This window comes from Leptonotus elevatus, chromosome 18, assembly GCF_054856555.1.
Source record: "Leptonotus elevatus isolate MCC_2025b chromosome 18, RoL_Lele_1.0, whole genome shotgun sequence".
NCBI lineage: Eukaryota > Metazoa > Chordata > Actinopteri > Syngnathiformes > Syngnathidae > Leptonotus > Leptonotus elevatus.
In genome coordinates this window covers 8179103-8300998 of record NC_141256.1, presented here as the reverse complement: position 1 = coordinate 8300998, position 121896 = coordinate 8179103, and the positions used below count along the sequence as shown (strand labels likewise).

Here is a 121896-nt window from a genome sequence, read left to right as displayed (position 1 = left end):
CTAGCTAGAGCCGTTCATAGCGAGAGTTTGGCCAACTCGGTTTCAGCAGGGTAACAAGATGGCGTCCATATGTCATGTGACCATCACTTGACCAATCATACTGTGATTGGTCACGCTGTGATTGGTCAACTGCTGGTCACGTGACATCTGGACGCCATCTTGTTACCCTGTTGGCTAACAGACTCTGGCTAGAGCTAGCTCCCATGTTGCTCGTTTACCTGCTCGGGAGCTAGCTAGCTAGCATCAATGGCTAAAGCCTGTCCGTTATTGGCCTGATATTGATACACTACTTGGTATCAGTATTTGCCCTTTGTTTGTATGTTAAAAATAAGCACTTTAGTGACTTCAAGCATAGCTTTATTACATAGCCATATTTTCTCCAGACACGCAAACACACAAAGAATGAAAAGAGCGAAAGCGGGAATGTGGCATAAGTGAGCGTGATGGAAACCTACAGAGCCGCGCGTGGAAGCCTCCCAGGCGTCAGAAGTCCGAGCGGGGGGGCTTCGTTTGCGTCCGCTACATGTCGTGCCCTGGGGGAGGGGCTACCATGATTACAAAGTCCTATAAAATGTCTTGATCTTGTACAAAAACAAACATTATTTCTTTATTTTTTTTGTTGTAGAAATCCTGCATTAAAACAACAACTTAGAGAGACATTTGAAGCGTATTACATTGAGGCTTTTGAACCAAAAGCTTTGGCACGAGGAAAAAGACGGTACGATGAGTCGGCAAAGATGATTCCGAAATATACACACCAGTTCATAGTAAAAGTGTTTGGTGACGTCTACTCATCATCTTCTTCTTGATGTGGTTTATTTTTCATTTTTTTATTCTCCAAATAATCCTAAAGAAACTAAGGGGGAAGGGGTATATGGGGGGTCACACAGAGGTCGGACTTCAACAGAAAATCTACATCCTGTGTCACTATGTGTGTGCGTGTGCGTGTTTGTGTGTGTTAGTCCACTTTGCGCATATACAGTCCTCTCCGTGTCCAGCTGCCTTCTTAAATTCACAGTGAGGTGACACTGCTCACTCTAGCTAGCTTGATTTCCACAGGAAACATCTCTCTACATAACAAATCAATGCCCCTCCCCCCCCAAAAAAGACCGCCAACTTCAGACAGCGGTAAGGACAGCCGTGACGTCCCCCAGCTCCACCCATTGCCTTTTTTTGTTAGTTTTTTGTTGTCTTTTCACGCCATGGTTTCCTTTCCCGGGAGTCTCCTGTCGTTGAAGGTGTGCATGTTGATGACTTCCTCCGTCTTGACGATGACGGGCGGCTGCGGCTTCTGCTTGAGACGACGCTGGCACTTCAGAGACACCCGCAGCTCGTCCATCATGGCGCTGCAGAAGGACCTCTGCACAGAGCGGGAGACGGGAAGCAGACGAGCGTTTATGCCGCACTGCTCACAACGCTGACGATTACACTGGCGGGACGCGACATTAGGCGCACCTGCGCCGGAGAACCAAACCGGATGAACTAACGAAGGTGATAGAGACTCCGAATTGTGGAATGCACTTTCTTATGAGCTATCTCATAAGTAAATATATATAAGCCTGGTTTATAATTTTAAAAATGTGCAGAATTTCACAAGTTACTTCATGTTAAAGATTAGACAGCTCTTAACTCGTTCACTGCCATTGACGGCTATAGACGTCAAAAATTCATTTGAATTATTTCTATTAGTTTAATTTTTTTTTTCCCACTTTTGTTAACAAGAGTATGACAACCTAGATTTTTATTTATTGTATATTTAGAACACATATACAATTTGTGAAGCCATGCGATTAATTCCGATTACAAATTTTAATCGGCTGACGCCCAAAATTTTTAATAATCTTTTTTTAATCACGTCAGCCGAATACAATTTTTAATTGTAATTAATCGCATGATTTCATTAGTTAACTCACAATTTTTTTAATCTGTTCTAAAATGTACAATAAAAAAATTATAGGTTTTCATACTCTTGTTAAAAAAAAGTGGAAAAAATGGTAAACTAATAGAAATAGTTCAAATTAATTTTTGACATCTATAACCGTCAATGGCAGTGAATGAGTTAATATGAAATGAAAAATGCACTGAGCTGTCACCAATGTCTTACAAATGCAATTACGCCATCTAGTGGCAGATAATTACCTCAACATAAATCAATATCACACTCCTTTTTTACACCTTTGTACTTATGAAATTACTGTATCAATGACTAAAAGATGCAGCCATATTTCTATTAGTTTAACACTTTCCCCCCTACTTTTATGTTAACAAGAGTATGACAACTTAGAACAAAACAAAACAAAATAGTCAGGCGATAATTTTTTAAAATCATAATTAATCGCATGACTCACAAATAATCACAAATTTTATATCTGTTCTAAATGTACAATAAAAAAATGTCTAGGTTTTCATACTCTTGTTAACAAAAGTGGGAAAAAATGTTAAACTAATAGAAATTGTTCAAATACATTTTTGACGTCGATAGCCGTTCATGGCAGCGAATGAGTTAAATACCACTAATGCACATTTTCGGCCAAGGTATGTAAACATTTAACATCATTTTATAGGACGAAAAAGTTGATCTCGTCAATCTTTCCTTGTTCTGTACAAAACACTCCCTTAAGATTTCCCCAAACACGGTGGGCAGTGCTGAAAATTAACATCTATTGATTTGACTTTCGACACGATAAAGGATGAGGAATAGTAACTTCACGTTTTAGAATCGTGATTAGCAATGCAACAATCTGACTTCTGACCTCGGCTACGGAAATCTGTACAACACAAAACAATCATTTGCAAGCTCGTATTTTCTGTACACGACATGAAATCCTTGACCTGAAACGTTATTATGTCTGCACTGCCGAGCCAAATGCCTTTTTTTTTTCTTTTTTTTTTAAATCACTTTCGGATGAAGCCGAATCCAATTTGGGCGTAGGAGTGCGACACGTGGGCGGCTTGGACAACGGGTCATTTTCTTTCACTTATACACACAATTTGACTGCTGCATGAATGACATCTTGTGCCTTCTCTCGACACGGTGATTAGAGAAGAAGAAAAGCAAACGGAAGTGTAGCAACAGAGGAAAGAAGAGGCGGATAAAAAAAAAAAAAAGAAAAAAAAAAAGGAAGAAGCCATTGGTTTCATGTGACGGAGCGACGAGAGCAGGTGGGAGGGAGGCAAGCAAATGAACAAGCGTCTCGGCGGCGAGCATGTTGTGGCATTTGAAATGATTCAAACACGGCGAGCCGCTATATTGATTAATGATCGCTGAGACGCGGCCCGGAACAAAAACACAAACTAATCAGCGGGTGAGATGGCAGGTGGGAAAAACAAATGCATCCCGGCCCATTCTGGAAGTAGGAACACTGCGATGGAAACGTGTGCGACCTGATTCGGGAAAAGTCAAATCAATGTCAATTAAAACGTTGCATCTGTAAACAAGAACGGACCAAGGTTGAACTCGAGCCTTTATTTGTCCGTCGGGAAAAATAACCGGATTGAATCATTTTAAATTCTCGGCTGCCTACTTCAATCGACGTTGTGATGCTCCTTTCGATGTATACGCTTTGGCCACCAGTTTGTTTCAATTAACAACATGTTACAAATTTTCCCTTTTTCCACTTTTATTTTGGCAAGTATAATTTACTGACAGTACGTCATGAACGTCCAGCATGAATCACTAATGCCACCTAGTGGCAAAAAAATTTAAATTCACATTTAGCTCGGAACAATCATCTATCTCTGGACCACTTATTTCATTATCTACATAGCACTCCCCCTGCCACCCCCCACCACCTAAAAAAACATTTTTTCCCCCTCAACTATAACTTTTAGTTTGACAAGTATAATTTACTGGCAGTACGTCATGAACGTCCAGCATGAATCACTAATGCCACCTAGTGGCAAAATTTTTTAAATTCACATTTAGCTCGGAACAATCATCTATCTCTGGACCACTTATTTCATTATCTACATAGCACTCCCCCTGCCACCCCCCACCACCTAAAAAAACATTTTTTCCCCCTCAACTATAACTTTTAGTTTGACAAGTATAATTTACTGGCAGTACGTCATGAACGTCCAGCATGAATCACTAATGCCACCTAGTGGCAAAATTTTTTAAATTCACATTTAGCTCGCAACAATCATCTATCTCTGAACCACTAATCATCTCATTATCTACATAGCACTCCCCCTACCACCCCCCACCACCTAAAAAAAAATGTTTTCCCCCTCAACTATAACTTTTAGTTTGACAAGTATAATTTACTGGCAGTACGTCATGAACGTCCAACATGAATCACTAAAGCCACCTAGTGGCTAATTTTTTTTTTATTCACATTTAGTTCAGAACAATCATATTATTATTATTTTATTGTATATTTTGAACAAATATAAAATGTGTGATCAATTTGCGATTGATCATGATGATAATGTTTAAAAGTGCTAGAGTATCGATGCTAACTTGTTTAGTCTGTCAATGGCCATTTGCAATATGTGTTAGCATTAAGCTACTACTACTACTTTCATGAGACAGTTCTTTGATTTAGCTGAATGGATGTGAGACTCTCTTTGTTTTATATTTAACTTTAACGTGAACTGCAACCAGGAGTGGCAAAAAGTAGATTGCAGAAATTATTCTATTTTTTATGTGCATACACTCACATAGAGTATAGAGGGGGGGGAAAAAAAAGGCACCTTCTCTAGTTGTGCGTTCTGCTTGGACTTGTAGAGGACCTCCCCCACGGCCACAAAGACAGACAGCACCAGTCCGGCGGCCAGCACGATGAAGATTCCGCCGATGTTTTGCACCCCCAACGCGCTGGCCTCTTTGCTCTCTTCCTCGGGACAGCCGTTCCCGCGCCACCATTTCTCTTTCATCATGTGCAGCTTGCCCTCCTCCTGCAGCTGCAGAATGGCGATGGTGATCTTGTCCCTGTATGGAGAGCCTGCGGGAGACAGCCGCGATGTCATCGGATGCTTTCGTGCGGCAAATAAAATGGACGGGTTACAGTTGAGGAAAAGTACCGGAGTCACGCGGACTGCTTGATGAAAATGAGGATGTTTGTGAGGGGCACGTTGTAATTAGGTAGTAAAAACAAAACACCGTACCAAGGTTTTCTGTTTTTTCAGTATTCCAGTATTCTTTTAATTGATTGAATTCATCATATTTAATAATTAATTTAATTACAATTGAATTACAATTTGACAGTTGTGTGGTTACTATGGTTACTATGGTACATGGTCATTAAAAAAAATGCTTTACTATACAAATGCCTTACTTTATAGGGTTAAAAAAAAAACGTACTTTGCTTTACTTACTTACTTACTTACTTACTTTACTTTATAGGTAAAAAAAAAGAAAGAAAGGCTTACATGGTCATTTTTTAATTTAGTAATCAAGGAAAAAATGCTCTTATACTACACTTTAATACAAAATTTAAATGAATCCAATTACTCGATTAATCGATTGAATAATCGGTAGATCAATCGATAGATTAATCGATTCTTAAAATATTCAATAGTGACAGCACTAGAATTTAGTTCTGTCACTATCAATTTTTTTATCGATTTATCTATCGATTATTGAATTGATTAATCGACTAATCGGATAATCCATAGATCAATTGCTAGATCAATCGTTTCTTAAAATGTTCAATAGTGACAGCACTAGAATTTAGTGTTGCCACTATCGAATATTTTTTTAATCGATTAATCTATTGATTATTGAATTGATTAATTGACTCATCGGATAATCCATAGATTAATTGATGGATCAATCGATTCTTAAAATATGCAATAGTGACAGCACTAGAATTTAGTGTTGCCACTATCGAATCATTTTTAAATTGATTAATCTATTGATTATTGAATCGATTTATCGACTCATCGGATTCATTAAAAATTTTCATTTAAGTGTATTACAAAAGTTTTTTTGTTTTTTTTTACCTGATTACTGTTTATTAACCAGTGATTGGTGGTTGCTTAATACTTTGTATTTGTATAGTGATAAAAAAAAAAAAGAGGGGGGGGGGGGGTTATGTTGTACTATGTTACCGGTTCAGTCAGTGGTTTCCAAAGTAAAAACAGATGTTTGAAAATGTCTTATTCGAATTAAACACAGAAGATAATCAGACTTCTTTCATGAAGGACTACAAAAATTACTCTTGATATGTTGAAATCAAAGGATTTGGACAGCTTTAAATAAAAAAACGGCTCCAAACGATTACTCAAATATAAAATAGTTGCCGATTAATTAGATAATCGATTACTTGTCGATTAATTTTTAAAACGCTACTGGAATTATGGTATCTTGACAGGCTGAATTACCTCCGGGCGGGAGTGAGCCTATTTATACCCCTGCCGTCATATAACCTATAACACGTTACATATGGCTGCACACAAGGGCTCCTCCTTTAGCTCCCACTAATCCTGATCTTCACAGAGTGACTCCATTCACACTCTACAGTCCCATTAACGCACAAGGAAGTTGGCAGCAAAGTATCAGTTTGCACCCGCATCCAACGAGCCGCTGTTTGCACACGCGGTGAACAGCGGCCCAGCTGGGTGTATATTACACGGCGGTGGGATTATATGTGTATATTTGAGATGGGGAGCCATTATTTGGGCACGGTTGAATGGCGTGATGTGTGTGTGTGTGTGTGTGTGTGTGTGTGTGTGTGTGTGTGTGTGTGTGTGTGTGTGTGTGTGTGTGTGTGTGTGTGTGGATGGGGGGTGGGGTGGGTGGGGGGGGGGGGTTCAGTGGGAGGGGGGCGGTATTAGTGACACAGTAGGAGCTAGTGGGGTGATCAAAGCAGGAGTTATCGTTGCAGAGGAGCAGAGCGGGGTCTCGTCCCTGGCGCTTCCGCAGAATAGTGCAACGCGCGCGCGCGCGCACACGCGCACACGCTTCCCAGAGAGAGATTAATGCGCGCACAGTAAGATCGTTTCATTCATTTATAAACCGTGTGAAAAGCGCGTTACATCTATTTCTATTTCTGACTTTAATAAAAAAGGAAATTCAAATCATCTGTTTATGAAACGCATAAAAGACAAAGGCAGCCTTTTGAACTCATTTCCATTTAGACGCATTTTTAAAATCATGAGCATGGATCGTTGAAGGGGAAAATACCTGAGCTGCAATTAAGAAAGTAAATCAATCATTTTGTGCTAATGTATCTAATAAATTACAGTTGGAAGTTTTTGCAAAGCTTCGCGGTGATGTTTAATAGTCTCCCATCTGTTGTGGACTCACGACTGCAGGATCAGGTCTTTTTTTTTTATTTTGCAGTTTATTCTCAGTGTCATCCATCATTTTCTGTTATCATCCATCATCCTTTCATCTCACAGACTCCATTTATTTGGACACACAAAGGGCAGAGGCAGACATTTTTTTAGAAGCCTACACCAGGGCTCACAAGTATTCGGACACTGACGGACTTTTTCGTTTATTATCTTTGTTGTGCAAATCATAAAAATGATCTTTTCTTGAATCAAGTTGATTTATGTAGCGCTTTCACAACAGATGTAAGCGCTTTTCACAGAACATATATATTTTTTTCTAAATGAACAAATGATCTTTTCCTTCATTTATTCATTTTCTATACAGCAAATCCAGGTCCAGAAAGTAAAAACCCTGCCACAGTTTGGCTTTAGCTCCACGTGCTAGCTAGCTAGCTCCCTAGCTAGCACCCATGGTGCTTTATTTTTTCTCTTTACCTGCTAAGGAGCTAAAGCCAAATTGTGGCAGGGTTTTTACTTTCAGTTGCTAGCTAGCTAGCTAGCTCCCTAGCTAGCTCCCATGGTGCTCGTTTACCTGCTAGCATCAGGGGCTAAAGCCAAATTGTGGCAGGGTTTTTATTTTCAGGTGCCAGCACAAAATGAGTTATTTCACTTCATGTTTAGCATCTTTATGCAAGAGAGCCCCTTTTACTGTAAAAAAACTAACAAACAAATGAATAAATGAATGAATAAATAAATAAATAAATAAATAAATAAATAAATGTTTATGTATGTGGTTATTTTGTTGTTTACTTTGAAACTTTTGTTGTTGGCTTAGGTTAGTCGATATTTCATACACGCATTGAGTAATGTATTATGAAAAATGCAATGTATTTGGTCCATATGTAAAAGAGCATTCTTGTCTCTGTTTGGTTCGGAAGCGTGTGTTCCTATGTGACCCCCGAGTAGCACTGATACAAAATGGTGACCACCCCCAGCATTTAAATTGCCCATCGAGCCGGTCCACCAATATTAACGATCACGAAAGGCAATCCGCGGTCTCCATAGCAATAAAACCTTCTTTTTTTTTAAAAAGCAGTTCCTTGACTGTAAAGTTGAATAGATACTGTTTGCTTTAATATACGCCTTTAGGCTTATATGAGCATTAAAGCATGTTTTAGTACAGTACATATAAAGGTCTATAAAGAATGCATGCTTAATGCCACCCGGTGCGCTATCAACATGATTTTTTCAGCTGTCGTTTTAAGGTAGAAACATGACATCATATTGATAAAGTCGACTCATCAGTCAGCTCATTTGCATGTTGATGTTTGCAAGCATATGCTTCATTTGAAGACGGGACATCTCTCAAGTATCACAGACTCCCGATTGTCCCCCCCCCTCCCACACACCCCACACTCCATCGCCACAAAGCCCTCCATCATATTTCAAATGATAAATGAAGGCCTAACAAAGGAGGCCTTGGATAAATGCTAATAGGATGAGTCCTCCGAGACAAGGATTGAGAGCCGCAGCGGCGGCAAATGGGAAAGTGCGACGCTTGACGCCACGTGCATTCCTAACTACCTTACAGATGTTGAAAAGCGTAAGGCATCCATCACTCCCACACAGCTGAGCGGCTGCTATGCTAACGCTTTGAGTCCGTAGCTGCGCTTTTGGGAAAAGGGATTTGCGGGAACCGACAAGCATTTCGAGATGAAACGAGCTTTTCGCGCCATCGGGGTCGCTTTCTCCGGGACGAATCCATTGATAGGTTTTTATGCTAGGTCTGAGTGAGCCACAATGCATCAGCACACGTCACCTGAGGTCTTTCACTTCTCTAATTGATCAAAAGAATGTAAACAGGAATAAGAAAACAACACCGCATGGCACAAAATTGTTAATATGTGCATCAGTGAATCTGATTTAATGCACTTTTTAATGCAACTTAAAATAAATTTTATGGCCACACATATGCACATATATACATATAAGGACGGTCATTCAATACATTTAAAAAAAAATCATAATTAATCACATGATTTTAATCACAAACTAATCACACATTTTATATGTGTTCTAAATGTACAATGAAATAATTTTTTTCAAGTTTTCCACTCTTGCTATATCATATAAAAGTGGTAATTTTCTGCCACTAGGTGGCATTAGCGGTTCATGTTGGACGTTGTTGACAGCAACAGCACATTTTTCTTTTCAAACTAAGAGTAAATAATTGGAACATGAAGGAACTTAGGACTTAAGACGGTCAGTCAATAATAAAAAAAAAATCATAATTGATCACATTTAACTCATTCACTGCCATTGACGGCTATAGACGTCAAAAATTCATTTATTAGTTTAACTTTTTTTCCCCTACTTTTGTTAACAAGACAAGAGTATGAAAACCTCGAATTTTTTTTACAGCACATTTAGAATAGATATACAATTTGTGATTAATCGTGAGTTAACTAGTGAAGTCATGTGATTAATTACAATTAAAAAATTGAATCGCCTGCCCCTAATAAAAAAAGAAGAAGAAAAGATTATTAAAAATTAGGGGTGTCAACAGTTAACTCAGGATTAATCACAAATTTTATATCTGTTCTAAATGTACAGTACAAAAATTATAGGTTTTCATACTCTTGTTAACAAAAGTGGAAAAAATGTGAAACTAACAGAAATAGTTCAAACAGTCAAGGATCAACATTTGCCCGGATTTTTTGCACTGGCGTGAGCTAAAAAAATCGAGACACGATGCGCTTGTCCTCATAGGAAATGTGGTCTACCTTCAGACATAACAATACGGCTGACTTGGACTGACTTGTCCATATGGCACCGCCATAATCAACGTAAACTGAAAGTTCCTTAGTGTTGCTTTAACTCACAAGTAATGGAATGGAATGCTATTTATATAGCACTTTTTTTTCTTTTTTTTTTTGCTATGGTGCACAAAGTGCTTTACAAAGCCTCCCATTCACACACCAGTGGTTAGCTGCACTAACACAAGGCACTGCCAGGTCCACTTTGAGCAAATTGGGGTTCATTGTCTTGCTCAAGGACACTTTGACATGGTCACCAGGATCGAACCCACAACCTCACGGATGGGAGACGACCACTTTACCACATTAATCAGAAATTAATCACACATTTTCTATATTCTAAATGTACAATCAAAATTTTTGCTAATTAACATATTCATCTTTTCCTTTCGGCTTTTCCTTTCAGGGGTCGCCACAGCGAATCAGTTGCCTCCATCTAACCCTGTCCTCTGCACACTACCTTCATGTCCTCTTTGACTCTTTGGTCTTCCTCCTGCCTGGCATTTAGAGTGGTATTTTTTCTGCCACTAGGTGGCATTAGCATATCATGTTGAAAGTTGTTGACAGCAACAGTGCATTTTTCTTTTCAAATGAAGAGCAAATAATTGGAACATGGAGGAACTCGTGGACTCCTGCCCATTTTGTTCATCTAAATTACAACTAATCATCAGTCCCTGTATGTTATCATTTTTATTATTGCTAAATTGTAACATTTTTTTTTATGGCTTTGGTGGCATCTAAGCACGTTTCAAACATAAAAGTCGTTGTTTTTCAGAAAATAACTGGGTATAATCTCCAGGGGGGAAAATGCTAATAGGTGAATTTGTGAATATTGAACCACAAATATGGTACATGAAATTATTGCACCGTTCAATTATCCCCAAATTTTTTGAAATGTTATTCTTAACATCAATATTGAATTCTAAATATGTTCATGTAGTTTTCACCATTCACCATCAAGATCATTTTGTCATTTCTACCAGAGACTCGTGTGCTAAGTTAGCATTCAAAATACACACAACCACCAGCTCCAGCGCCAAGATGTCATCAGCTCGATTTGTTTATTTGCCGGTCGGATGGCCTCATCTTGAAGCAGGACGTTCTGCCCCCGAAGGTTACAGCCGCCATGTCAAAGCGACACAAGGAGATGATGCAAAACAAACAAACATTGAAGCTAACTCATGCAGATTGCGGAGCGAAAGTGAACCGTCGCATCGCCTGATGATCGAGACAACTCGCTCACACCGCGGTTATGGCACAGAAGTTCCGACCCCATGAGGGAAAATACAATCCATGCTATGTTTGTTGGGGCTCGACTTGGAACTAAACATTGCGCCTTGTTGCCTCGTTGTGCCTCATTGTTGGCCATGAGTGCACGCACGTCACAAAAGAAGGTGGAGAAGAAAGCCTAGTTTTTTGTTTTTAAAGTATGACGTGACAGACAGTGTGTGGACACAGGCGCCATGTTGGCGCAACCACCTTAGAGTGCCTCGTTGTCATGGCATTGAATAGCCTCGCCACGATCTAGTGGAATTTTTCCTGCCACAAGAGGCTTTAAGGAAATATATGTGTTTCAAACAGTAGGCTTAAGAAAGATGCTTCCATTCTACAAGTGGGAGTCGTGGGTGTGGTTTCAGTGCATTCAGGACACACCCACATAATTCAAGCAGAGAAAGGGCCTGATTTGTCGTGATTCTGAAGCCTCATTGGCGACTTTTTGAATCATTCAAATTTAGTAGAGTTATTTTGTCAAATTTACAAGATGTATTTATTTTCATTTGAAAGAAACTGTAAAATACGTAAAACGTGGTCAAACTTGGAAAACAGATTAGTGGACTGACTGTAAATAACTAGTAAAACAAACGGGTTGATGACATGATGACTTCAAGCTGAACTTGGGAATTCTTTTTTTTTTATGGCTGATTGCCTAGGACAAAGTTAAATCCATCTATCATTTATTTATACAAATTAGAGGTTTCAGGCAATTCATTTTTTAAATCATAATTAATAGTTAACTCACGATTAATTGCACATTTTATATCTGTTCTAAATGTACAATAAAATGCACAATAAAAAAAAAATTTCCCTAAGTTTTCATACTCTTGTTAACATAAAAGTGTAAAAAAAAATGTTAAACTAATAGAGATATGCCTGCATCTTTTAGTCATCGGCACAGAAAAAGTTAATAATAATTCATAAGATTGAGTTAAAAAGATGTACTGTACTGTAAAAATCGAGTGTGATCTTGATTTGTGTTGAGGTGATCTTTCTGCCACTAGATGGCATAATTGCATTTGTACGATGTTGGTGACAGCTCAGTGCATTTTTCTTTTCATATTAAGAGTTATCTAATCTTTAACATGAAGTAACTTGTGGACATTTTTAAAATTGTAAAATACAACTTGACCCCAGTCTCCACAAATATATGCATTATTATTAATTTTATTACTGCAAAATGTTGACATGTCTGCTGTGTTACAACTGGAATTCCCCAAGTATAGGCTTTCCAAGTAAGGGGTGGTCATTAATCGGCCATTAAAAAAATTTGTGGCGTTAAAAAAACTTTTTTTCTTTTTTTCCAGTTTTTTTTCTCTTGAGAGTACTCAGTACTGTTCAATTTTACCGATTTAATTTTTTTTTAAATTTTTTAAATTTATTTATTTATTTTTATTTTGTATGTGCGTGAGTATGTGCATGTGCGTGTGTGTGTGCATGTGTGCGTGCGTGTGAGTGTGTACTCATTAGTTCACCTAAAACCTATTAAAAATCCCATACCGTTCACCTAAACCGAATACTTCAGAATCCAGCTAGAGTCGTGAGGTTGTCAGGAGACCCGAGGAAGGATCAAAGAAAATCCAGCACCCACCAGACACTACCTACTACCCACCGGGTTACCAACCAGAGTCTTTCACCAACCCCAGAAACATTAGGAACTTTAAATTAAGTCAAAATTAAGGCACTAATTTCGACACCTCTACAAATATATGTAAACATGGACATCAGATATCTTTTGTAGTTATTGAAGACGTCTTAAGCAAGACAAACGAACAAAAGATATTTCCCCCAGTGCTTTATAAACCTGGTGGCCCGTCTGGATCAGGATTGGATGATATTTTGTAAAATCGGGGATCGGCTGTTGTATCTTAATTTGCTTGCTCAATCAATGATGTCATTGGTTCGGCGCCGCAATATAAGGCATGATGTGTTTATTCGTGTTATTTAAAGACATTTTTGGGTTACATTTTTTCCACTATACATTACAATTGGTGTCAATTATACATGGGTTTTCTGTGTTTTTCGTGGACTGTAGCTTAAACATAAAAGTTGTTTAAATTGCTCTATCTTCTGATAGAATCGGTGATCGATTATCCTTTCTTTTTTTTTGCAAACTCACTGATGGGTCAAAATAAAACCCCACCATGGAGGAAACCAACTAAACTTTGATCAAAACATACTAACCGACAAGGACGACCAAAGTCGGGAAAAAAATCCTATCCTGTTGGGGGAGCCGCTGGTTTTAATGATTAAAAGAGACATTTTCTATCAGAGAGGAAACATTTGAGGCAGCGTAATCAGCTTTATTCTGAAACAGTGAGTCATGAACACTCAACGTGAGAGTGAAATGAATTAGTGGGAAGTGATAACTCCTGCAGCAGACGTCCTAATCAGTAGTTTTTATGCATTTATCAGCGCGGCACTTATCAGGGAAATGAAGGATTTGAAATATAGCCGGTTACGTTTGATACGCTTGCGCCGTCGCACCCATGAAAAGGAACCGGGAAGGTCTGATGTCCATCTCAAGGACGTCCGTGTAAAGTCTGCGCCGCAGCGGGGCGATACATCACGACGCCGCCTCGGCTTTGTTACAGCCGCGGCAATCATCGCATCTCTGCAGATCTATAACCGCGCCGCGCTCATCAGCACGGGGCAGCTCCAGATGTGGATGGCCGGAATTAATCATCCGTATTTTGATGGCCTTCATATCGCCCGTGATGGATGCGGCCATTAGAACCCCCCCCACCCTTCACTCGTCCCCGACGCAGTCGCAGTGCTCCCGTTGGCCTCGTGGCGACTACTTTAACCTTTTATGGCAACCGGGACAGAAATCAGCAGCGGCTTTCAACTCGGGCACCCTTGGGACACATGTCGCCACCCGCCGGCTGCTTTGCATACAGCACAACACAACGCAAGCACGAAGACACGACACTCCTCGGCGTGAATGATGAGTGTGGCATCAAAAGTTTGATACTTTGAGAGTGCCTCATCTTTTTTGACAGGCGCAAACGTAGATTAGAAAAGCAGACGTGCGAGCGGCGGTCGTCTGATTGTTTGCCGCCGAAGTGTTTTGTTGAGGCGCTTTAACGCTCGGCTACAATTTACGCGGAGTCAAGCGAGACGTGGAGGGGTGGGGGTTTGTGGTGGTGGTATGGGGGGGGGGGGGGGGGGGGGGGTCTGCGGTAAATTCACTTTCGAGCTGCTTTCCGCAAATCTCTTGGTGACATGAAAAATAAGCTAAATCACACCATTAGGAGATATTTGCCAACATTCAGCTTTTGCTTCTCTACCACGGAGTAAATATGGAATGACATCTGTATAAGTCAGCCCGTCTGCTTTTAACTCCCCATTTTGTAGAAGCCATTACGCATTAATATTACACATTTTACATTTAACTACAAGTATTAGATAGACTACAAGGACAAATGATGGATGAATGGAACTGCTTATGTGCGAGTACGTTCATACGTATTTACGTATTTAAATACGTTTGAACGTACTTGCAAATATGTTCAAAAATACTCGCGAGGCTAAATGCTACAAACGCAGCATATTTTCCCGTAATGCCTCAGGGTATGCACATATGCGAGGGTGGGGTATAGGAATCATTTGTTAAGCATTCCACACTATACCAATACGTTTGAAAATTAATAATAATAAATAATAATAGATTTTATTTGTAACGCACTTTATATTTATAAAATAAATCTCTAAGTGCACAGCACAGGCAACAATAAAAGCACACAGTAAAAAAAAAAACTAAATTAATTAATTAAAGTAATTCAAATTAAGTAAAACAAACTTTTGTTTATTAATAACTTGCTGCATTGCATCATTTAGGCTTGGCATTTTTCCCATAATGCAACAGGGTATTAACTTGCGAACGTTTGGACATATTTGCAAGTATGTCTAAATGTATGTGTGAGTACGTATTGTACAAACGTATTTAAATACGTTCTTGCCAGTCAAAAATGTTTAGTCCACATTGGCAGTTCTAAGCTTCCGTAAAAAAGAAAAGAAAAAAGATAGATTAATGTTTTTGTCATTTCAAATATATAAAAACTGGAAAAAAAGAAGAAAATATGTTTAAACAGTTGGACTTTGAACTCATCGTGTTTAATATCAGAACATCTTTTGAAACCTCAGCTCAGTCAGTGTCAAGAAGATATTTTTTTGTATATTTGGTAAATAAACCACAGGAAGATATTCTGTATATTGTAGGACAGGAAATAGAATATATGTTGATATAGTGGAACCTTTGGCTGCTCAGTAATACAATACAATTCATTTCACAAAAATGGTCAAATTAATTTGATCAAGCAGATGAAATCAATGGAGCTTAAAGGCTAGCATGAAAACAACCAGAGAGCCAAGCATGTGAACAAATGCTTTCTTTTGACTATTCATTGAATTAAACCGCATCCCAGAAATTCCTGTGAAACGCCACTTGATGACTGCATCGATCTACAAAGGCCTTGCAGTTTCCTCTCTATTATGTGTTAAATCAAAGTGTGACTTATTTTACTTTTAGTTTTAGTATGAAGTGCAGTGTAACTGTGCGCATGGGTGGAGTTGTCTTCCTTTTGGTATTTTCATGGACTGGAATAGTTAGAAGTGTGCGTTTGCACCGTTGTGGGACTGAACACAGCCGACTTGACTCCCGGCCAATTGAAGAGGCTCCACTCATTCCCTTTAAATTCAGTGCACTTGAGGTGCGTGGTCAGCATGGTAGAAGCATAACGGACTCACTGGAGATTAGAAGAAAATGTCCTTGGTCCGCCAGAATCCCCAGTGAGGCACAGCGGGGTCTGCCAAACTCCCAACTGGCAAACTAGACTTTCCCCAGCATAAACATGAAGATGCGCCAAAATGTTAATGGTGAGTTTCAATGTGTAAAATGTTTATTCACTTTACATTATCACCTATAACATATTGGCAGTCATGGCATGGCTTGTGTTGAATTTTGGAGGTTTGACAATATTTGAATAGGATGGGATGCGGTGCCTGCAGTGATGCAGACTCTGCTCTCTGATATACCAGTTGATCAACATCACGAGCTTCTGGGCCGTGAGCAGTAAAACAAGATAAACTCAACAAGGTGCCCGACCTCTCCCTTCAATATAGCGTAAGAAGCTCAGTCATCCAGAAGGAACTCAGAGTCGAGCTGCTGCTCCTCCATGTGGAGAAGAGCCAGATGAGGTGGCTCGGGAACGTTTAGGATCCTCCTTATTGAGGTGTTTCCGGCCCAGGGAAGACCCAGTACATGTTGGAGCGACTACAAGTACCTGGTTGGCCTGGAAACCTCTCATGATTTTAGGAATAGCCGGATGAAGTGGCTGGGGCATATTTAGGATTCTTCTTCCTGAGGTTGTTACGGGCCCAGGGAAGACCCAGTACATGCTGGGTACATACAAGTACCTGGTTGGCCTGGAAACTTCTCATGATTTCAGGAATAGCTGAATGAAGTGGCTGGGGAATATTTAGGATACTTCTTTGTGAGGTGTTACGGGCCCAGGGAAGACCCAGTACATGCTGGGTACTACAAGTACCTGGTTGGCCCGGAAACCTCTCATGATTTCAGGAATAGTCGGATGAAGTGGCTGGGGCATATTTAGCATACTTCTTAGTTAAAGTGAAAAGTGAAAAGTACCACAGATTGTCACACCCACCTAAGTGGGGCGAAATTCGTTCTCCGCATTTGCCCCATCCCCTGAGGGAGCGGTGAGCAGCAGCGGGGGCCGCGCTCTGGAATCATCTGGCGATCTAACCCCCCAATTCTAACCCGTAATGCCGAGTGTAAGAAGGTCGAACGTGGCGCTCCTCACTCACCCATGGGCGTTCCCACTCCGTAAGCTTTGGAGTCGATGAGGCCTCCGATCTGCGTGAGGTTGCAGTTGCGCTGGGTGACAAACTCGATGGTGGTGGACTCCATGAGGAAGGCGTACTCGGATGTGAGGGCGCGCTGGATGCCCTCCTCCACGTTTTTCACCATCACCGACTGCCTCCTGCTGTTCATGAACTCCCACATCTTGTCGTAGGTGGAGATCTTCGTCTTCTGCGGTGACAGATTGAGAGGAAAATTAGGGCATCACTCGTGTTGTTACTTGGCGGAATTTTTTTTTTGGACTGCAACATAATTAATGATAATAACATAGTTACATTCCTTTTCCAGTTGCCGGGTCTAACTTGAACCTTCACAGGCAAGAGAAGGGAAACCCATGAGGGAATGCCTGTTCCCACAAGTGTACATTGAAACGAAAATAGACTCAGTAATCCATCCATCCATCCATCCATTTTCTGTACCGCTTGTCCTCACAAGGGTCGCGGGGGTTGCTGGAGCCTATCCCAGCTGGCTTCGGGCAGTAGGCGGGGTACACCCTGTACTGGTTGCCAGCCAATCGCAGGGCAAGACTCAGTAATCTGCAGTCATTTTTAGTCTTTTTTTGTTGTTGCAGAAAATTATGAATATATCCCTGTGAGGGTTGTTATATTGTCTGTCTACATGTATTGCTGCACCTTTGTGTTCAAATATCAGTTCTTAACGCTTTATAGCGCCGCCAAATTGGTGCTATTGTTAGCTTGTCTGTGATGTTTATCTTTATGTGTTGGCATTAAGCTAGCAGACTTAAAGGTTACTTTCATACATGTGCAATTCTCGTTGTTTTATGACTGTGAACTTGAACTGGGCGTGGCATTAAACATATTAAAGCTTCTTTTTGGAAGATTTGCCAAACTCATGCTCGTAAGCAGATTTTAGATTACCTGTACAATATTTAAAACTTTTATCATGATGCAACTTCAGTTACTTTGTTGCTGTTGGAAAATTCATTTAAAAGCCGAAAAAAAAATGCTTTAAACAAAAATCTAACATATTGTTTTTAAAATTCCAAGGGTCCTAAATTCCCAAATAATTTCCTTCTAACTTAATGTGAAAAATATATTCCTGTTGTTTTGGATTTTTCATTATAGTTACTTTTAATTTGATTTTGACTTAAATTCTGCAACACAATAGTTTTAATTGGATATTAGAGCGTGTTTGTTAGTTTGTACTTATTCGTAAATGCTTTGTTTTAGTTAATAATAAAAAAAAAAGAGTAGTTTATTAGTTTAGTAGATTTTTATTATATTCAATATTGAGCATTTATTTTGTGCAAGATTTAAAAAAAGTCAATAAATATTTTGGAATGAAGCAAATTACAATACCCAAATGACTGTTTTTATTTTATTTGGTGAACAAACATGTCCCCCCCCCCCAGTTATAGTTACCATAAAATACCACGTGTAACACGCACCCGTGTACAATCCGCCCCCCCCCAAAAATCACCCATATAAAGCTTTTTTTCCCTTCTTTACTTGTGTATAAAACACTCACCTAATTAAAATAAAGTACATAATATGACTAAATAAAGATTCAAAACATACCGAAAAAGTGTAAATGCTTTTAAATTCAGGTTCAAAACTGTGCTGTTTTCTGTCAAAGTATTTTTAAAATCATGTTATCCAAAATCTTGCTCTAGCATATTGCGCTTATTTAGTCATTTTAATAACTTTTATTTTTATTTTTGATTTCTTTGCTCTTAAATCTCATTAACCGCTTTTGATATGCTATACTTTTAATTTGTTCTGTTGTGTATGAAATGTGCTATAAATCATCAATTCTATTTATACTATTATTTATTTATACTGGTAAACATCCAATCAATGTGAACATTTTTCATTCCCTATTAAACCTATTTGACTTTTAAATTAGTGTTATTCACATGATTTTACAGTACTTTGGTATGTTTTCGTTATTTATAATAACCTTGTTGAAAACGTGTTGCCGAATGCCTCCCTGCTGGCCTGGCTGTGAGTTTTGATTACAAGCAGTATATTTGATGGATAGCCTACAAATGATTCCCTTGAGACACCTTGAAATAAAAACAGCAAAAATGAAACAGAAGTGCATTTTTTCTCTCTCTTTTTTTCCTACCTTGAAAAAGGTCATGGTGGCGCCGTCCTCGACCACGCCGTAAAGGATCTTGGTCTGCTTGGCGAGGTCGTCGGCGGAGTCGATGGGCGACTCCATCCTCTCCACGGTGAGGAAGGCGGCCAGGTTGGCCGTGTAGGAGGAAATGATGATGAGGGTGAAGAACCACCAGATGCCTCCGACTATTCGCGTCGACAGCGCCTTGGGCATGAGCTCCGAGCCTGAGGTGAGGGAGGCGGCGGCGGTGGTTAAGCTGCGAAATATATTCATCCCCGCAGCCACTCATCTGCCATTCACTCTTCGAGCTCTATTTGCAACTCGTAACAACACACAAGATAACGCCGCTTGCTCTAAAAACAGTCAAACAGTCAAGAACTCTCTTGAGGTTTTTTTTCCCCCTCTTCCCTTCTTTCTATTCAAAAGGCGGAAGCGCCGCTCGCTTCAAGATGAAATCACTTGAAAAAAAAAAGCTCTCAGAAAAGATAATTGTTGGATTTCAAACACGCTTACTCCAACTCCCCCCCCCCCCCAATAGCTGACACGAGTGAGTGCGCCTGAATAATGCAGGGAGAAAAAAAAGGTTGTTTTTCATGCGTCGGATGCATTCAGCAGCAGAGTGTGGAGAAGTGACGGGCTGTTTGGGCCAGAGAGTCATGTACCCAAGGTAGCCTCACGTCCTGACTCCACACCCCACTGGTCTCTCGGCGCTGATGAGCCAAGCACAGGCAGAGAGAGGACACTGGCCATCATGGAATTAACACCCCGATATATATATATATATATATATTTAAAAATAAAATATATATATTTTTTTTTTGTGGGGGTGGAGAAAGCCAGATGTCTATTTCTCTGTCGCCGCCGGCTTGGATGGAAAAAAAAAGCCCAACCCTGAGAGACAGTGGGATATTGAGAGCTCCACAGGCTGAGGCAACTACCTTGCTGCATGAGAGCCCCGACTCCAAACCAGAAACTATTGAGCAGCGTAAAATTGTTTTCCACTACATCCGAGTCCGGGTTGCACGGGTGCGGGTTGTACCACTCGTAGGGGCTAAACCTGCAAAGTAGAGCACAGAAAAGCATGTCAGTAAAAAAAATTAAATAAATCAAAAAAGCATAACGGGGTACACTGCTATAGGCACACTATCAGTATAGGAAATAAATCATAATAATAGAAGGATAAAGTCGTACTTTTACGAGGAAAAAAGTCTGAATTTTACGGGGATTAAGTCATCATTTTTTACGAGAAAAAGTCAAAAACGTTATGAGAATAATGTCAAAACTTAACGGGAGCAGCGTGACTTTACGAGGGAAAGAAATAGAGGTGATGTTACAAGCGCATAAAAGAAAGACATCAGATGAACACGGTTAAGAATATAGTTAAGTGACACCGTTAAGTTAAAATAAATGCGAGCGCAGAGGTTCTAACTTGGGTTCGATTGAACCCCAGAGGTTTGTTAAGTCAGTCTTAGGGGTTCGTCAGAGGTCAATGCACACGACCCGACTTAATTGGTCTTTGCTGCAGGAAATTTGGTAATGCAACACTGTTCTAGCTACATTATGATTTTTCTTGCAAAATTGTGCTTGAATGATCAGAATACAAACACTTTTTTCTTGTAAAAATACATTTCATTTTTTCGGGCCTTTAATAACTTTTAGGGCTGTAATAAAAGACTCTTGCATAATATCATTCCATAATGACTTTTTCTCACAAAGTCACAACTTTAATCTGATGATGTTGCATTCTCGTTACAATCTTCAAATCAAACTTAATTTGCAAAGCACTTTTCATACATAAAAACGCAACCCAAAGCACTGTGCAATTAAATCATCCAAGGTACAGCATAAAACCAAAACCCGCCCCCTCCCTCCCCACGAGCACGCCGGCTCACACGCATGCACGCACTGAATAACTATGGTTAAAAAGGACACAGCGGGGCACAGAGAAACCATGTGAGGAAAAACATCCCCACCATGAGGAACAGACAAAAAACAAGAGTATAAGAAACTAAATGCTTAAAAGACAATAAAAGGAGCTAAAAGCTAAAGGAAATAGGCCTAAATTCTTCACAGTGTAGAACAAATACTCCTTTATAATTAATCCATTGTAGTGTAATAAACAAGGAGCTAGAGTGTGTGTGTGTGTGTGTGCGCGCGTCGGCCTCAGGGTCAAACCAAATCATTCAGGCTTTCACCGAGATCAACTTATTGGCATTCTCAAATGCCTTCACTATATTGTGAGAACGGATCAATAAAGTGGAATAACACTGTCGCTGGCGATAATGTCCCAGTGCGTGATGATCTTCGGAGATCGTTTGGATTCCCTGACTCTGGAGCGGTTGTCTTCTCGACAGCAAGTCCGCTGGCGATCGCTCGCACGCGCACACGCACACAATTTGAGCTCGGCCTTCTGCAAGGGCCGCTTTGGCTGAGTGTCGCTGTCTTCGGGTCAGCCGTAGACATCGCTTATTAATTAGCTTCAGGGAAAGTGGCGTGGCATTAGTGTGAGGTGAATGGGTTAGGGTTAATCATCAAGGAGCTGATAGAGTTTGTGCTGAAGTGCTTGATACATGGCTTAGGCAAGGTTGAAGAGCCCTTCAGGTGTTCCTCAAACTGAAAGTGCAGCACAGAATCCAACCGGCAAAATTACTCTTTCTCTCAAAAAGCTTTTATATATATCTCTGGCGTCAGGCCGAAACCTTCAAAGTCACAATTAGGTAAATGTAATCGTTTTTCACAAATCTATACGATCCGTCGGATGTCAAATCCACACTTGTGGGTGTTGTTTTTACAATTTGGTCTTTTTGACGATGTGATGTTAATAGTCACCAGAAATGATGATTTGAGGTACAAGGATTTCACATGACAGCAGTGATATATTTTAGTGTGAGAATGCTGAAAGCATATTATATTTTTACGGTAATTGTTTTATTTATTTATTTCTTTTTATGCTGACATTTTTTTTTTGTCCTTCAACTACTCCTGCAATTCACGACCGATTCAAACCATTCCAACTTCAAAATGTTTCCAAAATTCACGCTTCGTGGGCTATTATTTTTCTCATTCCTAACTTACACCGCTGTCCCACAATTTAAAATCCCCATTCATTCCGAATGAGACATTAAAAAATGCACTCCTACAATCTTAAGCACTCCCTCAATTCTCACATCGCAAAAATTCCACATTTTTCCACTAAATATTGCATATTTTTCACCCAAAATTATATTTTTACAGTAATTATTATTATTTTATCTTTTTATTCTACCGTTTTTTGTCCTTCAACTACTCCTGCAATTCTCGACCGATTCAAACCATTCCAACTTCAAAATGTTTCCAAAATTCACGCTTCATGGGCTATTATTTTTCTCATTCCTAACTTACACCGCTGTCCCACAATTTAAAATAATTAAACAGACATTAAAAAATTCACTCCTACAATCTTAAGCACTCCCTCATTTCTCACATAGCAAAAATTCCACATCTTTCCACTAAATATTGCATATTTTTCACCAACAAAATTTCTTAGGTTAGGCGTGAGAGTTAGGGTTAAAACTAAGGGTTAAAGTTTATATGGTTCTTATTAGAAATTCAATTCGTTCCAATTCAAAATTCAAACGTTCACTCCTTTCAATTCACCTTACCATTTCAATGTAATGAATGAATGAACAAACAAAACGTTTCCATGTTGCACATAATTGTACGTTTGTCGTTTGTCCCACAAATTCCCTATTCATGTTCAATGACACGTTCAACAATTCCTTCACATTCAACATGTTCAGCTCATTCAGTTCACCTTGGGAATGATTTTACAACATTCCCACATACCAAAAGGGTCACGCTTTTATTGCACATATTCACCAATATCATTTTTCCTAATCATTAAATTCAATATGATTCCACACATATTTATCACGTTGTTGTTGTTGTTGTTTTCTTTTTTTAAATAAGTGAACTAAAACTATCACTTATAGAAACGGCTAAAATATAAATGTGAAGTGTGATAAGCATTTTTGTACAAAAGACCAAAAACAACACAATCTCCATTAATTGGTTAAAATGTCACCGATTTGCTGTTTTTGTGGTTTGTGGTTGAATATAAATGTAGTACTTTGACAGCACCGTGTGGCATTTTGGTGCCAAGGAACTATGGTGAAGTAAGGGAAGGAGCATCATTTAGACTGTCAAATAGAAACATAGTGCTTTTCTGCCATCTTGTGGTATCTATAAGCAATTATACACTTTTTTTTTTTTTTTAACTCACGGATTATTGCTGTTTTGTTCCTAATACTCGAATATGCCGATATTTTATACTGTTTACTGTTCAACTCTTATATTAGGGCCAGTGGTGATTGAAAAGGTTGCCAACCACTTCCACCACCGACAGGATTGGACTGGAATGGTATCATTGGCACACGTGTCAGATGGACATGTTTAGGACGCTCCTCGCTTCCACATTTCCTTCATGTTCCCCTTGAAAAGCATCTTTTTTCGGAAATGGCCGTCGCTATCATTTTTCCTGTCAACGCTATCACAGCTGCTGATTTGCTCGAATGTCAATGAGCTCTGTCTCCTTGGCGACGCACTTAAGCGGAACTACAAAATTGCTCCGTGGCGATATACCACGTGCTATATGTACATTTTTCGTCTTGTACTTAAACCAGCTAAATTGAATGCTAAGTCACTTCTTTAGGGGTTATTCTTCTTGTGTTTACGTTATTATAATGCAGAAAATGCAGATGTGCAGCCGCCGGCTTTCTGTAGGCGCGAGCAGCTGCGCTTTGAGCTGCATACAAGGCGGTGGGTGTGAATCTGTGCAACACGCGCTTGATTGGATTGGGTTTGTCCCGCTCTCGCAGCACCTATGCTTATTCTGTGAGTGTCGGGCACCTCTGTATGACCTTTGCCTGAAGCCAGTCTATATTCCTGCAGGCTGTGTTCAGCACGCCGTTCGCCAGGAAGAAGCGGACGAGGAACATGCGGACATTAGGTCACCTCGGCGTACCGAGCACATGTCAAATTGCGCGCGGAATGCTAAAAGGATTCTCTCTCCCGCCTCCGCGGTTTCCGCTTCCACAATAACACAACAGCCCTACTTTTAACTGTCCCCTGGATTCAATTACTCCGCCTGGCTTTATAGATCTGTTGACTCGCACTCAGGCCAAGCGAGGACTTAATGTTCAGTGTTAAATCGCCACTCAGTGGACTTCAAAGCCGCACTAGTTGCAACTAAAGATGCCATTTAAATCATCCGCTCTCCTGGGCGGGATGACATTTTCTACCTTGAAAGGGACTTGTGATGTGAGAAAATATCATTTGTTGCTGTTAATAAAGAGAGAAATACGTTCAAGCACAGACAGCTTTGGAAGGATCCGCTGGGAGAAGTGTGTTTGTCTCTCGCTTCAGATGGGATAACGCGTTCAGGCAAGAAAAGAAGAAAAAAAATACGTGTGTGTTTGTGTGTGTGGGAAGTGCTTCAAAGATGTGAATCCCCAGCAGGAAACTGAAGTGTTCTGCGTTTTATTGTGCAAGACCACAATTTCATGAACTCCAAACTGTTTATTTGCAAAGAACGGCGGAGGACTGGGGCCGCACAGAAAAGGAAATGTGAGAATAAAGTTGAAATATAACAAGGGAGAAAGTTGTTAATTTACCAGACTAAAGTCAGAATGTAACAAAGAAAAAAGTTGCTAACGTAACGTCATAATCATGTATACGAATACCAGTGGGTTCCCCAACTAATTTTTGAAATATGACAATACAATTAAAACGTCTTTTAAATTTTAAAATTTAAATCAATCATGAGTTTTATTATAAAGAAAGATGAATTTTTGTTCATTTTCTTGCCTTTTCTTGAGTTAAATTGAGTTTTACTATACTGAGATTAATTTGAGCTATACAGTGCAACAGAGCCCTGCTAGATTTAAGAGAGAGAAAGAGAGAGAGAGAGAGAGAGAGAGAGAGAGAGAGAGAGAGAGAGAGAGAGAGAGAGAGAGAGAGAGAGAGAGAGAGAGAGATCGTATCCTACACCCGAGGTATTAGGACACAAAAAATTAACAAGGCTATACAACATTCCTGACCATATTCTTAAAAAAAATAAATAGGAATGACTTAAGTTTGATCTTAAATAATTAAAGAGTGTCAGCCTTGCAGACCCGCATAGGGAACTGATTCTACACAACCAATGCCTGGAAACTGAATGGTGTACATCCTGCATCAAAATAATAGTCATCAGGTGAAGTCTTACGGTTGCTAAACTAAATCGCAAAATTACGAAAAACTGTTTACTAAGAGTAAAGTCGAAAATATAACAAAGGATAAAAAAAATGTGAAACATTATGAGAAAAAAGTTGTCACGTTAGAAGAGCACATTTGTAAGAATATAAGAAAAATAGTTACCAAAACTAAATCGTAAGACTGCAAAGAATAGTGGCTACATAAACATTGCAAAATGATGGGAAAAAGTTGCAAAATTACTAAAGTCAAAAATCAAACAAAGAATAAAGTCGTGAATAAAAGTAACACATTACGAGGAAAAAGCTGCAACATTAAATAGTAATAATAATAGTCCAAAGGTTACCAAAGTCAAAACGATAACAAAGAATAAAATCATAAATTTACCAGTATATAGGCGAAACGTTATAAGGAAAAAGTTGTAACATTAGAAGAATATAAGAAAGATGATAAGAAAACAATCCTAAAGTTACCAGAATGAAGTTATAAAATAAGACTACAAAGAATAAAGTCGTAATGTTGCTAGATTAAAGTCGGAAAATTACAACAAAAAAGTCACGAGCTTAATAGAGTCAACTCGTAATTTACAAAGAAAAAAGTCTAAAGGTCGCGTAAAGTTATAAATTACAAAAAAGTCTTGTTTACTAAATTCCTAAAATTACACAGAAAAACATTCATATGGGAACTAAAGTTGAGTTGTAATATTTAAAAAAAAAAGCATTTAGGTTACTATAGCACCGTAGTCATAATATTGCAAAGAGAAAGCTGCAATGTTCCTTAACTCATAATTTGATTCAGAATTATTCATGAATAATTTGTTATTCGATCGATTCACTGCCCTAAGAGGGGAAAAAAATATTCATAAGGTTATTAGCGTAAAGTCATAGTATCACAAAGAAAGAAGTTGCGAGGTTACTTGAGTTCAATTACCGTTTAAAATCAACATGTTGCGAGACGAAAGTTGTAAAGTTACAAAAAAAATTTCATGCTGGAAAAATAAGCAAAAAGTCTTCTTTTTTTTCAGGTGCCGAGAAAAAAAAAAGAATAAAGTCATAATAGCACAAGAAAAATATCCATATTCATAAAGAATATAAGATTGAAATGTTACCAGAATCAAGTTGCATTATTAGAAAAAAAGCCAAACGTTATCAACAGATGTTTATATTCCTCAACATTTTATTGTTGCATTTTATTTTATTTTTTGTAAAATTCAGACTGTTTTTCTCTCGTAACATTCTGTTATTCCTGCAGCTTTTTTTTTCTCTCCCCCAGAAATCACACCTTTATTCTTGTTGCATGTTTTATTTTATTTTTCTCAGTTATTCTCTACGCTCGTTCTTGGCAAAGGATGAAAGAAAAGTGTGTTTCTTTGGTGGGGTTGGGATACAACTATGAAAAAAACATGACTTTACATTCCATTTTGCAACTCCAAATAGTGTACAAACAAGAGCTCCATTTCATATTTTTACCGCTGCGGCTTGCAATTAAAATCATGATGCATACACAATGAGATCAAAGCAATTGCATGAGCTGAATATCAAAAATAATCGCATGCTCGTCACTTACCCACAGCAGCGGTTGCTAAAATCAAAAGCCACATTTGCATATTCTGAACTAACTTAGGTGACAGTTGCCGCTTTTCCTCTCGTGTGATCATTTTGCCGGTAACATTTTCTAAAAATGTGCGTCACACCCCGACGTTAGATCGACCGGGGGTTAACGCGCATTCCTCGTAAAGGTCATGGGTGGGGGTTGGTGGTTGTGATGGGAGGGGGGGGGGGGGTTGTTTTTGCAGAGATAACTTTGTTTTTCTGTACAACGTCAGCAATTTATTTTTTCGCCTTTCCAAGCGCCGATGAAGTAGTTTGCCTTGTTTTCACCCATTTCCTGCAGTGAGATCAGAGTCATCAGTTATTCGTCTTGATTTTTACCTTCAAAGCTATCCTGGCTCACCATTCAAATTATGCTTACACCGGGAGATCTTACGTCTGCCGTCTGATGCTTTTGGCGCGATGTACTTATTTGTTTGCGTGTTAGCAGGATTACCCAAAAACTACATTGACATTTTTTTACAGAAATTGTGGAGTGGATGGTAAAAAAAAAGAAGAGGAAGAAACCTTTAAATTTGGTTTTGATCCAAATTGAACTTTACCACCACCGACAGGACTGGAGTGGAATTGCATAATTCGCAATTTAGGATTCCTTGAATTTACTCATTCACTCCTACCTAGCCATTTTCACTGAAGCAACCCCCTTCGCTCCCTACTGTTTTACTGGATTTTGACAGATTTTGTAAGGTCCACAGAATTTTCTGTTCTATTGCTATAAAAACATGGACCTACCAAAAGAAAGATTAGAGTCTCATCTTTTATCAGTACAAAAAAGTACATTTGTATCTGTTTCTGTTTTGGAGCAATTAGCATTAGGATATAGCTGAATGTCATCATTATTCATAAACCTGGTGAAAACAATGGCAAAAAAAGCTTGTTGCAACATGGCCCTGGCTGATCCCTTATACTCTCAGTGAAGGAAAAAGTATTAAAAAACTTATTTATACGGTTTTGGGTATGAATGAGTTAATGAATGATCATTATTCTATTATGTTTTATTTTAACCGTGTCAAAATGAGTACTGTGAATAACTGAGTGCGCCATTGTAGTTTTTGCTTTGTGGTGTGTTGAGGAATTGGTATGATCTGGTCTAAGGAAGCGGATTGAGGTGAGAGGGAGGGAAACGTGTCATGTTACCTGGCTATGACAAACAGCACACAACTGACACCCAAGCAAGCCAGCAGAATATACATCCAGATATCAGGCGAGAGGGGGTTTAGGAAAGAGAAGACCCCCGGGTTGGTGCCGTTGGGCTTGCGGTACAGGATACTTATCCCCAGCATCATGAAGGGCTTGGAGAAGTCAATGACCTTCTCTCGCACGTAGGTGATGGCCAGAGGAGCGACCGCCAAGTCGACTTTCTGCAACGACACCGTAAGAGCAAACGCGGATGAGGACGGTTTTGGTGAAAAAAAATAAATAAATAAAAATAAACAGCAGAGCAGACAAATCAAATTAACATTTGATTTCTGTCGACAGCCGGCGGGGTCAACGTGTACGGGTGGAAGAGCTGAGACGGAAGAGGGAAAATAATCAGGGTCCTTAGTTCAGTTAGATTACCGGCGCTGCTATTTATTTTTAATGGAAATTACATCTTGCGGTTTATGTTTGAACTTTCCTAAATGGTGTCGCAGGTGAGTCAGAAAGGCAACAATCTTGGGATTAGATTTACCCGGAAGGAAGGTGAGTCTTCCACAGTGCAGAGATTAAAAAAAAAAAAAAAGAAGGTAATTAGACAAAGTCAGTCTTGATTGTGAATTTCACATTTTCTTCTACAGTTTTTAGTTAGAAAAAATTCATAATATTATTATTATGAAGGTATAAAGGATTTTAAAGTGGAACAACTTGATTTGGTTTTAGATGACAAATGAACAAATTCAATAAATACGATCAATTTAAATCAAAAACTATTTTCCTATTCAATATATTTTTTTGTTAAACCCCTATCACTACACCAGGGGTGTCAAACTCAATTTAGTTCGGGGGTTACTTTCATCCAAATTTGATCTCAACCAGTCTGTTCGTGGCCTAATAACTAATTCACTCCTAGCCATTTTCACGGAAGCAACCCCCTTCGCTCCCGGCTGTTTTACTGGATTTTGACCCACAGAATATTGTGTTATATTGCTATAAAAACATGGACTCAACAAATAAAAGATTAGAGTCTCTTCTTTCTTAAGGATAAAAAAAAGTAAATTTCTATCTGTTTCTGTTTTGCAGCAATTAGCATTAGAATATAGCGAAATTTCATCATTATTCACAAATCTTTAAAGCAGTGGGGAAAGATACATGTCAACATGGCCCTGGGTTGATCTCTTATACTCTGCTGCCACCTGCTGGCCGGTTTGGTAATAACTACCATTTCTTCAAGCATTCTCTTCAGTTCAGAGGCTGCATCAAAGCCTTCTGTATGCTATAACATTAAAAATACATATAAATACATCTTTGGGAGCATGGTAATATTTGAAATAGAATATATTTATACGTTTTTGGGAGCAAATGAGATCAGCTATAAATAATGGGTCAAAATATTTCCTTTTTTTAGTATGTTCTGTAAATATTTCCATTTGTTATTATCTTGCTGCAGAGTAATCTGACATTTCTTAAGTGCAACATTTTTGCATCAAATCTTGAGTAAAAGCCAAATGTCAGAATGTGATTTAAGTGGTTGTTATTGCACCCTCTAGTGGACAAAATTAGCAACAACAGCTAATTTTAGTGAAAAACTGCAGTCCTCACGGGCCAGATTGAACCATCTGATGGGCTAGTTCGGGCCAGCGGGCCATATGTTTCACACCCCTGAACTAAACAATAGGGGTGTGCCAAAAAAAATCGCGATTCTCATTTAGTACGAATCAGAATCGATTTTAAATGTCCCAAAATCGATTTTATTTAAATTATTTTATACTGTCTTCCCTTTGTTTGTGTGTGCCTTTATTGGGAGCGCTGTTCATGTTGTACCCGATTTGGCCACTTAGGGGCAGTGTGGTTCCACGCGGTCTGATACACTGTTAAGTTGTAGCCACATTAGAGAGTAGAAGTAAAAAGTCACGATCAAGTTATTGCAATCAAAGTTTTTGTTTTTTTCAGCGTGGAGCCGTTCTTTTGAGTGATAAAAGTGCCGCGAGAAGAGCACTAATTAGCATCAGCGAGTCAGACTGGAGTAGATCATTACGATTTCTTGAACATCTATAAATTGAAGTAAAAATCATTGTCAATCAAATCATTTTGAATCAAAAATCGCTCCGAAGCGAAAAATCTATGCCAAAACCGAATCACACACCCAAAAATCAGAATCGAATCGTGAGACATTCAAAAATTCCCACACCTACTAAACAACCTCAGGGCATTAACAAACACCCACAGACAACTGGTCCACTAATATTGTACGGTACGACCATCACCTATTGTTTCTTTTATTTGTTTCGTACGTCTCATGCACAGTTGAAGCAACAGGGTACTCACATGATCCATGAGTTCGCGCACCATGCCGTTCCACTGGCCCGTGCCCTCATCCAGGGCTCCGTACTTGCCATCTTCAACCAGCCGGATTTCGTACTGGAAGCCCAAGATTCCGGAAAGCTCCCTCAGCAGGTCGATGCAATAGCCCTCGAAGCGGTCGTTCCCGTACAGAGGTTTGTCCGACTTTTTAAACATCACATACGGCTCCTCCTGTCCAGGGCGCGAATGTGGAAGAAAAGGTCAGCTTGTAAAATTTTGGATGGCTCTCATTGTTATTTATAGCCGACTTAGTCTACCAGTATGGTGGATACGCGCAGAGATTTGTTAGCCAGCGAGTCGGTGATGTTGGACGTCTTGCTTTTGTGAGTCTCAGACATATTCAGACCGCTCGGAGGATCCCATGTACCAATCTGTGGAGACAGCTCGCTATCACACTTGTCTCGTCCAGTAAATGTGCTCTCACAATAACGTAATGCTACAAAATGTTTGGACAATATGACGTGTTTGTTGGGAAATTGTCTAACTGGAAAACAACACATTCCACAAAGGTCACTTTCCACTGCACAGTCACTGTCAGGATTCTGCTTTAAAAGAGTCCGGAAAACTACAGTGCATTGAATGCAGTAGCACGAGACCCACAGAAAAAAAAAAAAGAAAAAAAAAAAGCAACAGCAGTGTAAGGAGACAGCAACAATAGAAAATATGGAACTGAGCATGTTCATTTCTTTTTCTCATTTCTCGCCGTGTTTCCTAAAAAAGTTACAATATGGCAGCAATATTGAATCTGCGCGACCGTTGAGTGACCACCATTGGTGCATTAAGCTACGTATGCTTGGAAATAAGGCTGGGCATGTCATCAAAATTGAATCAAAATTTTCATTTGGGCTTTTTCACCATCATAAATTATATTAATTAATTATTAACATTATAATTGAAGAAAAACGATTTACAAACCCAAGGTGGTTGGTGTTTATTTACTAGTTCCTCCTTTATGAAAGCGCCAATTGCCGTTGCTAATGCTAAAGTCAATGTGAAATACCATTGAAAGGCTAATAGAAAATTTGCATTAAGTTCCAGGAGTGATATTCTTTCAAATAACAAATATTCATAATAAGGCTGCATATACACATTAAGACAGGTAATTCAGAAATAGTCAAAGATATGTATTTCTTCTGCTTAAAAAAAAAAAGTACCACACTGCCCCTCAGAGGCCGAGTCGCGCACAGCAGGAACAGCCGGTATTTATTTTTATTTACAGTTTTACTGTTGTTTATTGCTATTATTACATTTTAATATATTATTATGTTATGAATACAGGGTTTCTGCAGCAAATCAAATTTAATACTTTAATTACCACAGTTAACTTGCGATTAATGACAAATTAATTGCTTATTCTATATCTGTTTTGAATGTACAATCAAATATTTTCAAGTTTCTCATGCACTTTTTAATTAATATAAACATTGACAAATATGCTTACCTAACACAAGTATGGTTGTAACTTCATTTATACAGTAATTCATAAAAATATTTGCAGTTAAAAACCACTAGGTGACATTAGCGTTTCATTTTGGACGTTGGTGACACGAACATTACATTTTTCTTTTCAAATAAAATAACTTTTGAACTCCTGTCCATTTTGTTCATTGTAAATTACAACTTGTCCCCACTATCCACAATGAATGCTTCTGGGCATATTTAAAAAAAATAATTACAAAATCAATTTAATGCATTTTAATGCTTTTTAATGATCCACAGAAACCCTGTAATCAAATTTTTGCTGTTCTTTTACGTAAAAAAAAAAAAAAAAAAAAAACAGTTTTGAAACCAATGAATAATTTTGTCACATTACAATTGATACAGATTCAACATTTTATTATGATTCTTTATTTACCTATGAGTAGTCTCAGCTTGGCCTACATGAGCCACTGAACTGTTTTAAATTTAAAAGGTGACCAAAAGGCTAGTTAGATGCGTAACATTCCAACGTGTAATTTAAGGCTTTTATGGTTTACCCAAGCGTCAAAGAAGCCTGTAGGCACAAGAAACGAGGTTTTTTATCTCACTCTCGGTAAACATCTGTCGCTGTTAAAATTTGTGACCTGCATATGCATGGATGGGTTAATAAATCTGGAATCTGCTGGCTTGGGATGAGCAAAGACAAGAGTGATGCCTGGAGGAGTAATGTTCATTCTGTAAGTGGCTTATCTCAGGTACTGAAAGGAAGCACCCGGGTCAGGTGTCCGTAGCTTTGTTACACCGGTCGTGCCAGACATTCAAATTCCCTCCAGCGGACAGTAAACCGATATCGACGCACCTTTTCCAGGCCTTCCTCTTTCAGGCTGATGACATCGAGGTCAAAATCCGTCCTAAGTCCGTTGGTCTTGTTGAAGAGAACGCGGCCGGTCAGGCCATCCCAGTGAGCCTATAAACACAATGTTGATCATGCTAATGAGAATCCTCAGCCTCCGAGCGCAGCCGCTCGCTCCATCAAGCTGAAGCGCCGTCTTTCCCCACAATATCAATCTAACCTCTAACCACCTCATTTTATTTCCGAACCATGCGCCGCGCCGCGCTCTCTCCTCTCGCTGTCTGCCGCAGTAATTTAGCGCTAGACGGGCCAAGCTGCTAAAAGGGAGTAAACAGCCACGAGTTCATCATGCGCGCGCGCGCGCCGCAAGTTCCACTTTGAAGCAACGGAGCATTAGCAGTAGTCTGCCGCTATTACTAACGGCACGTTGATGATGGCGAGAATTACCTGCAATGATAACATCCGAGTGCAGCAAGAACAAAGCCAGCAATCCGCTGAGCTGCACTAGAATGAAGACGCTTTGATATCGACATGGACGGAGATACGCACGGAAGAAAGAAAGGGCATAATGGCGATGTTTAAGGTGTATTCGGGGGGGTTGTTTGAGGCAGAAAATGAGGGTCTACAAAATCAGTGATTCCGCACAGTAGCCCGCACTCATCAAAGCAACACGGCTCAGCGGCGAGCAGGTCAAAGGTGGACGACGCGCTACGGTACCTCTTTGATGAGACCGATGAAGCGGCCCCCGAAGCGCCACGGCTTGTGGCGGTTGCACTGCAGGGAGCTGACGGTGATCTGCTGCGACTGCTGGACTGCCACCGCCACCACGTGCACGGCGTCGTACATCAGGGCTGCGTCCGTCTGTCAGGCGGGCAGAAGGGGCTAGCGTCATAAAACGGGGATGAGCCAGGCTGTGACCCTCCAAATCCAGTAGATGGCGATGTGGTGATCATATATGAAGGCTTTTTTTTTTGGAGAGAATCATGATTTTAATCGTGAGCCTTAAAGATCGAATACAATTGGTGCTAGTCTTGTTACTACGTCTCCTCTTGCCTCACGATCCACAAGTGGGCGACGGCGAACTAACGTTACATATATATCCGGTCGCGACACGTTTTTTTTTCTTTTTAATTATATTTTTTATAGATTTTCTTGAAAACTTCTTGGGTGGTGGCCAGTTTACTTGGGTGGCCCACCCAAGTATTAATATGGTGTGGGAAACACTGAACATACATACATATACTATATATATATAATGGGTGTCAGGTGATTACATATTTTAATTGTAATTAATCACATGACTTCAATAATTAACTCACAATTAATCTCCAATTTTATGTCTCTTTTTTTATGTCTAAACATATAATAAAATGTACACCCAAAAATGTTCCCTTAAGTTTTCATACACTTGTTGTTAAACAAAAATGTTAAACTAATAGAACAATGGCTGCATCATTTAGTCATTGATACAGTAATTGATCAAATTGAGTTAAAATCAAAAATATGTACTGTACTGTGATGAGGTCATTTTTCTGCCACCAGATGGCACAATTGCATTTGTAAGACATCGGTGACAGCTCAGTTTCTTTTCTTTTCTAATTAAGAGCTATCTAATCTTTAAATTGAAGTCACGTGTGAAATTCTGCACATTTTAAAAATGGTAAAATACAACTTGAGCCCAGTCTCCACAAATATATGCATCATTATTAAATTCATTACTGTTAAATTTTGATGTGGACGTGTCTGCTGCGTTGCGACTGTAACTCACCGGCTACAGGCTTTCCAAGTATTAAATTAACGCACTAATTTTGATAACCCTAATATATATATATATATATATATATATATATATATATATATATATATATATATATATATATATATATATATATATATATATATATATATATATATATATATATATATATAGACTACTATGTGTGTGTCGTCAAGTTTAGGCGCAGAAATGTAAACACGCATCGCATTTTGAGGGGAGCTAATGAGCTTTTATTGTTTGGGTATGACTGTGTTTTGCTGCCGGCTGTACCTGTCCTTTCTCAGTTGTGTGGGGCAGCACACCCCGCAACCCTAAGGGTATGTGCTTATTTTAATACTAGCAGGCTTTGAGGCAAAAATTACCATGCCGAGCAAAGAACAGGAAAAAGAACATAAACAATTCTTTATAAAATGTCGTTGTTTTTTTTTTCGTTTTATAATGAATACAAAATATTAGTTTAGCGTGATGCTATTTAGCGTCAAATTGGATTTCTGTAAGAAAACATCACCATTGCATTCTATGCCTTTGTAGGATCATCAACACAGTTCGGGAATTGTTAAAAAAAAAAAAAGAAGAAGTCATCTCAGTGTCTGATCATCACAGTATAATTTCCAAAAGACTGTTTGCGGCAATGGAAAAGCTGCAGCAGGGAGAGTCTCTGGCCTGTCGCCGTGGAAACTAATGACTCCTGATGGGTGTTCCCGTCCCCCAGAGAAATGGCAATTCAAACCAGGCAACCAGTCCAGACGGGAACTCTGGGCGGTACGCTCATGCAAAGTACAGTAAGGTAAATTACAAACAGGGAAAACACACTCAAAAGCACTATTGATTATCATCCACAATATAGCCTCAAACTATTGAAAATGAAAATGAACAATTTACCCTAGCCTAATATTATCCCAATAAATACATACTTTCCCACATGTCCTGTCATTCAGATATTGGCTTCTCCAACAAAGGCATGCCACTGGGCTTCCAACTCGTCACTCAATATAATTGCACGTATTGATTCAACACATCTATTACAGGACTGGGGATCCATTGAAAAATACAATGTTACAAATGATGTAATTGTAGCACTTTCACGACTCTTGATTAAGTCTACCAGGCACAATATAAGAGCTATATCAAAAAGACTGCCCCTTACTTGGAAAGCCTGTACTGGAGGAATTCCTGTCGAATTTCAGCAAACGGGTCCTCGTCAAAATTTTGTAGTAATACATTTAATAATAATGCATATATTTGTGGAGTCTGGGGTCAAGTTGTGTTATACAATTTTAACTCATTCACTGCCATTGACGACTATAGACGTCAAAAATTCATGTGAACTATTTCTACTAGTTTAAATTTTTTTTCATTTCATAAATTTTTTCATGAAAACCTAGATTTTTTTATTGTACATTTATAACAGATATAACATTTGTGATTAATCGTGAGTCAACTATTAAAGTCATGTGAGTAATTACGATTAAACAATTTAATGCCCCTTATTTATTTATTTATTTTTTAATTAGGGCCGTCACGCGATTACATTTTTTAATTGTAATTAATCACATGACTTCACTAGTTACCTAGTGATTGATCACACATTTTATATCTGTTCTAAATTTACAATAAAACAAATTCTAGGTTTTCATACTCTTGTTAGCAAAAGTGGATTTTTTTTAAACTAATAGAAATAATTCAAATGAATTTTTGACGTCTATAGCCGTCAATGGCAGTGAATAAGTTAAAAATGTGCTGCATTTCACAAGCTACTTCATGTTAAAGATTAGATAGCTCTTAATATGAAAATGAAAATGCACTGAGCTGTCATCAATGTCTTACAAATGCAATTATGCCATCTAGTGGCAGAAAAATGACGTCAACACAAATCAATATCACACTCGTTTTTTACAGTACAGTACATCTTTTTAATTTAACTCAATTGTATGATTTATTATGAAATTACTGTATCAATGACTTAAAGATGCAGCCATATGTCTATTTAACCTTTTTCCCACTTATGTTAAAAAGAGTATGAAAACGTATTGTACATTTAGAACAGATATAAAACCACAACATATATACACGCAGTATATATTCCTTCATATGTCGCAGGCAATTTTCCATTCCGAGGTCTTTTTTGTCCAACCTCACGTTTCAATAAAGCCATTATTTGATTGACAGAGTCCCCGTTTAAGCCACACAAGTGCTGAAAGATGTGGCTCATTAAAGTAAATGCCTCAGAGGGACAAAAGGCAGCAATGTGTTCATCAGTCTGACTGCTCCCCGGCGTCTCTTACTCCATTGTTAATTATTTAAATTATCTCTGCTCGCTGATGTGCGCGACTCGCCGAACGTTGGCATATTTTAAGAGCATGCGAATTTGTCATATTTCTTCTATCTTTCCCCACACTTGATGGTCATTGGGAGAAGAGCAATTCCTCAATGCATTGCCTTGTGATGGGAACAAGAGGCTGGTGGCACCGAGTGAAAGAGGGCCAGATCAAGGGAGCAAACATGTGAAAATGATGGCTTACATCTCTGGCAGATTGCCTTCCATTTCAAAACAATCCAAGTGTGATCTGGATATTTGTTTCAGCGCCAAGCGTGGCTGCTGAGGGCTGTTTTTAAGTGCTTTAAGTGAAACCAATCTCTAACCAACAGGGACACTCAGGCGCTCAGGGGAAAGGTTTGCAAGCAAGATGGCAGCCTCTTGTGCTGGCTCCCCATATGAAATCAGACAATCAGCAAACACGTTACAACTCAACAAGACAGACTTTCGTGTCTCTTCTTGTCTCTAACTTTGCAAAAAAGTACAACATTATAGAGTGCTATTTTTCTTGTTAAAACACATTACCAACGTTTTTGTCTTTGGCAAGGGTGGAACATAATTGGCATTTCCATTCGTTTCAATGGGGAAACATGATTTGACATAGGCCTACCGGTGTTTTGAGTTGTGAGCGTGCTCAGGGAACAAATCAAACTTGTATCTCAAACAAGGTTATTATAGTTCATGAAAACTAAAGAAATAACTAAAACTAGAATACAATTTTCGTTAATAAAATAAAACAGAAACAAGAGTACTTAAAAAAATCTGTAACAAAAAAAGTTAAAATTAACTATAATTATCATTTTCCTAAGATGACATGTCTGTGGTAAATTCTAAATGTATTTATTTTGGTACTATTACTGGCCGTGCAGAAGAAATAAAGTCAAACAGGAGTTTGGGAATTGTAATGTAGCTTTTTTTTTTTTTTTTACAAAATGCTTTTATTTTAAATGATCTTACACTCCACAAATGTTGAATATATAAAAAATAAAATAAAACTAATACTAAAGCTAATACAAACCCATCTTAAAGAAAGCATTTAAAAAACAAATAATACAAATTAAAATGAAATAAAAATGCATTAAAGATAACTCAATATAAAAAAACAAAAATCTAAAGTGAAAAAAATAAAATAAATAAATCCAAAATTATGATGTCAAGGCACCAATGTAGTGCTGTTTTGGAGTCATTCCTTTAATGTCATTTCTTTAAATTGGACTTGGTGGCGCTCTGAATTCTGCCTAGCAACAAGCACTCAGGCAAATGTGTGACATGACGTTGAACAGGAGTTTGGGAATTGTAATTTACTATTTTTTTTTTTACACAATATGTTTTTTTTTACATTACACTCAACAAATATTGAATATATATATAAAAAACTAACACTAAAAACTAATACAAACAAATGTTAAACAAAGCATTTTTGAAAAAAAATTAACTAATAAAGATAAAATTGAAATAAAAATGAATTAATGCTAATTCAATTTTTAAAACAAAAATCAAAAGTAAAATAAAAACTAACCCCCAAAAAATCCCAAAATGATCATCTCAATGCATTGCCTTTGTCAACTGTAGTGCTGTTTTGGAGTCATTCCTTTAATGTTATTTCTTTAAATTGGACTTGGTGGCGCTCTGAATTCTGCCTAGCAACAAGCACTCAGGCAAATGTGTGACATGACCAATGGAGTGCAATTCCATTGATCTACGTCGCTGCATCGACTAGATGGTTCCAGTTTTATTCCAGTTGTCAAGTTTTATGAATGCCAAATGATTTTGTTGAGTTTTAAAATAGTATTTTAAAAAGCGCATCGGTAAGACACTATAGTTTTGCACTACTTAAGTGGTTGGTGCCTCATCATTTTTCATATAAAAACACCAACGCATATGTGAGAAGGAAAACAAATCGTCGCTACATAAGAGGCGTGAATGCCACATGCACACACATATACTCAGGGACAAAAACCCAAGTCCCCGGAGACTTGCCTCATTTACCCAAGGCGCATCCGGCTTCCTCATTTGGAACAGGAGGAGTGAAAACGGCGCCACGTGAACATTTACACAAATATATTCCTTCTTAGCTGTATCAGTATTCACGCCATCCATCCACCTGAGCATAATTCCATAATTCCTCTGATAATGTAGCACTCTGAAAAATGACATTCCTCTCTTTTTCATTTCACTTCCATGCACACAGAAAAGTACACAAACACACTACTGGTCCACGATGGACGGGAAGTGCAGCTGCAGTGGTTTCTACATATCATATACATCTGATTAGCCTTAACGAGATTATGCCTGACCTGTTATTCACCATGCATCAGTGCTCTACAGCTGCCAACACACACACGCACACGCACACACACACACAAACGACAACCATCAGCATCACAGTCTGCCACCGAGAAGGAAGCTGGCTGTTTTCTCGGCGCCGCAGCCGCTCCCGCTCCACAGACGGCCCCGTGGGACTTGATGATTTACTAGACGAGTGGGCTAATTATTCATTTCATTACCAAGTTCATATGCATGTGCGTCGCTCCACTAAGCAGTGGATGCAGGCATTTAATTCACAAACGCCGCTGTCGCTTTTTCAAATGTATGACTTACAAGCGGCATTTGTCAAGCGGAGTTTTTCTGCGGGAAAAAAAGTGCAAATGATGAATGCGAGAAAGTGTTAAGCAAGCTTTGGACTCGCGTTTGTGTTGTTTACACGCTGGGAGACGTCTGCACACAATTACAATTTGGCAAGAATATTGACTCCTGCAGAGGAGCTAATCAGACTCCTGCACATGTGCGAACGCGACTCCTTTGCAAATCTAATGACTGAATTAGCAACAGATTAAAATATGCAAAATATAATACATTACTACTTGTATTATTGCTATTAATATTTTACATTATGTTTTTGGCAAATTTAATTCAGACACGTTGGCTTATTTTTCACTTTATCTTAAGTTAAAATTGATTCTAATTCCGAATGCTAAACTAAGCTATTTGAGCTACGTTTGATTCAGCTAAATTGAAGCTGTTTGTTGAATGTGTTCAAAAGGAACTTTCTCGCTTTACAGTTATTTCTAATACAACTTCTAATTATAATTATCTAACATAAGGTCAGCAAAGCTAAGATTTAGATTAGCAACGCTAACTGCTAGCCGGTCATTTGTCAAGCTGTGTTTAAAAAGAACAGTTTTCAGTTGCTTTAACGTTATGTTCACTAACTTTCTAATTGCTTAACCTAAACAAATATGATTTTCTATCCAGAAGCTAATGTAGGTTCAGTTAAGCTTTGCTAAAATAATAAACTACAAACATTTTAAGATCAGCAAAACTAAGCTAACTGTGGGCTAAAAGTTTGTCAAGTTGTGTGGAAAAAGAACAGTTTTCAGTTGTCTTAACGTTATGTTTACTAACTTTCTAATTGCTTGCTTTTCCTCCCCGTTCTGTTCTCGAAATAATGCTAAGATAATAAACTAAGATCAGCAATGATAATAAGCTAACTGATGTACTTTGTCGAGTGATGTGGAAAAAGAACAGTTTTCAGTTGTCTTAACGTTATGTTTACTAACTTTCTAATTGCTTGCTTTTCCTCCCCGTTCTGTTCTCGAAATAATGCTAAGATAATAAACTAAGATCAGCAATGATAATAAGCTAACTGATGTACTTTGTCGAGTGATGTGTAAAAAGAACATTCGATACAGTTTGTAGTTGTATTAACATTATTTTGTAATCCACGATTCTACTGTAATTAAGATAGGCTAAGTTGAGCTCTCTAAAATAAGATAACAAACTAAGGTCAGCAAAGCTAAGCTAACCATTGGCTAATAGTTTGTCATTAATTCTATACAGTTTGTCGTTGTGATAACATTATTTCCAACGGTCTCATTTATTTCGTTTTCATCAACTGTTCCGTTCAAAGCTAAGCTGGGCTAAGATTAGCTTTGCTAACATAAGGTCAGCAAAGCTAAATTTAGATTAGCAACGCTAACTGCTGGCCGGTCATTTGTCAAGCTGTGTTTAAAAAGAACATTGTATACAGTCTGCAGTTGTGTTAACATGATTTCTAACACCCAGTCTCATTGTTTGTTGTTTTTTTGGCTGGCTTCCATTATCGATGAAGCCATTGAGCCGTCGAGTGTCGTACTGTGTGACTCACATTTGCCCATAAAAGTGAGTTGCTGCGTTGCAAGCTGTGCAAAGCAGTGATAGAATGTGTCGAAAAAGCTGAAATGTGAGAACGAGAAGTGATTTATAAGGCATATTGTGGCTGTTTTCGGGTTTCTAAGCGGGCACTTGTCAGATGATTTCGGTGAGTAATGCAGCATCATGCAGTTCCATCTCGCCCTTCTTTTCTTTCTCTCTGTCAATATCATCTTTTATCCCCTTTATTCTCCCTTTAACATTCTCCCATCCATCCGTCTCGCTAGCGCTTTCATTACATTATCAACGTGAGGGGCGTTGCCATTATCGCCACTGACACTTTCTCTTCTTTTGTGGTTATTGTCTCCCACTATCTCTAATGTTGCAATTCTACATTCTGCATTCAAAGCAGCCTTTTTATTTATTTATGTGTTTTGCTTTTGTCACAGGAAAATAAAACTTTTGCCACGGAGGAACCGTGGGTAATAGATCGACTGATGATTGCTGAATTTATGTGAGAGCACATTCGCGCTTCCACTCGAGACGTAAGCACACTTGAAAGTGTTTAAAGCAGTATGGAACGCTGCAGAGTTTTGGGTCGAAAGAGAGGCTCACGTGGGAATAGAGGGAATCAAATGTGATTATTTTGTCAACATGCATACGCAAGTTGCCTCCTGACACTAAGACTTTCCATGTATTTTTTTTTTTTTTTTTATTGATTTCTACTCTGTAACCTTGTGCCTTTTCTCTTTCCCTGCCAGCGAAAACAAACATATTCAGAGAAGGGATTTGCAACGAAAAAAAAAAAAAAAAAAAGCTCAAACTTAAACGTCCCTGTAAGTTTTCTAAAACATCATGCAACTTTTCTCATTTGATCTCGTCACTTAAGGCCGCGGCGTAGCGTGCCTTATCCAAGTGGATCCTTCAAGTGACAGCTGGCTGCCCACTTTTCACCAATTAGCAGCATGCCAGCGTCTGGTACGTCTTATCAAAACACAATTTAACACCGGGACCTTTTCTGTCGGCTTTAAAGTGCCTCGGGGCCGCTTTGGCTAGAAGGCTACCCTTGAAAACAAGCCAATTTGGATATTTTTGTGTTATGTTTCTTTCTGTCGTTATGTTTACCATGTGCAATGGGAATGGCTATGTCTGTCCATTTTAAAGCTCCCATATTATTCAACTGTGTCTGTGACATGCATTCGTCAAAAAACTGACTTTGGCTTTGAATATTTTTGCTGTCCCAAAATCATCAGAAAAATGCCCTGTTTCAAAACAGCCTGTTTCAGGTGCGTATATAATCTACAACAACATATAATGTAATCGACTGGGCCAAGCAGAAGCAGTGTGGTGCAACCGTACCGATTTGAGCCACGCGGACATGTCTTCTACACATTTGAGAACTATTTTTAATACTATATGTGGAAAAGTGGCATAACATTTCAGCGTAAAAAAAAAAAAAGTAGCATAACGTTACTACAGTACAGACACAATGTTGTCGCGTTAGTTATTTTGCAGTGACCGGCAACTCTCCCGCGAATGTTTGATTTGCCGTGAATGCTTGTAGACATTTACAGGCGGTTATGAATAACACAAATGTGCACATTTAGCGTGGTCGCAACGCGCAAGCCGTCTCGTCGGGACCACTTAGCGGCCACGTCAACTAGGTGGCAAACTGCTGGTCACGGCAAAATAACCACTGCGGATTCTATCTTTGCAAAACAATATTGAATAATAATTTATTAAGGGGGAGATTTTTGGGATTCCACCCCCCCCCCCCTTCCCAAAATTATTGTACATTTAGAACAGATATAACATTCGTGATTAATTGTGAGTTAACTATTGAAGTCATGTGATTAATTACAATTACAAATTTTAATCGCCTGACGCCCTTAATTTTTTATAATCTTTTTTTTTAAAGAAAAAAATGTCTAGGTTTTCATACTCTTGTTAACAAAAATGAAAAAAAAAATCAGAATTTTCAGATAAATACATTTTCATACAAATCTTACAGTGTACATGTACAAGTTTACTGATTTGTATTTTCTAAATTTGAGAAAAAAAATCAAAAAAATCGCAACAATCAATTTATAGATTCGTACCGGGATTAATTGGTATCGAATCGTGACCTATGAATCGCGATACGAATCGAACCGCCAGGTACTAGGCAATTCACACCCCTAGTATTTACCATCATTTCGATACCACATGAAGGCAGCAGCTATCTGCCCGTTTGAAGCACACAATTCAGATAGGAGGAGAACGCTAAAGAAGTCGCGGACGGACTTTTTTTTTTCATACCTGGTTGGATTGTAGACAGGCCGGGGATGCATATTATTGATAGAAAACCCCACTAAAGGGCATTTTTCATGATATGGGACCTTTTTATGCGCACGCAGGAAATAATGGAAATTAAGTCAGTTGGAGGACAAGATGGCGACAGTTGAACCTCCAAGTTTTTGCCCTATATCGAATGCACACATAGCAATTCTTTTCTTGTCTTTATCTCATTCTTCCTCCTTCTTTGTGTGATGTTTTCATGTTTTCTTGTGATATTGCTCCATATTCTGCACAGTACGACATGTTTGCTTGTCTTTATGAGTAGGCGGGTGGGAGGGCTGGCTCCACCAGCGATGATTGCTTGTCACCGTCACCCCCTCCTCCCCCAAGGCCAGGCAATATTCCTGAGCACGAGTGTGACCATGACACACATGCACCCCCCCCCGCTGTCTCAACTCACGCAGCCTTATAGGGTCCTCCTATATCACAACATCACTGCCGAACATCACTAACGTAAACACTTATACTGTATGTTGTGGGCTATTATTGCTTAAGTGGGGGTACATGAATACACATTTTTAACATCTTAACTGATTTTCCACACATGATGGAGACCAGGGTTATTATAGTTTTGGAATTTTCATTTTAGTTTAGTTTTTATTTCATTTTGAGTTTTGTTTTTAAAATGTACTTAGTTTTAATTAGTTTTGATTAGTTATTTAAGAAATGCTTAGTTTTAGTATTAGTTTTCTTTAAAAAAAAGAAAAGTGTTTTACTTAATTGTAATATTTAATAAACACGATTGTAAAAAGAAAAGAGTAACACATTTCTTACCTAGCGTTGCATTTCCGGTGAGGAGCGACGTCATCTGAAGGTGCTTTCTATTGGCTGCTGCTCGATGACATCACTTATGTGTGACACACTATCTCAAAAGTCCTTATTCCGGTTGATATCAAAATAAAAATACTAAAATTACAACGTCAACCCAAAAGGCTCGTGTATAAAATTAATGTCCAAAGACTAAAACAAAAGGGCATTTTCGCTATTATTATAGTTAGTTTCGGCCACCCCCCCCCCCCAAAAAAAAGAAGACGTTTGTTGTAGTACCAAGACTGACCTGTGAAAGGCAGTATGGTGTCACAGGACATCCAGACCGCAAGAAAATATGAAGTAAAAGTAGTAGTAGAAGAAGAAATAAAAGAAGCTAGGCTAACTGTCAAATTAGCTAGTAGTTTAAATTCAGATGCAGACTCTTATTGTCATTTTTTTGTGTGGTGAATTACTAAACGCTTCGTAAATGTGGTTGACCAACACATACGGATTTTTGATCATAAATATTAAACAGATTTAACACTTTAACACAAGGCTATAATTGTCAACTTCAGGCCAGATTATAAGTAAGTGTGTACCCCTTAAATTTAGCTACTGAACTCATTAAACCTGCTAAATTGAGTCTGCTTTTTAATGTGATCCATTTAGACTTTTAGAAGTTATTTGCTTTATTTTTTTTAACAGTATTATTAGTCATCACACAATATGTAAGGTATCTTCTCTGATGACATAATCCATTTTTTTCCCCCAACCCTAACCTCATTTAGTAAGTCAAGACATATTTTACATTTGATAAATCACATAGCACACAATCAAATAATGATGATATGATCTCAATGCACACATTTACTCATATTGCTACTCTGAGTAAAATCTGGGCCTGTTTAAAACAACAACACCACAATTCTAATATTCTGTTGTATAAATGAAAACAGGTGGGTATAGAGGATTAGAGGAGGAGCATTTGATTGTTCTGTCTGTCACTCTACGTCGTTGGCATGGATACATTATTTGCAATAAAACAAGTAACTTTTTGATCTATTATGTGAAATTGAAAAGTTGTACTTATTCGGAATCATAACTAAAGTAGGCGATGAAAGGCACTACAGTGCGGTAATGACAGACTAGAGCTGTCAAAGTGAATCAATTAATCGAAAAGTCAACGCTTATCAAATTAGTCGACAACTATTTTAATAATCGAGTAATCGTTTGGAGGCATTTTTTTTTAATTGTCCAAATCCTCTGGTTTCATATTTTTATTCACTGATTTTTGTAGTTCTTCATGAAAGAAGATTATCTTCTGTGTTTAATAAAAAAAAAAAAGACATTTTCAAAAATGACCGAACCAGTAACACAGTGCAACATCAATCCCCCTTTATTTTTAAATGACTGGACAAAATAACCAATAAACAGTAATCAGGGGGTAAATGTTTTAATGCAAAATTAAAATCAACCCAATGAGTTGATTAATCGATTGAATAATCGGTCGATTAATCGATTCTAAAATCGTTTGCTAGCAACAGCACTATGACAGACACGCTCCCAATGACTCTTAAGCAGTTATTTCAAGACGATTCGGTTTTCAGACGACGACTATTATATAAAGCACCAGGACGCAAGGCAATCTTCCCGAGACTGTGCCTTCCTGCCTCTTCTCCCCCACAAAAAGGCTTCTATTGGCCAAGGGAGCATTGGCGCTAATGATGTTGATGCCGTGCCAAGCCCAGCTGGTGGTGCCCGGCACAGGGCACCGAGTGTCTGCTCTCCACAGTCGTTGTCTTTAAAAAGCCTCCCCTCTCTCCTTGGCCTACTGGGAAGGCAGTCCTGAACCAACCTTAACCTCAACAAATGAAAGCCACGTCGTTTTCTGTGTGGCCGCAAAAAAAAAAAAAAAAAAAAAAAAAGTTGGCTTTGACGATACTTTACAAGCATGATTCTATCTGTAAATAATTAACACCGGGATGTGTGCAGTATTTGCTGAAGCGTTTTGCTGAATAAGGCCCGCCATGCAATTTGTGTGCAATATACGATAAGCTTATATGCAGACTGATAACAGTGTTGAGCTGTCAGTCAAGCCCTGCTCCTCAATGGCAGCCGAATTATATTAGGTGTGGATGCTTCACGCAAGCACACCCGCTGCGGTGTAAAACTTAATTTAGGCAGCAAAGCTTTGAACAAATAAAATACCCCACCCCCCCTAATATCTAATATCCAGGAAATCCTATTTGGGCATTGATTCATTTTGGGCAAAATTGCCCAATATGTCTTTCTGACCGGGGGGGGGGGGGGGGGGGGTGCGGCAGAAAGGGCCAACCACCCACAGATGACCATGATTTACTTGAAATGTGTTGTGAATGGAGCCACGCGGGGGAGTGTGTGTTCCCGGAGTGTCATTGTCGGATCCAAGCGGCGCCAAAATGGAATCGGACTTTATGGCAAAAACAAAACAGAAACGAGAGTAGCACTCGATTGGGCGCAGATCGTCACAGTTTGCTCCATCATCGTGACAAGAACACAGTCATCATCAAATGCTGCCAAAAAGAGAACATTCTGATATTTGGAGCTGATATTCACTTTCACCGAAACGGAAAATATCGGCGTCAGAATAAAAAGAAATAAATAGAACCTACGATTCCTAATTTGCTTGAAATGTCTTTAAGAGTAGGTATGTTTATTGAACAAATTGTTCAAGGGTTTGTTTTTTATTTTTTTTTAGAAATTAGACAAGAGACAGTTTTGTTTTAAACTTATAATAAAAAAGTTCATGGAGCTCCATCAGCATGTCTTAAAAAGTTAAATACAAATTTAACAAGTAAATAACTGCATATTATTTTCTTTAATAAATAAAGTTTTAAAGTGGGCTGAGAATTAAATAAATAGTTCCTCACAGTTTTGAAGTGATATATTATTGACCATAATCTAAAAAAAATAAAAAGATTGATGCTAATATTCGTTAAAATACTGAATATTGATGACGATATTCGGCCCGGCTGATAATTGGTGAGTTCATAGCTATTATACAGATTTGCTCCACTTTATACAACCTTTCCATATCATTTGAAAACATCAGGGATGGGCGAGTACCAATACCAAGTATCGGTGTTGGGACGATACTGGTATTTTAACATCAGGAATTAGAAATGAGAAAAAGAGAAAATTGCCATTCATTTTATACAAGAATGCTTTATTGGGATATATATATCTTGTTTTTTAGGGGTGGGGGGAATGTTATATATTAAAAGTACCAGTGGTATCGGTACTTAGTATCGGTATCGGCGACTACTAAAGAGTTGAGTACTCGCATTAGATTTGGTCTAAAAAAAGTATCGAAAATCCCTAGCACAAATAATAGAAAAATAAATAAATGGCCAGCCCATTACCAATAATTACAATATAATGATAATAATAAGGTGAGCGTCAACAGCATCCACAGTTGTCAGTCACATTATGCAAACATACATGCATGCTCCATATTCCAGCAACACATCAAGGGGCCTATTTTGACAAATTATTTTTGCAAATAGTGTTCACACATGGAATGCAAATGATGTCGCTGGAAAATCATCAACAAATAATAATAATAATAAAAACAATCATCTCCGTGCTAATTACACATAAATCTGCATGCATCCCAAGCATGAAAGAAGACGGAGTGTCCAATCGGAGCGGGTGGGGAAATGAATGTATGTTGCAGACCTGGTGCAATGGGACATGACGAGTGCATGCATCATTTCCCGAGAATCCCTTGTAAGCAGGAAGCAATTTGTTTCCTACGGAGGCACACGCAGCCTTTAACAACCAGCGAGGGAGGAAGATGCATGACTACATGGAATTGTGTTGACTAAAATCCTCTTGGCTGGAAACGCCGTGATTTGCTTGCATTACGTGCAATACTTTTTGCTCGCTCTTTGAAACACTTCTAGTCCTGACTCCTGTCCAACATGGTGACGGGTTCTAATATTTTGTCCCTCATGAAACTAAACCGCTTAACCGATATATTAGAAATACGGACGTCGGATACCAATTTCTTTCAGACCGATACAACCGATAACGAGTACTGACACCTCTAGTAACTTTGATATATTAAATAATTGATGTAAAATAACTTTTCGTCGTAACCCAATGACAAAACATTATGAACAAAGACCTTTCTGAATCAGATGATGGCTCAAAATGACCGCAGTACAGCGGCAACGACAGGCGAGTAGGACCTTCTCCATGTCAGATATCGTTGATGGGTATCGGTAGTCTCTATGAGTACCCGATACATTAAGATAAGGGATATTAGGGATGTTCAATAGCAGCATTTTTCAGACCAATACCAGTACAAGTACCGATACCACTAGTACTTTTGATACATAAAAAAAACAATGACAGGTAATATTAAAGAAAACCCTATATATATAGTAATATAGCGTTTTCTTACCTTGAAATTACATAATCTTAATGACAATTTTCTATTTTCCTAATTTCTAGGTCCTGATCGTAAAACCCTACTGTCTGTCAAATTTTGACTCTCCTGAAGCTAGATTAGGTAACCGAAATATTAAAAATAGGGATTTTTAATACCACTTTTTTTAATATCAGTACGAGTATTCACTCTTTGAGTATACTCACCGATTCTGAGAACTGATACCTGCAGTACTTTTGAATTTCAAATTCCTGACACAGATGATGACTCACCAATGTGTCAAACTGCCGCAGTACAGTATAGCAGAAACTACTGACAATGAGGAATTACTCGATTTCAGATTTTTTGGGCCATAAGTATCGGTGGATGATATCGGCAGCCTCCATGAGTACGTCATACCTTCAAGCAAGCAACACTAAGGAACTTTTATTTTGATTTGACTGATTGATTTTGTGGACAAAAGCGGTAATGTTATGCCTGAAAGAAGACCACAATTCCCATGAGGACAAGCGTATTTTTTTTTTTTTAGCTCACGCCAGCGAGTGAAATCCGGGCCAATGTTGATCCTTGACTGTCCTTTTATCCGAGTAGCTTCCCCTTTTTCGTTTTTGTCTCCTCAGACAAAACTTTTCAGTTGTTTTGCTGGCAGGAAAGCATTAATTGTATGTCGACATTCAAATGGACTTCCGTCTTTGTAAAGAATGGGGAAAGGGGGAAGTGACGTATGCCATAAAGCAGTCAGCACATTTGTATTTTTTTTGTGTGTGACAGTGTTCCTACCATCCTCCTCAAAGTTGCTTAGTGCCAGTAAAAATTATACAGACCCCCCTCAGGCCATGGCAAAGGTACCATTTTGTTAAGTCGATGTTTCATCAGAAGACTTATGACAATATTTTATCAAGGTTGAAAAGTTCTTTACTCATTTAGCCATTTTCAGCAGTAAGAAGTTAATATTTTATTTGTAATTAATTTGACCAAAAAAAATTCAGTGTACAATTAATACATTTAAAAAAAGATTTTGCAACTTGCTATCAACTGAAAATGACATCACCTGTGCTCAGGGCTCAGGTAATGACCAATCATGGTTAAATTTGGAAAAAGTAACAAGACCAAACCCAGAAATCAGCTGAGCCATGATTGGTCGGTATTAATTGGTATTAATTGTACATGAAAAAAGAGAGAAAGAAAGACAAAATATTAACTTATTATTGCTGAAAATGGCTAAATGAATTGTTAAAAAAAATGCTTAAAGGAGGGCATTCTTTTTTATTGGTGATGTAGTCACAAAAAAATGCATATTTACACATAAAAAATGGAAAAAAACGGCAACAGCATCCTGCCACAAAATGGCCTTCCGAACATATTTCCACACTAATTTAGCAAGTGTGCTAAGCATCGCAACGATCCATCTCGCAGCGTTCTAGTTTAACAGCGTCCCATAGGGGAAAGCCCCATCATGTCATATTTATTATTCAAATAACTGATCTCAATTAATGAGCCAGTCATTATAACGAGCTATTACACCAGAATTTCCTATTGTGCGGATGACACCGGAGAACGCTGAGCCCGATGGGTAATTATAGCTCAATGAAACCGACATAAGTGCAATGATGCAGATGAAGAAAATGGTTGGGCTTTAATCCTTGGCGAGGCGCACATCTGGGAATCTGTTTTTTTCCTCTCTCCTTCAATTAAAACCAAGTACGTTCTGAGCTCAGTCAACGGGGATTTAGAAGGATCCAAAACAGCGGAAAAATAATACAAATCTTATTAGCTAAAGGCAACAATTATAGGCAGACGAGAAAATAATTATCAGAATGGATCCGTCCATACGTCCGTCCGCAGCTTGTGGCTCTTTAATGGTGTTTAATTCACATTTGATTGGCTTCTCCCTCGGGATACGCTTTAAACACACACACACACACACACACACACACACACACACACACACACACACACACACACACACACACACACACACACACACACACACACACACACACACACACACACACACACACACACACACACACACACACACACACACACACACACACACAAATGAAGCGGGCCAATCAGTATCTTGGGTCCAAACAGAATTTAGCAGCGCGGCTTGTTCATTGCTGCAGGGGCGAGGACGGGCTTCTCATTATGCACCCTTCCCTGAGACAACACTCGGCCTCACCCAAGGCGCAGTGTCACTGAGATTTTACACCTCTCTGCATTGATCTCAGCCTAGCCCCCCCCTCCATTAAACAACTCCCCTCCTCTTAGTCAATCAATCCTCGAAAAATCGCAAGGTGACACGGACACTGGTTGCCCCGGCAACCACTCCTATACAACTGTTGCCTGCCTCCCAGAGCCCGGCGAGTCATTTTTTATTTATTTTTTTCACCAAAGAATAAGAACAAGGCACGAGGGAGAGGAAATAAAAGGCTGGGGGGGGGGGGGGGCAAGGGTGAAAGGTTACGCTGCGGCTGCCGCAGCCTCCCCTGGCTTGTAATTGAACGATACCCTCCAAGCTGGCTGCCAGACTCACAGCGCCGCAGGACAAATGTAATAAATACAAATCTTTGTAACACAAATGAGAAACTAAAAAATTAAAAACATGATTATTACATGTCCTCCCCCAACCTCAGACTTCCTCTGCATTTATTATACCATTAAAAGTAGCTTTTTATATTCACGCTCTTATCTCTGTAGTCACTCATTATAAAGGGTGGAACACTCAAAAGAAAAAAAAAATACACGATGAGCGCCAGGATTTATAAATAGTCCACACTAATGAAATGCTCTATCGTCAGCCTCTGGACTCATGATTATTTAAAAGAGCCCCATTGAGCCCAAAGTCTTCAGAGACATGCCAATATGTGCTATAGAACCTGACAAATGATTCAAGCAAATGCTAATTTATCAGGTCAACATTCTCCACTTACAGTAAAGACATTTATTTCAAGCGGAATTATCAAATGTTCACTTAGTATACAGACTACTACGAACATACAGTTGATTAACATGTTGATTAACTCATTCACTGCCATTTTTTTCCCACTTTTGTCAACTAGTGTATGAAAACCTAGAATTTTTTATTGTACATTTAGAACAGATATAACATTTGTGATTAATCAAGCGATTAATTAATATTAAAAATTAAAATCGCCTGACGCGGTTTAAAAAAAACAAAAGAAAAAATTTGTGAGAATGAGGGGCATCAGGCGATTCAAATTTGTAATCGTAATTGATCGCATGACTTCAGTAGTTAACTCACGATTAATCACAAAATCTGTTCTAAATGTACAATAAAAAATTCTAGGTTTTCATACACTAGTTGACAAAAGTGGGAAAAAATGGTTTAACTAATAGAAATAGTTCAAATGAATTTTTGACGTCTATAGCCGTCATTGGCAGTGAATGAGTTAAAGTAGAAGTGAAATACAACATGTCGAAAATCAGATCAATATTTTAGAGTGCATATAAAATCCGTCGTGTTGGGTGTGTAACTACTGATTCTTCCTTCCCGATCTGCTCAGACATCTGGTGTGGGGAAGGAAACTCACGATTGTTAGTGGAGAAATAGTTTTGTGGCTCACACACTTGCAGCTTCATCGTCATCTTCCGAGACGACTGCCATAAATAGGATGCAACCTGAACTATTCGTCGCCCACATGGATTTTTCAAAATAGTTGAAAAATAAATTTTTCCAACTAAATTTGCAGATTTAATGATGTGCCGTCTTATGACGTAACGTTGTTGTTGTTTTTAAAACACATTATGGAGCATCAAAAATTACAAACACAAACACTCAGCCGGGGTGGAGCTAACTAAACGATTTGAGGAAGAGGCCAAAGTGCAGTACTACATGTCCAAAATACAGTACTACAAAATTACAAGTGCAGAATGTAAACAGTTCAAATTTAACTCATTTACTGCCAGCCCAGTTAAAATGGATTTTTGACGTCTATAGCCGTCAATGGCACTGAATGACACAATTGTTTTACATTCGTATGACAACGTGAAGAAATATTTAGTTAGTTAGTTTTGTTTTTTTATTTCATTTTTCAGCTGAAAACTTAAGACAAGACAGCAGGGATGGACTGGGAACAAAATTTGAGAAAAATATTCGTCAACGTGGTTGCAGACGATGGACATGCGCTGAATCCCATTCCTCCATCCAATAATTACTATTTGCCGTTCATTGGCCACACTGCTCCTGTCGGACAGGATGAGATAAGATAACCTTCACTACTCCCACAATAGGGAACTTCTCTCCTTAAGGCATTTAGATACTAGTTAAGGATATAGAAATTTCATTATTGCCTTAATTAAGCAGGCTATACTGTATGAAGGGATAGATTTCCATTGCTCCTTGAGGGCAAAAAAACCCCGCTGTGAAATCAGAGGTTTGACTTTTAAGGTTCGTCTTGGTTCAGTCTTCAATGTAATGTAAATATGCCAAGATGAAGGCCAGACCTGTTGAAAGACGTGTGCGCTTTGAAAGCTGGTGGAGTAAATCGACTGTTTCCAACAACAAACAACCAAGAGCGGGACCTTGATTGTTCCCGACGAGCTCCGCATCCTCTTTTTCACTTTCAAATCACCTTATCCCACGCGTTCTTGGATAGCATCCCAAAAAAACAAGGGCATAATTTACATCCTCCTCCTTCCGCCCCCCCCCCCCCCTTCCATCCAACTCTCTCTCAGTCTCTGCATGAACATTGACAGATTGTCATATTCTGGCCCTGTTCCCAGAGGAGAGATGAGAGAAGCAGGAGGGCAGATAAATGCCTATTACCATTCACACCAGCTCATTACTGAGCATTTAAAACCCATGAGCACCAACACAAAGCTCCCTGCAGAGAAAGCGTCACGCTATTAGCAGACACCGTAAACACCATAAACCACACGTCATAACATCAAACTTGATGAATATGTGCAGAAATTGTTAGACGCCGTAAAGTTTTTAGTGGAGCCACTAAGGGTCGGTCACAATCTGTTCTTTGCTTGCTTGGTTTGGTGCCCCTAGCCCTTTTTCCCCCTGCGCACAAGTGACTTTCATTAAGTGGCTGTATGTGCAGTTTTTATTTTTCCAGGTTCATTCTGTGCTCCCCCTTTAACTCATTAAATCCCAGCAATTTTCACTGAAGCAACCCCCTTCGCGCCCGGCTGTTTTACTAGATTCTGACTGATTTTGCAAGGTCTACTGAATAATCTTTTCTATTGCTATAAAAACAAGAAATATTAGTCTCGTCTTTCATGGGAAAAAAAAATATTTGCATCTGTTTCCGTTTTGCAGCAATTAGCATTAGAATTTAGCTAAGTTTCATCATTATTTACAAATCTGTTGAAAACAATGGCAAAAAGAGCTTGTTGCAACATGGCCCTGGCTGATTCTAATTTGGGGTTCCACTTCCGACCTCAGATGCGTCCGACCTTGTTCCACAAACAACAGTGCAACAAAGTAAAAGTTTTTGACGTACCGTCATGAATCCATCCAGTAGGCCTGAGTCAGGTTTGGGCGGAGCTTGTAGCCGCTCCATGGACCACTTTTCGATAATGGACGACACCTGAGAGTTTTCAGTGTTGAGGATGCGAAAGCCGGTCATGTTGACTCCACTGAAACGGTACGGCTCCATGTCCAAGGCGAAAAGGTCCTGGAAGCACAACATTTTCATCATGAGTTGCGCAAATCGGAACACTTATGCATTAACAGCAAAAGTTAAGAGCATGAAAGTGCAGTTGAAGGTTTTTCCGTTATTATGTTACCTCTCGCTGAGGCAGTAGCTTTTTTTCTTCTTCTGTCTATTCTTTCAAGGTTACAGGTAGGCGTTTGGTGTGCTGCCATTTATCACACACACGTAGAAGGACAACGCAATTGTCCTGCATTCTGGCACTCGGAGCCGACACAGCACTGTTGACAGAGCGGCCGGAAATGGAGCGCCCCAGTCACTGTTTGCCGCCTGAACCTGAAAGCAGCGTGCTACTTTGGCTGGCTACCAACATTCAGCAGCGTTGGCCTTCAATCTGACACAGCGGCTGATGATAAAATCGCCTGACAAGCAGCATGCAGTCCAAGTCGACGTACTGTACACATAACTTACAAAAATGTAGACAAAAGTATTGGGACCATTACGCCACTATATTAACTCATTCACGCCCAGCCTTTTTCACCGAAGCAACCCCCTTCGCTCCTGGCTGTTTTACTGGATTTTGACTTATTTTGCAAGGCCCACAGAATATTGTGTTCTATTGCTATAAAAACATGGAGGCTACCAAAAGAAAGATTAGAGTCTCTTCTTTCATCAGGAAAAAAAAGTATATTTGTATCTGTTTCCGTTTGGCGGCAATTACAATTAGAATATAGCTAAGTTTCATCATTATTCACAAATCTGTTTAAAACACTGGGGAAAAAAAAGCTTTTTTTGCAACATGGCTCTGGTTGATCTCTTATACTCTGCTGCCACCTGCTGGCCGTTTTTGTAATAACTACCATTGCCTTTAGCGTCCTCTTCAGGTCAGAGGCTGCATCAAAGCCTTCTTTATGCTCTAGCATTAAAAAAAAAAACAATTAAAAAAACGTAAAGGCCTAAATTAAATAGAACGAGTTCGATCACATTAAGCTCATCCAAGCATGCATTAATGAAGTGGCTCCCAAAATGGCATCCCCTGGGTATCTACGGTTCATAGCTTGGGGCTTCACAAAATAATTTGCAATAAACTATCATCTCGGTATCTCACGCCAATAAAAGCAAACATAATAAAACAATTAGTCCTCCTTAGCTTTGAGCCATTTAAAAGCTCTGATATGATTGTGACATATCATCACATAAATTTGATATCCCTGAATGAATTAAGATTTTCATTTGGATAATTGTGTGATTGCGTATACTTTTTTCACCTCTTTGCTGCAAATAGTGAGATTTAGACTATAGTGGGGGGCGCATAGAACATAACATTGTAACGGAAATTTTTGTCTTGACTTCCCCTTAATAAATCTTGCTTTGTAGACTGCGGTAGAGTCTTGCTAAGTACATTTACATGTACACATTAGTCAAGCTACTGAAATATTTTGACAGCTCCAGTTAATCTGACGCTTCTCCTTGTCCGTCCTACTTTACATGAATAAAGTAATGAAACACTTTTTAGGGCAAATTTGGCCAAGTCTGTGCAACACTTGCGGGCAATCTGCCAATAGGTTTGGCTGTGGGGATTTTCTGGTTATGTCACATCAAAACAAGTTTGTGGTGGAAGGAAAGTGGAAGTGTTCTTGCATGTGCGAAGTACGACTGGATTGGAATGATTTCAGTTTCTATATATAAACCACATCTGCTGTCCATGCCTTCATCTTCTTTGTCTTCTGGATAAATCCACCAGTGGAGACTGAGGCATGGGCAGAAAGCCAAGATTGCTCTGATCACATTTATGCGAGATGCACTTGAATTCCAAAGGCAATTAGAGCAAGTGTATAAATTGGGGTGAAAATGCACCACTGACACAACATGACCAAAAAAGTGGTCAAATATCTGCTACTGGTCTATAAATGACTGGTTGGCAGAGATGGCAAATCCAGGTCCTGAAAGTAAAAACCCTGCCACAGTTTGGCTCTAGATACTCAACCGTGCTTGAACTCAACCGTTTCCCAGTCTCTGCTGATTGGCTTAGTTCCTGAATGCATGAAATAACTGCTAATTGAATATAAACCCGGTAGGGCTCTGACGTCTACATACTGGGATCAATTAGTGGAGTGTGGCGTTCAAAAGCAAACACGGTGAAGCAGCATGCAGCTGTTATGATGCACGCAAATGGAATAAGCTGCCAACAGAAGTGGGGTCAGTCCAAATAAATGAGGTTTTAGATGCTTTTAAATGTACTTTTAATTTAGTAGCATTTGGATTTATTTCCAATCAATAGAGTGTGTTCTATTGAAATGACTTGACTTTCTCTATTCTCATCTAAATACATTTTCATCACAGAGTTGTCAAAAATGTCTTGGTAAAATGAAGACTTAGGTGTGAGGAGACGTTATTGGGTCGTTCCCAACTCCAGACTGAAATTGGGGTGCGTCCCGAAACTTTTGGCCATATGGTTTCGCTCGCTAATCACCAATCAGCTTCTCGGGAGGATGGCTGAGCTCTGTCACATGTCATTTCCAGGTCAGTCTTGTTCAACCTTTGCCTTTAGTGCTCAGGTAACAGAGTGTCACATGTTTATTAGGGCCATAATGGACCTAATGGCCGACAGTACCATCTTGTCAGGGCTATTAGCCCAGCTCGAAGACCTCTTCGCCTCACTCGAGTTCAGCCAAGATGTGGCTTGTTTCATCCGCGGCTCTCTTTGAAGACGGCTGATCAAACAACAACGCTGTCAGAAGCGCACGGAAAATATTTCCAAACTGCTTTTGTTTCCTCCTCTCGAGATTCTGGATGGCGAATTTGGGTGCAAAAGGTTGGCCAGGGATTGAGAAAATCAATTGAAGTCGAATGTGCTGAAAATTCAAAGGGGTGTATTTATAGTTAGTTGCCTGCGTTGGGAAAGTTCAACCTTGTCAATCACAACAAAGTCAGGTGATAGTTTAAATAATGGGGAGTTGTTTTGGAGCTGGCGCTCGGATGAGTTATTCTCAGAGACCAAAGACACAGCAGGTAAACAGATGGAAATTGGACAAGCAATTCTACTAATGGAGCAGTGCAAAAATAACAACAACAACAGCACGTCATTTAATCACAGCAATAAAAAAAAAAAAAAATAAAAATGTGGCAGTTGACTCACCAAGGTGGTAAAAATATAGTGATAGTACTCCGTCATCATCCCCATGGCCAGAGCCTACAGGTCAGAAAGATCAGTAAGAAACATAACTGACTTCATTCCTACAATGCATCCACATTTTACTTAAGAATACCATCACATCTCAGTTGCCTTTGTTTATTCAAATACATTTACTTTTTGTTACTAAACTAAATATATGACATTCAGCCTGACGGAATGAAAAACAGATTAAAATGAGAGAGTGTAAATGATCTCTAATATTATAATTTTGTTTACTTCAGCCCCAGTACCTTCCTCGTTGCCAATTCTTTAAACTGACATTTTCTATGCGCTCATAAACATGCCTGACTTTTTCACATTTCATCAATCAAATTATTTGGATACACTGTCAGAAATAAGCGAGCAAGTCGCAGTGCATTTCAGTCCCTCAAGGCAAATTTTTTTTACGTACCCCACGGGACAAATGACTGAGACTGGTAGATTTTCAAGATCCAAAAAGAAATGCTTTGCACCGCTGTAGCAATCGTACGTTAAAATAAAGCTTTGTAATCATTAGAACTGCGTATGCGGAACCCAGATCATGTATTTTGCATACTTAATGTGATGTAATATTGACGGACCTGCTTCAACTTCTCTCATAATGTACTTTTCCTTATCTCATGACTTATTTGCTAATGCTTTATTAATTGGCTTCAGCCTCTGTCAACTTGTCCACAGAAATATTATTACCCCTGTCAATTGTTGTTTACCGGGAAATATTATAATTCACAACTGTTGGGGGAACCCCGGAGCAAAAATGTTCCTAACTGCTGCTTTAATTCTTCGATAAATAATCATTCTTGTTGTTTCCCGCCAAGACGCAGCTGTAAAGGCAATTCAGCCGACAATATGCTGCCGGGACGACGTCCATTCAATAAGAAGCCCCGCGGTTCTCATAAAGAATGTGCCCCTATTAAACAAATTTAGCATGCATGTGAGTGAGATTAGATATTCTAATTAAAACCCTCTATTGTACCATGAAGACGAGTGGGTTCGCCGCTAAGATCTCATATTTTATAAAGCGATTACAGATGCATGGGGCAAGGCACTATCCGGATCTTTTTTTAAACAGTCGTAACTGGAACTTTCAGCAAGATTTAGGATACGTTTGCATGATAACGACTTCATTAAAATGTGAAACTTTGCCTTTGAGTTCTCTTTGGGATAGACAACTAATCTAGTCGGAATATAACGACCTGGGTTAGGAAAACTGCGCTATACACTGTGGCGGAAAGGAAAATTTGGAACTGGCTTTTCATACCATGACGTGATGCTTTCCAACAATTACAGTACATTACACGACACTCAAGACCAGTGACGTGAATGGGGGGCATCTTACAATGTTGGTTACAGATCTGTAAAAGTCGGCCCGCCCATCCTGGCAACGATTGTTTTCTGATCAGAAACAGCCAGTCCACACGTCCCCCCCCCCCCCCCCCCAATGATGATTTATTTCCAATCAGCAAAAGTGCATCTTCCACCGACCCTATTGTAGATTTGTTTCCAATCAGTAAAGGTCTAGATACACCAATCCTACGTCGGGAGTCGGACAGCGTTGGGCCGACAGCATGCGCCGTCTGATCGGTGTGTAAAATTTGTCGTAAAGTCGGATCGAGTCGGAATACGTCGGGGTGTGGCGGGGGAGGGCGTTTCAAGCAAATCTGACATGTTGAATCCACGTCGGGCGTCGGTGCATTTGATCGCTGTAATTGCGCATGGGGCAAGAAGAGGAAGTGACGAACGCGGATAAACAGTATTATTGGAAAGCATGGACCATTTTTTTTTCCACTCATTTTGCGCATCGTCACCCTGCTGTACCCTCCGCATTTGAACGTACAATGTCTGTCTGGACAGAAGATCGGAAAGATGACTTTGGTTCAAGAGGGACCGGCATTGCTGTTAAAAGGTTTGCGACAAAGGTATAAAAAGCCAAACTATGTCAGGACATGGGGACGCGACTGGATATAGCAGGTAGGATTTACTTTTATCTACGATACTGGGCAAAAAGTCGGAGGGTTTCATTCATGTGGGAGGACATCGTGAGAGAAAAAGTAACCAGTGTGCATTGTTGACGTTTTTATATCCCGCCCCCGTGAAGAGGTTTCCGGTTTCCTTTAGGAATAATGACTACCGCCGCCGATGATATGGAGGGGACTTACTTCTTGCGGGGGTCGGTACGGTGTGTATATACGTCATTTTTCTACGCGACGTGCCAACGTCTGGGCCGACACCACAGGGGGTAGGCGTCGGTCACATTTGGCCGACGTCAGATTGGCGTATCTAGGCCTTAAGAATCCATCCACAGATGATTGGATTAAGTGTGACCGCCCCTCCTGATAACAATTTATTTTCGATCGGAAGCAGTCCGTCCGCACGTCCTCCCACTGACGATTTGTTTCGGATACATCTGCAACATTAACGTTTTGTTTCAAAACCGTAAGAGTCCATCTGCAAAGCCGCCCCTGCCGTTGATGATTGGCTTCTGATCGGTAAAAGTTTGTCTCCATCTCCGATCGCAAACAGTCGGTCCGCACTTCCTCCCATTGACAATTTGGTTGTGGACGTCCCCGCTGTTGATGATTGGTTTTGTTTCGGTAAAACTTTCCCCACCCTTCCCATTGACGATTGCTTCCGGACCGGAAAACAGTCTGCCCACATCACCCCATTGATGATTTGCATTCATGATGTCTCCAATCACTAACAGTCTGTCTGCATGGCCTCCCCTGATCGGTAACAGTCTGTTCAGTGTTCACAGCCCTTCACCCCCATTGATTAGTTGTTTCTGATCAGTAACAGTCCATCCTCACGTCTCCCAACCCCTCCCCCAACCATTGGCGATTGTTTTGTGGTATGTAAAAGTCCGTCCGTCACCCCTGTTGATTTTCCGTTTCTGACTGGTAAAAGACCGTCTATTTACACGCCTTTTCCGACCACTGTTGACAATATGTTTCTGGTTGGTAACAGTTTGTCTAATAATCTGTAATAGTAAAAAAAAAATTTTTAAAAAATACTCCTCCCATTTTGTAGAAAGCTGTATTTAGAGTGCACAGGCAAGAAAATGTCTGTTTCTGTTTCATGCTGTTTCTGTATACATAACAGTATAATAAAGTGACTAGGTCATAACAGCCCTCTAAGGGAAATCATAACTACATTGCGGCCAGTGATAAAAAAAATGAGTTTGTCTCAGACCACTAACAACAATTCACATTCCCACCTACGAAAAGAGGTTTCAACAAAAGACAACAGATGATGACAACTGTGTACGTGTAAATTATGTAAATTACACATTTAATAGGATTCAAAAATCAGCTGGATAAAATGGCTGCTTCTTCCCTATGGCTGGTGAATCTTAATGAAGCACTCATACCTGTTTTAATATCCAGGCAGCCATCTCGTGTCCGCAATCGAAGATGACGTGGAATTCTTTCGCCTTCTTCATCTCTTTAAGAAGCGGCTTGGCGTCCTTGGTCTCCGTGGGCAGCTGTCGGATCTTCAAACGGATGTTGTATCGTGACGGAGCCTTGATCAGCTCCTGCAGTCGAATGAGTCCTGGAGACAAAGGAGACGCAACAACGCGGGAGCGTTTAAAAGACAGCATTGTGTGCGCATTGTTTGATGTGCCGCCATTTTGAAGTTATTGTAAAGATGCCTGAAACCGAGAGCTTCTCTGGGCTCGTATGCACGATTCCCTAATCCACACTCTATTGATCCTCCTACTACTCATACTAAGATACCAATGTGGACTATCAATACATTTTCACACCAAGCCAGCATGTTACACTACAGTAGGAACGAAGGCAGAACATTTTAAGTTTGATTAGTCAGGTTCTGTTTGTCTAGCTCGCACCTCTGTCATCCTTCACCTTTTCCAGACCACACGCTTGGGTCGAAAGCTCTCTGTGATGAGATCACAATGAGTTTCCCCCCGGTGAGAAGAACCCTAGAGTTCAGTGATGAAAGCGGTCGGATTGATGGGAGAGATGATTACTTGTCATGGTTATAAAAATGGATGGAGGGCCGAGGGTATTTTGAGAACTGGAGAGAGATAGGATTTTCTTCTTTTTTTTTTTTTTTATGGAACCACTTTAAGATAGCTCAGCCTATTTCTTATGTTGAAATGAACTGCTGTGTGAGCACTTTAATGGGGTCCCCGGGAGTGAGACTGGATCTCTGGATGGGGTGTGAAATAGGAACATGGATGTCTTGTTGTGAAAAATAAAACCATCGTGAGGAAGGACGGCGAAACTCCAAAAAGCTTTCCTAGGGGAATTCTAATAGATGCCCATATGTTACTGTAAGTCTTGCAACTGGACTTCATGGTATAATTTTCTTCACTTCTACATTACTGGCGGAGAGTCCACTCATTGAGAGGTAAATGCCCGAGAAATGGTTGGAGTTCAACCAAAAATTCAATCATCATGCGTGACGTTGTGCAAGATGTTGGTAGGGCTTAAGACTCTGGGATGAATTCTGCTTAGGTTTTTCTATGGCTTTTTGTGAAACCACCTCAGAAGTTTACCAGTGATGGCAAACACCAAGGAGATTTGAATCTCGAACCACACTAGCCACATGCCAAACATGTTGCAAGAATTAAAACATATAGGTTACCATATTTTCTATGGAGGACACAGATTTGGCGTTAAAAAAAAAGCGCCATCAAGAGGCATGTCCAGTTTAAATGGGACAGTCCCAGTTTTGAGCCCTATGTCCCGATCCAAGCAGATTTCACCAGTCCCATTGGTTTGTTCCACTTTTACAAAGGTCCCACATCGGCGTCCTGACTTTTTTAGTCCAGCCAGCAAGCCAAATGCTTGCGCCATTTGTGTATATCAATCAGACAGTTGTTTTAGAAATTCATACGATAATCCTTCATATTTACTTTCACATTCATGTTCTCATTCTCATCCGCATGTTATCTCTAGCAGGCGTGTTTTCATAATATCAGAAAAACGACTTCCTGCTAATGCTGCGGTCGCGGAATGCAAGCTGAACTTTTCCGCCGGCATACTTCCAATGTTACAAATCGGGACTGGCGTGAGGTAAACGGGACAGCCAGCTCCAAATAGATGCCGGGACCGAGAAAAAATGATTGGATAATAGCGAGTGCATTGCCTTGTTTAGCGCTGTTGAACTGTCAACAAAGATAGCATTTAGCGTTAGCTAAAGTAATAACCCAACTACCGGTTAACAGATTGACTTTAAATTTGTGTCGTGTCCCGTTTTTCAATTTTGAAAATCTGGTCACTCTAAAGGACCAAATATCATCAACCAAGATGCATGCTAGTTGCCTCGATTCAACTTTTGTAGATTACCATGATCTGGATGGTTGAGAATCTATACAGACAAAAGTCTGCTGTATTGTTCATACGGTCACTCCGGGAGGTGTTAAGCTTTAAATAATAAAAAATAAAAAAAAGTCTGTCAAGGGAGCTGAACGTTTGCAAAACACTGTCAGTGTAGATATTTGTGGGTTCTAGCTAATGCCTTCAGACATTCCCCCTGGATCTTCTAACGGCTGTGTGTGAATATTTTATCCCCTCCGATAGTCTTTCCCGCCAGCCGTCAGATAGGCTCCAAATCAGTAGCTAAGGGCCCTGGAGCATGAAGCTGTGTGATTTGTGAGCCCGGGGCCAGGTGGAGGTGGTGGTGGCAGCGACGGGTGGATGCGAGACAACACAGCTGTCACACTTTTCAGGGCATCAGGTGTATTCTACGCAGGTACTCCCATGCCTAAATCCCCCCTTTGGAGGGAGTCTCAGGGTGGGATTGTGGGAGTGAAATGTCACCTTTCTGCATCACGCTGTGGCGATTTGCTGGACAACATGCTGAGCTCCCAGGCAGGACGTGCGGAGAGGTCAAGGGGACTATACAGATGAATGTGGCCATTGGGAGGGGATATCATCTGAGGTTAACGTGCAAAGGGCTAGCATGCTGCGACGTGACATGCAATCACCATGAGTTATCTGGTGTAATCCAATAATAAGCATTGTGACAAATATGCCGCCTTCTATGAAGGGAGCTTGAATTGCACTCCCACCTACCATAAGTGACAGAACCGATATTTGTATTTGTTTGGAATGGCCTTGTTCATGGACGATGAAGCAAAATGTAGCGAGAATAAAAAAATACAAATGAATATAAAAATAAATGTGGAAATAAATACAAAATATATAAATACAATTAAATGTCAATCAATAAAGACAAACGCATGAAATCCGTCATGAAATGTTTCAAATGAGGGGGGCAGACCTAATTAGTTTGTCTTTTGATTTATTGATTGGCGTTTAATTATATTTATATATTTATTTTTGTATTTATTCCCACATTTATTTATATTTTTCAATCTTGTTTTTTATTTTTCTATTAATTTTACTTTGTTATATATATGGTATATTTGTTGTTTTTAGTTCAATTTATATTTAGGTTTTGTGTTCAATTTTTTTGTTATATTTTTTTGAAATATTTTTTTAAATTTATTTAAACTTGAAACTTTTAAACTTTAAATTAAAACTATTGTCGAAAGTTTTGCAGGACTTCCCATTGTGAACAGAAAGCTGAAAATATTTATTAATATAGAAAAACACTTCATTATTCAATTTACCTTGTTTAGTTAGCTACTCACGGGAGTGTTTTTTGTTGTTGTTTTTTTAAAAGAAATTAGGAAAACATTTAATACATTTTTTTACATTCGATTTTTCAGGGGTACCTGTATTGTGAAACGAAGGGGACGACAGGGACAAATGCACTCCGAGCAGCACAAGTGTTAATTTTTCCATTGTGTCACTCGTCAGTATTTCAAAGCTCGTCATAACTTGGTCTATTTTCCTTGCATTAAGCTGCCATCTCCCGCAAAAGCTCGTAAATTGTATACTATTTGAATGCCGTTACCTTCGGCGGAGCAATTACCTTTTAGCTCATAAAGATATCAGGCCGCTAAAATACAACTGGTCTCTTAAAAGGCGCATTATGAGGCCCTTCACAAAGCGTACGAAGAGACAAAATGGCCCATAGCCCCCCCCTTAGAGATCAAGTGTCTGTGTGTTATTAATGGCGGCTGTCAGAGCACACATAGCACAGTGCGGCATTGTATCAATCTGAAGAGACACTGGGTCATTCTGGGTAATGTGGTCCTCTCACTGTTCTCTTTTTAAGCTTTGTGCTGCTGCGGGAAGACTGACATGAGCTGCACTTGGAGGACCCAGCTCCAACAGTAAGCTATTGATTTTTGAATTAGCTTGACAGGTTGCAAAGCACTCACACAACTCCGAGTGTCTCTTTTGTACTTTCCATCTGGTGCCTCTTGCTACTAACGGCAAAAAGATTAGCGCTTTTAACCATCATAGACAACAACCTCCTGTGACTTTGCGGAAATGGCTTTTGGGCTTTAGGAAGAAATGGAGCAGCAGCTGTTACCTGTACCTGTGCTGTCGTCGTAGACCACAGTGACGGTTCTCCACTTGAAGAAGTGCACCAGGTCCAGGATGGCTCGGCTGAAGGACGAGAAGTCCGGGTACAGGCTGACATAGTAGGAATCCCTGTTGTCCGACACCTGATGCTTCCATTTTGTCTGGACGTGGGGCACTCCCAGAGCGTTGCAGATGGACTGCACCGCGTTGGCCGACGAGCTGTGCGACGGCCCGAATATTGCGGCCACTCCGAGGGATAGCTGGTCACATGCTGGGTTAGGACGAAAGAAGAGCAGCCATAAGCAGAGGTGGCAAATCCAGGTCCAGAAAGTAAAAACCCTGCCACAGTTTGGCTTTAGCCCCTGGTGCTTGCTAGCTAGCTCCCTAGCTAGCCCCTGGTGCTAGCTAGCTAGCTAGCTAGGTCCCTAGCTAGCTCCAGTGGTGCTCGTTTACCTGCTAGCTAGCACAACAACTGAAACAATTAGCGATAAGGGCTAAAGGGCTAAAACCAAACTGTGGCAGGGTCCTGGATTTGCCACCTCTGGCCATAAGGTTTAAAAGCGTTGCAAGCACATGAATTGTAGCAAAAAATATGCCAAAGCTTTGCCATACACCTGCTGTCTGACCTTTGCGGGAGGCCTCGAAGCTGTCAAAGATGTTTATTCTCTGGATGTCATAGGTCAACGTGGTATTGGGGAGCAACGTGCGGTTTCTGTTGATTGTGTTCAAGGCAAATTTGAAGGCGAGTTCCTCTGCTCCCGAGGGGCCGCTCTCGATGGATTCAAATATTCCCCCTGCAAGCAAGAAAATATATAGAACCACATTATAATATTTTTTACATCAACAAGGCCATATTTTCTCGTGTGCGTAAACACTATGCGCTTTTCTGGCTGCACATATTCTCCAGTCCACTAAATAGAACAGCAGGAATTGATCCCTTTTTTTTATTGATGGACCTCCAAACATGCGTTTAGCATTAATGAATTTGTTTTCATTGGATTTTTTCATGAAGAATAAAAAAAACAAAAAAAAAACATGCTCTTTGCCGACGGAGCGGTGCACACCAGGGTTATAAGTGTTTTGAATTTTTCATTATAGCGAGTTCTTATTTTGTTTTGAGTTGTATAAAATTTTTTTTTTAATTTAGTTAGTAATAATTAGTTTTGAGAGCAGTTTTTTTTTAACACTTCATTTTAGTTTGTATTAATTTTAGTTAAAAATATATATAATTCAGTTAATTTCAATTAGTTTTTAGAGCAGGTTTATTTTTTTAAATGCTTCATTTTATTTGTATTAGTTTTAGTTTAAAAATATATATATAATTTTATTCCGTTTTTGAGCTTTATTTCTTCTTTTTTTTATTCTGTTAAATTTAATTAGTTTATAGAGCAGGTTTATTTTTATTTTTTTGAAAATGCTTCATTTTAGTTTGTCTTAGTTTTAGTATTAGTTTAAGTTTTAAAAATATATATAATTCACTTAATTTAAATTTGTTTTTAGAGCAGGTTTAATTTTTCATGTTTTTTTTTTAATTGCTTCATTTTAGTTTTTATTACTTTTAGTATTAGTTTGTTATAAATATATATAAAATATATAAATATAAAAATATGGAGCATTTTTTTGAGTGCAAGATTTAGGTGGGCATTTTGCAAAAATTGGTCGGACCGTCAATCGTTATGCCCTCATTTTTTTCAAGCTAAACCAACTTGTAATCGTCAGTCTGTTAGTAATTTTGTAAATTGCCCACCTCTCTCGACAGATCTTCTTCTTCTACTAGTTCCGGCTGTGAAATAATTAATTTCAACAGGATGGTTTCCTGTATTAAATATTTTATGTATTAATTTTTTGGAGATAAAAGCAAAAAAAGCATATATATATAAAATTAAATTAAATTAAAAAAATTTAAGCATAAAAAATACGGTACATATTGTAGTGTCTGTTTGCTACATATGTGCCTCTATAGGCGGGGCCTACTGCATTAAACACAATTATGAAAGGTTATATGATGAAGACAGTGGAGCAAATGAATTCAATTTCCAATAATTCCTACGCCAACAAATTGTGATGGATACTGCAAATGGTGCGTGAAGGTGCTGAGTGCTACATTGACAGGCAACATAAGCGCATTTGGTTACCAGTAGTCTTCAGTGTAATTAATGAAGGGCGGATGAAAGGTTGAGTTCAGTGGTGGGCGACCTTCCTTAACCGCCTCACTCAGCCTTGACAGGAAGGGCTCACTTTTCCATTTCCCTCTATTGATTTCAATCAATCATCAAACCAGAAGGGGGGAAAAAACAAGAGCACGGACAGCGAAGAGGTAAACATAGCACGTGATTTAAAAATCATTCTCAAATGTCACCAAGGGCTGATGTTCATTTTTCCTGACTTGACGTCTAATTGGACACAATGTTAATGAGCATTAATCGACAAAGTAAGAGCCCAGCAACAATAAACAACAACCAATACACCCGGTTTCAGACTAAATTATCACCACTGAGGTGTAGTTAATTTTAAAACAGCTCCCCTCAGACATTTTTATTATTTTGAGCTGAACCAAAGCCATTACAGCTCCAAACAGTCCTCTCAGTGCCACTTGCAATGTTAAATAAAGGAAAGTAACGCTTGCATTGATTTTTGTCAGAGAGATTTTGTAAAAAAGAAAAAGAAAAAAAAGCACCAAGTATTTTTTTTAATTAATAAATTAACATTTAAGTGTTGTGTTTAAAAACATGAGAAAATATAATAATAGTGTATTAAATTAATTGTTTGAATAAAGTCAAGATAACAAGAATTGCATTTAGTCGCCATTTATTTCAGTAATTTAAAAACAAAACAAAAAACAACAACAATTGTGTCCAACATTTACAAGTAATTAAATAATCGATGAAAAAACAACAACCCTTTAAAAAAGCTGTTTAATAAACATGCACAATAAAAAAAGGCACATAAATGAAGTTAAATGTTGGCATTGTATTATTCAAAATGTTGACATAAATATTTTCCTTTTTACTGCAAATATCGGCTACAAATATCGGTTATCCTTGACTACTAATAATCTGTCATATCGGCCCTAAAAAAAAAAAACACATTGGATCTATCGTTGCTATTATATAATAAATAAATTGTGTTTTTTAAATTATTATATAATGTCTCTCTCTCACCGGGGATGCCATTTTGGTTAGATACTATTATTTAGCTACTACATGAAATGGACAAGAGTTGTGCACCACTTTGAAAAAAAGTCATTTACATGCATATTGCTCAGTGAATACCAACAGTCAGATTAATCAAATTGAACGTTATAATCGCCACAAAGGCCCAATTTCCTCTCGAGACGGCGCACCTTAATATAAGTAATGAGGTTTGCGTTGAGTGTACATTTAGCTATTTCTTTACATTACCTGCGCATTTTCATTTCCCCATTTAAGGCCAACTCGGGAGCCGAACGGGGTTAAGCTAAGTGGAAATAGATGAAACGTGACAGCTTTTGAATTTGAACTCATCGCGTCACTAAAGTGCTGGCTTTTTTTTGTTATGCTGTCGTTGAGTGAGCTGCTGTCGCTTAATGGATTTTTTTTTTCTCCTGGTCCATCTCGTCTCTCATTCATTTAAGAAGAAGAAATAAAAGAAGAGAAAGGCCTGAAAGTTGCAATGCAAGATGATTGGAATCACGTCAGCGGCAGCTAATAGACAATGATTACGCTCTTGCCTCATGGCCTCTTGGGAGCAGACGGAGCTCGCTTGGTGGATTCGAGCAGACTTCAAATGATCATTAGGGGTGACGCTCTACCTTCTTTTCCACATCCTGGATGGCCTGGACATAAAAGTAGGATTGAAAATGGCTGGAAAATTAACAGCAAATCTGTTTCTATGGGTTAAGTTGGGCAATTTTAGAACTTTTTTTTTTTTAAATCCATTTCTACAATATACTGCTTATCCTGTTCAAGGTTGTGGAGAGTTAGAGTCTATTTCAACTGACTTCAGGCAAAAAGTGAAATACAACTTGCATGGACCGGTCGTCAGTTGAATTGATATTACTGCATTGAAAAAAATTGTTACTTATTAAAAATAGCATATGCTGAAGCATTCTCACATGTGTTATTGTGATGTTTCTCCCGCATAATACTTCTGATTTACACCGTTCAAATTTCAATTTGCTACAAAAATTCACGCCTCCCGGGGTACATATCGTCTGATTCCACATCATATACGGTATTCGCATACTTTAATATCAACTTTTCCTCAATCGTTTTGAATAGGACTGACATTGAACTTTTTTGAAGTCCCACTTGCCACGCCCACTTCCATACATACAATTGATCATCGTGACCAAGTGTCTGACACTGCTCGGTGGCACAGTTGGTAAAGTGCGTTGTCCAATAACCAGGAGGTTGCGGGTTCGGATCCCACCTACATTGCAAATACATCCATGGCCATTATGCTTAAGTGATATACATGTATACCAACTGACTATCATATCAGGAAATGGATTATAATTTCTCTGAAATTATTAAATCCCACTTTTCAAGTCTTCTTTTGATTCATTTGTCATTTAACTACAATTAAAAATGTGTAATTTTTCACGTCATGTATCTTTCCATTTACTTCATAAGCACATGCATTCAAATCTTAGCATTCAGCTTTTCAGCATTCCCACGCAATTTCTGCAGAAATTGCACATTTGTCTATTTACTTATAATGTTTTGCCACATATAAGTAGCTAAAGTTGGGTAGTATTTAGATGTTTTTATTTATTTGAGATGTTTTTTGTATTTAGATGTTTTTATTTGTTTAATCATTGTATAGAGGCTGCACTTGTTTTATTAGATTTAGATTTAGATTTTAAATTGGCCTCAATAACCTTTGGTTTAACCCTAACCTTTCAACTTGATTCTACTGTAAACCTAACCAATAAGACCAAACCAGTTATGTGTAATAAATCTGATACTGATTGTTATTTGTAACACAAATGAATTTGCCTTGAAAAAAATTATTGTTAGAAACTTCAGTCCACTTTTTTTATTTATTTATTTTTTATTTTCTTTTAAAGAGCTCAGTATTGTTCATTCGGTAATGTCATCATCATTACTCTTTTCTTTTTTCTTTCTTTTTTAAATATATATATTGTATGTTGGTGAGTATGTGTCCAGTTCAGTCCACTTTAAAGCAGTGGCCCGGGGGCCATTTACGGCCCACCATCAGTTTTTCAGCGGCCACTTTCACACAAATTTGATTACAAGTGAAGATGAGATTTGGATAGTTCAGTGCAGAGGTGGATCTAGTCTAGGGGGCGATAAGGGGCTGAGGAAACCCTCAATCTAAAATATATTTGCCTTCTGACCCTTTGCTGCTTTGTAGCAGTTTTTCAAAATAAGTAGAAGATACAGTATAGACAGTATAGAATTGATTGCTTGATAGATTTTAATGTGTTTAATAAATAATATTTAGTTTAATGTGCGTCCCTCAAATGAAAAAGTGTGGACACCCTTGCTTTAGAGAGAATTCCTCAGAGTATTGTTCTTGGTCAAGTCAAACATTTGTGCTCGCAACTATTTAAAACTATGCTATCTACTAAACAGATAGAGATGAAAACGATAATGGCAATATTGCAATATTAAAATTGGCGTGATATCGTAGTCATCATGTTAAAGAAATTAAAAGCAGCACCTCGGTTCTGTTAAGGTCAGGTTGTTTTCCATTTGTGCATGTCCAGCACCCTCTGGTGGTGGTTAGTAGTGCAGTTTCATTTTAATTAGGCATGTTTTGGCCACCCATGTTGAAGACCCATGCTAATCACCAGATGAAGGGGAACATAATACGTTTGAGTTACTCCACAAATTGAATCACAAATGACAAAACATGACTTTTCGCCCACTCGAACACAACATTGAACACAGTCAACTCAGTGTTATTTACTTCCTGTTGAACCTGCAACCAGACATAGCCGCTAGCATGAAGCTGGACAAACATGGACTATGGGTAGTTTTACTTTCAGTTTTACTGGCTTGATGAATTTGCACACTTTAAAAGTCCAAATTTAAATAGCATACTAGTTGTACGTCTTTGGCGTATCATTCCAGAGCAAAATATCCTGCTCAAGTTCCCTCCACAGGGCCTCGCAAATCAACCCTTCTGAAGTGTGCTGCTTATGGGCACAATTAAACCTGGAAACGAGGAGTTTTGAGAATGAAAGATGGCCTGTAAAAAGCTGAGTCCATTTTGATCGTTTTGTTCAACAGTTGCATTTTACAGGAGAAGAATTATATTCAAGTATCAAAGAAAGCTATTAGGACAGTATTTGATTCTAAATTAAATTCTAAAATATATTCATGCCAATATTTTACTCAAGTAAATATCTGTTACAAGCTTTGTGTAAAAAAAAAAAAAGCAGAAGTAGAAAAATGTGATTAACTCATTCAAACCCAAAAAAACGTATAAATACGTTTTTAATAATTGGTCCTGCACTCCCCAAAACATATTTTTATGTTGTTTATTTTTTATTTTATTTTTTAATGCTAGCATACAGAAGGCTTTGCTACAGCTTCTGACATGAAGAGGTCCCTTAAAGCAATGGTAGTTATTACAAAAAATTGTCAGTAGGTGGCAGCAGAGTGTAAGAGATCAGCAAGGGCCATGTTGCAACAACCTCTTTTTGCCAGTGTTTTCAACAGGTTTGTGAATAATGATAAAAGTTAACTATATTCTAATGCTAATTGCTGCAAAACGGAAACAGATTAAAATATACTTTTTTTTCTCTAAGAGACTTTAATCTTTCTTTTGGTAGGTTCCATGTTTTTATAGCAACAGATTATTCTGTGGGCCTTGCAAAATCAGTCAAAATCCAGTAAAACAGCCAGAAGTGAATGAGTTAATTGTGATTAATCGCGATTAATTACAGACAATAGTGCCAATCGCGATTAATTACAGACAATGGTGCCATTAATTAGTTACAATAACACATTAGTGTGCTTTTTTTTCAATGAGCCTATTTTAATTACAATATCATGAGTTTTTATACAGTACAGCAAGCTTTTTTTCATATCACCAACCTCCCCCACAATATCGTGATAATTATCGTATCATGATGTTAGAATATCATCACATCCCCGGCAGCAACACAATCGTACAAACATGCTAACCAAATGACTCCACCACAACACGATTAGGGTTGCAATTTTGATTATAAGATTGAACCACTACTATTTAGGAAAAAGACACTCCTGGGTGTGAAACAGCCAAACGCAAAATGGTTTAAGATTACACCAGCGTGGGGAAAATTCATTTAGGCATGTCCTGAGAGTCGAAAATTAAATTACTTGGCCAAATGATCAGATAATAACTTGCTAATTCAATTCCAAAAGGACTCCTACGTGTTTTGCGGCACCTTTCAAAGAAGCAGATGCAGAATTGTTTTAATTTGCTTAATTTATGCAGTGGAACCCTTTTTTTTTTTCTTTTTTTTTTTTACTTTCATAATTGAGGGACAAAAAGCCTGTGTCCCGTCCTGTCCTTTCACAACATGTTATGGTCTAAATGACTGCAGGTGTGTGAATAACAGCGGAGAGTGGGGTGTGTGTGTGTGTGTGTGTGTGTGTGTGTGTGTGTGTGTGTGTGTGTGTGTGTGTGTGTGTGTGTGTGTGTGTAAACAACAGAGCCACCATGAGCGGGACGGGTGTGAATTATGGTGCAAATGAAAGCTCGGCGTGAGTTATATGCGAGATAATCACCCTTACGAGAAAACAGGCCTGCCGATTTGAGCGTCTCACTATGTGTGTGTATGATGAGCGCCACAGCAAGTGCGTGTGTGCAGTGAGAGGCGAGTGGAAATGAAAGTGCTGCGTGGGAGGGTGTTTTCATATGTGTGCTTTACTCCCTTTATATGCGCGCGGCAAACAGAGTGCCTTGATGTGTGGAGAAAATTGGAGTAGTATCTTTTTGGTTGTGTGTGATTGTTAAACACAATCGTAACATTGAAGTCACATTCGTTACTTTTAGAATCGGACGTCTGTTTGGCTTTGACTGCCGATTTGGCTTTGAAGGTTACCCGGTACACAATGCGCAAAAGTACAATTAGCTTTCTTTACTCAAGGATGCTGACGGAGATTGAGTCAGATATGTTGCCATGGCGACTGGCGCATCTACGCCACGGCTGAGAGGCAGCGGCAGTTTGCGAGCGGCTGATTGGTAGAGGAAGGACGTTAAGATAGCGCGGATGGCCTGTCTCCGCCTGCCTGTGTGACTAATGACCGGCGGGGTAGCTGCAGGATGGCGGCGGGGCCCCGCGCTGCCATGGCAACCGGCGAGCAAAAGCGTCATTTGGGTAAGTGGCCCAGGTGAGCGCCCGTAAAAAGCCCCTCGACTGACCGCCGCCGATTTCGCTTCTGGCGGGGCCAACAGACGTGACGGAAATTCCCAGTGGGAACGCCCCCCCCCGTATGTTTCTACTACGGTAAATGCGAAGTGATGCATGAAAGCCACTCCCGCTCATTAATCAGCAATGGGCCGACCTTTGCACAGTACACCGGCCCGTTTTGCCTCCCGGAAGGCCACCCGCAAGCGTGACCGGGACACATCAGCCGGTTTGGATAGCGGCCAGTGATATGATGTCATACAAACAAGTCGATAGTTTTGAGAAAAGAAAAATCAGTAAACAAGAGGCCATACAAGGTTTAACCACTCTCTGCTCTGAATCGGAAATAATGGAGAGAGAAAAAAATCATGAACAGTGAAAGTTTTGCTTGTGAGTTGGACTCAAAATATGACATTAAAGCTGATGTTAAAATTTTAGTTAAGACGAGTACAGCTCTCTGCTTAATATTTATCAGCTATATTTAAAGTTAGTGTCAGTTTTAGTCCAGTTTCAATCACGTTTGTTAGTATTTATCATAGTTTTTATTCAGTCAACTTTTAGTCGACTATAAATCAAGCATTTTTTATTCGTCGAGTTTTAGTCAGCAAAAACTGTCTAGTTTTAGTCAGGACAATCATTTTACTAACCCTGTATATTTTTTGTCAACAGACGATGTTGAACATTTCGGATCTAAAACTATTTCACATCAATTTTTCTCTTCACACACAGAATATCAACAAGTGGCTAGGCTGCACGCTACGAGCTAATAAGTTAGCGTCAGTTAGCGGTCGGTTTAACATTATTGTTGGAACGTTATAACTATAATTTACTTCTTTTTTTTTACCTTTCACCGTGAATCCACCTGTCCCACGTGTTTGTGCATGTTGCACTCGCTACTGAAGAAGGTTGTGTGTCACTTTGTATGAATGAATGAGTGTCTCAGTGACAGATTAGCAGAGACACGATTGACAAAAATCCTATCGTTTTCGTCTCGTCTTTGTTGATGAACTAAAATGTCCAAAGTTTTTATTAAGTGAAGTAAATATTTTTTCTCATCTTCATTAGTCGACAAAAATGCATACTGATTTAGTCCCAGTTATTGTTTATTAATGAGGGTTTTAGTCTACTCTTGTCTAGTTTTTGTCCGGTGAGAAATTATTTTTGTTTAGTTTGCGTTGACAAAATTAACACTACTTGGCAGGGAAGTCTCTAAATTACATTTCCCAGGAATAAAAATCACTCGCTCATTCCTTTAGAATTCTGTCTAATGTGTGAAAGTGATTGATTAGTCATGTTTTGAAGCAAATACTGAAAGATACAGTGCAATACTGTTAAATTAATCTCAACACATTCAACGTCTATAGAAGAAAAACATGACGTCAGCAATGGCCTACATCTCCTTCAATGGCTCCTGTTAGCAGCCATATTTTGAGTCAAAGCCTTTTGATTATGTATTTTTAATCAAATAAATGCGATGCTGTTAAATTATTGTCAATGCGTTTGATGAATAGACCTACATCTCTTCTAATGGCTCCTTTTGGCAGCGTTAATCTGTGAAACACTCAGACATGTTGCAGTCCTACCCAACAGGTGACAATGCACAATATAGAAAATAACCGATCACCGCTCCTGGTCCTGGGTTTGCTCTCCGGCCGGTGGCCCTGGCGGGGCCCGGGGGTCGTCCTTTGGCGCTGCCGCGGCCTGGGGGGCCCTGAGGTGTTGCGCTTGCTCTGTCCTGGCAGGGGTCGACGGCTCTCCTCTTTGGTGGAGATTTTCATGCATGCCAGATCCACCACACCAGCATCGATCGAAACTCAGACACAATCTGCTTCTTCCTCTGATCGTTGAATCGGTGGAGGCTGGTGTCTGTGGATCTCACTCGGCTTCGTCTGTCCTTCCTTCCTTTCCTCAGTCTCCTTCGGTCTCTTGAGGTCTCCCTGATTTTTTTTTTTTTTTTTGGATTTGTTGGAATTTAGATGTTTCTGGGGTTGGGGAAGAATTCTGGTGGGTGGCCCGGTGGGTGGTGTCTGGTCGGTGCTGGATTTCACTTTCCTTCTTTGGTCCCCTTGGGTCTCCTGACGGCGGTGTTCGGTTTAGGTGAACGGTATGGGATTTTTTTTCTAATAGGTTTTTGGTGAGCTAACAAATACACGCACGCACGCACGCACGCACGCACACACGCACGCACGCACGCACGCACGCACGCACGCACGCACGCACATACACATTCTCACCCACATAAAAAAAAAAAAATATATATATATATATATATATATAAAAAAAAGAAGAAAAAAAGAGCAATGATGATGACATTACCGAATGAACAATATTGAGCTCTTTAAAAAAAAAAATAAAAAAAAAAATAAAATAACCGATCATTTTCAGTAAAAGAGAAAAAATATTGGCGTAAAAAAAAGTTTTTTTTAAAAATTTGAACAAAAAGTTCAGAAAACTCCAAAGGTCAGCAGTATATCTTAAAAGTTAAATAAATAAATAAATATTTTTACACTAAATAACTTAAATGTGAAACTTTCCCGTAGCTTTAATTTCAAACAAAACAACAAAAACTGAAGGTGCAGAGAGTTCTCAGGGTCACCATCATCTCTTGTAAAGTAATTTGAAAATGTAAATAAATAGTTACTACAGTTCTAAATTGATCTTTCATCAGCCATCAGATTTTTAAAATAAGGCAGAGACCGATATTAGTCAAAATACCAAATATCGGTGCCGATAATCGGCCCGGCCGATAATCGGTCTATCCCTAATTGAAAGACCATGTAAAAAATAAAAAATAAATAAAAAAATGTTTTACCCTTCCAATATGCTAATTTTAATGTATTAAAATACACTGTAAAAAAAAAATGAAATGCATAAAATGGTAAGAAAACACTATGTTTTTTTGTGTCCGTTGGTGCATATCCCTTTAAGAGGCGGGCCTTTGAGTGTCATGTGAGTTTTTAGCCTGCAAGCTGTGATGTATTCATGTGTTCTAGGAAAGTGACATTCACATTTATTGATTATTGCTTAGTGTTTATTGATCATGGACAACTAATTGCATGGGAAATGTTTTATGTTAATATTTTGCAATACGGCACTATTTTTACTTTATTAAAAACACGCAACAACAAAAATAATGGCAAAAAGTAAACTTGTCAAGGTACCACCATATACAATAGATTTGATTTAATCCCTTAAAAAACATAGTATAGTGGGGGCACAAGCAATGAACCACAATGTAGAGTCAGTAATGCTGCACAATAATGCATGGAAACAGGAGTTCAGAACATTCAAAGTGTGATTCTTCTATTTTGTTTTTTTTTTTTATAGTTAGTTGATCACTGAAATGTACACACATGCAAAATATGAACAAGTTCCAGACTAATATTTACACCTCACATTGCTATCGCCATCAAGTCTTCCTTTCAAGTCTCCGTCCGACGTTATGATAAGTGAGCAGAATGGTCGGAGAGAGGACACAATCCCTCCTGTCAGTCCCGAGCATTTTGACACCGAGCTCAACCGTCCCCTGACACTCGGGGCCGCTAAGCCTCCAGCTGACTCACACACTTGAAGTGACGCATGCGAGCGCACACAATCACGCACTGGCACCCTTGAGCCTAAACCGAGCTGTCAGCCACAAAACAAGTCCGTCGGGGGGGGGGGGGGGGGGGGGGGGAGAGTTTGGAGCACACACCTGTGGCGCCAGCTGCAACTTACTGTAAATTTAGTTTGGGAAGGGAGCAAGGTACGAATGGTTTGTTTTGTACAATTATCAACTTCTATATTTTGCTTTGTTATTTACATTTATGGCAACTTTCACTTTTACTCCAGAATAGTTTCTATATCAAATGTATATCATACATTTCCTCTCTAGTCTTTAACTAATTCATTTGCACTGATGCAACCCCCTTCGCTCCCGGCTGGTTTACTGGATTTTGTTCGATTTTGAAAGGTCCACAGAATATTGTGTTCCATTGCTATAAAAACATGGAACCTACCAAAAGAAAGATTAGACACTCTTCTTTCATCAGGAAAAAAAATATTATATTTGTATCTCTTTCCGTTTTGCAACAATTAGCATTAGAATATAGCTAAGTTTCATCATTATTTACAAACCTGTTGAAAACACTGGCAAAAAGAGGTTGTTGCAACATGGCCCTGGCTGATCTCTTATACTCTGCTGCCACCTGTTGGCCGTTTTTTGTAATAACTACCATTGCTTTAAGCGGCCTCTTCATGTCAGAAGCTGTATAAAAAGCCTTCTGTATGCTCTAGCATAAAAAACAACATACAAAAGTTTGGGTTTGAATGAGACTTGTTTTTTCAGTATTTGCATTTACTAAGTACATTTAATATCAGAAAATCACTCATACATTTTTAAACACTGAACAAATTAAAACTGACATTGTAATGTAGTAGAATGACAAATATTCAAGAATCCCCCTCCCCAGAAAACAACTGTGCGGCCCGCACTCTCAAAAAAGAAATAAAAAATTCAGAAGAAGAAAAAAAATCTGTGTGGCGCTGTACCAAATGCCCCAGGCTGGTACCATTGTTTGGGGACCACTAGTCCGCTGGTGGTACTTGGCATGCGGACCAGTACATGACATGACATGAATGAATGAATGAATCACTGCCCACAAAAAAATTCAGTTGTATTTAACTTTTAAATTCAAATACATTCATCATTTAATCTTTAAGAAGTGTTTTTAAGCTTATCTAGCAAAAATGTTCATAAACCTTTTATGTGCAATGCAATATAATTAAATTATTACATAGATACATTTCTTCCCCCTTAAATTACCAAGTTCTTTTAAAAATGTACCTTTATTTATTATTTAATAAAATTCAACATTTGGTTTCTAATATTTTGACATTATTCTCATAAGATGAATATTTTTCATATAATAAAGATTATGTTTTTTTTTCTTGTCATAACATTTTATATTATAAATAAAATAATATACTGTATATTATATATTAGGGATGCGTGAGTAGTACCGATACCAGGGGTCAGTATGAAGCTGACACTTTTATGATCAGGTACTTGAAATTAGAAGTTAGAAGAACAGAACATAACATAACACAAGGAAAAAATGCTATATTGTGAAATATATAGGCATTTCTTTCAAATGACCTGCCATTAAGTATTAAAAGTAAGGTATCATACTGGTATCAGTCTGAAAAAAAACCCATTCCGTCTTTAGTCCCTATTTTTTTTTCTTGAGTAATATTTCAACTTTATTCCTCTAACTTTATTTTCTTTTTCCCTTAACAGCACAACTTTGTCATATAAATAGTTTTTGGGGGGATGTTTTTCAGTTAAAAGTTGGACTTTATTGTTCAAAATTGATGTCTATTATCTTATAATATTGCACTTTTAGGAATACAACTTCTGCCTCGTTTTTGATAAATACCTTGGGCTCTTCTTGCTTCTAGTCAGTTATTTAGGGAAAAAGTGGATTATGATGAAATGGAACTTTTAAGCTACATATACTTTGAACTAAGTATTACTTTCAGGTACTTTCCACAAGGCTGCTCGAATTCACACTCAGGGGGTCCATAACAAGCTCGCCTTTTACTTTATTTTTTGCCAAACGGCCCATCTCATCAATTCCCTATTAGGACTGTGTGCACACTTCAATTATAAAAGTGCTGCCAAGCTGACCCGATTCCAACGAGAGGCACCGCCGATCGTATAACATGTATTCACGGGGAGGCTCTGGCAACAGATGTGCTCATTTGCGCGCATTCTCGCCGCTTTCAATAATGTGCCAGCTAACTCCGCTAAATACGTGCTAATTTGCAAGGCCTCGCTGTGGCTGCGCTAAACTACCAGCTGACATTTTGTGTGCTAATTTGTCAAGGAGGGAGCCCTTTTGGTGCTAATTGTGCCAAATTGTGAGTACACTTCTACGGGCCCCCGCGTGCCAGACTCTCAAATGGCTTCTCGTCCGCATGTAACCTCTTCAAGCGAATGTCGCTGAATAATAAAACAGCAAAGATGAAGAGGACACACACACAACTGCTCTTTAAAACCGAAAAAAAAAAAAAAAAGAAACACCACCAGCACCAGGTATCGATATCGATTAGGGCCCGACCGATATGCATTTTTTGCGGCCGGTATCGATTTTTGGCAGAAAAAAAAACTGATTACAGATTAATCTGCCGATTATTTAAAAAAATAAATATAATGCATTCAATTGTTTACCTCTTGTTTGTGTTTAACACATTTAAAACATCATAAATCATGCTGCTTCTACAATTTCATTACTGTAAATGAATAGGATCATATGTCGAGAAACGTTTCCTTGGAAGGAGTAATACGGCGACCTCGCGGCTTCAAAAGTCTTGACCTATCGGCTATCCAGTAATAAATACAGACGAATGGATCCTCCCTTCGCTTTTAGCATTAGCGCTATGCTAACAATGTTTTCAAAACGAAGCGTGTTTTGTATTTGAATATACAATGGATAATGGTAATTCTTCTTGTTATGTTTAGTTTTACAGTTAAACAACTTAAAGAAAGCTTCGGGATAACAGAATAACCAGAATAACGTACGCTACACTTGTTAATGCTACGCAAGCAAAATCGTGCATTCAGGGTACTTTCACAGCGTCGGAAACCTCAGTTTTCTTCAATTATAAAATTTTTAGGGGAAAATAATAGGCCATTTGGCCCTATTGGCCGATTGTTTTGGCAGATGTTTGAAGGGCAAAAATCGGCCGATTATAATCAGTGGCCGATTAATCGGTCGGGCCCTAGTATCGATTAGGGATTTAACCATATCCAAAAATCACGATGCAATAAATATCCCAATATGAACCACACGATCCAAAAAAAGCTCATAATAATGTGTAAAAACTACGATATTGTAAATAAATCAATTAATTAAAATAAATTACATTTAACAAAAACTTATATTGAGGGGGTGGGGGGGAAGCACAATATTGTGTTTGTGTACATGATAACAGCAGTGACGGAGAAGTAGGCTAGGCCATGTGGTTGTCATGTGCTCCTATTGTTTCAGCGGCGCAATGCATCATGGTCTATGTAGTTCACAATGTTGTGTTTGGCTGAAGTGGATCAAAAGTAATGTTTTGTTTGTTGTTTTTTGACGGCATTGTTGAAAAACACTTGGTATGACTGATTTAGAGGTGTGATAAAGTGGCCTAAACATTCCTAATTAAAATTAAATCACACTAATAAACTAACCACCAGAGGGTGCTACAACTGCACGAATGGAATATAACCTCACATTTTTAATGGATGTGCTGCTTTTAATATCGTGACATGACGACGACGATATTGTGGCACTTTTAATATCACAATATCGCCGCTGTTGCTACATCCCTAGTATCGATATTGTTAACTTTTTAAATTGCTCCGATACTACAACACCCGAACACCCTTCCGGAGCCATGCGGAGCTACTAAAGACACACATGACAACACTTGACAGTCACATTTCATTGACAGCCCAAAATATTAGATAATTAGCTGTCCATATTCTGGTCATGTTTAGTATTTTACAGCGTGATGTGCTTTAGGCCAGACTGTGATCTAAGTGGCCTTTAGATTGACATTTTGCAGACAGAAACTTTTTCCTCATTGAACTTCTTGCCTCTTTGTGTCGGTTTCATTGTATTTTGTTTGTTTTGACGTTGCTATTTTCCCCTGGTTCGGCCCTGGCTTGCGGTTCGGCGTGGCTGCCATTCAAGTTTGTATTGGCAGTCGCTTGACGGCTCCGTGGGGTGCGTTTAGGGACAATCTGTAAATGAAGGTGAAAGTGTTCTTTATTTCTTTCTCTTGTTAAGTGCTGTAAGACGGATTGCTAGGGGGGTTGACATTTGTATTGGAGTGCTTTGGTTAGCGCACATATACGATCACACAGTCGTAGTGATGAATTTTGTTTCGTTTGAAACGCAAAGGGAGGGCGCAGCTGCAGTCCACACCTTCAGTTGTGGCCCATACATAGCGGATTATATAGTGCCCCTAGAGTTCAGACTGATACATTGCCTTGTGTTACAAGCTACATTTAATAACCTATAACCTATAATGTTAAACTCAGTCAAAACCAAAAACGTATGAATATGTTTTTTAATACTTTGTCCTTCAGTCCCAGAAACTTATTTTTAACTTCTTTAAAAAAATTAAAAAAATGTTATGCTGTTTTTTTTATACAGCTTCTGACCTAAAGTGGTGGCTTAAAGCAATGGTAATTATTTGAAAAAACGGCCAGCAGGTGGCAGCAGAGTATAAGAGATCAACCAGGGCCATGTTGCAACAAGATCTTTTTGCCAGTGTCAACAGATTTATAAATAATGATGAAACTTAGCTTTATTCTAATGCTAATTACTGCAAAACAGAAACCGATACAAATTTTTCTTTTTTTCCTGATGAAAGAAGAGACTCTAATCTTTCTTTTGGTCGGTTTCATGTTTTTATAACAATAGAACCCAATATTATGTGGGTCCAAATCCAGTAAAACAGCCGGCAGCGAAGGGGGTTGCTTCAGTGAAAATGGCTGGGAGTGAATGAGTTAATTATAAAAGATTTTCACCCAGCTGATGGCTTTTCCAGCGACCTTGCAAGATCGCCGCAATTGAGAAAGGAGAGACACCTGATTTTGAAGATTTTCTTTGTCAAATAAAGCAAGAAAATGTTGAAAAATGTCATGTGAAATATAATGTGAAAGTTCTCAATATTTTTGACTAAATGTTTTAGTAAAACCGTGTTAAAAGTAAATGTATCAAATTTGAAACAGTAGGTGTATAAAGTCATTTTACGCTGTTTGATATTTTTTGTACATTTTTGCATTTGCCATGTAATCAAAGCTTGATTTTTCAACCAAACTAATTAAATGTTTAAATTACATAATTGATCGTTGATCATACATAGATGACCGTTTCACAAAATGACAAACACGTTCTGCACAGGCCACTTTGCCTATGTCTACTGTAAGAAATGCAAAGCACAACTTTGCCCCGAACAAGAACAGAAACAGTTTGGAGGTGTTCCACAATTCCAAATAAAAAAATTGTTAAAAAGTTAGTTTGAAAAAATAATAATGCTGCTCAAATCTCAATAGTGCATGATAGCAGTTATACTATACTTATTAAAAGTGGGAAATGTTCTTTCGGATTTTTGTAAATACTAATATGTTTGATACGTCTGTTTATTATTATATTTTTGACAGTTATAAATGTGCGAATTTAAAGCATTGTAACCGGTTGTATCAAATATGACACAAATCAAAAGTTGAAAAAAATAATAATGTTTGTTCAAAAGGATTGATAAATACTCTATTTACAAAGAATCAGAATTTTCTCTCATATATTTCATGTTTTCATTCTTTAGAGGGTGTTCGATATCTAAATTGCAATAATGACAATTTATGACTCTAAAAAGTGTTATATTTAATAGAAATATCATGTGACGTTTAACAAAAAAGATATTGTTTTGGAAAATTTTAAGGGTCCTATTTTCCTAGATTGGGGCCCAACCATGTAAAGAACCACTGATATAGCAGTAGATAGTATAGTATATTGCAAATTAATAAAATTATAAAGTTTAGTCAAATTTTAGCCGGGATTTAATAATGAAAGCACGCAGGGAAAGCATGCATATGCATGTTCAGAATGTTTGAGTAAATTTGGCTTCCATGCAGGTCCAAGCACTGAATATCAAAAAGAAGTTAAATAAATAAAAAAATAATAATCAAGGGCAGGACCCCATCGCCAATGAAAGACGGCAAAGAGTGCAGGAAAGGAGAGCGGAATGATTGAATATGGAGCAGGCGAGTGGATTTTGGAAAGGAAGCTCCATGTATAAAAATGAGAATTGCCAATATTGTAGCCTTCGGGTTGTAAAGTTGAAGTACATGTCCTCATACCAATGTCACCGAGGCGTAGAGGAACGGAAACCACTGGTAGCATCACGCTCACATTTAACCAATTTCTTTTTAACGTCTTATCAAATGGCCGCATATGGCACACCCAAAAACGCAACACACACGCATGTGGCCCCCCCTGTGAATGGAGTATGTTTCCTGACGGCCTCTGCAGGTGACAGATGGCGACCTCACAGCACGCCTCGCGGTAAACTCGCTTTTAATCAACAGCGATATGCTAATTATCCAGCGCATGTAAAGAGAGCGGAGAGTCAGTTCATCCTTGACAACGTTGTTTTTTCTTTCTTCATTTAATGTTGATTTCGCTGGATTTTATGACGCCGTCGGGGTACTATGGAGTGTTTGCGGTGACGCGAGACGAGCTCCGGCGTCCGGGATATAACCTCAAACAACAGCGGCTGTGCAGATGGCACGGTTGGGTTGCAGTTAAGCTTCATGTTGGAAAACCAAGCAAAAGTTAGGCAGAGGGATTGTGAGGGGATTGCTAGCTTAGACAGTAAGGGAGTGACCAGTCTTTTTGATGTGAGTAGAAAAGTTTGGTCTTGCTGTAATTGGACTTTTGGCAGCAGGTTTGATCTTTATGTCTACCGTAATATACCTTTTTATACAAACAGAATTTTCACATCATTTCAATTCATTTGTTTGTGTTCATTTCGTTTCAATTTGTCATTTCAATATACAGCGCATTTTTATGCAATTTTACAAAATACTGAAACAATCTGCCATTGACGGCTAAAAACGTCAAAAAATTCATTTGAACTATTTCTATTAGTTTAACATTTTTTTCCCTCTTTTGTTAACACGAGTATGAAAAGATAGAATTTTTTTTATTGTACATTTAGAACAGATATGAAATTTGTGATTAATCGTGAGTTAACTAGTAAAGCCATGCGATTAATTACGATTTCAATTTTAATCACCTGACGCCCCAAAATTTTAATAATCTTTTTTTTTTTTAATTCATTCACTGCCATTGACGGCTATAAACGTCGAAAATTCATTTGAACTATTTCTATTAGTTTAACATTTTTTTTCCCACTTTTGTTAACACGAGTATGGAAACCTATACATTTTTTTCATTGTTCATTTAGAACAGATATAAAATTTCCGATTAATCGTGAGTTAACTAGTGAAGTCATATGATTATTTACAATTAAAAAATGTAATTGCCTATCGCCCCTAATTTTGAATAATCTTCTTTTTTTTAATGAATTTATGGCAGTGAATCAGTTAAGAAGTAGGGGTGTCAGGCAACTAAAGTCTTTAATCGTAAATAATTTCATCACTTCAATAGCAAATTGTATATCTGTTTTTAAATGTAGAATAAAATGTACAATCAAATAATAATCAAATTTTGTTTCTAAGTTTTCATGTTAATAGAAAAGTGTGTGGGGGGGATGCCAAACTAATAGAAATATGGCTGCATCAAAATTAAAAAGATACAGTGTTCTCTCGCGGTCTCGCAGATTTTTTGTGTGTGCAATTTTGCATGTTTTTTTTTTTTTTTAGTAATGTACCTATTTTATAAAATGTATAAAGGATTGAACATTGAGAATGTTTAAACAAGAGAGAAATGTGAGAAAATGTAAATGCCTTGATGAGAAAAGTGTATAAATTGTGTGGTGAGGGGTTTTAGAGCCTTAAAAAATTTATAATGAATGTAAAACATAAAGCTAACTACTTCGCGGATTTCATTCATTGCGGGTATTTTTTTTTGGAACATAACTCCAGCGGAAAACGAGGGAACACTGTACTGTACTGTAAAAATTGATTTGTGTTGAGGTCATTTTTCTGCCACTAGATGGCACAATTGCATTTGTGAGACGGTGACAGTCTCAGTGCATTTCTTTTTTATATATTAGGAGCTATCTAATCTTTAACATGAAATAACTTGTGAAATTCTGCATGTTTTTAAAATTGTAAAATACAACTTGACCCCAGTCTCCACAAATATATGCATTATTATTAAATGTATGACTGCCAAATTTTGACATGTGGACGTGTCTGCTGCGTTGCGACTGGAATCTTTCCAAGTAAGGGGCAGACATTAATCTCACATTTTAAAAAATTGGTGGCGTTAAAAGGAACTTTAAATTAACACAATCATTTTCAAACAAACCGCTATTAAGAAGTAATTTGATCTGGATTTAAATCCCACTCAAACATTTGGGTATTCAATTTTATCTTTTATATTACATCCAATTTCAGTGTTATAAATGAGCGTAAAGCCCATGTATAATACGCACCTGTGTTTAATAATCAAATCACTTTAAAAAAATATATATATATATATTATTTGCTGCCGTCCTTTATTATTTTTTTAAAGTCATAGAAAGGTAATATTGGCTCTCAAGCCTAAACCAAACGTTGTTGACTCAAAATTCGTGCTGTTTTTTAATTTAATTTCATTGTGCACACATTCATTTTGAAGATTTTGACAGAATCACCTGAAATGTACATTCAGGCGCTGAAAACACATTTAATGTATTTTTTCTCTACTATATGGAAAAATCCACGGGATTTTACGGTATTATTAGGGACGTTCTGATCAGGTTTTTATGCTGCCGATTCTGATCATCCGTAAGTGAGATGAGTGAAATCAGCCGATCCCGATCACATTTTTAATTTAGTGCTGCTTACTAATGATTATTTGAATAATCAATGAATCTATGTTGTCTTTCTTTTTATTAATTTTTTATTTTAGTAATGAGCAATGACTGATAGGTGAACTATTTCTGTTTAATTCATTTGCGCAACATTTTCTCCCTTTTAATTCAATGTTCAATTTTAATTCATGGTGACAAAAGCTATTTTTGTTTTCAAATCTTCACCATTTTACTTCCTCTTTTATTTGTTGTCGATGAAAGAACGATTATAATCAATCAATCATGATTTATTCTTTTTTAATTTTTTTAAACATTTCAAGGAATATCATATTTATTTCATTGACTTTATCAGTGTGATCTACTTCTATAGTTTTAGAAAATAACCAAGATAATGACACACTTAATTTAATCTGACTTTAAAACATAATGTGTATTTCGGCGTTTAATAATCACATTATTTTAGGTCTCATCTTTACATTCGTCGCTCTCTGTCCGTCTTTCATTTTAACCTCATTCAACTATATAGCAGAGGAGTAAAATATCCATTTATGTTGCAATTATGTGACACTCTATTATCCTGGCTGCTCCTTTTCCTTTATTCTAATTCTCACTGTTCCCCTGCTCATCAAACCGTCCATGTTCCGCTCTCCTCCACATTGTAAAATGAACAAAATGGCTGTAAAATTACACTTTCTTTCTTGTCGAGAGGCAGATGTTATCTACCGGCAGAACCAAGAGGTCACAAATTAATTCAGGAGGAAACTCTTTAATGCTCACAGCTGGTTTGGTCAAAAGGGAGGAGAAGAAATAATGTATATTTTACAGGACGCTTAAATAACCTCGTCGTTAACTCATTCACTGCCATTGACGGCTATAGACGTCAAAAATTCATTTGATCTATTTCTATTAGTTTAACATTTTTTTCCACTTTTGTTAACAAGAGTATGAAAACCTAGATTTTTGTTATTGTTCTATTAGAACAGATATAAAATGTGTGATTAATCGTGAGTTAACTATTGAAGTCATGTGATTAATTACAATTAAAAATTGTAATCGCCTGACGCGACTTAAAGATTATTAAAAATTCGGGGCGTCAGGCGATTAAACTTTTTAATCATAATTAATTGCATGACTTCACTAGTATACTCACAATTAATCACAAATGTTATATCTGTTCTATATGTACAATAAAAAAAAAGGGTTCTCCTACTCTTGTTAACAAAACTAATAGAAATAGTTCAAATGAATTTTTGACGTCTATCGCCGTCAATGGCAGTGAACGAGTTAAATACGGATGGTAATACTTATGCATTGACTTGACAAAAAACAGTCCTGGCTGACACTTTCAGCAAAATATCGAGTGAGCAACTTGTTTATTACTGTGCCGTGAGGTTCATTTTGAAGCAAAATAAGGAAAGCAATGTATTCGAAAACCGCTCTGCAGTGCTACCGTGTACACACGCAGGGACACAAGGTAATGGCAGCCAGTACAAAGAAGTGAGAGACCAACAGAGGAGCCCAGACAAAGAAGGCACACAGACAAAGGACAGTGAAGGACAAATATAAAAAACAAAACAATGGAGATGCAGAAAACACCTTGGCAGCAAGATAACAGGTGAGTAGAGTACATTGCAGGAAGTAATCTCGCAACACTTTAAAGTGAAACAATGGAGGAATGGAAAACATCAATAGATGGACTGCGGGGTCAGATACAGTATCGACTTTAGATGGAAGGAAAGTAAACCCGCAAGTTTGCAATTAATGAAGAAATAAGCTCCGATCTGGGAAACTCTGAAGTCAAGGTACTTGTATTTCAAGGCACCAATGTATGTAAGAAACAGGAGTACTTAGAGAAACGTAGAGGTTTAATATTAACATTTCGAAGTTTATAGACCATTCCAGAATTCTGTGAAAAGTATACTGATCCCCCGAGTACTTAATTCCGCTGTTTCATGATTACATATGAATCTTAGGTTAGTAATCTTTCCTCGTCATCCCTTCATGTGGATTCTTGTCAAAGTGTCGTTTATTCACTGCCTTGGCAGCAATGATTACTGACTCAATGTGTTTAGTAGGGGCGTGCCCAAAAAAATCGATTCTCATTTAGTACGATTCAGAATCGATTTTATTTAAATTATTTTATACCGTCTTGCCTTTGTTTGTGTGTGCCTTTATTTGGAGCGCTGTTCATGTTGTACCCGTTTTGGCCACTGCGGGGCAGTGTAGTTCCACGCGGTCTAATACACTGTTAAATTGCAGCCACATTAGAGAGTAGAAGGAAAAAGTCACGAGCAAGTTATTCCAATAAAAATAAACAATTTCAGTGTGGAGCCGTTCGTTTGAGTGATAAAAGTGCCGCGAGAAGAGCACTGATTAGCATTAGCGAGTCAGACTGGAGTAGATTATTACAATTCCTTGCACATCTATAGATTGAAGCAAAAATCATTGTCAATCAAATCATTGTAAATGTTTTAATCGCCCTCAATCGAAAATCAATTCTGAATCGAATCGCAGGCCCAAAAATCGGAATCAAATCGAATCGTGAGGCATACAAAGATTCCCACCCCTAGTGTTTAGCCGCACTAGTAGCTAGCAGAAGCTTGTTGCTAGCTAGCTGGTGCGGCGTTAGGAACACAGGGCTTGCCTCGGTCGCCGACGACCCGCACATAGATGACCTGAGTTCAGCTTCGGGGAGCTTTTTGAGAAGATCTTAGCAGTTCAATGATCAGACAAAAATCTGTGATTTTCAGTTTTACGAAAATGTTTTGATGAGGCACTAAATGCTAATTTTGACTCACAAACTGCGATGCAAAACCGCTTATTTTTAACCTCGCTAGTAACGTTGATAAAAGTATTATGGTGGCCTTATCCTGACCTTAGACCACATTCAGGTTTCAAAACCGTAACGAATCAAAAGCGTACCAGAACAAATTATCTTCAACTTGCAAATTTCTACTGTAATTTTCTTCAAATCCAACTGATTTCAAAGTCGTCTGCCCTTTTCCAATTCACCATCACCTATCTAACCTCCTGTCTCAAAAAAAAAAAAAAAAAAAAAGATTTCATCAACGCTGTCCAAAGTGTTGTGATTTCAGGCATTTATTTACACAGTCTGCGAAAGCTTGCCTTCACACTGTGTCAACAGGTGATGGCCAAAGTCTGAGTAAACTGTCAGAAGAAATAACAACCACCCTCAAAAAACAAATATCAAACGGTTGAATGGAGGGAGGGGGCAGGAAGAAAAATGGACGACAACAATTTAAAAAAAAGAGTAATATGGACACAAAGGGGTCACGGAAGGCAGATTAAAGACACTCAATTAAAAGATAGATTGAATTGACGCTCCGTTACAGCTGAACAGACACATACACACACATGCACATGCACACATTTCTTCCCCACTTCTTTCAGCCTGAGGGCAGGAAATTGTGAGTTCCTCCTCGCTGTGGTTATCAGGCCACCAAGCAGGCTGCACGCCATACCTGACAAACACAACTACAGGTGCAAGTCGATAAGCTGCACTTTGCTGCAAAGGTGTGTCCATTTCTCATTCTTCGCAACAACAAAAGGCCAATTGCGGCAATCTGCGGCAGCGAGGGCGAACAGAAATGAAAGAGTCACGGCCACTGATTTAATAGCGGGAAATAAGCCAGAGGCGAACGGATCCGAAAGGGAAAGGGAGATAAACGAAAACAGTGAAATTGGTGGAAAATTTAAGATTTTTTTAAGCTCATGTGTCTCACATTGGTTATCACCCTGCTGAGTGCGAAATGTAGAGCTTTTTGTCTTAAAAAAAATTAAATAATAAAAAATTTAATTAAATAAAAAAATAGACGGTGCAGCCGTTTGGTAGCTTAAACTCTTCATGTTTTCTTAGAATTCCAAAACAGATCGCATGAAATGGGAAAATCAAATTAAGAGCGTGTCTGACATGACTGCATGCGTGCTGATGGGAGGACGGAATTAGCATACTGGATTAAAAAAAATAAAAGCTTTAGAGAGATTAAATAAAAGAATATTTTTGTAACACTTGTTACTAAAACTCTCCGTAAATGGAAGACTTTGGACTTGCAACCATATGCATCTTCATATTTAACCTTATAAAGACAAACATAACATATTAAATACAGGACATTTTGAGCCCTCTATTTCATGAGTATAATATTTTTTTCCCCCTTTAAAACTCTGACGTATATGATCTGATACATGCATTGCATGGAGAATCCATTAGAGGGCAGTAATCACCCAGTTGATGACTTTTCCAGCGACCTTGAACGATTGCCCCAATTGAGAAAGGCGGGACACCTATACTTATTAATTGTGGGACATTTTCTTTCCGATTTTTGGAAATACTAATATGTTTGGTATTTTTGACAGTTATAAATGTACACATTTAAAGCATTGTGACCGAATGTATCAAATATGGCACAAATCAAAAATCGGAATGTGGAAGTTGATTTTCAATTTTTTGTTTGTTTGTTCAACGGGACCAATAAATACACTATTTACAAAGAGTCTCATATATTTCATGGTTCAGGCTTCATAGGGTTAAGTACTTCTTGCGTATGCTTGAATTTTATGATTAGCTCCCATCGCTAACATCGCGTTCAATAGCTCGTCTGCAGGTAGTGCATTCCATTATTATATCACATTATTATACAGCATTCAATTCCACACAAAATACAGATTTTTTTTTTTTTTTTTACAATTAATGAACTAAGTATGTTGAAATGCTACATGAAAGAAGAGATCTATAACAGCGGACATCCTACTTGACATTGGATAGTGAACGGCGGACAAAAGACGGCGATATTGATTGAATGAAGATGACGTAAGTGAATCTGCCTGAACAGTTTGCTCCTCCTGTGTCCTTGGTTCACCATTCAAACGGGTAGCGCAGTCAAGTTCGCATTATTCTTGATTCTTATGCTGGCAAAAAGATGAAGGTGAAACTCGCTCGTGGCTAGCGTCATAGCAACAGAGCGGCCAGGCTTTTTACCCCATCAGTTGACCTCCGCAGTTGAGATGCTTTTCATTCATGATGCCTGCTCCTGCTTTCTTGACTTCTTACAAGACACATAATTGCCAGTGTGCGGCGCGGGGGCCGCTTTCCAAGCAGTACGGGGGAGGGCTGTGACGTCTCCAATGAGAGGCAATCAATGTCACTTCTTAGGTGTATTAATCACAAAGCAAGAGCACGGCAAACATTTTAGCCTGGCGGCCAATTAGCGCTATCAGCGGCGTTCACAATGAACCATTGTCATGCCATGTTTGTTTCTCCTTCTTCGAGCAGTCATCATATAAGTTTAATTACCAGAGAGGTCCCTTGTGTCCTCTCTGTAAATCACAGCCAGAGAAACCTGACAGTGGTGGGCGTTCTTCTCTCAGAAACATTGGCTTACATTTACAGCCTCAACTCAAATATTTGTTGCATGAAATTCATCGACACCAAACAGTCTGTTTTTTTTTCTTCAATTTTGTTAGCTTTTCTGTACAATGCTATTTTTGTCACGTTATTATATAAATAGGCCTATTGGTTCAGAACAATTGTGTGCTGTACATATTTGTAAAGAATTGACATTGTTACGGAAGCTAGCTAGTAGCTACATTGAAATGTAGTGAGCTAAGCTACAAGCTAGTCCACATTTAGTTGCGATACTACGGTGAAGCTATCCAACCCCAAAAAAAGTAGCCAAGAATTTATAAATTTATAAAGTCCAAGAATTTATAGAAAATGAACAAGAATAAAGGGATCTTAAATATAGTTGGATTTTTTTTTATTTGAGCATAATACTGAGGGGAAACAAGCAGATGTCGTTCAAGTACGGTTGAATATGAAGAGCCCATTGCCTAAAAGGGCATATGCGTTAAAGGCTTTAGTGATTATTCATTTATTTTTTGGCATTTTGAATTTATTTGTAATTTTTAGAAGGGCTCTTTTCGTTGAATATTTTGAATGCAACTTTGCTTGTATTTTAAGATGGATTGGGTGCGTGAGGGATTGAGTCACATCTGACTTCACAATAATGCTTTGAATAAAAATAATTATACTTCAGAGAAATAGTTAAGTAAAGTTTAAGTTCTGCTTACAGAGATTTTTCCTTTTAAATGTCATCCATTATAATGTTATTTTGCAAGGATGTCTGCTTAGGACAAAAAAACAATGTATATATTTAAGCATGAGTGATATACATATAAATATATAGATATAGATATACATATTTAATTGCACTCAATTTGCTGTTAAATCACATAAATTCAGCTAACTTGTCATGGAAATTTACTGCAAAATTTACGGAAAATTACTGGAAAATTTTCACTCCTTTACAACCCTAGTATTAATTTCTAAAATTGTGACATGATAGTGATATTAACAGGTGGATTACCGTAAATCGGGTAAATCCCTACTGAAGGCCCGGCCGAGTACCAAATGCACGGTAAAAATGGTAGATTAGTAATTAGAAATAATTAGCTTGTCCAAATGTGTTTGGGGCTCTTCTGTAAAACTATGATGTCGAGATCAGAAACTAAAGTTGCTGAGGCTCGCGGCACGCCACATACGCTCCGTTTTTAATCCAATTTCTCACGCTTGCGCCTTTCTCAACGTGTTCGCGTTCTCACAGATGGTAACCTGTGATAGATGCACACAAGCGCCATTCGGGACTTGGCGCCGTTAACTCGCCGCGGCTGCCAGTTTTTTTCCCCATTAATTCCTCTTAGCAATACAAACATTGATTTTTTTCTTCTTCTTTCCGATTCTTAAAGTCTCACAGTCGAGTGGAAGTGGAGACAGTTAAATGTGCCATGATTCAATATAGAGAAGCGTGTGGGAGGATGATAAAATAGAAATGTGGGCTTTAGTGGGTTTAGTCCCTCGCAGTTTTTACGGGTATTTCTTTTACTTAGAGTGGAACGCCCCAAAAGTGCTACAATTTGGAGATCAGTCAAAATGTTGAGAAAATATCATAGACATTTTTAAAACTGCTGGGTAAAAGGAACCCATATTGGGTGAAATAGCTAATCCGGTGCTGGTTCCAAAAAGGACCGGGAAAATGTTTGGTATACAAAGTGCATTGGGTTGAGGATTTGACCCAACATGTTGGGTCAAGATATTGATCCATCAAGGGGTACGAACTACCCATATCAGGTAAAATAGCTAACCCAGCGCTAGGTTCAAAATAAACTGGGCCAAATATTGGTTATTTTATATCATGTGCATCGGGTTGAGGATGTGACCTATCAAAGTTGCGATACGATTTTGATCCAACAAGGGGTCAAAACTGCCATTTTGAGTGAAACAGCTAAACCAGCGGTGGGTTCAAAAGGGACCGATTAAAGCTTGATTAGTCATACCCAGCGCACTGGGTTCAGGATTTGACCCAGCATATTGGGTCCAAATTTGGATCCAACAAGGTGGGGAAACGACCCATATCGGGTCAAATAGCAAACCCATATTAGGTGAATTAACTCAGCACCGGGTCCAAGGGTTACACCAAAGAGTGGAGGCTACACATACGGATGAGTTAAGGTTACCAAGAAATGGGCTACCATGTTATCATATTAGTGGTGGTTAAAAATAATAACAATTACTTTTACTACTTTTTTTTAGAAAGTTTATTTGTTTGCTGTAACTGAAAACTGATATTTTTTTGTACAATTACGACTTGACTCAAGACATCATATTTCCCTATATGTCTTTATGTTCGACAATAATTGAGTGGGCCGTCCATGACGTTATTCTTTGATACCCTATTATGCACTTTGGTTGTATTTTTATGACTCATAGCACAGCAATGCAAGACTGCAAAACAACCTTCCTTTATGCTTCCTTTTTTTTTTTTCTATCTGCTCTCACTGCACATTCTCTCCTCCGGCTTTCTTTTTCCTTTCAGCCCAGCGTGACATCAAATTTCCCTCCTCATGCTCATCTTGCCCGGGTAGGACCGTGGCAATCCACGTGTCCTCCCTTCCCTTCCATGTGAGTGATCTGGGCTTTGACCTTCAGTCAGCGCTGAGCTGGACGGGCGAGGAAGCGAGAAACGCAAGCAGGGGGCTCCTGTCGAGGGGCGCTCTCTCAGAACAATCGCATACATAACCCCTCACCCCGCGGGGAAAAAACGCTGGAGTCGCGACCACCTCCAGTGAAAGGTTAGGAAAAAACGAACGACTTTGGGGGTTGATTTGATTGGATTAGACCGTTATAAGTGAGCCTCCATGCCAACGGTGAATACAAACAATGTCTAAAAATGTCCTTAGTTGACGGTTCCCATTTGGAAGTCTGTACCATGAATCTGTCATCAATGCACCGTTTGAGGCAAGACCTTCAAAGACGGTAAACACGTTTTTAGAAATCCATCCAGATAATATCCGCCGCTTCAGGTCCATGTGTGCTGCTGCATGCTAATGTCAGCGCAATCTCCTCTTTGTTCTTGAAACCCACAGTAGATATTTTTAAACCGTGGAAATCATTTGCCAGCAGAGAGGAGATGGTTTCATATTTCTATAAGCTACGCCACGCAGGGCCAAGTGACACATGAATATTCTAAGCAGCTTTGTGCCTCTTTAAATGTATTTGCGCTGAATGTGCTGGCAGTGGGCCGAGGCCGGGGCCGGGGCGCCGGGTGTTATCTCTAATTCTTGCAATCCTAAACTAAACTCCGCCGTGGTGATAATTCAGCCTGGCACGGAGCAAAAATAAATAAAATAAGCTGAGTTAATTAACTACAACTACCCCCCTCGCATTTGCTTCTTCATGCCTTTGCGCGTCCTCGGAACACCCTCTATCCCCCCCCCATCCCCCCGACCCCCCCTTTTCCACTACATGTGACCGACACAGCTGGACATGGCTCTGCTCGCTATGTCGCATTTCCACTAACAATTCCACTAACGGATCATATCATTAAGGCAAGAAATGACATGAAATAAAGACAAGTCATTTCTTTGTTTTTCCCATTCGCAATGCGAGCCCGCAGGCACTATAACGTCTATTTCAGTCGACAGCAAGGGGCGGTGCAGCCTAAAGTGTCAGCCTCCTTAGATAGCTGAAAACGGGTGGATCCGTTTTCTTAATTGTTATTCCATCAATGCAATATTGATCACTAGTGGGGACACATAGAACATAATGCAAAAAAATTTTTGGGACTTCCAATTGAATGGGCAGAAAAGACGAAAATATGCAATAAATCAATTAATTGCACGATAATAAAAATTGAGCTCGATAACTTTGCCAGACGCGATAATTCCCAGCCATGTGCGTGCGTGTTTGTTTACATACGTCATCAACATTCGCGCTGGTCCGTTGCTGCACTCTTTCTCTTCGCTCACTTACGCGCCCACACAAACATGATGGTCTCCCGGGCGACGAAGCGAACCCGCACCACCTGCACCGACGGCACCACTCCGCCACCCGAAGCCCGTAAAGCGACTTTTAAATCCAGTTTAAACATTTTGGTTCGCATGTGTCCCCCATCGGGCCTTCTCATTTGTGAGCCGCGGCAGCCGCGCTGCTAATAGCCATGTAGCATTAATGCTAGCAGCGCACCACAGCGGTGTTGTTTTTATTCATTGCTCGTGCTTCGAAGCCTGCCGAAAAAGCAACACTCGCTACATGCACACACCCTCGCAATCCTCTGCTGCTCAGTGAGATACGGGCTTTGCCAAAGACAGTAGTTAGTAACCCCCGAAAAAAAATTGTATACCCTGCCACGGGTACGCATGTTTTTCAATAAACGCACAAAGAAGACACGTGTGTTTTTGAGTTATAGAAACAAGGTTTTGTAACAAGAAAAATAATATTTATCACATTTATCTGCAATGGACTCCAGGTGCGTTCAATGACCAGTAGGAAATCTCAGCATGCATAGAAAAAGCTCAAAAGGCTGATGAATGTTAATGTTTTTTCGGTTTTCTTCCACACTTTTTGAAGTTTATGGTTATGCTTTGGGTTAGGAACAAGAAACATTTTCTAAAACTTGCCTACTTTTATTTGGTAAAAGTCATAAGATTCCGATAACCTGCCATACTCGTCAAAATGCATAATATCGGCGTTGATAATCGACCCGGCCGATAATCGACCCGGCCGATAATCGGTCTAAATTGATTTTTTTTTAAATCGGATTAATACATCTGGTAATATTAGAATCAACAGATTAAATGATTATTAAATGAATCGTTAGTTGCAGCCCTACATGCTAACAAGCTATGAGATCCCCAAAGCCCATTGCACATAACATATCATCAAAATGTTTTGAATGATTACACCAGTCAACACATTTTAGTGCCAAGAAAGTTTCAACGGTTTTAAGGTATTTTGATGTCCCTTGAGGCTGAATCTGTCTTTTCATGCACGTCTATATTGTATTCTTACAAAATCGCATCATTTTTGATGTGAAATTGTCGCAGAGCCTTCAATATACAAATCATGTACTGAACACAATGAATTCATTGTTTAAAATATTGATAGTTCAAAAAGTAGAGCCAATTCAAAGAAATTTCTTGTCCAAAATTACTCAGAGACCCTTAAAAAAAACAAAGCCAGTGTTACCGTTGTACGGCGGCGTATTAGGGACACGTATAAATATATTTTTTAAGAGGGCGGGGGCAATATTCAGAGAAAAAAAAACTCACAAATTTGCCACTTTATAGGAAAAAAATCGTAAATTTGCGAGTTTATAAAGTGGCAGATTTGCGAGAAACAAAACTCAGAAACTTATGAGAAATACACGTAGCGTAGCTATAGTCTAATGTGAGGATTCATTGGTGGTTAATGGGACATTGTTTATAAAACGAAAAGACAGGATGGAGACGGATTCATTCTTGATTTCAACTTTACTCGTCATTCACCGCAGCCAGAGCGACAACACTTCCTGATCCCCTATCAGCTGACTACCACTAACCAATCAGAGGCTAGCATACTTTAGGTAAATGCAAGTGAATAAGAGCAGCAGATTCGACACATCAATTTAGCTACTTGTGAAAAAAAATACGAAAATGTATGAATATGGAAATAATGATTCTGGAAACATAAATGTACAAGTAAACAGAAATTTTAACAAATTAAATTAAATACTTGATCCTCAGGGTGTGGCCGTACCCAACGTTTCAAAGTGTGAATGCTTAACATCATAAAGCCATTAATATCTTCTTCTTTGAAAACCCGACCAAAACGCATCGGCATAAACGTCCGAGTAGTACGCTTTGTGCATTTCTCGTAACTTTCTGAGGGTTTTTTTCTCGCAAATTTGTCACTTTATAAACTCGCAAATTTACGAGTATTTTTTCTCTCGCAAATTTGCCACTTTATAAAGTCACAAATTTGCGCGTTTTTTTACTCAGAATATTGCCCCGGCCCTCTAAAAAAAAAATATATTTATACGTGGCCTTAATACGCCGTTGTAACCGTTGTTTCACTCTGATGCGTTCAATGTGTGGGTGTTTTTTTCACCGTTATTCACTAATAAATATACAAATATTTGTAGATAGTTAGTTTAACCAATATGCTTTAATAACTTTAAATGTGTTTAAAATATGTGTGTGTGTGGGGGGGGGGGGCTGCTCACTACTTTGAATGAATGCATTTTATTTCCAATTTTTGGTTTAATACGATAATTCCCATACAAGGTGGTACACAGAAAACATAAACATAGGCAGGGAATAAGCAAGGCAAATATGCTCGGAGCGCTGTTTGAGGATGATGCTATCACAGTCGAGCTCCCAGCCTGCACTTTTCTCCGGTCATTGAAATAAAATGTATAAAATAAAATCTCATCTCAGTGTTGACTTTCCGTCTTTTTCTCATCTTCCACAGGCATTTTATGAATAACAAGTGTGCATGACCCTAAAGTGAAATTAGATCACATCTTCCACTGTGACTCATTTGCTTATATGAATGAATAAAAGAGCTCCTGTGTTTTTTCGTGCCTAGCAGTTAGCTGCCGCATAACGCCACTCCGTGCTGCATTCCGCCTCGTTTCACTCCCACCAGCCCAAAATCAGCGGACGGCTGTGACGGCACCTTCTACTTTTCCTTTGTCAGCCATATTCAAAGTGGGCATTTTCCACTTTCTTTCCTCTTGGGCGGGAAGCATAAAGGAAGTGGCTAAATATTTACTTGAGCGGCTCAGAGACGTCCTTGCCGTATCCATGACGACGACATCCCGTTTAGTGCCCTCCGTTGGCACGAGTGAACAAGATATAAAGGCACAGGTGTGTTTTATTATGGCGTGTAAAAATCTGCAGCAGTTCCTATAAAAATGCATGTATCTTCAGCTGATGACTATAAAAAGTCGTCAAGCATTTTGCGCGACAAGGTGAGGCCGCGGCGACAAGAAGCGAGACAAAAGGCCACTGTTTTCTTTCATGTTCCAACACGAGCGTGCGCGTTTGCGAGGACGAGCGTCTGACAGGAGAACAATACTACGGGGCGCCGTGCGGGGACGCCTGTCTTGGCAGAACACAAGCGGGCACCGGAAGAAAACAGACAGGCCCGGGGGGAGCTGACCTCCTCAATTCGGACGCCTTTCTGCAGGAGCAGCTGGGATTATCTGCTGACTCAGCACATCCCGCCGGACAGGACATGCACTGGAAAAAGACCAATGATGCTCTAGAGGCTCTCGGTACATTTTCCTTATGTGACGACCCCACCCTGTAGCTGTCGTCTATTTTAGTCTGGAGGGAAGACACTTCATTTTGTTTTTGTCTTTAACCGTTTGGAAACTGAACCATATTTTACGGAAGCGTATTGCATTCACTTAAAAAAAAATAATGCTGTTTTTATGACGAATTTTTGGGGGAGCTTTGTTTTTTGAATATTTTTCCCCTGTTATTTTTTTTTTTTTTTTTATGTTTTATAAAATAAAATAAAATCTGTTTTACAGAATTTTTTTTTTTCTGTTTTTCAGATTTTTTTTAAAAAAGGGGTTTCCATTCATTCCTTTATTGAGAGACAGTAAGTAAACATGACCATCTTATTGCATATGGAGGTATGCGGTAAAGTGTCCACTTCCGCTATTAGCGAGTCTGCAACAAGTCAATTGGAGTTCAGAGGTTAAAAAAACATTACTAATTACTAATAATTTTTTTCCCTGTTTTTCTGAGTAATTTTTAAGGGGGAGCTTTGTTTTTGGGAGTATTTTTTTCCCAGATTTTTTTTTTTCTGTTTAAAAATATATATTTTTTCCTATGTTTTTCTGAATATGTTTTTTCTGTTTTTCTCAGTAATTTTTCCATGTTTTGTAAAATAACTATTTTTCAGTTTTTCTGAATATTTTTAAAAAAGGGTTTCCCCCTCAGAGATTAGAGAGAGAAAAAACACATTACAGTATGCACATTAATTTCTTTATTGTGCGCCAGTAAGTAAACATGACCATCTTATTGCATATGGAGGTATGCGGGAAAGTGTCCGCTTCCGCTATTAGCGAGTCTGCAACAAGTCAATTGGAGTTCAGAAAAAAATGTAATTACTCCCTTTTCCCTGCTTTTCTGAGTAATTTTTCTTCCTGTTTTTCTAAAAAAAAAAAATTCAGCCTGTTTTTTCGAATATTTTTTTGACAGAAAAAAAAATCTGTAAAACAGAAAATATTCAGAAAAACTGAAAATTAAAAAAAATACTCAAAAAAAACAAAGCTCCCCCCAAAAAAATTTTCAGGGTTTTTTTTCTTTTCATGTGAAAAAAAATCACATATTCAATCGCAATATTGAGGGTGGTGGTTGGGGGGGGTGGGGGTGTGGTGGGGGGTATCACAATTAAATAATTTTTCCCAAACTTTCAACTCTAGATGATTGTTTTATGTGTTTGCGCTCAAATATGTCACTTGAACTAACATAATACGAATACTAATATTTGATCTAATTCAGGTGCATTTGATTGGGTTTGAAATGACAACAAAGTATTTGGAGATCATGATCTTTTTTTTTTTTTTTAGGTAGCGTCACTAACTTACATGTTAACACTCATTGCTAAACAACTAGCAACCTATGAAAACGAGCTTGTTTACATCAAGGCAAATTTATATGGAATAGAATTTAATTCAGCATGGCGAGGCTCTCGACAACAATCTCACATGGTCCTTTTGGGAAATTAATTAGTGGTTGTCACTAGCATCTTAACTGAACTTTTTTTTTTTTTTAATACAATGTCGTTCCGAAATGAGTCATGGCAGTGTAAGCGAGGGGAACATGCGTGTAATTGGATATCCTCAGATCCGTATCAGGGCTTGATTACGCATTTTCCAAACTGCTTATTTCGTTGAAGCTGGAGTCTGTCTCAGCTCATTTCAGGCCAAAGGCGGACGGCACCCAGGACCGGTCACCAGTCAATCACAGGGCAAGACAACCATTCACACGGTCAGAGTGGGAACTGTTCCCACACTCACTTATCAGGAGTCGCTATCACTATTGGGCACTTGCTTGGAACTCACAGCTATTTTTTGACTCTTTTTTATTTTTTTAGGAATCCAAACAAAATAGAGGTCGGCCATCTACCATTTTAATACGATCATGCAGACACAAACAAGACTTTGAGTAACTGCAGTGATATTAGCCATTTTTCACAGAGGATAAAGAATATATGCCTATGAGTATTGCTAAATTGTCTATCTACATTTGTTAGCACATTGAGTGTTGAAATATGGCACATAGATGCTATTCGTAAACCCGTATATGGTGTTTTACATTACGAGTTAGCATTAAGCTAGCTGACTTAAAGGCAAAGTTATCCGTTTTTTTTACATAAACATTTGACATTTAATTTCAACTTGGAGTGGCATTTATAGTATCTTGAAAAACAACAACAACATAAATGCACCATATTACAATTACATAATTATTCCTATTGTCATGCTCACATACATGCTAACAACATGAAAAAGCAGTTCAAAATCGACATTTAAAAGCATCGGATTCAAATAGACATGAGCAAGGCAGCAAATAAGAATGTTCTGCAGCAGCTTGCTGTCAAAAAGCAAAGTCTCTGTCCAGGGTGCTGAAAAAAAAAGTGTCTCACAAGCAGGCGTCAAGGCTGACATTTTTTAGCAGGTTTTATGGTCTGGCACCAGAAGAGGACCGTGGAGGAAAACGATTATCAGATTTATCCTGCAGCAAAATGTCTTGGTGACACGTATCAGCTCTTATCCGCCGTGAATATTGACTCCGATGCCTGTCTGATGCAGCCTGCACACGGCCCATGTGCTGCTCATCAAAATGCACAGGGCAACAAAAGCCAGGGTAGATCTTATCTACTGTAATTACACACATCGACCACAACATTAGGTACACCTGCGCGCTCTAATAAATCCATTTCAAGGACTGTATTGCAGTGTTTTGCCGCAAAAAAATATAATCATGCTCAGTTTTGATTGACACCGTCAGAGGGCTAATAATTGTGATCCACACATATGCCGATCTACATCAAATACATACGGTATGCACACACATATATAGACAGATGCTGTGTTTACGCACATGTATGACACTGGGGAACATGCCTTATAATACTAAGAATAAAATGTAATTGCACATCCGCTACAGTAGGTGGCAATTTTTTTTTCTCATTTCAGGCAAATAACAAAAACAAAAACAATAATAACATTATTCTTTGATATAAATTAATCTATACAGTGTTCCCTCGTTTTCCGCTGGGATTAGGTTCCAAAAGTGCCCACAATAAATGAAATCTGTGACGTAGTTATCTTTATGTTTGACTTTTTTTTATAAATGTTTTAAGGCTCTAAACCCCCTCACCACACAGTATCTTTCTTTTTAATTGATTAACTCATTCACTGCCGTTGACGGCGATAGACGTCAACAATTCATTTTAACTATTTCTATTAATAAAAAAAATTATACTTTTGTTAACAAGAGTAAAAAAAAACTATATATTTTTTATTGTACATATAGAACAGATATAACATTTGTGATTTATTGTGAGTTAAGTGAAGTCATGCGATTAATTTACGATTAAAAAATGTAATCGCCTGACGCCCCAAATTTTTAATAATCTTTAAGTCGCGTCAGGCAATTACAATTTTTAATTGTAATTAATCGCATGACTTCAATAGTTAACTCACGATTAATCACACACTTTATATCTGTTCTAATAAGTTAATTAAAACAATTCTAGGCTTTCATACTCCTGTCAACAAAAGTGGAAACAAATGTTAAACTAATAGAAATAGTTCAAATGAATTTTTGACGTCTATAGCCGTCAATGGCAGTGAATAAGTTAATCAACAATTAATTGAGTAATATTGATATCACTCTATTTTTGATGATCGATTAATTATTTTGATACAGTTTCTAATTATAAAGAATATTTTCCGATTTCTGTAGTCGTCCTTAAAAACAGACTGATTATCATTGTGTTGGATTAAAATAAAACATTTGCTTTTATTTTTGCCTATTTTCCGACATTTTGCGGACCAAACCAGTGACTGAATCATAATTAATTTATGTTTGTGCATTTTCTGCACGGTTAATTTGAAACAAAATTTTGCAATCGATTCATCGATCTCCAAAATACAGATTCATCGATTATTAAAATAATTGTTAATTGCGGACCTAAAACATGTATACAAATAAATACATATTGCATTTGCATATACAGTATACATATATACTAGGGGTGTAACAAAAAACAATTAGAATTAGAAAATTGGTTTCGATTTAAAAGATGTGATTGCATTGAATTATACCTACCAGTAATTTTATCGTTCTATTCTTAACTATTGAATCATCTTTTATTAAAAATATAGATAATTTAAGGAAATTATATATATATATATATATGAGGTCTATAATCACAAGTTTAACAAAACTTTTGTTCCTTTAGTTGTAGAAAATTACGTCTCAATGTGCGAGACTCGGAAGCGTCTCATCAGGCCGAGGGTGCACCAGGGGGACAAACCCGGCTAGTGCCTGTGCAGACGTCGCCTGACTTTCAAATAGGGCCCCCGGGGTGAAGCGGGATTGCAAGGACGTGCTGTCAACACTCGCCGCCACCGACTGTCACCCTGTCACTCTTTAAAAGTGCTCTGTCCACGCAACGGTGTGCGCCACCAAGAAACAGACACAGTGAAGATGCTGTGAGACCAAACAACACAACTGCTGCTCTGCATTAATTATATAACTTCCATAGAGATGCACCTTGTGATTACTTTTGAGTGTGGCACTTTTACAACACCTTCCAATTCAGCCAATTAGCTCGGAAGGGATGTCGATGCCAATAACATTAAGTAGTAGAGTGGGGGCTTGGGGGGGGGGGGGGGGGGGGGCAGGCAAATTGATTGTATAGATGCGCACCTGGACTTCTTGTTTACACACAAACATTTACTGCAGAGGACGTGTTGGCATGTCAGAGTGAGGAAATTACCAATTAGGGTTGGACAAAATATGCCAGTGATGGCTTTGTTGGCTCCCGTGGGGACACTTTTCATGAATAGTTTAAATAGCAATACGGCGACTTGAATTTAAAAAGTCCATCTATGAGTTTTCTATAGCACTTCTCCTCATTAGGTTTCAAGATCATTTAAGGTGAGAGGTACACACACACACACACACACGCACACACACGGTGTAGCATTGCAATAGAAAGTAAAGCAGCAGCAGCAACAGGGCTTTGCCAACTCTGAGTGGGATGGAAAAAGAGTCTCAACAAATCCGTTTCTCCCCACTCAATGTCATTTCAATGTCCCCCCCACAACACGCACACGGGTTGTTTACAAACGGAACGTAAATAAGTGCAAGCTTACCGAATCTTAGAACGTGCGGCATCCCGCGAGAGTGACCGAGAAAGAGCAGCAGAAGCGGAATGAGGCTGAGCTTGGACCTGAAAACGACACTGCTTATCATCAGCGGACGGGAGGTAATCTTCATGTTGTTTGCGGGGAAATCAAAACAAATGCACCGTGGTTTTGAATCCCGCCGGCGCGTGGGTTCGAGCCCCTTTCCTTCCGATTCACGTCGCTGTTTTTTTTTTTTTCCCTTCTTATTTCGGAGATGGCCGTGTGAAGATCACGGCATGGTCACTCTCGCTCTCCCAAAATCCATTAGCAGTCCCGGCATGGTCCCTCGTCTTGCTCACTGCAGCAACGCGCGACAATCCTTCGGGTCGAGGGACGACGGGACATCCATGTCGAGGGGAGGTGTGTGTGTGTTAGAAGCGGTGGCGGGGGGAGAAGCAGCCCGAGCACGGATGCGAAAGCGGGGACGACGAGCGCCAAGCAGAGGACACGGCAGCGATGTGCAGCCCCCCCTCTCCTCCTATGAGGCACTGTGGCTTGCTTGCATGCATGCACTCCCCTTCTACTGCACTGCTGCACAGCCTGTGACGTGTTGCCAAGGTTAGTGGAGGGAGAGAGAGAGAAGAGAGAGAGAGAGAGAGTGGTGATGAAGATGAGAGCAGTAGATGGTGTGACGAGTGAGAGATGAGCAGAGATGAGAAATTCGCAATGTTCATCTTGAGCGGCTTTTTAGATTGGCTGCCTCAAAAGTTCTTCGAGTCTCAGTTCAGGACTTTGTGTCTGGAGTTTGCGAGTTCTCTCCCACATTCCCACAACATTCAACTTGGAGCCTGGATGTCCTTCAGTGTGAATGACTCAAAATCAGATGAGAGTCTAACACTGCTGGACTGGCCGCCTGGCATACGGGACGGTTGCCCATTGGGCCGGAGTCTTGTGGTGTTGTATAATAATTTTCCTCTATTTCACCCCAAGGGACCAGAACACAATTTAGAGGGAGCACCCATTAATCCATTTACAATATAGATAGCAAACTAAACTGGAAAAAGTCACAAGTCCAGACCTGCACTTTAATAAGATCAAGTGATACAGAACTATCATTCTCAGACCTGTGAAAGATTCACTGTATTTAATGGTCATCCATTCATCATCTACCGGCTCCGGACATGCCCGGAACACCTCCCCAGGGAGGCGCCCAGGAGGCATCCGAACCAGGTGCCCGAGCCACCTCAACTGGTTCCTCTCAACGCGGAGGAGAAGCGGCTCGACACTGAGTCCCTCCCGGATGACTGAGCTTCTCACCCTATCTCCAAGGGAGAGCCCGGATACCCTGCGGAGGAAATTCATTTCGGCCGCTTGGATCCGGGATCTCGTTCGTTCTGTCACGACCCTCAGCTCGATTTAATAACCTAATATTTAACAAAACCTAATATTTAACAAAAAAAAACAAAAACAATCAACCTATTAGTTAAGTACTGTTCAGTGGCATTTAAATTCAGAGTAATTTTTTTAAATACAATTATTTAAGTAATTTACAAAAACGTTTCATATACTGCATTTAAGCAGAAATAAGAAAAGAAAAATTGAAAGAGTCACCAGAGATCAAGTGGCCGAGCGACCACACTTGATTATTGTAAGAAATAAATAAATTGGACAAACATTTTTTATTTATTTGATTTTTTTAAATACAAAACAAACCAAAAAATCTTTAAAAACAAACATTAAATATAAGGTTTCCACGTAAAAACGGGGGTGGTGAAAAAATCCCGGCAAAGAGAAAAAAATGAAAAATATGTTAAAGTATTGAAAAAAGAAAAATCTGTGATTATGCAAAACCGCAGGTGCCGAATTCTCAATTTACATTGCTTTAGTCATTCTAATAAGCTTCTTTTGTGCTCTTTGCTTTACAAATGTCTTCAGCTGTTCTGTTTGCTAATGTGTTTATGTTGTGTGGAGCACATTGAGTTGCTTTGTGTATGAAATGTGCTCTATAAATAAAGAAAAAAAAACAGGGTTGTTAAAATCTGCTACACATCTTAATTACTGGGCAGACATTTTGACACGTTAACTGCTTCATAATATAAAAAAACAAAACACGCACGCGCACACACAAGCACATAATCTCCACTGTTAGCATGAGAGTTAACTAGCATTAGCAACCAACGTTAGCAAACGTACTTTCAATATTGCAGCGAAAGATCAGCGAAACAACTTTACTCATCATTAATGACTTACTTCATTATCCTGCTCATAAAAATAGCTATATAAAGCTATGAATAGATTTGAAAACATTTTCATTTTTATACTTTCTTTATGACAGTTAGCAACATTCTTGCCCATGTATTCATTCCACAGGGAAGGAAATCATATTTGGCCTATGAAAACAAAAGCTTTGCAGGAGGGGGGACTATTTGTTATTATTGTTTACGTTTCAGGAAACAATAGCGGCATCCATGGCGGCGGTGAGACGGCTTATCGCTCTGATTAACGACTTCAAAAAGGCCGTATCCACCGGATATGTCGCGGCAAGATGCATATCTGCAGTTCTAGCATGGGCCTACATGTTATTGATTGAACACTACCCGCACCTTATCAGCATCCGCCCCCAATGAACATCTCCCGGTGGGTCGATGGACCTCCGTGAGGTATGTGCGGCGGCCCCGCGACCAAAGATTGGGCTTGTATTTCACCCCCCATAAATAAGTGAAAGGAGCTCTTTGACCAGTTAACAGCGACATGAATGGCCGGTCTGTAAATTAGGGCGCCCATGATAGGATGTAACATCATCGATATTTTAGTAGAATCACAATAATAATTATTGTGTGACGACAAGGATACCATCAGTGGCTTACTTACACTACATAAGTGAACGTAAAGTTTTTAAATGAACTCACTTAAGTTACTTCCTGTATGTCTAAAATGGAATATCATGAGCCTGAGCTGTTGTAGCACATAAGTGATTTTAAAAAACTACAACTTTGATGTCAAGTACGGGGCCCCAAAATATAATCCTGCAGGCCACAAATGGCCCCTGCGCCGCAAGTTTGAGACCACTGCTGTAAACGTATTTACCACACAGTACATTAGGCATAGCTAACCTTTTTGAAACTAATAGCTACATTTTGGGAAGTGATTAATGTAAAGGGCTACCAGTTTGATAGGTAATATAGGAAATAACAAATATGCTCACATTAACTTTAATTACAAGTTATTACCGGTAATTAATAATGAAGGATTCTGTTATGTAAAGAAACTGATTGTGTTAATGATTTCACATAAGTGGCCAGGTGGGTGACCAGGTACTCGTTAAGGCTTCAGATGTTCTCCAGCCGCCCTCTGACCTGCTCTGGTGGCTCACATCCTGCGGCCGCAGCCCATCCCCATCCCAGGGGGGCGTGTCCTGCAGCCGTCCTGTGTTCCTGTCCTGGCGGCACATATCCTCCGGCCACTCCCCATTCCTGTTCCGGCAGCAAATATCCTGCGGCCGTTGCCCGTTCCTCTTCCAGCGGCGCACAACCTGTGGCCGTCCTCTAACCCTGTACCGGCGGCGCATGTCCTACGACCATCCTCTGTTCCTGTCCTGGCGGCACACATCCTGCGGACGCTCCCTGTTCCAGTTTCGGCGGCACACATCCTGTGGCCGCTGCCTGTTCCTGTTCCGGTGGCACACAACCTGCGGCCACTCCCCGTTACAGTTCTGGCGGCCTACATCCTGCGGCCGCTGCCCATCCCTGTCCTAGTGGCGCATGTCCCGCGGTCACTCCCTGTTCCTGTTCCGGCGGCACACATCCTGCGGCCGCTGTCCATTCCTGTTCCAGCAGCGCACAACCTGCGGCCGTCCTCTAACCCTATTCCGGTTGCGCATGTCCTGCGGCCGTCCTCTGTTCCTGCTTTGGTAGCGCAAGCCTTGCTGTTGCCAGATCCTGTTCCTGCCTTGGTGGCACATGCCTTGCTGTTGCCACCTCCTGTTCCTGCTTCCACAGCACAAGCCTTGCTGCGGTCGCCCTAGCCTCCTGCTGGGCTTGGTAGGGTGGCATTGGCTGAAGCTATGGAAAGTCTGCGTGTGAGTGTCTGGGAGTGAGCTGTGGTCAACAGCAGCTCCACGTTTACAATAGCAAGCATTTAAAAAAAATTCCCATGTTACAATTAGAATTTGCAAAAATAATAAGAATAAAAATGCAAATTTAGCATAATGTTATAAATGCTCATCTCTCACCACAAGTACACAGAGATGACTAAATGTGTCAATAGGGACATCATGCTGACGCCCACTATTTCTACTAGAAAGGCTGCGTGACCGCAAAGGAAAAAAAAAAGCATTTTGAGTGGTGGTAGTAATGCTGGTGGCGCATATGGAAATGAGATTCCCTTGCAACGGGATCACAAATGCGGCGTGAACATTGACTTTGAGCGAGTGTCACTTTGCGTGGGTCTGCACGGCGGCCATCTGCAGCGTCGGAAAATCAAAAGAGAATGGAAGCCATCGTGTCGCCATCTGGGCCATTTGCATAATTACGGAGAAGTTGAGGATTTAGGCACAAGTCGGCGGAGCCTCACAAAGCATGAAAGGAATGCTCATTGCGCGCCGGCACAAGAACGTGTCCTCTTAAAGACACAGCGCACTCTTGTCCGTGGGTCGACAGCCTTTTTGAAACAAAGGAGGGCTACTAGTTTAATATACGTCAGTAAGAAATAATTTGCTCATTGACTGCCAGCTGTTTCCAAAGCAGAAGAGTCCATTGCCAGCCATTTTAGAGCATTTTTCAAGACCCACACACTTTTTGAGTTCTTTGAGTTTGTACTCTACGTACCATTCCTATAAAAAAGAAAGACTGGACTCTATTCTAGGGATGTTCGCTTTTTTTTTTTTTTTTTTTTTTACTTTTGTGATACCGTGGGCTATGCACATTATGAGTTGATTGCACTTTCTATACTCATACTGGTACTCTGCCATACATAAACAAACTGGGTTCAAGTGGGAGGTGCCTAAACCTCCCGGTCTGTATCTTCTACTGAAAAGCTACGCCGAAGTGCTACAAAGCTTGAATATCACAATCAAGCTCGGCGAGAACCTCCTCCGCACCTCCCCGTTGAAAAACGTACTCGACTTTTCGGTGAACTGTTGGATTCCAGTTGACGACTATAAGCATCCGCAACCAGTCAAAGAGTTATAATGTCAGTATATTAATACATAATGTATAACGTAATATATGAATTCTATTATTAAAAATTAAAGGCATCATGAATATTTAACGCAAGCTTTTCAAACACAGCTCTGGATCACGATGAGATTGTGCAGGGGTGCCTAATGTTGTGACCACCTTGGCTACATTAGTTAACAGCAGGACCAAATTCTTGATTATCCTTGAGTGAATCCCAACACCAGGCTTTCAGATTGTCTCGCGGAGTAAACAGATGGCGCCGGAGACGCTTTATGAATACACAGATTCCACCGGCTTTGCATCTCCCGGAGTTGGCTGGCACCGGAGTGGATCCACTTATCCCAAATAGGAAAGTTGAAGCCAGCGTCTCAGTGAAACTTACTCACATATTTCACAAAAGCGCCCCGCGTACCGGATGGAGGCTCGCGCCTTTTCTGCTCAGCTAGCACGCGGGTGTGTAAGGATGATAGATGAGAGCCAAAGTGTTGTGTACTCAGGTGGGGACGGCATAATGCGACCGAGTTTCTCAGCTCATTATTCCGCAGTCGTTATATGGATGCCGTGTTGTTTGTCGGGTGGTCAGCGTAGGATACGATTCAAGCTATATAGGACAACGCTCACTCAGTGTACGTGCCCTGCCAAGTGGCACAGTGGAATCAATTATTTTGCGTAGGAATCAATGAAAATATACAGCAGACGGGCCATAAAAGTCCAACTGTAAAACAAACTAATTAACCGTACAGGCAAAGTTTTCGGCATGATTCACTTTCATATAAGTATAAAAAGCGCTTCAGCGTCCATATAGCTACTAATATCCCACGTGCTTGCCCATGACAAATATGCACCATTAGCAAAAGCTAATAATAAACATCGTGTCCGCTGGTAGCCCCCAAGAACGCACAGGGCCTGCTCTAAAAATAGCTCACCCATGATGGGAAATTGGGATTTGCTAGGAACATTGTCGAAGTGATACCTTGATAAATCATTGGTGATAATCATTGGGAGAAATCATCAACATGATCCACGTCTTTACTGATGGAAATAGTAACTTAATGTGACCATTAATGGGAACAAATTTGATATTTCACAAGCGTGTATACTTACCATGAACACTGCTTAGCAACAAGTGGTTGAGCAAATATAAGCGATAAGAATGCTGGGAATTATTTTAATTTTGTTTTTGTTGAATTATACTCATTATTGTCCGGCAAGTTGGAATTCAACTTCAACAAATCCGACAGACCAGATTCAGGTCGAAATTGGTGAGTATTACACCACTTGGGGCACAAACGAGCTAACCGCCAGGCTTCCCGTTGTGTCTCCCTCTGTTGGTCATTGGTATTTTTCGTGTTTCTTGGACTTCCATCTAAGAATCTTCCACTTCCATCTAAGAAACTCGGGGCACTAACTAGCGAACCGCCAGGCTTCTCGTTTTGTTTCCCTCCGTTTGGCATTGTTATTTTTGGTAGTTTTCTGACTTTCATCTAAGAAACCCGGGAAATTATAGGAACCATCAGACTTGCTGCTGTGTCTCCCTCTACTGGTCATTGTTATTTTTCATGTTTCTCAAACGGGTTGAGACAAATTCCTTGTGTGTTTTTTTACACACTTGGCCAATAAATCAGATTCTAATTCTGGTCAATTTCAATTTGGCAGCTTGTTCCATTTGCATGTAGCAAAACAGCTACATGCTGATGCACCATTTTTTGCTTTGAACTCCACTCATTGGCCCCAAGTCTGCTGGTCTAATACGCAGCCACCAAGCTGACTAGCTTCTGGAACCTGTATAAAGACGTTAGCCTGCATTGCGCGGTTAATACCGTTGAAGTTGGAAGGGAAACGTGAACTGAAGAACCGAAAAGGTTGATGTGCTACCAGTTGTTTACACCGCATTGGCTCATGGGGGGGGGGGGGGGATCTCGTCCCGCTGATTGACTTAGTTACATTGATTGGCGCTCTCCGAGACGGCGGCGACTGGCGGTTGAAGCTCGGCTGCGCCATTCGAGAGGCTGTATCCCATTTGCATCCCTGATCAAACCGTGTCATTTTTTTGAAGGAGACTGCAAATGAGTTGCGTTGAATACACACACGACGCGAGTTGTACGCTCGCCTATAAGAGTTGGCTGCTGTGTCTTTCTCAAAACGCATTCTCACGCCGCAGAATGCGAAGGGGACTTTATGCAAAGGCGAGATAACCACCGCTAAAAAGCCTTCAGTCGCACTCTGTGCGAGCGTCTCTCACTCTTTCTACCCCCTCGATCATCCCTCCATCCTCCTTCGCTCACTTGCCCAGGCACACGGGTGGAAACGTAGCGCTGGCACACGCAGAGAGAGGAGGGTGCCATGGAAACGAGAAGCCGATGCGCTTTGAATGGTAAGCCCCGACAGAGAGGACTTTCATTCACTTCAATTGCCCCGCGCTAACGGCCGCTGCATTATTCAGCATGTCACAATTGCGCTTTAACGCGACAAGGTCCGCAAAAGCTAACAACCGTCCTCCTCACCTGCCTGTTATGTCGGCGTGGCTGCGGCTAAAGATGGCCTCGCTTTGTGTGACAAGTTGAATGGGAGCTTTGCACAAAGCTGTCATTGGCCTGTTGAACACACACAAAACAGGTTTTTGTATTATTATTATTTTTTGTGGGGGAGTTAGCAACGACTGTATTCCTCTGCTACATCGCGGCTCGTTCTCCATGCTATGTCATGGATCAGTAATTTAGTTGAAAAGAAAGTAATAGAAGAAATAGCAGATTGCTCGACCTCATTGTTGGGTACACACTAGGGGTGTTAGGTGATTATATATTTTTTTATCATAATTAATCGCATGACTTCAATAGTTAACTTACGATTAATCACAAATTTTATATCTGTTCTAATTTTACAATAAAATGTACAATGACATTTTTTTTCTGTTTTCATCAAAGTGGAAAAACTGTAAACGAATAGAAATATGGCTACATCTTTTAGTCATTGATACAGTAATCAATCCGTCCATCCAAGGGTCGCAGTGACACTGTAATTTCATAATAATTAATAAAATTTAGTTAAAATTAAGAAAATGTACTATACTGTACAAAACAAGCATAATATTGATTTGTGTTGAGGTCATTTTTCTGCCACTAGATGGCATAATTGCATTTGTAAGACGGTGACAGCGCAGTACATTATTCTTTTTATATTAATTAAAGGGATATATGACTCATTGAGCCATTTTCAGTAGAAAAAGTTAGTATTTTGTCCAAAATGAATTTGATAACTACATTATATTTTGCATATAATTAATTTTTTTCCACTTGCTTTTGACTAAAGATGGCATCACTTGTGCTGAGGAAGTAGATAACAACCAATCATGGCTCACCTGTTTTCTGGGTTTGGTCAGCAAACTAAGCCATGATTGGTCGTTACCTACTTCCTCAGCACAGGTGATGTCATCTTCAGTCGACAGCAAGCGGTAAAAATCGTTTTTAAAGGTATCAATTCTACATGAAAAATAATGAAGTTATCAAATTCATTCTGGACAAAATATTGTTTATTATATAATTTTTGTATTGCTGAAAATGGCTCAATGAGTATCCCTTTAAGAGCTATCTAATCTTTAATATGAAGTAACTTGTGAAATTCTGCACATTTTTAAAATTGTATAATACAAACGTGACCCCAGTCTCCACAAATACATGAATTATTATAAAATGTATTACTGCTACTGTTACTGTGGACGTGTCTGGTGCGTTGCGACTGGAATTCCACCATCGCGCGTTTAAAAAGTTTGTATAAATTAGTCAAATCAGTAAAAAATTAGGAACTTTAAATTAGAGCACACATTTTCTCACCCCGAGTACACACACAAGGATCTGCGATCATGAGTATGGAACTAGTTTAACACGTCGTCCCTTTGTTAGTCTCACATAATTTGCGAGTAAATTCGGAAGGAATAAACTCTTAGCATCCCTACACCACAGGATACTCACTCAGGATAATCTTTCTGATGAGACGCTCATGTTGTCACAAAGCAACACAAATCATTCACTATAAAAATTGTAGCTGTAATAAAATTTCAGAGAGCTAGCAGGCGCAGCATGAACGTTCAAGATTGTTTCAATTATTTACCCTGTTCAGGTCAAAATGGATTTTTGACGTCTATAGCCGTCGATGGCGCTGAATGAGTTTTAATGGGCTTCAAATATGACTACGCTGTAGGACAATGAAAATTAATTCTCATACAGCACTCAAGGTGCATTCATGAAATTTCAACAGGTAAGAAATGTATTCTAAAAGCAATACAAAAGATTATGCAGAACTTTAGTCATACACAACGATTTTATAATTGAATGATGAAAATCTAAGATAGTTACTGTTTCCTTCTGTAATGCGGTGAAAGGCAATGTCAGGGGAAATGCTCCCAATGAGATCCCAAGGACCTTTGTGGGAATACATTCCTCAGAAACGACAATTAGTCAAGTGAGACAGTTATTAGGACCACTCTGCAAACTGTCGCTTCCTGTTAGTGCTGACAAATGCCTGTAAAGCGTCACCTCCCACCCCCACTCCCTCGCCCTTTCCCCCCACCATCATCCCCTCTGCTCATCCCAACCCAGCAACACCACACGACCCTCTGGCAATGAGACAAACTTACAAAAGGAGTTGCGTCATCTTTTTGGGGATGTGACAGCGATTAAGATGCACACAATATATAATGTTGCATGTACGGTTTGCATGTACTTATTTATATATGTATGCACATGTATTGTCATGACAATTACAGGTCATTAATACATGACCTGTGCTAAGTGCAGTGTGAAAAGGGTTAATTCATTCATTATACATTCAACCAGTCATACATGTCATACAGTCATTTATTCATTATACATTCAACCAGTCATACATGTATGAATGAATGAACCCTTTTCACACTGCACTTAGCACAGGTCATCAAAGCCATTCAGTGTGTATGCGGTGAGGGGCGGGGACCATAGAATGGAGCATTGCTGGGTGGCGTGTTGCAGCAAGATGCCTCAAAATTGTAAGAACATTTTGTATTCGAGAGCGACATCGACGTGATTTTAGAAAAGTGCCTCCAATAGGAAAGAGTGATTTGGTGTTATTTCGGCGCACTTATTTATACATAGTCACAATTGGACGATGAAGGAACCCTTGTGGTGTTTGAATGTACTTGAGGTTTGGGATACACGGCAGATGACATTGAATGACGTGTTTAACAATACAATTTTAAACTCGAAGCAGCTTCAACTCTCCAAGTTGACAACAATCAAAGATGCATATTGTTGAGGTGCGGTCTACACTCTAAAAAAGAGAATTGTTGAACCAATTTAAGATTACAAATTGAATTGTTGACCAACTGAAAAAAAAAAATGCTTCAATTGGTAACACATGATTGAATGAAGTTAATCCAAAGTGAATATATTAAGTTTAATTAATTATGACTTCATTAAACATAATATATTCACTTTGGATTTCCTTGGATTAACTTAATTTAAATTAATATATAATACAATATTATTCTATTCTTTATTAGTTGTTTTTCACCTTTCTAAAACTTTTTTCACACTGCACTTACTATATGTGAAAGCGTCACGCAGCAGCACGGAACAACAACGGCACCCCAGTTGCTAGCGTGCCCATATTTGGAAGTACTTTGGATTACTTTTGGATTAATTTAATTCAAGTGAATATATTAAGTTTAATGAACTCATAATAAATAAAATTTAATATATTAACTTTGGATTAGCTTAATTCAATCGTGTGTTAACAATTGAAGCAATTTTTTTTTTTTTAATTGGTCAACAATTGAAAAAACTCTCTTTTTAGAGTGTAATTATCATCTAAACCAGCAGAAAATGTCTCCCTGCTTATTTCCTGATAGGCTGCTACATCAGTACTTCCAAATATGGGCACGCTGGCAACCGGGGTGCCGTGGTCGTTCCGTGCTGCCGTATGACTCTTTCACACTTAATAACTGCAGTGTGAAAGGGATATCACAAGGGTGGAAAAACAACGAATATAGAATAGAATAATATTGTATCATAAAGTATGGTTTCTGACTATGTTGTGCTGCACAGTGCAATCCGGTATTGTATAGTAGTTTTGTTGTGTATCATATTGTATAGTGAGTAGAGTGAATATTTCATGTGTAAATATGCCAGAGGAAATTCTGGCAATGCAGAGGTACCATCTACAAATGGATATGTTAGTCAGGTGCCATTTGTATCAGCTTCCTTGGCGGCGTGCTGTTGATATGGGTCGAACCAAGGCCTCTTTTATTTGAACACATTAAGACAGCTGTTAAATGGAAGTCATTTATTCATAACAAGCATATAGCATCCTTGGCATCTCGACAGACATCTTTATTGCAGCCTGGTGTCGGCGAGTCAGTGCGTCTGTTTTGCTGAGTAGCATCACAATCAATATTTGCAATTACCTTGGCATTTCTAAAGCCTCGAACCTACAAGGTTGCTTTATAAAGCAACGTACATGGAGCGCAGACTCCCAATTAAAACAATAATATTCCTACCATTTAATTTATTGATAACAATTCCGCATCCGTAAATGGAATTACACCCGAGAGCACAAAATAAAAAACAATGGATCAAAAAAGATCTGATGTAAATATTCCAATGGGATTATCGTTAGAAATGCGTCAGATATTCCGGGAAAACACATTAGAACAAAACACAATTCAGTTTGATGGTTCAATTTGCTGCAAGAAGTCTGAATATTAATATTTGCCTCTGTTCTTGTCAACTAATCTTTTTCTCACACTTGCACTTTCTGATCTCGGGTAAACATGCGCACACAAACGCACACACTCAGCAGAAAAGAAGCTTGATTCGGTGGAGGATGGCGAGCGTCGGACTATTGCAGAGCACCCAGCACGGTCTGGTGTGTAGGATAAGGATGTCCTTACAAGGCAAGTCTCAGTGTGAATAATGAGGAAACTTGTGTGTGTGTGGGGGGGGGGGGGGGTGCGGTTGTGTTTGTGTGTGGCAGAGAGAGCGATAGCGATAGAGAAAGTCTGAAATTGAGCCAGACGTAAAGTGTAAAGAATTTGGGCACATTCATCCATCGGCTAATATATTTGGGTCATGAAATGGAAACGTAAACAGATCAATTTATCAATCAGAAATCAGTTAATTGTGTGGGATTGACTGTTGATCGTGTCTCAAAGCAAAATGCCGTGTGGTACTTGAAACCAGCAGAGGTTTGATTCACAATCAATTACCCATACACCAATTTTCGGTAAGTGCCTGTCTTCATTAGTCATAGGGAGGCCCTGATTCCTTTTTTTCCCCAAAACAAAATATCACAAACTTTCATTGAACACAAAATACATTTCACTGTAGTGCAACACTTCTTATTCACATGGAATAATCATGTTGCACTTGCCCAAGGGCTATACAGTATGCGCTGCTTCTGTTTTGTGCCCCTTGGCCTCCTAGGGGGCAGTGTAGTGCACGCATGCAGATAACACCCATAGATAAGAAAGAAAGAAAGAAAGAAAGAAAGAAAGAAAGAAAGAAAGAAAGAAAGAAAGAAAGAAAGAAAGCGTCAAAGCTACGTAGTGCAACTATTGCAGGAAGTCCCTGATTTTTATTTTTACAAACAGCGTAAATTATTAATGTTGTTTACCATTACTGTATTAACAATTAAATATGCATCATTCTGTATTATTATGTATACAAAATTGTATTTACATTTACATTACTGTTAAAAATGCAATTTCAACAAAGTATTGGCAAAACCAGTTGTCATCTTTATGTGAAGCGGGGTTGTCGGCACCTGCTAAAAGTAACTCATTGAGTAAATTGTAATGTAACTTAGTTACTTTTGAGAATCAAGTCAACAGTAAAGTAACTAAGTTACTTTAAAAAATGACGTAATAAGTACCCCGGATCCCGGATACAAGCAGCCGAAATGAGTTTCCTCCGCAGGGTAGCCGGGCTCTCCCTTAGAGATAGGGTGAGAAGCTCGGTCATTCGGGAGGGACTCAGCGTCGAGCCGCTACTCCTCCACGTTGAGAGGAACCAGTTGAGGTGGCTCGGGCATCTGGTTCGGATGCCTCCTGGGCGCCTCCCTGGGGAGGTGTTCCGGGCATGCCCTACCGGCGGGAGGCCCCGGGGACGACCCAGGACACGCTGGAGAGACTACGTCTCACGGCTGGCTTGGGAACGCCTTGGGATCCCGTCGGAGGAGCTGGCTGAAGTGGCTGGGGAGAGGGAAGTCTGGGCTTCCCCGCTAAAGCTGCTGCCCCCGCGACCCGACCCCGGATAAGCGGCATTGAAGACGGAACGGAACGTAATAAGTAACTAAATTATTTTTATCAAGTTAACTATGACAAATAGTGGCGCTCCAAACCCCCCAAAACTAAACTTGATGTTACACCAGGTAATTGGTTTCCCCTTGGTGTTGACGCCAAAAGCCACAGTGGGCACTATGTACGATAAGCACATCTTGCTTGTGTAGAGAACCTTCTCAACTCTCGATAACAGTAACACACACATTAATCTGCACAGGAAAGCAGAAAGATTTGCCAAACAGATGGGTTTGAATATTAATGCGCCCAAAACGCAAGTGATGTGCATAAATCCAACACCACATGCACTACTGTGCGAATGCCTATTGATGTGTTTACGGCCATATTGGCAACGTACCAAGATGACCTTGTTGGTGCACGTCATCACAAGTCTGACTTTTTTAGACACTGAGGTTTAGTTGCTTTTAAAAGGCGGCTCTCGATTAACTGAAAGAACTGTCCTTCAAAAGAGGCACTTCAACTTTAGACCGCACGTTGCCTATTCACTTGAAAGTAGACATATTATGGGGGTGTTAAATCAAAATTTAAAAAGGTTTCCAAGTGTGTCAGTAAAAAGTCTTTTGGCATTTTGCCGTCAAAGTACATAATGGATAAAGGATTATATCACACTTATATCCACGAGATACTGAGGGACAGTTTAGATTTTGAGTATATATATATATATATATATATATATATTAGGGGTGTGAATTGCCTAGTACCTGGCGATTCGATTCGTATCACGATTCATAGGTCCCGATTCAATACAGATTAATCCCGATACTAATCTATACATTGATTATTGCGATTTTTTTTTTACTCAAATTTAGAAAATACACTGTACACTGTAAGATTTGTATGAAAATGAATTTATTTATCTGAAAAGTCAGGCTTATAACTGAGCCGCTGCATTTAACAAACAGGTCACAGTCTGTTTCATGTTTGAACAGCACTGAAATCAAATATTACGGCTTAATGTTCCATTAATATAACATTCTTCCATGCTTAATGTGTGAATCCTAACCCTAAATAAGACGTTTTGTTGAATATTCCCATAAAAAAAATTATCGATTCGGCCGCATATCGAATCGATCCGAAAATTGCGCACTATAATATCGCGATATATTGCAGAATCGATTTTTTCTAACACCCCTAATATATATATATATATATATATATATATATAAATGCTTGATTTACCAGATCAACAATACTAGAATTATCTTTTTTTGTTATCAAAGAGAGGTGAGGTACATGCAATCCAAGTATTTTCTCAGCTGGTCAGTAATCACCAGTTTTGTAAGTTGCTGAATGACAGTTGGACGCCAAAGTAAAGTAAATAATAATCACCTTGAGGGAGGACAACAGGCAGTAAACATAGGCCTGGTGGATAACGTGTTGTTGTAGTTAATTGCTAAATTTGCCTTTTCCGTGAGTCAGATCTAACGCCAGACGGGCAGAAACTGTCAACAGACCAAAGTCCTAGTGAGCGCTCGATTATTGACAACAGTGCTGATTGAGACGGGGGGGGGGGGGGGGGGGGTGTTGTGGGGACGGCGGACGGGGACTAAAACAAAACGCCGGGCTCATCACACTCAGGCTAAAAGGATTGCAAGTAACAGAACAGCATTCACAAACAGATGTGACCCTGATGGATGGATCTGTCCATACAAAGAACCGAATCACTAAATTAGCCTTCAGATGGTGTTTCAGTGATCCCCCCCCCCGTTTATCGTCATAGTTTTCTGGCAAACATGTAAAAAAAATAAAATAATAATAATCCTGACCTGTGTTGGCGATATTCGCAGTCTTACATCCCTAATGCATTCTCGCATGTTCCTGCAACCTAAAAATAGTGCAAAGAGGGGTTACACAAGGTTTGTGTTTAGCTCGCACCTCACTGCTGCAAACCGCAACGCTAGCTCACAAAAGCGTTGTTCCTAGAACGGTTGGGAAGGCTCAGCAGTGGCTCCAGACATTCAAGTTGTACAGATTACAGCCGGCATGTTTCCATGGAAGAGGTCAGCTTTTGTGACTGCAGTTATTATATTTCAGGCAGCTGGAGAGGCCCAGAGAAAGAAAGCCGCTCTGACTAATATGACTTATCAGTGTGAAAAGAGTCTTCCATTGTTCTCACTCGCTTTAATGGTTCAGGAGAAATATCTCAGGGGTTCTGCTCTTTAAGCTCCTCATCCTTACATCGTCCTTACTGGAAGAGGAGAGATGAGCAACAGTGGGTGAGTGGGGGGGAGCATGTGAACACGATTCAGAAGGAAATGTGATACTTTTGATATGAAATATTCAATAGTATTTGTTTAAAATGGATGCATCAATGATGCAATATGGGAAGGTGCATTTATTCAAATGTGAAAGTCTTTGTTGTCATAAGAACGGAACATGAGATGAGTCCTGCCAAGGATTTCAAATGGGGCAGAATAATAATGATTACTTATGGAAATTAACATAAAAAATATGGGCAAATCGTATAAAATGATATAATTCATATCATAAGCAGGCATGTAGTGTACGTAAATTAGTATGCGCATGAGGAGTGTAACAAAAAAACGGTTTGGACCGGATTAGCGGTTTTTGATTTAAAAGATGTGCATGGACTCAAAAGATATGTTTCAAATTGTCTTTTATTGGGGAGATATCCCACGTATGGGAAACCATATCAAAACGTCTTTTATGGAGAAATGCACTCCTAATATTATATTTTTGTTTATGATTTATGTAAATAGCGCCTTACCAAATGCATGCTGGATTTTATTTATGAAGTCTTAGTATATCTTTTACTTCATCCAAATATGTCTTCCAGTTGATTTCAGGAAATGTCTATATTCTTCCATTTATTTCTGTTAATACAAATGGAACGTTTCCCCCCAAAACGTTGAGACTGCCACTTTTCACATACTAAATACCAGGAGTGTTCCGATCACGGTTTCATGCTGCCGATTCTGATAATCCATGAGTGAGATCGTCAGATACCAATTCAATTATTATTTTTGGATGAATTGACAAATCTGAATAAAAAAATAAAAAAACATCCAATGCAAATTCTACAATGAGAGGCATTGCTCGACATATGCCGATCACGTGTCACGTGAATCTGCTGATCCGTCAGAGCACCACGATTAAATACTAAAGAAAACAAGTTCCACAAAAAAAATATACCTATTAGAACCTGAGGAAAGTATTGCCTGCATTCATTAGTGATAAAGAATCAGCCGCATAAACACTTTCCAACAAAACCGGTCATTGAAGCACATTTATTGTCTTCTTAATTAGTTTCTACGGCATCCTGCATTCTAAGTCCTCCAGGAAAACGGAGCCACTGAAGCGTCCTTTAAAACAACCCAGAAATATCTGAGGGTTCATTTATTGGACTCCTCTCCTCTCCCATTAATCATCAGCGTACGCATGGAAATGAGCGTAGTCCCTTTTTTTTCTTTTTTTTCCCTTCGCGCTGCTCCACATCCACTCAAGGACGACTTGCAGTGGAAGTCTAAGTAGGATCGTGGCTCGTATTTTCTTCCTCTTTGTCCACTAATAGGTGCCCTTCAAGCTTATGCCGATGCTGGGGGAGCGATAACACTTAGCATTAGCATGGTGTGTCTGCACAGGCGCTGGCAAAAAAAAAGTGGAAGGAATATACTACGTATGCATCGAGAAACAAAGCAGGGAATGAGTATGTAAAGAAAGACAGAGGAAGAATAAAATGAGCTTGGGTCCCTTTGTGGCACTTGTGCGTCTCCACTTAATCATCCCTTGGCCTATAAATAGGTCGTCACTGCTGTGGAATATTGGGAGATTAATGGATGAGAGTGGAATGCCATAATGCACTCAAGCTGCTGTGTTTTATAAAGCCACTTCACTTACTTGTGCTTGTTGTGTTTTATCCTAAAAAGATGGACTTTAACTCATTCACTGCCATTGACGGCTATATACGTCAAAAATTCATTTGAACTATTTCTATTAGTTTAACATTTTTTTTCCACTTTTGCTAACGAGAGTACGAAAACCTAGAAAAAAAACGTATTGTAAATTTAGAACAGATATAAAATTTGTGATTAATCGTTAGTTAACAAGTGAAGCCATGTGATTAATTACAATAAAAAAAAAATTAATTTTTTTTAAATTAAATAAGGGCCGTTTAATCGTAATTAATTGCATGGTAATTTTTTTATCTGTTATAAATGTAAAATAAAAAATCTATGTTTTGATTAAAAAAATTAAATGAAATGGAAAAAAATTTTAAACTAACAGAAATAGTTCACATGAATTTTTGACGTCTATAGTCGTCAATGGCAGTGAATGAGTTAAAGATTGCACATTACTTTACTTCATTTCTTCTCTTCTAGCAAAGCAAGGTGAAAAATACTATCATGTGCCACTTCCTCCTTCCTTCTTCAACAGCCTCCTCGATACTGTACTTAGGTTGAGGCTACATGACACCTACATAAAGCGTGCAAGGGCAGAGACGCTGGTGCAAGCCCGCCAGCTCTTCCCAGAGCAGAAAGTGGAGAAAGTTTTCTTTTCTCGTACTTTGTTCTGTGTGAGGCGCTGCACAGTTTGTGTTCAGTTTCGATAACGCTCACTTGCTGGGAACATGTAGATGAGTTGGAGGAGGGGGCGAGGATGAAGCAGAGGTCCTCGCAAGTCACTGAAAGTTTTCCTGTCCGATGGCAAAGGCAGGAATCACAAAGCAAAGGCGCATTATAACTAACTGACTGTTTTTTTCTTTTTTCATACTTTGGTCACTGGATGGAAATACTGTTCTTACTAAAAAATAATAATAATAATTCTGATTTACTACAAATTGTCACCTCCACCAAGTAGTGTGTGTTTTGTAATGTAAATGTAGTTTTCCACAAACATATCATAATACTACAGAGCAAAAAAAAAAAGCCATTTACATTTATATGCAGCCTATTATACTGTATATACATTTTTACATTATAATTTACATCTATATTCAAAT

At 39.1% G+C, this 121896-nt stretch overlaps 1 protein-coding gene across 2 annotated transcripts; it reads right to left on the bottom strand.

Moving 5' to 3' along the window:
* Positions 1–344: 344 nt before the first annotated feature.
* Positions 345–104066, bottom strand: LOC147158449 (glutamate receptor ionotropic, kainate 2-like). Of its 2 annotated transcripts, none has more exons than XM_086060470.1 (16): positions 103458–104066; positions 65471–65638; positions 64852–65115; positions 60806–60987; positions 57403–57456; positions 54114–54287; positions 33610–33753; positions 32899–33006; positions 30878–30991; positions 30585–30791; positions 28257–28480; positions 20217–20335; positions 19285–19502; positions 17142–17367; positions 4696–4946; positions 345–1360 (listed from the first exon to the last, which is right to left on the bottom strand). In XM_086060470.1, exons 1-16 carry the CDS (start codon positions 103579–103581, stop codon positions 1196–1198), a joined length of 2742 nt encoding a protein of 913 aa, XP_085916596.1. In that variant the 5' UTR covers positions 103582–104066; the 3' UTR covers positions 345–1195. The 2 variants fall into 2 exon arrangements, with proteins under 2 accessions (XP_085916596.1, XP_085916597.1); XM_086060471.1 differs by having other exon boundaries at positions 64858–65115; positions 103458–104063.
* Between the last annotated feature and the right edge of the window lie 17830 nt (positions 104067–121896).

What these genes read in the sequence shown, in the direction of transcription:
- LOC147158449 (XM_086060470.1), bottom strand. Translation starts at nt 103,581, where the DNA reads ATGAAGATTACCTCCCGTCCGCTGATGATAAGCAGTGTCGTTTTCAGG. An exon ending in TACTGGATGGATTCATGACG is followed by an intron (nt 33,754 to 54,113) that starts GTACGTCAAAAA and finishes CCCGCCTGACAG; the next exon opens with ACGGACGCAGCCCTGATGTA. An exon ending in TGCGCGTATCCACCATACTG is followed by an intron (nt 30,792 to 30,877) that starts GTAGACTAAGTC and finishes CGCCCTGGACAG; the next exon opens with GAGGAGCCGTATGTGATGTT.